General features: G+C 40.2%; 4 protein-coding genes and 1 long non-coding RNA gene across 7 annotated transcripts; 3 read left to right on the top strand and 2 right to left on the bottom strand.

The window, feature by feature from the left end:
- The first annotated feature begins 24,200 nt into the window (after positions 1 to 24,200).
- klf5l (Kruppel-like factor 5 like) lies at positions 24,201 to 53,639 on the top strand. The gene is made up of 4 exons (XM_044042884.1): positions 24,201 to 24,525; positions 37,446 to 38,376; positions 39,866 to 39,925; positions 50,242 to 53,639. Exons 1-4 carry the CDS (start codon positions 24,385 to 24,387, stop codon positions 50,418 to 50,420), a joined length of 1,311 nt encoding a protein of 436 aa, XP_043898819.1. The 5' UTR covers positions 24,201 to 24,384; the 3' UTR covers positions 50,421 to 53,639.
- Positions 53,640 to 62,990: 9,351 nt separating this feature from the next.
- klf8 (Kruppel-like factor 8) lies at positions 62,991 to 124,861 on the bottom strand. Its single transcript, XM_044041581.1, has 7 exons — positions 124,761 to 124,861; positions 94,373 to 94,747; positions 77,269 to 77,544; positions 76,174 to 76,408; positions 71,776 to 71,887; positions 67,864 to 68,003; positions 62,991 to 67,470 (listed from the first exon to the last, which is right to left on the bottom strand). Exons 1-7 carry the CDS (start codon positions 124,794 to 124,796, stop codon positions 67,289 to 67,291), a joined length of 1,356 nt encoding a protein of 451 aa, XP_043897516.1. The 5' UTR covers positions 124,797 to 124,861; the 3' UTR covers positions 62,991 to 67,288.
- LOC122779360 lies at positions 94,724 to 97,265 on the top strand. Its single transcript, XR_006361561.1, has 2 exons — positions 94,724 to 94,777; positions 96,741 to 97,265. It is a non-coding gene; the product is annotated as an uncharacterized LOC122779360 (long non-coding RNA).
- A 1,849-nt stretch (positions 124,862 to 126,710) lies between the features above and the next one.
- Positions 126,711 to 131,392, top strand: rbm41 (RNA binding motif protein 41). Its single transcript, XM_044041248.1, has 7 exons — positions 126,711 to 126,931; positions 127,940 to 128,056; positions 128,148 to 128,349; positions 128,981 to 129,185; positions 130,457 to 130,872; positions 130,984 to 131,131; positions 131,252 to 131,392. Exons 1-7 carry the CDS (start codon positions 126,924 to 126,926, stop codon positions 131,371 to 131,373), a joined length of 1,218 nt encoding a protein of 405 aa, XP_043897183.1. The 5' UTR covers positions 126,711 to 126,923; the 3' UTR covers positions 131,374 to 131,392.
- Positions 131,393 to 133,745: 2,353 nt separating this feature from the next.
- On the bottom strand, positions 133,746 to 139,502 carry cldn2 (claudin 2). 3 transcript variants are annotated; one of them, XM_044041454.1, is made up of 3 exons: positions 139,279 to 139,502; positions 136,857 to 137,150; positions 133,746 to 135,347 (listed from the first exon to the last, which is right to left on the bottom strand). In XM_044041454.1, the coding sequence occupies exon 3, from the start codon at positions 135,337 to 135,339 to the stop codon at positions 134,518 to 134,520; it is 822 nt and encodes a 273-aa protein (XP_043897389.1). In that variant the 5' UTR covers positions 135,340 to 135,347; positions 136,857 to 137,150; positions 139,279 to 139,502; the 3' UTR covers positions 133,746 to 134,517. The 3 variants fall into 3 exon arrangements, with proteins under 3 accessions (XP_043897389.1, XP_043897388.1, XP_043897390.1); XM_044041453.1 differs by having other exon boundaries at positions 136,866 to 137,150; XM_044041455.1 differs by lacking the exon at positions 139,279 to 139,502 and having other exon boundaries at positions 136,857 to 137,757.
- Positions 139,503 to 144,179: the final 4,677 nt, after the last annotated feature.

The following is a 144,179-nucleotide window of genomic DNA, read 5'->3' as shown; positions in this document are numbered from 1 at the left end:
CTTAATTAGAGGCCGAATATCGCTCGTCTCATTGCGTCTTCATGCCATTTTGAGGGGTGGCCCCTAGTGTCGCCAGACACACCACGATACAATATTATCACAATATTTAAGTCACGATATGATATTATCGCAATATTTAAGTCATGAGCTAATATTAACATGATATTTAAGTCACAATACGATATTAACACGATATTGTAACATCCGCTTAAAATGATACCTGGTGTCTGAGAAGCAACACAATATCACCACGCAAAATGTTTGCGATCTTTCCCTCTGTGGATGTCCCCCAACCGCTGGTGTCCACTCATGTGTGCCACAGTTTATCATCTATGAAAACTGACATCATGTTCTATTGAAGAAGAGATGAAAGAAGTAGGATTTGTTGTATTTGCAACCAATGGTGTTGCCCCCTTGTGGCTGTTTGATATGGTTTTATTTCTTGGTTACTGGCAAACCAGAAGAAGTCTTTCAGATTTAATCTCCACCTGTTGCTGACACATAAAAAATAACCAAATGTGACTCAATGTTTATAAAAACTGCAAAAGATTACATATGTGGATGTATTTATGAACCCAGTGTGAGAGCCCACTTCCTGTCAGCCATTCTGTTTTCCCTCCATGTGTTCTCACTCTCACTCGCCTTGATTACCTGATGATGAGCAGCCTCGTGTTTCTCTCCTCTGGTATTTAAACCCCTCACACTCTGTCTTCTGTGCCAGTTTTCTTGCATTGAGCACCAGCTTGTGTGTCTTTTGCCCATGATTTGGATTAGATTGCTACTTTGACAGCTTCTACCTTTGAGTTTCTGTTTTTCCTGTTGAATTCCTGTGGACTCGTGTTTTGACTTTTGATTCATTAAAAAGAGTGATTTTTGGAGCTTCGTGTGGAGCCTTGCTTTTGGCTCCTGCAATGTTTTGACTTGGGATTGCAGTACAGGTTGCTGGTTCATATATATTGTACCACCAACTTAGGTTTGAACATCAGTTGGCAGCAAGTCCAGTGTTTCCCAAACGTTCTTGCCTCTTTTTTTAAAGATGGCAAACAATCATGACAATCATGGCAAGAGCAAATTTCCAATAAATGTTTTTAAATTTAAAACAAATCAAAATAAATCTCCCTCCACTCATCTGAGGGTCCAGAGCCAGTGTCAGAGGAAGACTGGGAGTCTTTTTGCAACTCATGGCCTTTAACTCTCAGGTTAATCTGCTTAAACCTGATAATTGGACTCAAATAATCCTCAAGTGAGTCTTTAATTTAATTTAATTTAATTTAATTTGAATTGGTTTGGTTTGGCGATGGATTCTTGTCACACTATTAATAATCCAGTCCTCATTTTCGTGTTACCTCTGCCAAGGAGGTCATAATGTTTTCATTAAATTATATAAATGATCACATTTTCATGAAATCCTTGTCTCTTATAATTGGTGAAATCTGAAATGTGGTATGTGTTTGCAGAATCAGACACTGAATTCATCCAGATTACATCCAGATTATGGATTTGCCAGCAATTTAAATGCCATGTTCAAATTAACGCGCGTACGTCTCAGCAACATCTTTACATTTGTTTCTGTAAGAAGTGACCGCTATAAGCAGGTAAAGGAAACTGTGGTGCGTGTTCCACCAGTGGTACGTGAGCTTCCTCTGGTGGTCCGTGGTTTAAAACTGTTTGATTCCAATTAAAAACCATGTTCTTGCAGCAACAACGCGCTGAAGAACGTGATTCAATAGAGAATAAAAGTGTTGCAACGTGTCGACTAATGTGTGAAGTGTTTGGCTCGTTTGTGTGAACGAGCGTAAAGAACTCCGACCGCACAGTGACGTCACCGGCTCCTGCAGCGCTGCCTCGCTTTGGTTAACTGAAGAGGTTTTGACACTCGCACCGACTTTCATTACAGCCACTGAAACGCTGGATGCAATTTTAATGAAGCCTTTTCATAAACCTTTATACTAATGAACCACAGAGTCAGTTAGGACGGCCTCCTCCTCCTCCTCCTCCTCTTCTTCTTCTGCTTCTTTACACTGCAGGGAGGAAACAAACTCTGGTGCTGATGAAACACATCTGGAAGAAATCAGATGATTAGATTATGGACTGTAACATTAATTTGACCTAAAACAAAATGTGATGTTTGTGTTTAACACTGATTTACTGAGAAGTGCATTGAGATTGTCACATTTAAAGAATCTCAAATATTCTGGATAAAATAAGACAAGATTAGATTAGATCACGTAAATTAAGATAAAACAACATGAGATAATATCAAGCTGGATTAGATTAGATAAGGGAAAAGTTACATAAAATAGGATAAGATAAGGTAAAAAATAAAGTTAGAAAAGATAAGGTGAGTTAAGATAAATATAAAAAATAAAGTAAATTTAAAGTTACATTGAATGAGGTAAGATAATACAGTCACAGGAAATAAGGAAATGTATGGATTTATTGTGAATAATTTAAGAGATTAGAATATATTTGCACCAGGGAGAGTTTGATATGACAACAATGAAATGTTACATGGAATATTCTATGTTACATTTGTTTAATATTCCATATGTTTTATATATGGAATGCTGATGTGGTCAGAAATGTAGCTATGATTACTGACAGTGAGTATGGAGTAGCCACTGATTCTCATTATGTTACACCTTTTAAAAACCTTTATTTGTGACTGTATTTATATTAAACCATGAGTACTTTTATTCATTGTCCCTTAACCTGGTCTGTAAAAGCACTTAGTAAACTCATAAATAAAGTTATTATTGTCATATAGCTAATGTAAAGTCGAGCATAAAGCGTTAATTACGACAGCGTAATTAACACCTTCCTACCTCTTTTTTGCCCTTAACACATTGTTTAATACTCACTAATTTATATATGTACATATATACATACATAATTATACAGTCTAGAAACTCAGTGGATTAACGTCACTAAAATATAAACAAAATGAATGAATAACAAAATCCTGTGGGAGCTTGTTTTTTTCTCCAAAGTGGCAGATTTTGCTGTTAATTAGTCTGATGATGTTTTCAGTAAAACAGGTTGCTCAGCTCATTAGTGTGTGTGTGTGTGTGTGTGTGTGTGTGTGCGTCTTAATTACTGCGAGCTGCTATCATTTGTGTCGTTGTGTCAGGAGGTTTCTGTCTCTCCGTGTCTCTGTGTCTCTCTCTGGACTCTTCTGTCTGTCTCTGTCTTCATTAAGTGAACATCAGGTGCAAATTAGCTCTCAATCACTTCTACACTTCCTGATTAGAAATAAGGCTCAACCTCAGGGAGGAAACCCTGGCTTCTACTGCCACCTGCTGGCTCACAAGCTCTCTCACACTGTCTCCCACACACGGCTCGCTCCTGCCCTCTGCTGGCAGCTGGTGTTTGCCTCATGTCAGATGATTAATAACAGTGATTTATATGATTTGGTATATTTGCTACAGGGAGAAACACATTCAACATACACCTGCTGTCAGACGTGCCGTTGCAGGATCTGTTCAAACGCTGATGTTTTTATTTAAAAAACAGAAAAACATTCATATTCATATTCACTCAGATCAAAGTGCTCATGGATTCATGTTCTGTTTACATTTATTTAAGAAAAATAACTCATCCACACGTCCTCATACAAACAACATTTACCCAAAGGAGATGATTTCAATAAATTGCATACAATTACAAACAAAATATTATTATTATTATTATCATTATATTTCAGTATGAAAGGTTTAAAAGAGTCATAGACAATATTGAAGCACAAAAATCATTAGAAACGTCAACATGACAAGATCCATGTCTCTTATTATCAAAAACAACGTTGTTAAAAGTCAAATTAATATAAATGTGTGTTTGGTTTGTACAGATAATGAAGTGTCATTAATGAAATGATTTTGTTAAAACGTTGTTTTTGTTTGTTTTCTTATGTTATGTAAAGCACTTTACACTTTAACTCATGGCCTTCATTAATCATTGATTGATTGATTGATTGATTGATTGATTATTACTGTGATTAAACAATGACACACCTGTGTGTGTGTGTGTGTGTGTGTGTGTGAAGCTATGTATAATATACATACATATGTGCAGAGGTTTCTGTATCAGCTGTAAATACTGGTGTTGCCATGGTAACAGTGACCTCAGATCTGTTCCTCTGAAGTCAAACTAGCCTGCGGGTGAAAGTGTTATTTGGTGACTTTAGCTTTTTGTCATTTATTTAACACCATAAGAAAATACTGAGGAAAAAGAGAAAGAAAGTTTGTTTTTCGGGATCAACAACGAAATTTTTGTGAGATTTTATGACAGTAATTTTTAAAATCCCTGCTTAATGTACATAATTACCATCTTTATTATTGTTTTATTGTATTCTTTTCTCCTAGTTTAAATATCAATGATTAACTTTAAACCTTATTCTTCTTCTCAAGGACGTAAAAAGTTCCTTTATAGTCACTCATTCATGCGTTCAGTCGTTCAACATGCTCCATGAAGCACAACAAGGAAATTTGAATGCACTCTTTTGTCTGAAGAGAAAGAGACGGACTTCATTTAGATTTGTTTTTATTTTAAAATAAACACAGGACATAGACATGAAAATGTGACGTCAACACGATAAATCAAGCAAAACAATTCAAAATTAAAGGACACAGAAACTGGAATGAAGGGATTAAAACGAATAGAAACAAAAACAAAAAGTAATTTCATTGTGTTTTTGTACTTTTTCAGTAAATAAACATTGTGTTCTTGTTTATTTAAATGTATTATTATACGATATTGTAGCAGCAGCCTCTGTAAAAATCACCTTTTATTTTACGAAAGACAAATGTTTACACTGTGAACATTAAAGTAACGCTGTATATTCTCTCTATACTGCTGTCCTATATTATATATTTATAGATGTCAAAATGCACGTTTATTATTTATTACCTTTTACTTTTGACTGTCTTTGCTGCTCCAATGCAATAAATCCCTCCACTGTGGAACTATCTTTTATGTTATCTTAATCTTAATCTCAAAGTTATCGTAATCTTATTTTAATGCACATTTGCACAGCTCCTCTTCTCGGGACACTGCAATGACTTGCATTCATTTGGGGTCAACCTAAACTAAGGGTTGTCTCTAACCTTAACCTTAACCTTAACCTATGACCACAATTCATATCTTTGGTATAATCCTAACCAGTCCCCAAGGAATGAGGTTCTGCCTCATTAGGACCAGGTTTTAGTCTAAAATGACAAAACTATGACGGTATGATGACTATAACATGTTATGGAAAATGATATAATACTCCATACCATGTTTTATATCCAGGTAATAGCCTATGGTTCTCAAACTGTGGTACATGTACCACCAGTGGTATGCGAGCTTCCTCTGGTGGTACTTGGAAGAAAATCAGAAATACAGTTCTACCGTTGATACCAGGGGATGTGATCATGTGATCGGAGCTAAGGAATTTTGACCGTAAATTAAATCGTAATGAGAATTTCTATGACTAAAACTAAAACTAAAAACAGAATGAACACCCACACGTTTTCCATTGCTGCTTGAAATAAGACGTCAATTAGATCATATTACTCTCCGACGACAATATTATTACTAACTTAGACCGACCTACAAAGAAACAACTCAACCGTGTCGTCCTGTTCCAAATCAAACACGCCATGCGTCACATTCCATTATGAATCATGACGGTCGCTGTCAGTGGAAATTTAAGATAAATAAATAGTTGTGACGTGTCCGTCCCTGAGTTTCAGTCTCATGGCAACACGTTGTGTTTTGGGTTTATTCCACCCAAAATTTTCTAAATTTTCGAATCGCCCAAAAACTTTAGCCAGATTCCGATTCTGTGAAGGACAAGTTTGGTGAGTTTTTGTAATTTCGTAAATTTGTCTTGTTGGCGTTTTTTTCTTTTTATAGTTTTTTTTTCTCTTGTGGGGCAATTAATTCAGTGTATTAAACACATCGAAATCAATAAGGACTGGTTTTAAAAATGCCAAGATGAATGCACACACACACACACACACACACTTCTCTATCCTTGACTTTCACCTCCCGCCAGGCCCTCACCACTTCAAAACCAAACGCACCCCCACGAGAGCGAACTGTGGCTTGAGATGTGTGTGTGTGTGTGTGTGTGTGTGTGTGTGTCCCAGAGGTGCAGCGGATTAACTGACGTCTCTCTGGAGGGATCATTAGGCAGAACTGATGATCTCTGATCTGTCCAATCACACACACACACGCACACACACACACATACACACACTGATCTGTCTTGGCTCACAATCTGTTTACCATGTTGCAGGAGGAAATCTGACACCTTGTCACCTTTACCTTGAAGACTGTGTGTGTGTGTGTGTGTGTGTGTGACATCACTGACATGTTATCACAGCTCAACAATGTCAGGATAGAATCAACAGACTAACCCAGCTATGATGATGATGATGATGATGACAGTCATGTCTGAATTGTTAAGCGGCCATGTCTTAAATGTATTACGCAAAGTGGGAGGGGCCTATTGTTTTTCTTTCAGATTAGTAGAATTATTAATCTTCCCTGGCTTTGTGGTCATTATTGAGGAGGTTAACGTGCATGTGCAAGTGGTGCTAAGTTGCACCAAATGTCACCAAACTTGGTGGAACCATGTCCCAGCCCAAGACGAACAAAAAAGTCCACTGGGACCACGGTGTCAACTCAACAGAAACTTGGCAGTTTTGAATTTAGTGTGCATCTTCTGGCGATTTGCACGTTTTGTAAATGAACTTGACTGTTTACGTTTATATTAGCAACATTTATCGAATTAAAAAGTGTCAATTTGTACTGAACACATCAAAGATGAAAAGTTGTCAAAAGGGCGTGGCCACAGCGACTGCCGGAATTTTGGCGAATTTCGACGATTTGCCTCAAAACAGGAAGTGGCCCTGTAACTTTGCCGTACATTGACCGATCTGCTCAAAACTTCACACGTGACACAAGAGACCGAGCCTGAACACGTCTACCAATCCAGAACACGTCTACCGATCCAAAATTTACCATTTTGAATTGAGCCCCCATTTTGCCACGAAACAGGAAGTGCCCTGTAACTTGGCCGTACATTGACCGATCTGCTCGAAACTTCTTATGTGACACAAAAGACTGACCCCATGCATTATTAATAGTATTTTGTGGCTTAATTTTATTTAATTACCAAATGGTAGTCAATGATTCCAGGATGTCTGTGGTAAATGACTGACTGTTTTAATTACAGTTTATGAATGCGGCATAAAATTCTTTCTGGATGTGTTGACTCTGACTCAGTTCCTGTCTGACGACAAGGAACTGTCCCCAGCTCCCCATTACATGGACGCCAGTCTTTTATTAATGAACGGTTACTAAGTCAAGGCTTTGATTGAAGGTTGAGTGCATAGCAGTATATTTAAGGACAGTATACATAAGTATTAGCCTCATCTGAGGTTCATGTACTCATGTTCTCACGAGGAACAAAATTCCATCTGTGTGTGTGTGTCAGAGAGACAGCCGCAGTAAAGCTGTGAATGTCAGTGTTTGGACAGTCGCTGAGCTTCGGCGTCCATTCATCATGGTCTCGTATAGAAACTGTCAGAGTAAACCTCGTGGCCAAAGGTCGCAGCACGGCACCGCTTTTGTGGCGATAATCTCAGAGAAAACAGAGTCAAGTGAGCGATGGCAAAGCAAACAGCTCACACATCAACATGTTTCTGTCCCGGTCTCTTTATTTTTACAGTGCAGTGTCACACGTGTCCTGAAAGATTCTTTATATCCTCGAGTAAGATGAGGAGAATCTCCTGCAGGCGACAGAGGGTGACGCAACACGACATGGCGTAAAATAAAAGAGGCTTCTTTATCTCTTTATCACAAGTCAGCGTACCATTGTTATTTTAATAACAGAATCTCCTCTGCTTTGTACACACCCACACGGTTCCCATGGGTCCTTGAAATCTTTGAAAGTTACGTCCTACGTAAACCTGGACAACGCAGGATAAACGTGGAGTCATAATCACAAGCGGTGTTGTGGACACTGTCCACTGTCTCTCTCCGCCGTTGACGTGAGATTCTGTGCAGAAGAATGAGCGGGTAAAGATAAGCAAAGAGAGAGCAAATGATGCCGTGAAATGAAAATTCCAAGATCTCTGTCTCACCAAAGATAAATGAGAAAGACTGACTTTGACCAAGATCCCAAGGACAATCACTTGTCCAGATGTAGAGCGTGCTGCACATCAATCAAAGTGGACGCCATCATGGACGAAGCCGCTGTTACAAGTTGCCCTCCCATCTAAAGCTGCTTCAGCACATTCGGACCTTGAATTTGAGGGAATTGGTCCTGGAAAGCCCTTGACAAACTCAATTCAGTTGTTGCTTCCATTTTTAGCGACTTTGAATGGATTATATCTCAACTGCAGCTTTTGCATGATGCCATAACAAAATCCTGTATCTGCATTTTCAATTTCATATCGATGAAAATAAATCTTTGAGAAACCAAATAAGTGTCACGATTCAGTTGAAGCCAACTTAAAGAATATTTGAAGGCAAATTTGTCTTTTAGCCTCCGTTTCCTGAAAGGAACTTTCCACAAATGATTTCCTTGACAGCGTTTTTCTTATTTGTTTATTGTTGCCCCAGCAACCTACATCCACATGTTCTACACATCTCACTCTCTCTCTCTGTCTTTTATTCTCTGCTCGTCATTTCCTCCGCCTGCGTAATCAGGCCTGATCTCATAAAAGTGCACATTGTGTGTAGGCATGTGTGAGCACATTGCTGGTCTTGAGTCAGCGCCGTTACACGCGCGTCCATGATGAAGTCACCGCCGCCGCCCACAGAGCAGACGCAGAGAAAAATGCTGCTGCTGTGAGAACAAAGGTGAGTGGAAAACTCCTGCGACTTCGCTGCAACAGTCGTCACCGTCGCCCGCTGAAACACAAGAACTTTCATGCGGCAGTCGTTCATTCACAACGTCTAATCCATGAAACCTAAGAACAGATTAAGCAAAAATGTTCCTTCCTGTGAGGTTTTTACTCGTCACGTTCACCGGAAGACTTAGTTTCAGACGCAGGAATGCACCTGCGAGAGAGGAGGAGGACTCTCTGATTCTGATCAAGGCGGAAAACCGTGCAGACCTTCCTTCAAACGTGGAGCAGGTCTGGTCGCGGCAGACGCTCCCCCCTCCCTTCTCCTCTTGTGACCATATACATTTGTTTTCAACGGAGCACAGGAATATAAGCCAAGTAGGCATCAAATGTTCCAGCACAACTCAACTCTACTCGGATGTGGATATGATGCGTCAGTGTTGATGTCGCCACGCATTGACCAATGTGGGAAACTCTGGTGAATGTTAGGAGCATGTCATACTCTAGAACCCAGTTATTAACATTTTCTCGCTTAATTTCTTCAGGGAGGGGCCGTATCATGCCCAGATCTCTTTTTGACGGCGAGGGAGGCAAGACCTCCTGATTCTGAGGACTGCACATTGGCGGCCCTGATCTTGCAAGGCTGGTTTTAGGGGGCAGTAGAGACAGCTAAGGGGGAAATTAGGGTTAAATCCTACATAGTTCTGCTTTTGAAGCACTTTAAACTTTAATCTTTCACTGCACTTTTAACTCAAATTGTTCAAATTGTGTGTTTTCAATGTCTTATTTTTGATGGCGTGTCTGCAGTTGCTGAAGCACTGGAGCTTTTGCCAGTGCGTCTGAGTCACCACACGTTCCGCTTCCACCGTTCAGGATCCTCCACTAACGCCTGGAATGCGTTGTGTGTGTGACGCAGAGGGAGGAAGCGGCACTGCTTGTTTCTGCCGCCACCGTGTGCGTTTGCTCCACGTTTGCTCCACGTTTGTTCAAACACGATCGACCAGGGTTCAGTGCTTCCCTCAGGCAGCTGCTACAAAGGAGTAAATAATGACAACGATGATAATGATAATAATAATCGTGCAATTATAGACAAATTACCAAAGTCAGACACGCAACTTGCGTGTTAAAATGGTTTGTTCATGCTACTACTAATGTATAGACAACACCCTTTTTTAATCAAGTCTCTTTTCGGCATTTGCTGACAAAACAGAGTTCATTTGATTTGATTTATAGACTTGTGTCTAAAATAGCATGAAGGACTAAACTAACTATTATTTTCTCAATCAATCAAGTACTTGTTTGGTCTGTAAAATGTTGAAAAATGGTGTTTACCAAACCTGGAAATGATGTTCTCGTATGTCTTGTTTTGTCCTCAAACCACAAAATGATTTATTCAGTTTTAAAGATTTTCTTTGTTATATTCACATTTAAGAAGTTAATAATGTTATTATTAAGGTTAAAATTTACAACACAGATATGCAACATGTTTATTTTTATTTAACAATCAAATCAAATTCAATTTGTCTTTTTGTTCTAAATTTGAAGACAGTGAAACATGAACACTTGGACTTTGTATCTTCTGCACTGTGCGTTTGTCTCCACATGGTTTAAAAATGGTTTTCAATTTTCAATTTTTATTTTATTTGTATCACGGTGAATCACAATATCACAATCTCTGACAGAACCAGACTCAAAGATGTGCAGCATCTGCCAAGACAGGTTGTGGTGAAAGGAAAAATGGGGGACAGACGACGGCAAGCATGACTTGTTTTCTCATGAAAAACCTCCTTTAATGTCGGCGTCTCTTGTCTCTGGTGTGACCTGCATGAGCGTGTCAGTGGGTACGAGAGAGAGTCGGGTGTCCATTCCTCAATCAATCAGGCGAAACACGTTCTCACTCATTATTAATGGCTGTCGATTTATCACAGAGCAGAACGACAGACTGACTGATGTGCGGAAGTCATCGGCTTACTTGCACACGTATGTGATGACTTACTCGCTTCTGACTAAAGAACGTACACATTTGCCAATGTTTAAGGTTATATACCTTTATATACCTGTTATATACCTGTATGGGCTCTGTAGCAAGCACACTTCATGTTATTTAAAACATATGAGCATAAATCTTGGCTTTAGGAACCACTGGTGTTAAATGTTTGAGCCCAACCTGTTTTACGATATAAAAGATAGAAAATAAAATAATGCATAAATAGCAGCAGCCTGGAGGAGTCTGTAGTGTCTGATTAGCCTAATCTGGCTAATGCCTGTTTTTGCTGAATTTTCCCTTATATTTCCTTATATAAGGACTTTTTCTTTGATTACTATCTCTGTCTAATAATGTGTCTTATTTTTTATTTTATTTTATACGCCTTATGTGCATTTTAAGACCCTTAACGGTGATGAGACGATGATGAGAGCGATGCTGCAGAGATCAGAAGACTTGTCCGTGATGTGTCAGGTGACGCTTTACAACAGTTTGAGGTGAATGATTGACACAGATTACTGCTTCTCCAGAAGTTTCCTGCCGGTCAGAAATGACTGATATTTACACACAGGTGTTCCACTTTAGATGACGTCGAAAGAGACAGAAGAGAACTTTCAGTTTTATGTCATTAACAGTTAGTCACAGTTCTTGCAAGTCCTTTTTATCTGTTTTATCTCCGGTTTTACAGTTTTTATCTTAAATCTTATCTATTTGCTTTTGATTTTATTTCTTTCAGCTCATCTCATGTCTGTCAAACTTTGGTCAAGAAATGCAAGAGATATTGGTTGTGATGTGGCAGATGTGTCACTAAATATTATTAGAACAATATCTGTATCAGCAGATATTTGCTTTATATCAGCATATATATCGTTACTGTATACATCCATTCATCCATCCAAAGATTGTTCTCTTTTACATCGTCTTTTTCTTTCACTTACAATTTGAGGAAAACTCTTAAGGGACGAAAATTACAATTTCACAGTTTCGATGCGATCCTATCAATTTTGCAAGAATTTTGTGCACATTTTGTATTCCCACTAGCCACACAGCAGTCCTACGACAGACTCCGCCCTCACCTTCCTTTGATCTTTATGCAACCATGGCAACCACAGCAGTGGCCAAGAGTTTGCAGGAGTAGCACGACGCAGGCTTCTGCCCCGTCTTTTATCTTCTTTTAAGGACGAATCGGTCCATGGTAATAAGCTGCAAATCCAGGCATTGCGCCACCTACTGGCCACACAAGTTTCTGTGAGATCCCAAATCCCTGGAAATCTCCACTCTAAAACAGTTTAAACGCCTGTGTCTTGACTAATTGGTCTCGTCTGTGCTTTCATGGGATTAAAACGTTGAAAATCGGTGACAGAGTTTGTTGTGTCTGTGGTCTCTCACGTTTTTAAAATCAAATCAAATTTCATGATCCTCTACGGTGGGGCGGGGCTTAAGAAATGAGGGAGATGGTTAATTGTTTTGCCTGCCAACATGGCGGTGTAAACAAATCCAAAGATACATGAAATTATTCCTCAGAAAACATTTAGACATGTTAAATTATCTATATATATATATATATCTATATATACATAGTGCTTTTCTAGTCTTGCCATTCACCCATTCATTCATTCATAAAGTGCATTTTCTATCACACATCTCCCAATTGAAACATACATATCTACTATAGATAGTGGATGTAGATTTATTTGTAGACAAAACAGATGACAAGCAGCGATACATGAATAAAATGAATGAATGAAATGTTTAAATTACAAGTTCACAGAAGCTTTAAAAACCTTATGTTGACATGAATGTATACAACACTTCCAGACTCACAGCACATTTAACAGCTTCCTCACAGCCATGACAGTTACTTTATTATGCAACGTGATAGTAAAGCTTTTCTTATCTTATTAAATAGTGACGTACATGAGGAGCACTGAGAATTACTCACTGTAAATTCACCAGATAACAGGTTTAACCAGTTACCAGTGTTTATGGATTGAACTTATCGAGAAGAAACGAGATCCGCCTACGCCGTTTCCTGCATCTTCACCGTCCCGATGCTGTCGTGTAAAGAAGGAAGTTTGCAAAATAAAATAAACTTTTCAACACAAACAAACGTCTGTAAAATTCACACACAGGAAGTGATTTATTTTAGATCAAGACAGAGGCAACAGCAACATGGAGCTCATAAAAAAGTGAGACAAGGAAGCGTCAGTCTATTTCTACTAATTCTACTGCTGTATACACACAAATGCTCCCTCCTAATTTGGCCCGATGGAGCCTGTTTTCAAATGGAGGACGCAGCAAAAGGCTAATGTCTCGTCGTTTTCTGTTCACAAAGAACACAAACACAATTTACTTACTGCAGCTTTAAATATAAAGGCTTTGCTTGGACTTAGACTCTTTCTGAAAAAAGCTTTTTTTAAAGTGCTAAAATCGTCACTCTAACGCAGCGGTTCCCACTCCTGGCCCTCGAGGAGCCACTGCCCCTGCATGTTTTAGATGATGCCCTGCTCCAACACACCTGATTCAAATAATCAGCTGGTCATCGAGTTCTGCAAAGGCCTGATAACGACCCGTTCATTTGAATCAGGTGTGTTGGAGCGGGGAAACGTCTGATGGTGTTTTACCACTTCCCAGTTCCAGTGTGACTCGGCTTCACTCTACTCAAGGTAGCTTTTTTTTCTTGCTTTTCCATCAGTGACAGTACCTGGTTGTTTTTTTAGTGCCTGCTCTGATGTGACGCCAACAGACTGCCGGCCACTGATTGGTCAGACACAGGACTTAAGCCGAACAATGGCGAGGTGTCGATCGGTTAAAAAGACTTAACAATTCCAAAAAACGTGGGTTAATCTCCAACAATTACCAGGGAAATGTCTAAAATCTCAATATTTAACAGAGGAGTCTGAAGTATTTAGTGACAGCACTGCCGATCGGGACCAGTGACCAGCATCGCTGTGCTCCGGTCATGGAGGAAGTACTGAACAAATGGTTTTAATTCACTGATTCTAACGATTCAGTTACACTAAAACAAATGCTTTACAAGTCACTAGATTGTGTGTTTTTGTCGCGTATAAAGACCACGTCACGGCAGTGTCGTGCCGCCGTGATATGACGACCACGTCCACATTGAGGAGATACTATAGTAATGGAAAACCATACCAAACCGAAAAGAGCCGAAAAGCACCATAAAACATGCAGGTGTCCCTAAGAACCAGTATTGACAAACACTGCAATGAGGTGAAAGAACCAGGTGGCTGATGGGACGTTGCTGCTCACCAGGAAGAAAAATCAAGGAGACAAAAGTAGCACATTTGAATCTCTATGACCCACTTTGTGGATAATAACTCAACCAGCCTCTCTTTTTACCTGGAAGGTGTCTCTAACCTTTCCTCCTCGGTCTCTGCCTCTCACACAGATGGAGGAGGAGGAGGAGGAGGAGGAGGAGTAACCTGATCTGTTTTCAGGTGGTTGAAATAACCTGTTGTCTGGAGAGAGCAGAGGAACTCACAGTCACTGCGTGTGTGTTGTTAAAATCTGACATTTAATCTCTATCTTTCAGCATCGCTGCAGAACTCAGACGCTTATCATCTCCAGGAAGCGACTATTCACCGTTGACTCTCCGCCTCCCCCCCGCCCCCGCATCCTTCCCGTTCTCCACGTGCTGATGTCACAATGTCACCACGTGTCTCACCTGAAGGAATTCCAGGACTTCCTGGAGCCCAAATATGGCCACAGATCCTACAGGATTGCTCGTTGTGAAATAGTTTTACTCTCTTCCTTTGGTGAGTGCACCTTATCTTATGTGATATAAAGTCTGATAAGTGGAGTGTATTGAGTTTTTCTCAGAAGTGAAAATAAGTTTAGCAACAAAAGAGTCTTTTAGGGGAAAAATACAAACTTCTAAACCACTTTGAGTGTTACAAATTTAAGTAATTTATGTTTTTACAGTGTACAAAGGACAGAGAAGACGGGGTTAATGATGCCAAAGTCTACTTTTGTCCCTCCATCCATCCATCTTCTCGTAAATGTCAAATTTGAGATTAAAACAAAATTGACCGGTAACAAGAATGGTTGGAATAACTTTATTTTTTCTTCTCAAATTCGCCCAAAAATTTAAACAAAAACATACTCATGCTCACTGTTCTGCACAGAATCTCACGTCATCGGCGACAAGAGTTAGTAATTACAACTCCAGCAACGCAGGGCATGAAACAGTAGGTGGCGCCGTAACAAACTAGGGGAGAGACATTTACCTAAATATCAACTTCACTTCTTTCCTGCACAAAATTCAAGCACTTTCAATGACTCATGTCTATTAAGGGCAACTTTCAAGGATTTCAAGGGCCCATGGAAACATGGTCAATACATATAGCAAATGTACCACAGTTTGAGAACCATGGATTTGACCTGTGCCTCACCTCTCACATGACTAAACTGGCACTCATCAAAAAAAGACCTGTTGAGACGCGACGTCTGCAGTTATTCTCCAAAAAAGTTGCTCCAAATTGTTACTTTTTCAGTTAAATCGTGATGTTGGAGCAAAACAAACACGAGTATAATAATAATAATAATATAAATGTTAGTCATTTGTTTGTGTTGTTCGACAATAAACTACACGAGGCCAAAGATCTGACATTATAAATCATACGTGCGTCACTATAACTCTCTGCTTCACTCAATGCTGAGTAACGCAGTGGCACACGATTGCGGTTATAAAGTGTCTGGCTTTTGTTTCCGTCATCAAAGCATCAATAAAAACCATCAAAATTGCAGAAAGTTATCGGAAATTTGCTGCGTGTGTCTGGACAAAGATCACATGTCAAACTTTACTTTACCAACACAGGAAGTGAAAATAAAACACCCATGACAAAGATGATGAAATACTCTTAAAAGTGATTTACTAAAACACAGAATGACCACGACGTGTTGTCACAGGTTAATGGTGCAGTTTTAACCAAATTCCTTTTTTATTTGTGGGACACAAACTTTGATACAAATATATAGAACTCCATATCTGCCATGATTACATACCAATGACATTATCATTTCATAATTAGGAGATACTTTCTTATAATTCAGACTTTTTCTCATAATTATGGCTCAGCATCTTTTAATCATGAGATACTTTCTCATAATTATGTTTTTTGCCTCAAGATTTTGACTCAGCATCGCATTTTTATTAGATACTTTCTCATAATTATGATTTTTTTGCCTCAAAATATGACTCAGCATCTTATAATGATGACATACTTTCTCATAATTATGATTTTTTTCCTGATAATTATGACTCAGCATTTCATAATTATGACATACTTTCTTATACTTATGATTTTTGCCTGATAATTATGACTCAGCATTTCATAATTATTATATACTTTCTTATAATTATGATCTTTGCATAATAATTATGACTCAGCATCTCATAATTAGTATAATCAGAATCAGGTTTGTCAGGTAAATCAGGTAAAGTTTACACAATACTAGGAATTTGTTCTGGTCAGATAGAAAGTGAAAATAGTTTAAAACAAAAGTCAGTGAAATATAAAAGCTTAATAATATATTAATAATAATAATAATAAAGTTGAAATTATGTCTTTGGCTCCTGTACCTAATAAAGTGGCAGTTAAATGCGGACTTTTTTTGCATTTGGATCCATGCTGTTGTTTAAACTTCACGCTACATTCATCTCCCCTCTCCTCTCCTCTCTCCTCTCTTCTCTCCTCTCTCCTCTCCTCTCCTCTCCCATGTCGTCTTCCTCTGCCACCTTGAACCTGCGGAGCCTCTCACCTCTGCACACAGCGAGGTTCACTGTTTACTCAGATCAATTCTTAAGCTCTTGCCCTAAACGTCATTCCTGAGAACAATCGCAGGCTGTTCGCAGGTCCCTCCCTTGGTCAATAACGGGGCCTCACGAGTCCAAACAGCCAATCTGAGGCTTTAATTCAATCACAAGCACCCAATTCAATTCCAGCACATTTAAAGGCACAGTGTGTGACATTTTGGCAACATTTACTGGGGAAGTTGCTGCAGAAACTATGACGCATTCACTTCAACATCAAAAAGATGTTTAGAGGGGTCCAAAATGGCCAATTTCTGCCAAATGAAAATAATTTCACCTAAATGTTAACTTTGAATAAAGAGATTTAATACTTATGTGGTGTAATGTGCAAAAATACTAATTCATAATATTAACATCATATAAAGAGGGCTGAAGCTGACCATGAGCTTTTAGTGTTTATAGTGTATAGATTATAGTGTGATTAAGATTTATTTTAGGTTGGGTATGAGTCACTGAGATATTCTCAAAAGCCTGACACTGCAAGGAATCATCACAGTTAAGTAAAGTTAAAAATACACATTTATAAGAAGTTATATGATATAAAAGCATATTTTATGACCTTTACACAATGTTTAATGCCACTGCAGTGTGTTATCATGAACTTATTGACTATAATTACCCATAAATATTCACAAACATTACATATAAAAGCATATTTTTTCACACTGAGTGGTGTGGTATACTCCAAAGGAAACATGTGAGGTGAGTTTAATGGCAGTACCCTGTATCATCGTGTCGTTACTGAATATTTTTTAAACTATATTTTTTAAACTATATATATATATATTTTGAGCTCCGGTGTGCCTGACGTAGAGATTAATGTAGTTTCACGGTGTCTTTTTGACGAAAATAAAGTTTACTTTGGTGTCACAGTGAGGGTGCGCTCCATTTGCTCACCCAGCTGTCCAAGTCGTTGATGGGAATCATACTATATCCAGCAATTAGTATTTTGCGTCACTTCTGGGGCTTTGTAATTCTCCTGTTAATCAATAATGAGCAAACAGTGATGAATTAATCAAACATGAAACGTTTGCCTTCAAACAGGTCTGGCCAGCTTTTACTGTCAGTATTTAATCAACTGCCAAAGATCTGGGAGATTGACATGAAGCCTCCAAGTAACAACCGGTCACCAAAAATAATCTGGACTTTTATTTTAATGATCAGATAAAATGAGATTTCAATGGTTTTTACTTCCCAGTAAACCAGTGGAAATGCAGCTGTGACTTGAAGAACGTTTACTTCTTACTTCTACAACTTTGCTCACTCTCTGCTTCAGGACACTTGTATGTTATTCCCTGTCACTACATTATATAACATGAGACTCTGTAAACAGAACCAGGTCAGAGTCTGACCTGTCATAAAATATAAAAAGCTCATAAACGCGTTTTGAAGTTTGACCTGCAGGAGTGAAAGAAAGCAGGAAAACGTCGTCCACGTTCTGTCGTTTTATCTTTGCTGATGATATTGGTCAAATGTGAAGTGTGTTCATGTTGTCATACACCAGTGGAGTCACTTCTGCATCAGCTTTGATTGGTTGAATGGTTGGTTGGTAGATAGATAGATAGATAGATAGATAGATAGATAGATAGATAGATAGATAGATAGATAGATAGATAGATACTTCTACATAGATAGTTCTTGAGAGTTTTTGACAAAGAGAGGTTTGTTTGTAACCTCAAAGGAAGTGATATCTTATCTTCACGTATGAGATGTTTCCTCTCAGAAACCAATGCCTTTGTGCTGAGTCATCATCTGCAGTGTTTCTGCAGAACACGTTGTGTAATCGTCTCCAGTGAAGCAGTGCATCTTCATGTCTCAGATGTGCACTTTCACACACACATACAGGTTAGAGTCACTGTCCCTTTAAGGACTTAATCAGTTCCTTTAGAAGTGAGGTTCTGCTTCATTGGGACCAGGTTTTGGTCTCCATGTTTACTTTTTTGTAGTGTACATAAGACATACAATGTTTGATGTTTGGGGTTTAGAACCTATAGTGTATATATAGTTATAGTGTTTGAGTAAAACAAATGTGTACATCGTAATAACAGTTATAGACAGAGGGCGGTACGTTGTGAAGTGGTTAGCGCAAGGCTCTAAGGTCATCACGTTTGCATGTTCTCCCACTGTTTATTTGGGGTTTTTTATCCTCTGCGTAACCTGAAAAGTAGCCTGAGGTCAGGTTAAGTGTAATAAATAAATAAAAAATGTGTTGTTTGTGTGTCTACGTAGAATCTTCCTGACATTCAGGGAAGTCGGAAATTTTAGCCTGATTTTTACGCACCACTTTTCAATATTGACACTTGACAATGTTTAGTCTGTATATATCAAGCTTATGCTGTATATATGTCGGTGATCTAATGTCTATACTGTATATTTTATTCTATTTTTTATATTCATGTATGATTCTGCATACACATACCAAAAATTCAGATTGATCCGTCAAAAACTGTCCACAGGAACTCGCTAACAGTAGTTAAACCTAATTTTCCTGAATATTTCACGTCAATGTTTCATCCAGAATACGTTTTTTTGACATTTCCCAGACTGAGACCTGTGATAGGTGTGACCCAGCCTTAATCACTGTGGCAACACCGCTCAATACTTACTGTTTTCATAAAAAAAATATAAAATCATACTAAAAAGAAAACGCCTCGTCTTTGTTCTGACACATATTAACTCATGTGCCCGATCAGAAATTTTCCTCTGATTGTCTCAACGCACACTCGTGGCCGACATGAGCCGACTTGAAATTTAAATATGACTGGTTCAGTGTTTGTCATCTTCGGATCATTACAGTGCAAACTCAGCTGAAACTCAGTAAGGCTGCTCAGCATTTTACTGGCTGCATCCTTGAATGAAGGGATAGTTTTACAGGTTTGATGGTTGAGGGTTTTTTCCATCTTAAAGCTGGAATAGAGGAAGAGACCTGATGATAGAACCAAACATCTGCATTTATACTGATCTCCCAGACATACTGCATCCACTAATGGTTGGTTGGATGAATGGTTGGTTGGTTGGTTGTTGGTTGCTTGAATGGTTGGTTGGAAAGGAGGGAGGGATGGATGATAGATTGATGATATTCTGTCATCAGATTTGAACAATATTTGGCTACATTTCTGGATCTGGTGGCAATTTAGATTCTATTTAGATTTTTGTCATGCTTATATAAGATGCAGGTAAAGTTCTACACAGATCCAGAATGTTCTTCTGAGTCAAGTGGATCAAAAATGTAGAGATTTCAGGTGCAGTGTGAAAATTGTGGAGATCTGTCCTCTCTGAGGTTTTATTCATAGTTTTCAATGAAAAAAGAGTTGATCTTATTTTGTAGGCCCACATCATTTCCTTGACATTCCAGATGCAAAAGAATAACATAACATGTGGGTCTGATTTCTTTATCTTTATCAAAGCAATATTGGAAATGAAAAGACAGCAATTAATCATATGACAAAATTGTTTAAACAGTGAAGTGCATTCACATAAAGCCTGAGATCGCTCCAATGAGACCCGGCCGTGATGAGGCTGTTTAAACCGTCTCAGATAGTAACGCTATACGCCTCCTATTGTCAGCATTGACAGGTGATATGCTGCTAAGTTTGGCACCTTCATCAGCTGCTCTCACCTGCACAAACTGATGAAGACAGCGTGACACTCGAGTGTGACCAAACATGGGTGACACCAAGTGAAATACATGGTATTAAAGCAGTTATATGGGAGAGAGTTGCTGCCACAATCTTTTTCCAATTCTCCAAATGTTAACTAGAATTCACTCTATGCACGAGTGTCACTTGCACAGGGTTCACACGGTTCCATGAAATCCTTGAAAGGATGTGAATTTGACAAAAAAGAAGGTTTTTGAAAATCACCCTAAATAGACATGGTCAATGAAAGTGCTTGAATTTTTGTGCAAAAATTTAATTTGGTATTTAGGTATCTGTCTGAGGACAACAAACAAGAGAGACACTGTCCACTGTCTCTCTCCGCCGTTGAGGTGAGATTCTGTGCAGAACAATGAGTGAGTAAAGTTAAGCAAGAGAGATAGAGCAACGGACAATGTGATGCCTGGGAAATGAAAATTCCATGATCTCTGTCTCGCCAAAGAAAATGACAAAGACGCCATGGATGAAGCGGCTCTTACAAGTTGCCCTCCCATCATTAGGACATTTCATTTGGTACTTCAATTTTAGGACATTGGTCCTAGAAAGTCCTTGAAAAGTCTTTGAATTTGATGGCAACCAATCTGTGGGAATGCAGCTTGTGACTTTCACTCAACTATAAGCTGCAGTAGCTCCTTAAGTTCTGGTCAGGACGGTGTCGTTTGCGGCAACTTGGACTTTTTTAAGGTAATGAAAATGCAAATGTTGCTTCAGATGCACTTGGTGACATGAATCCCACAATGCAAATCCACATGCAAATCAACAAAGACATACAATTCACTGTGTTTACTTCATTAGCTTGAATAGAAATATTTGAACTTGAATATTAACTTGGACTTAATAAGGTAGCAGCGCTTAAAAGATGCGGTAACTATCGAAAGTCGAATGTTCTGAGGCATTCAAGACGTGCAATAACTTCAGCTGAAACAGGTGCTCATGCACCTGTCAAACGTCGCTGGGACATTTTGTCTCTGGCTCAGTCAAAACACACCGCTGCGACATTGTTGACTGATCTCATCAGTTCACCGCTGTCAAACTGCACGTCTGTGAAGGGAGATCACAAAGTGTGAGAAAATGATGCAGACAATTCTGTTTATCCTGCCAAATAATAACAAGAGGAACTCTTCTGATCTGGTCTCGGTGGTCCCACTGGTTGGCCCACATATTTGAAGACTATAATAGTGTCAGAGTTAGACATATAAAGCTGTGATAAAAACAGACCGTACAATAACCAGTTAATGCTATCACAACAATTGGTCGAACGCATTCCAAGAAGACAAATGGGCTGCTAAAAATAATCAGAGCATTAATGAAACCGGGACCAGGTTCAAGGCTGCATTTTTGTGTGGTTTCCTATTGTAAAAGCAGGCAGCAACAACACAATGCGTAGAGGTGTTGGTTTAGCACAGCAGCATGCTACCACTTAGTAATCAGTGCTAAACACAAAAGCTAAAGGTGATTGTTTAGCATGGCAGCATGCTAATAGTAATTAGTGCTAAACAAAAGCTAAGGATGACATTTTAGCATGGTAGCATGCTAGTAGTCAGTAATTAGTGCTAAAGACAAAAGCTAAGGACAACAGTTTAGCATGGTAGCATGCTAATAGTCAGTCATTAGTGACAAACACAAAAGGTAATGACAACAGTTTAGCATGGTAGCATGCTAATAGTCAATAATTAGTGCTAAACACAGAAGCTAAGGGTGATGGTTTAGCATGACAGCATGCTAATAGTCAGAAATTAGTGATAAACACAAAAGCTAAGGTTGATGGTTTACCATGGTAGCATGCTAATAGTCAGTATTTTGAGCACAAATGCTCAGGTTGTTGGGAAATATCATTAGCTTTACAGAAATGTTGTAAAACTAAACTTTGTGCTCTTTTAGTGAATTCCTGAATCATTGATTGTCTTTATAAACCTTTATAGTTATTCTTAAAAACAAATTATTTATTTATTTCCATTTTTTCCGATTATGTTGCTAAGATTACATTTTCAGGTTAAAAGAGACCTTTTTTTCAAATTCTCATTTCTGAAGAAGAGAAAAGGATGTTCAAATGATGCAAAGAACGGTGCATTTCATATATATACACATACTGTATATATTGTTTCTGATCATCATGCAGATTATTTTTATGACTGCCTCTTGAAGACAAATTAAACCTGTCATCGTAAAACAAGTATGTGCAGACTTTTGCTCCGGGCGTGTTCCCTCGACTTGGCTTCACTTCACTGAACTGTTGCATCACTTTCGTTTATCATAACAGGCGAGAGAAATCAGAGGAGACTCACTCATACGTGGAACTGAGAAGAAATGTAACACTGATGTCGCAAGTAATCACATCGTTTAACCAAATATCATTCTAATTAAATCTACAGAGGAAACTGGTATTGAATATATTTGTGCTGCTGAAACTCCTTCACGATGTATCGGGTAACATGGCAGGCAAAAATTAAAGCTCCCCGAAACAAAGAAAATCAAACAACATCACAACAACAAAAGAATCCCACAGGCCGCAGCTGGAGACAAAAGCATAACCTGTTTAACCACTTACTTTTGTCAATAGTCAATTTGTGTGCCGAGTAAATGAACGGTGCGACACGGGAAAGAGGAGGAACAACATTGAACGGAGGCAGAGGTGGCAGGAGGTGGTTTGTCTTTTCCTTTTCTTTTTTAAACTGCTTTATCACTTAATCGGTGAGGAAGCCACATCTGAGGATGAGAGGAAACTCGATCTGCCACATTCCTCCTTGTCTCTTTCTCACTCTGTCTCCCGCAGCGCTGTTGTTGTTAGACGAGAGGGTAAACGGGGACACAACGTCGACGCTCGGCACATACAACACCCCCCGTTGCTCTGTTTGTGGTGTGTTCCATTTGTGGTCGGAACCCGGAATTTGCAAACTCAACGACCCCGATCTTTGTTATTCGTTACTAACAAATAAAACCAGAAGAAGAAGAGCTAGTCTGTCGTTGTATAGAGCTTTTCTAGTCTTTAATACTTCTACTTCAGTACATTATTTTACATCAGATAATTACTTCATTCCTACTTAAGCACAGTAAATGTCATATACTTTTAATTTTTTTTCTACTATAAAAAGTGACTTCAACTTCTGCCAAAGTAATTTTCTGAGTGTGCTAAAGACACATTAACACAACGACAAAATAATAACAATAATACGAATAAATAACCCTGATGAGACTCAGTAAAAAAAACAAAAAAAACAATAAACCCTGAGACGAAAGGTTTGAATCACTTTGATGAACCAACTCAACCCAATAAACAACATAATGAATGTTGTGTTTAACTTGCATAGCCTTAAATTATGCCCCACATGGTAAACAAAAACATTTAAATATTTTATTATAACAGAAAAGGCTGTCTCAAATACAATTTTTCAAAATAAAAACACTTCACATGAACCCAAAAGGCATTATGAATAAATTAATTGCTAAAAGAAAAAAACTTTTAGCACTTTTAGCACGCTACAATTTAAGTTAGTTTTGTAAACACAACTCAGAATTCTGAGAATCACATGCAGACACAAGTTAGAAATCATACCTATACAACATTAATATATTATAATAACTTATCTATATATAGATTTAAATTAATATTGCATCATGTATTCTGTATAATTATTATAAAAGCATATGAATTTGCCCATTATTAATATAAATACATTTAGAATATAGTGTGTGTGTGTGTGTGTGTGTGTGTTGTTTTTGCAGCTCTCCTCCAGTGGATGTGCGTGTGGGATCCGCCCTCAGGTGAGTCCCGCCCCCGCATTCGCCGCTGATTGGCCCGCGGTGCCGCTGCCTGGCTGTGATTGGCCGCGCCGTGTGTCCGTCTCTCGCTCACAGGTAGCAGGTCTGTACTTGAGTTCAGGTAAAACGAACCTGGAGTCAGAGAAGACGAGAGAATCCGCTCTGTGGATTTTCGCCGCAGCCTTCTCAGCTTTGGAAAAAGAGGACACAAACAAACAAACAAAAACAAACATTTTTGTCTTTGTGTCTCCATAAAACCACATCCGGTGGAACATATATTCGCGAAAGAAGAGTGAAAACAACGTTTGAATGGCAACGAGTGTAGGACTGGCTATGAATCCGCCGCATGCGACAGAAGAGAGGGCGGTTTTCACGCAGCTGAAGCCGGTGAGGATGTCCGGGGCGGACGGAGCCGAGGACGCGTCCGTGTTCGAGGACGTCAAACCCGTGGTGAGAGTCTGTGACGCGCCGCTGAAATGCGCCGCGCGTCTCCTGCTGACTGTTTTTAAACACTTCACATGTTTCAAAACAAAAACGATTTACGCTTCAATTTACGCGCAAACCTACGTAAACGCCATCAGTAAAGCGTTAATAACAACCTGCTATGCTCAGGAAAATGAGCAAATTGGATTTTAGGTGCATCATTTGTTGATTTTTCCCTGTGTGAATAAGATGCAGGTAAACAGGTTTAAAGTCCCACACAAACACCTGGTGTGTAAAGTTAACCTGTAAAATTGCTTCTATTTACATAAAAATTGCATGTTTTGACGAGATTTTATTTAGGTGGATTTATGTTTGTTTTCATTCACAGCTATAAAACAAATATGGAGAGCTAGTTCACTTAGATGAGCAGTGGGTGGCGCTAAAATTGAAGATGGAGTGCTTCTTCCATCTATTATTGTTGTAATATTTGCTTTTTGCACTAAAGTGGAGGAAATGTTGTGTTTCACGACATTATAGTAAAACTGTGAAAACTGGCGCGACATCCCAGTGAAGTGGTTAGTAAACATCATCATTTATTCAGAATTGCACTTCATTTTTTTTGCAAACTTTTCCACCCAGCTCTCTACAAGCGGTCCGAAGATATTGAAGATATGCTTTTTTAAATGCACAGTCACAAAAGGTATATATAATTGTACAGGTTCTGTATGTAAACATTGGAGACATCTAGTGTTGGGACTACACAGTGTAAAAATAAAATGTTCAACATTAGCATAAATTGTAAATTATATATTATAGTCCACTAGATGATGCCAAGTGCTCACTTTCACTAGCGATGTTGTGTGAGTTTAGCGCAGTATATGATTTCGCAAATGCTCAGTATTTTTGCAATATAGTATCGTGACTTAAATAACCGCGATAATATCGTGTTGTGATGTATCCGGTGCTGTCTTTTTTATCCATTTTGGGGCGACCTAAGATGGCAGCATCTGCTACGAAAACCAAATAATTTACATTTGGTAGAGATTATACAGTCATACAAGCTTGTTGCTTTAATTTTTAAATAGTATTACAATGGCATCAACTACACAGCCTTTGTAATGTAAATGGTTATGATAGTAATGTACATTCAAGAGGTTTATTTTACTTTGTTTTAAGTTGATGTTTATGCATTATAGTTAGATATTTGATTATTACTTGTAAATTGTGCTTAAATCATGGACAAACAGTTGAGGACACATCTGTCAAACGGCTTCTTCGTCCTCTGTAAACCTCTCCTGTTCGATTCAGGAAGTAAGTGACGTGCGTGGTGTAGAAGCAGGACTGAGCAACACCTGAGAATCAGAGAGACAGAGCGATAAACACTCCGGTACAATCACCCGACCACCTTCCTCCCCCTTTATTGCACGCGAAACAACGGATCGCAGCCGAGACGTGTGACGGCGGCATTAAAGTTAAATGCTGTGGAATTGTCCGTGGGCTCTGTGCGATCACAGCAGAATGCAAACGGAAACCGGATGCCTTCCAAATGGTGCTGAGTCTGGCCTCTTGCCATGTTTGTTTGGTAAACGAGTACGGACGAGCGTCCCATGTGACCAGCACTGCACGGGAAAATGCCGGATTATTTGTTGACTTTGAGCCGTGGTTGTGTGTGAATATGTATGTGTATGAAGAAGCAGGGGCGGCTGAGGTCGAATGAAAGCAGTCACCTGACAGAGTTGTTTGGAACAGATATTACTGAAGAGCAGCTTGGCAGCAGTCAAATATGTGGCACCAGCCCTAATGAACTGGATTATGCACAAGTCAGGCATCTTTAAAATGGATTTTTAAACATTAAAGGGACAGTTTGGCATGTTTTAAAGTGTTTCATAAACTGCAAATTGTGTGCTGAGAAATATGGCTGTGAGTGGGGCAAAATAACAACTATTTAATCCAGTCAGCAAAAGGCTCACCTAATAAAATGTATCTTAAGAATTTGTTAACTTGTTAACTTTGTTGTTGGGCAGCGTTTTTGCAACAGGAAACTAAAGTTTTTATCTTTTTTGTGAACCGCTCACTCTCCCACACCAAACTCCATTGACAAAAGTAGCGTTGACTGCTGGTCAACTGCTGCCTCTTTTGGCAAGTTTTAGTCACTGAGGTAAATCTGAATGAAGTATTATTAGTACAGAATTCACATATTTCATCTGAACTTGACAGAGGCAGCAGTGTCAGTGTGTTGTAAAATCTTCTCCATGAGCTTTGGTGTGGAATGTAAACGGTTTACAAAGTGGCACAAACTTATATTGTTTCTGTGTAACAACAAGAAATCAGTAAGTTCAAAGGTTTTATTTTGGGCTTTGGTGTTTGAAATCCCTCTGTTGGATTTGAGTGACACAAACTTACCGGTCAGGACAGCAGTAGATCTGCAGCCCTGTGTCCTGTGAGCTAAAAAGTGCTGTTTTTGTCAGGGTAATCTGGTATATGGAGGGTTGAGACGATAAATAGCCCCCCAAAAAATCCCCCAAACTATCGTTTTTAAATGTTGCAGCAGTTGAATTTTGTTTAACTTTGGTTGTGGGTTGTCCCACATTTGGTGTCATGCAAAACACGACTCAACAACAAAGAAAAGTTGGGTTAAGTGAAAATAGTCGCCCCCATCAGGCAAGTGAGTGTCAACCACGGTGCAGAGGGTTCACCTTGTATAAAAGCTAGAGAAAGTTATGTTTTAATAATAACTCCTGCCTCTCTGTCGTATTCTTATTTGCTTTTTTCCTCTCGCTCTCTCTGAGACGTGTTTTGGTGTCATTGTGTTGGTATTTTGAAGACTCTGTGTCGTGACAGCAGTATGTTGTCAGACCTGTCTGAGCAGAGCCTGCATCTCCACAGGCCGCCCCGAGGCCAGAGGGAGGCTGATAAGGAAGCCAGCCTCATGAGAAAGTTGCAGCGGCAGAGACAGGTTGAAGAGTTTCCTCCTTAATCGCAGCTTTTATCGAGCAGGGTCACAAAAGATTTCATGACTGCTGTTTGCTGTTGGTGTTTGAAAAGCACGGGTGCAGAGAGGTGGCGCCGTGTGGTGTCAAAGCAAGGAAGTGCAGAGAGGATTGAATAGTCTCATCCCATGGTTCTCAAACCTTGGTACGTGTGCAACCAGTGGCATGCAAGTTTTCTGTTGTGGTACTTGGAGGAAAATCAGAAATACTGTTCTCCTGTACATACCAGAGTATGTGATCAGAGTGGAGCTGACATGTTGATTGAACTTGTTGTTGTGTTTGCAGTTTTGGAGCTGAATAGATTGCATACAGTGGGGTAAATGCACTGAAACTCACATATAATGTAAACTGTTTTGTTTTTTTGCTATATTTTATTAAAATCTGACATTTAAAGTCATGCTGCAAAAGAAAACCAAATAAATGTATGTTACTAAGTAATAAACCTCTAAATTGGCACATTTCGGTGATGAAAATGTATTGTTTCAGCAAGAGTGATTTTTGTTATTCTACCTTTCACAAATTCTTAACTCAATCAAAAATAATAGGTAAACAGTAATTTGAGCTCAGCACATAACTTTATTGTGGTTAATAACCATTTGGCTAAAACACAATGAACAACTTGTGGAATTTGTTGACATTTAACTTGTAAAGAATTTAATCAAATTGCAAAGAAATCAAATTTTTAAGAGCAAAAATCCAATAATTTGTTGTTGTCTAAATATTTTAGTCATTAGATTAATTGTTACTATCCTCGTTTACATGTACAGGAAACAAATGGCATGCAAAGACACTGTGTCATGTTCTATCTCGTCTAAAACTCAGAGATTTCGTCACATTTTCTGTGATTTTAAACTGTCAGAAGAAGCCGAAAAGTTGAGCTCATGATGTGGGCGAACTTGGAGTTCCCACCCTGCAACTGTAATGACAGAATAAGTCACTGATATGAAACCGATTTCCAGATTCTTTGGTCATTATATCACCGCGGGGTCTCCTGCGGGGCCGTGCGTAGACGACACGGCGGGTTACAGAGTAACCAGGTGTCGTGCAGCAGATCCAGTCACGCCTAATGATTCCTGAAGATCAATACTCGGATATGAGTCCACTTCTGTTCCGTGCAGGGATTTTAAAGATGTTTGTACTCGCCGTGTTTGCATTAATTCTTCTGATGTCACTGTGTTGACAAGACTGACCCTGTTTCCTGTCGTGTAAACCCCCACATTAGTGAATAATGGTACATCCCTCCTTTGCCGGCAGCCATTTTTGCTGCAGTTAAAGGATGATATGTTGTTTTTTTTCTGACTAATGATTTGACTCACAGTTCAGTACACACACACACACTCAGCTGATTTGCATCTGCGCGAGCGTCTGTCGACGAGTCTCATCTCGCCAGAAATCCATGTATAGCTGAAGAGTTGAAAAGCAACATGATTGATAATGAGTTTTGTTCTTTTTTAAAGACTTGTGCTATTTTATTTAGATTAGAAAATTGGAGATATTTGGATTTATCATCTTTCAACCTTTGCATTTTCCAGTATTATTTGACTCAATAGTTCTTCTGATATTTCCACTGAATTTATCAATTTTTCACCTTTACTTTACAAAATAGGTGTGCAAATTCGAAATATTTTCATAATTGATAGATGTTATTTTCTCCGTTCACTGAAGCTGAAAAACAACAGGAACAGTAAAAAACATTTTTAATGCATTATCAAATTTGTAATTGAATTGCCCTAATCATCATCATACCTTGTTTTCCTCTAGGTAAGGGCCTTGGAGTACCCCAAGGCCCTTACCTAGGCCCCCTTTGATTCAGTATTTGCTGTGTTTACGTGCTCATAGATATAGATATCATAGATATCAATCCTTGCAATCCTGATAAAAGGCTAACTATATGTCTAAAGTCTGAAAAAAAGGTTTATCAGGAAGTTGTTGAATGGTGTCTCGTAAGACCTGGGCATATTCTCGATGCACAACGCTATAATGGAATTATAATTAATCAAACACAATCGTGATTATTCCAGAATCCATGTATCGGGACATCGTTGTGATTGTTCTGTGAGATTCCCACCTCCATTAGTGTTCTTGTTTTTGTCAAACACTGTGAGGACGTCACCTCGTGTGTGTTAAAAACAGGCCTGACTGACGTGACAGATCTGGGTTACTTGTGGAGTTTTAAGTTACCAAACAATCACCTTGTTTTCGTGCTTATCATTCTCCACTGGAGAGAGATCACAGATGAAGCGTGCCTTAGGCTCGGCTCGTTGGGTTAGAGAAAATAAAATATCATCATTAAAGTCACTGTCAGGGGAAATATGTATGTTGAAATGAGGGTTAGCCGGAATATAGTGTTGTTGTGTTGTGTTCTCGCGAGACCGGAGACTTTGTGAGACCTCCTGATTCTGAGGACTCCAGGCCGTGCGGGATTTTTTTTCCTATGTAAATAGAACGCTGCATAATGTAATTGGCTTAAACCTTTGATGTATTTGCACACCCATGAATCAGCCTGACTCTCCTGCAGCCTGACCCGAAATGGGAAGATTCATCCTTTGAACCATGTTGTCATCTGTTCGTTTTACTTCTGCCCACTGATGTCATCCGTACCCGTCATGCCCGGCCACGTCTGCAGTCGACACACGCCACAGGTTTTAATGCCTGTGGTCTGAAAACTCATCTAACCAAAGCTGCAAAGTCTCCTTTTAATGACTGTCACTGTTTACGCTGCGCTCGTCTGGCAAAACAGGGAAAATTGCTCCAGTGAGACAAAACAAAAGGTGATGAAGTCAGCAAAGTCAATGCCACGTTGATTTCCTCAGGCAGTGATTTCCATATACTATACATAATCTTTACACACAGCGATTATTCTCAGTAACCGCTTACCTACGTTGCCGCTGGCTCCGTTTGAGAGGACACCGTTTTTTTCTGTTTTGTAGGACAGCGTCGAACAAAGAGAGACGAGAAACAGGAGACGGACGCAGACACGTGAGAGAGGTCACAGAGTTAACCTGAATACAGGGATCATTTTGGCATAGTTTCCAAAGATTTTCTCTGTCCTAAGATGACTTATGTTGACACAATGGCGCTTCAAACTGTCGCTTCATGTTACAGCAGCTGAAATGAAAGTTTTTTGAAAAATGCACAGCCACAAAGATTACCATGATTAACCTTTTTTTTTTCAAATCAGTGTAATTATCATAATAAATGTCAGGTAATTAAAGAAGCCTATGGCTTTAAACTTTGCTATCGACAGAACACAGCAAATAACGTGTAATACATATATTACGACTACTGTGGCAGTGTGTTGAGGTAACGAGATGCATTCAAAGACCCCGGTAAATTTCATTTAATTTAATCACTACTGTTGAGCTAAGAGGAGCAGCATTATTACTTCTGCTAACCCTAACCCTAATTAAGTCCTTTTATTATGTCTGATGCTTGTGGGAATTTCTAATAACATCATTTACTTTTAACAGAGCCTTTGTGATAAATAGCATCACATGCAACCGTAAAACACACACGTATGTCTTTTAAAATGTGAATAAATTGATTATTGCACATAATCCACTGCAATACCATTCTTACTGATTATTTTATCATTAATCCACAGTAACACTAATTGTCCAATGTGTGGATCAATGATTATTTAAATATAAATGTTTTTAGTGTGTTTTTTGTTAAAAATAAAAATAAAGTCAGTGGTTTCAGCTACGTGAAGGTGAAGATTTAGTTGTTTTGTCTCTCCTCTATGCGGCAAACTGAATATTTTTCATTTTTAGACAAAACAAAACAGTTTATTTTATTTTTATTATTACTGCTTTCTGACATTTCATTGACTTTAGGATGTGTGTTATATTACACTTTAGTATGTTTATTATGCTTTACTGTAGTGAATAGAGAACAGATTACACATGCAACAGAGTATGATGCATTTAAGATATAACCAAGCAGTAAATAAACGTTTTATGACGGTAATTACTCAACAAATTTGTGTAAATAGTGAGTGGATTTTGTCCATTTTGTTGCACTGTAGTAGCTGTTCTCGCAAAACCAAAACAAGCCTCCGTATCTCTGCCTCCATCTGTGGCCATAAAACCTCACATCGGTCTCAAAGGTTGTATTTTTGCTCCGATGACCTCGACGTCTTGATTCCTGTTTCGGTTGTTAAACTGTGCGCTGAGCGCGGGGCCCCCCGGCACTATCAGTTTATGGAGATCCAAAGGCGAACGCCACCATTTTCCTCTGCATTCTTGTGAGTCGTAAAGAAAGAAAAGTGACGAGCGCAGAGAGCGGGGTTTGTTTTGCAGAGAGCTGTTGATGAAGGAGGGTGAAGGAGACAGCGGGAGATCGCGTAGCTCAGGGGGGTTTGTGGGTCGGTGGAGCAGTGTGTGAGGGTGACACCTACTTTCTTTTGTGTCATAAAAACACACAACGACCATTTTCAGAACTGCCTATATTCGACGTGAAATGGCAAATCCAACTGATTTTTGCCACTTAAGCTGAGTTTTATTGAAATAATCAGCTGATTTGTGTAACTTTAAATACTTTTGTTCAGAATCTTGATAAAAAACTATTTTTCGTTTTTTGGATTACTTTTCACAAGTGTGTAATTTTTGGTTGATAAACACTGTAGACTCAAAATGCAAATTGGAGAAGCAGTTTTGTTAAATAAATATTCATTTAATCTTTAGTGTTTAACCTTTAAATGTGTTTAGTGTTTAGATCCTGCACACAGGAAGTGATTAAGACAGACAGACATTGAGCTAGCAAAGACAGATGACCGCAAACAGACTGGAATTTAAATGAAAACACAAAGAAGCGTCTACAGAAATTTTCACGAGTGAATTCTACTGCTCAAAAAACCTGTTCCTTTAGCAATTTGACGCGATAAAAAGCTTTGACTCGCTGCCCACCGCTGCTCTGCTGCCGTATACACACAAACACTCTGATAGTTTTGCCTGACACAGTCTGTTTTCAGTTGAAAGACACAGCAAACAAATAATGTTACATTGTCAAGAAAGTTACACACTTACACTGTAACATATTGTAAGAATGCCCATAACTACAAAATTTGCTATGAAACACATTTCATTTGAATATATCAAACAAACTTGCTGGTTAAAAACTCTGGATCCAAGCTGTGTTTTTCTTTAAAAGCAGGAGAAAGTGTGATGCCTTTGGACATTTGGACTGTTATAAACATCTGCTTTGCTTTTGTTTTTGACAAATTGGTGCGGCAACAACATTGTTTTGAGTCCAAATTCAGCGGCATTTACACTTCACACTGTATAATTTATCTGCAGTGCCAGAGAAAACCCTCCCATGCTGATTTTTCCACTGTTATTAAGACATTGAACGGAAAATGATGGCTGCGAGGAGTCCGATAAGAAGGACGTTTGGATAGCAGCGTGAAGCATATTCTCTTTGTAGTGCATGTCATATTTGCCTTTGTGTGGAAACTCCCACTCCATCCCATAAACCTGAAGTGAACTGATAACAGACTGTTTGTTATCGGGCAGGAGGAATCAGAGCAGTTGTACATGTTCTCCAATTATTAACCGACTCAGTCTTGGACTGAAGATATTCCACATAATGTTCCACATAATTCATCATCCAATGTTTTTCATGTTGCTTCGCGTGAACAAAAAATGCACTTAATTCACTTAAAATATCCCACACATGTTATGGTTTGTTTTTTTTACTGTCTCTTGAGTGTATATGCTAAAGAAAGTGACTTTAAACATCATTAACTCTGTGTTTCAGTTGGGCTGGAAACATTTTATTGATTGCAACTCACTTTTTTGGGGGCAACCCAAAAACCCAGATCTCCATAATTGAAGCTAAGCCAGTCTAACTACCAATCATCATGCACACAAGACATTAAAAAGTTACATTTACATTAATAATAAGTGCGATATAATCCACACAACTAGAAATAAAAAATTCAAAATCACCTGAATTTATTTGGATACATTGGAAAGTTGTTGCTCCCCCTTATGCTCCATGTACGTGTATAGTCAGTCTGAGCCTAAATTAACTATTAACTATTTTGATAATTAATCAAATGTTTTTCCTCAAGTTCTCATATTTCAGCTTATTAAATAAGAATCTTTTCTGGTTTCTTTGCTTCTCTATGGCACCAAGCAGAGTGTTTTTGGTTTTGTTCGAGGTTTGGGATCCTCAGATTAAAGTTTTCCACCATTTTCTGACCTTTTATGAATAAACGATTGATGAAGTCAGTCAATAATGAAGAGAAAGTAACCAGTAGTTGGATCCTTATTCACAGTAAATCAAAGAAAAGAGGCTCAAGAGGAGAAAAGTCACACAATGGTAGAAGTAGTCTGCCATCCAACAACACCGACCAACAACACAGAACCTGTTTGTCTTTCACGTCCTGAAAGACACTCAGGAATCTTCAATGAAATGGAAGGAAACAATGTTTTTGTTTCCCAGCGCTAAATACCCAAGACTTTAATTTCACCAAGTGCTCAGATTGCAGCGGTGATGAGGTGGTGGTGAGTTCAGGAACAATTACAGTCTGTGGATACGACCGGACAAACGTGCACACGTTACACACAACTAACGTTTATCTTCACAATCTTTCGAGTATTTCCTCCATTTGTTTGGTCCGGAAAATGTTGAAAAGTGTTTGCCTACCTCGCTAGGATGTTCTCAAATCTCAATTCTTCTCAAGTTTTTAATGATTTATTTGTTGAACGGAGCAAAGAAAACCAGAAAATAATCACATTTAAGAAGCTGAAAAGTCAGGGAACATGTATTAATGATTGAAAAATACTTGACGATTAACTTTAGGTTGTTCAATATGTAATAATAATTAAATAACAGTATTAATAGCAATATAATTTTCCTCAATAACAATGTACCAAAGGTTTTGCAATATTTACGTATTTGAGACAAAACACAAGCTACAAGACAAGTCAATACAATTGTGAAAGAAGTCAGCATCATAAATAGCAAATTGATGTTTGAAGGAAAATAAAGTTTAATAATTGACCCAACAATTAAAAAGAGAAACTAAATGTAACCGTAAGTGCCTGTGCTGCAGGAGCCCTTTCTTTCTTTGTACCTGTTCAGGTTTATGACCATAACCTCGGTCACGTCATTTGCCCCAAATAATCGGGGAGAAACAAAAAGAGGAAGTGCAGTTTTGTTCAGTTTAAAAACTCAAAGAAACCTCTAATAATTAAGTAATCTCATGAAAATAACGTCCTACGTTATTCTAATCGCTGTGGATCAGTTAGCAACTTGGTTCGTTCTTAAAAGTTCTGTTATTTTCTTTTCATTTTCTACCTGTTTTGTTATTGTTTTATTAATTGATTCAGCACATTTAGTGCCAACTACTCGTGAAAATGATTCGTTTTTTCTTTCTCTCAATCTGTAAAATAACTTACAGACGAATCAATAATGAAAATAAAAAAAGTCATCCAACAAGTGTCAGTTACGTAAGAGAGAGCAGTGGATTCACAGGAATCATTCAGATTCCATGTTACAGGTGTGTCCTGCTCAATCTGATTATCTGACGATCTGATCAGCCACCGGCATCTTCAATAATCAGCTACTCTTTTTTGTGTCCTCTCCTCTCGTAGTTACTCCTTCCTTTTGTTTATCTGTTTTTGTCTTTCTCTCCTCGTCCTCTATCTTGGGCGGTGCATCTGTATCTGTTTTCTTTGTGAATACCTTGATTCTATTTTTACCTGACATTGTTTATGTTTCTCTGCCTCTGTCTCATTCCTTCAGCCCCTTCATTGTCGCCCACAGACAAATGTCTATGTTTGTTTATGTCATAGTGTGTAGTTCAGTAGATATTTTAGGGGTGCATCACGATATGGTACGATACACGATACATGGTCTAAGATACCAATAATATCAGGATTTCTCTATTTATTCACAACATAGAGAACAAAGGTCATAAAGTCTATGTGTTGAACGTGGATGGAGCTTCTCTTAACGTAGCTTTCTGCACCGCTATCCCGCTGTAATCTCTTCTTCAGTCAGGTAACTTCCACCCAATTTCACGCGTTCATTTATTTGAAGTAGTGACGACGCCACAGCGAGTGAAACTGACAGGTACTGTTGACTTTAGAGCGTCTTCATTTGCTTATTAAAACATCAATATTTTAATATACATGTATAACCAGGTAATGCTGCGATCAGACTATATGATATTTTTGTCTTTCACTGTGGTTCGCCATGTCAGATTATCAATCACAGTGGATTATTGAGGAAAGATGCAGGCACACTGTTCCCAAAGCTCAACAAAACGTTCTTCAGGGTCACTATGCCTCCTAAAAGCAGCAGCAACATTCTGTTATCCTGCTGGTCAACATCCAGAAACACATCGTAGGAGATGTCTAACCATCTAACTTGCTCGAATCCTCGTCTTGGTGGCGTCTTGGTGTCCTAAATGCCAAATCTCTGTTCATAAGTGGGTCAGACGCTGGAAAAATGGGCCTGAATTGAGTTTAATCTGACCCCTTAATGTCATGTCAAGATTAAAATCTCTTTACAGCAGAAGCCTGGCTAAGAGAACAATCTGAAATGACAATCGTGTATTATACAAAATAACACAATAATAAGGAACATTTACAAAAAGTTCATTTCGCTGTCCTTCAAAGACGTGTGTGCTTTTTTAGCATTGTCATTAATGTATTTATGTTTATGTCTTCAGGACCTTTCTGACCTTGTCGGGACCAGTAGTCCTCATGGAGACAAAAAACCTGGTCTTAATGAGGCAGGAACTGGTTACGTTTCGGGGCTAATTTGAATTGTGGTCAAGTTAAGGTTAGAGATAAGGCTTTGTTTAAGCTGTGCAAATGATTGGACGTCAATGCAGAAAAAAAGAAAGAGCTGTGTAAACCTGTGTGTGTGTGTGTGTGTGTGTGTGTGTGTGTGGTCCCCACAGCAGATATTATTTTTCGTAACGGCTCGTGCGCCTCAAAAGAAGTCACTGTTCGCTTCATGGACTCTGAATGACTGACACACACACACACGGCAGTAACTCACACTGATCAGATAATGCACTCCACTCAACATGAGGAAAAACGCCTGCTATTTTTATTTATTTATTTATTCACCTTTATTCTCGAATACTCAGCGTGTATGGACATGTTGCATGAAAACATTTCCACAGTGGTCGCAACCAAGTCATGTGACTGACAGTTGTGTCTCCGTGGTAACGCGAGAAAACAGCCACAACTGACATCTTCTGATTTTCATATTTTGCCGATTTTTTTTCAGGGGAAAACAGCTGCTTCACGATCCATTTTGCCTTGTTTGGAATAAGATAAAACGAGTATGTTTTGTTTTTCCAGGTTACACACTGTGTTCTAACTCTGGACTCTGTCTCTATCATTTTAACCCCATTCCTGCAAGGATCAGTGGCTAAAATGTAGGCCTACACAATGGGAAACCCTTTCAAGAACATGATACGCCATCACAGACGTGTCAGAAATTGTCCTCCAATGCTTGTAAATACTAGTAGACCAGTTTATAGTGTGTACAAAAGACTGCAAACAAGTTTTGTTGTGGTGTTACTGTAGCAACATAACACGGTATCCAATATTAGCCTCATTGAGGTTGGGTTTGGTTGTCCCATCCATCCATTTTCCATGGCTTTATCTTCCACACGAGGGTCATAGGGGAAGTTTGAGCCAGTCCCAGCTGACATACAATGACAAACCAATCACTCATATGGTCAATTTAGAATGTAGTTTAAGGTCTAGCCCTCTGTCATAGCAAAAATCGGGACAGTAGCAAGACTTGAACTTGGGCTGAGACAAAAAAAAGTGTAAATTTTTACTCCAGGAAAAGGCTTAATCCAGTCTTTATCGAACCATAACTAGTACAAAATTATCACTGAAGCACAAAAAGCTGCAGTTTTTATTGTGAATGAATGAATGAACTCCTTTAAACGTGTCCTCCCTTTGTTTCTTTGTCTTCCAGACTCGGCTAGAGTTGGACAAATACCTGCCACACATCAACAGTCCACTCCTGACTTGCTCTCCCGACATCACCGACAAAAAGTACAGGCGGGACAGCGCGTCCGTCGTCGACGAGTACTTCTCCGAGGAGAAACCCATGACTCCCTACAGCCTCAACATCAACCTCATCCTCCCCAGCACCACCCATCTCCGCACGGGCCTCTACAGACCCAACACCAAGACCCTCACACCCCAGCAGATCAAGACAGAACCCGGGCTGGAGGTCCCCTGCTCCATCTCCACCGCCGCCACCCAGGCCTTACCAGACTTCACCTCCGTCTTCAGCGTGCCGCCAGTCGTCAACAATGTTTTCATCAAACCAGACATGAGCTCAGCAGGAGTGGCCACTGCAGTATCTCAGCAGCAGCCAAACTTGGACACAGAGCTACACATCGGACCGGCTCCTCCTCAGCCGCAGGTCTACCACATGCCCATCTCCACCTGCGGGGACCTCCCGCTGTCGCACACCAGCTCCTCCACACACGCCTCCTCAAGCAGCAGGACCATGCTCACCCTCGGGAATGTCGCGATGCCCACAAGTAACGGACACTACATGATGGCAGAACACCAGGTCCCACAGCAGCAGCAGCAGCAGCAGCACGGTTACTACCAGGCCTCGCCCAATTCTTCCCAGCACACAGCGCCCCACAGCCTCCCGCCCTCACCTCCCAACTCCCAGCCCGGGAGCCCCGACGGCCAGGCGGAGCTGCTCAGCTTAGCGTCCCAACCACCGCCGCCGTACCAGCAGCGGCTGGGTGGGATGAAGGTGACGGGGTTGTCGCCGCACGCCCTGCTGATGACGCACGGCCAGGGCGTCCTGACGGGTCCGAAATATAACCGACGGAACAACCCGGAGCTGGAGAAGAGGAGGATCCACTTCTGTGACTACCCAGGTCTGTTAAACATTTAAATCCCTTACAACTGTCCTGTCCCCAGCAGCTCCAGGTGTCTTTGTGTGGTCACAGCAGTAAGGATGTGGATATTTCTGATGATGGTAAACTGAAATGTATGAGCACAGAATGGAAGAACTGATCATGTGTTAAAAGCCCTGAAGAGACACATAAAACAGTATGCAGTGCTAACACTTTAACAGTCAAACATAGTTAAAAACCATAGCCTTGCTACTTTTCCCGTGTTTGCGCAGACACTGAGCAGCTCGGGCCCTGCGAGCGTTTCCTTTCATGACAGTTCGCTGCATAAATAACTTAATGAAAACAAGTTTCAACATAACTGCTCCGACAAGTCGGTTCAAATTGTTGTCTACCAAGTGTCACTGTTGTGTAAATAAAGCCTGAAAAAGAAAAGCGTAGATATAAATCTCTCAGTGATGCCCTATGCTCAAACACACACACACAATACAGCAAACATAATTCTGCAGTATACAGTGCCAGGGTATTTTATGACATCAGCTAAGGAGCGTGTTTCCGGTGTTAATGATATTTCTAAAATCTGTAGATCAGGGTTTCTCAATCCTGGTCCTGGGAACCCAGTGCCCTGCAGGTTTTAGATGTTTCCCTGCTCCAACACGCCGGATTCAAATTAATGGCTCATTATCAGGCTTCTGCAGAGCTTCCTCATGAGCTGACCATCTCAATCCGGGGTGTTGGAGCAGGGGAAATGTGCAGGTTTTAGTGGGTCCCCAGGACCACGAGTTAGAAACCCATGATCCACTGCTTCCTCTGTTGGTAAGTTTATTCTGACACACTGGTGTTTGGAATCGTTTTATTCAGCATTATCCAAGTGACACAAACGTGCCAAACGAGGCAGCAGTAGACCAGCAGCTCCTGTGAGCTCCCTAAATCGCTGATTTTCTCTATGGACTTTGGTGCAGGAGAGTGAAACTTGGAGATTGTAACAATTCATCATCATCCCATCACTTTTACTCCAAACAGCTTCACTGTTTTTCTCTCAAACACCTGAATCTTCATTAAGTTTATTCTGCATTTGACCTGTGGAGCACCCCAAGGCTCTTACCAAGGCCCCCTTTCACTCTACTTTCTGTGTTTACGTCCTCATAGACAAATAATAACAATGTTATTCATAATCTTGTTTCATGTGCTCCTAAATATGTTGCTGTTGAAACTTGAGTTTCCAGTCAGTACCTCATCCAACACATAAATACAACACAATAAAATATAATGTGAGCTAATTATTGACACTTAAAGGTCAATAGATGAACTCTACGCTCATTTCAAACCATCAGACATTACACGAAGTGCATTATCTGTCAGTTCTGTTGCTTTGATGTCGTCGTCTTCTTCGTCCACTTGTGTATTACAGCTCTTTTCTCTTGCATGTCTCACCTTTTATTGGATTAGTTGACTGTTTTACAGGCAAACATGTCAGTCTGTCTCATGACTGCTTCTGTGATGTCTTTCACAGGCTGCACCAAAGTTTACACAAAGAGTTCTCATCTGAAGGCGCACCAGAGGACACACACAGGTGAGGAAGCGCTTCAGATTTTAAACAGATCCTCACTGCACCTGTGCATCACTGTGACGTAACTGCACTGTTTCATATTGTACATAATGTAAACTTGGCTGGAGATTTTGAGTTTTTTGAATATATGCAACATGTACTATAATTTTGAATTGGAGGATCCCTAAAAAATCTCCCGCAACCTATAGATGGGTCCCAATCCTGTCTTTGGGAATCCCTTCTCTACTGGACTGTGTGTGCTTCCATAAAAATCCCAAACTAATCCTGCGATTCAAAGCAGTGTCGCCTTGGTTACCAATAAGCTCCAAGTTCACTCTGTATTCTGCTTATTTTGTCAAATCGCCAGTTTCGGTACACCCAGTGACTACAATAGAGATTTAGTGCAAAAGAAAAGAAAAGTAACAGCATTATGGTTTAATGTTTTTAGTATTGTTATTATTATTTTTGTTTTCCCTGGACCTTGTTTATGCATGCTCTTACCTGTCCACTGAGCTTCCCCAGAGAGGGGGAAGAGGGAGGGAGGAGTGTAGAGGCTGAATGAAAGAGAGGAAAACATGGGGAAGGCACACTGGTAAAAATAATGGCCAAACCAGTTACTCCTGCTTTTCAGAGGTTGGAGGATGGAGGAGGAGGAGGAAGGTGGGGAGTTTGCAAGAATGGGGGAAGGCTGGTTTCGATGTGTTGCCCGTCTGTAAGATGAAACCTGTGCATTTCCAGAGATTTGGAGATTTACTTTGACAGAAACAGAGAGAGAGAGGGAGAGAATCTGCAAACACGCGAAAAACTGCACATCTAGATCATCATAAATAGATAAAATGGTGTTTTTATGGATCCCAGGGGGAAGTTGGGATTCAGCTGTGCAAGAGACAAATTGACAATTAACAGTAACATAAAAGGAAAGATGTCCTTCGTAGGAAAGCGTGTTCTTTTGTTGAAATAAATACTGTAAGTGTTTTGTACAGGCTTTCACTGGCAAACCAACGACGTGATATCATCAATAGCTAAATGATCATCACCTGTGACTATCAACGCACTGCTGTAAAATCATTCTGCACCTGCACGAGGTTTTGTCTTTGACTAGGTATCTGCCTAACTAACACCTCTGTTGCCTGTAGCCAAATCTTTACTTGTTGTATGTGCTGAAATGAATTTTGTTAACAGCTCCCAACCTTTCCTACCCAGGTTATTCCTCTTCATATTGCTTTAATTTAACAATTGTACAAGCCCCATAAGGTCAGATTATTCAGTTATGCACCAGAAAAATGGGGAAAATGACACTATGTGCTAAGAAATGCCTCTTGTCTTAACCTGATCACCATCTCATGACCCCCTCAGGGTGGCTCCTGACCCCAGTGCAAGAAGACTCATTTAAAGTCACCTCAGTTATTAACAGAGAAAGACGTTTCCCCTTAAAGAAAAGCAAAAGAAAAGTCTACTCTGATTTCTTTGTTCACTGAGTGGAAGAGATTCTGTCGATGGCGTGTTCTGGTCACTTTTTCATCTTCATACTGGCAGACTTCTACTCGTGATCTGGCAACTTTCGACCTGCCCGGTCTTGTTTTGCATTCAGCTGTTGATGACTCAAGAGCTAAGCATGTGGAGGAGCTCTGGGCTGACAAAAGCAAGTAATCCAGGCAAATCAAGAAAAGCCCATACGAGAGAGGACATTTCGTAAATCTTAAGTCAAATTCTGCTTCTTTTTTTTTTTTTGCAATTATTTATGTCAAAAGATGGAGATTGTAACAATTCATCATCATCCCATCACTTTTACTCCGAAGAGCTTCACTGTTTTTCTCTCAAACACCAGAATCTTCATTAAGTTTATTCTGCATCTGACCTGTGGAGCACCCCAAGGCTCTTACCTAGGCCCCCTTTCACACTATTTTCTGTGTTTACGTCCTCATAGATAAATAATAACAATGTTATTCATAATCTTGTTTCATGTGCTCTTAAATATGTTGCTGTTGGCTCCAACTAACGATTCTTTTCATGATCGATTAATCTGATGATTGTTTGGTCCCAAAAACAAAATTGTTCACTTTAAATTATTCCTTTGTAAATAAACCAGATTTAAACATTTTAAAGGTATTTCATTTAGTAATTGATTAATTGTTGGAATCATCATCTTGCCATTTTTTTACTCTGTATCGGATCTGTGGTGTACCCCAAGTCTCTTTCCTCAGCCCCCTTTGATTTTTCAATTTTCTGTGTTTACATCCTAATAATATTACTATCTATAATACTCATTCAATCTGCTTTGATTTTAAATACATTTCATACCTTAAGTTTGCCCCTAAATGTATTGGTTTTGGTTTTACTCGTGCTTTTATCTTGTGTGAAGGTGATTACTGCCAATCTCTGTTTGCCCACTTGAAAATAATGGTGGAAAAGTCCATTCACACCTTCAGCTCACACTGCTGTCAATCTCTTGTCAACGGCACATATTTAAGAAACCATTAAGCACATTAAAGCGGCTTTGCATCAGCTGCCAGTCGACATAAAGGCTTTATTTACTGCCTTGCCCCTAGCATGGTTGTAATTTTCATATACTGATACACTGCTGACTATCATGTGACTATAGTTTTGTCAGGGTTCTTCCTCACAGTTTGTCATAGCTGACTTGTGATGGCAGTGACGATGGATGACATCTGATTAAGCAGTGCAGTATGTGCATGTGCGCCGACATGTGGAATATTCCTGTGGTGTAGCCCAAGGGCACATTTCCACATTCGCTTTATATCGTCCCTGTAACTCACATATTACATTGATGTCACCCTGCAGTAATTCATATGAAACATTATCAATCATTTCCTGTCTGTTTTGTTTCCTCGTGAGTGTGACAGGAGGGTTTTGTTTCATCTCCAGCGCGATGGTATCAGGAAGTTCTACAGTGTGTCACCACTAGAGTGGCCTTCTTTGTACGAGATAATCCCAAAATCACGGGATGTAACTTGACGCAGCAGATGCTTTCTCACATAGATTTGTCTGGGAAAGGAAACAGCTGAATCTTTATGAGGTTTATTTTGCTTCTGATCTGTGGAGCACCCCAAGGCTCTTACCTAGACCCCCTTTTATTCGTCCTCATATACAAATAACATAATGTTATCCATAATTCTTATTTGGTTCACTTAATCTGTTTAGATTAGCAGAGGGAAACTTGACCAAGGGAGATCTGCTGGTTCTGTAACTGTTGGACTCTCGTCCATCTCATTCATAAATCAAGTGGTTCGAACAATAGCTGTGTTTACACATGCAAAATGAGTAGATTTGCTCCAATTTGAATTAGAATTCCATCATTTACATGGACTCAAAAAATAAAGTTTGCCAGGTTTCCGATGGGTGTGTTTACGCTACATATTTTTTTTATTCCGATCAGGCTTTTATTCCGATTACTTGTATCCATGTAAACATAGCTAGTTTGCATACATTGAGCAATAGGGTTATATAAGCCAGGTTATAAATGCAAACTACGCAATCTAGTAGTGAGTAGTAGTTTGTTTTCATTTCTAATATCTTAAGAAATTAAAACAATGTCGTCATATTTGTATAAAGTGTTACAACATAGACTACTGTACTTGGTCTGAAGGTATTTGTACGTTAGAAGTCCTGCTTCAAAGTTCACCGGTGTCGTACAGTTTTAACAAGTAATACCCTTTACCACCTGTGGGGGGAGCCCGAGAGCAGTTAGTAAGTTAGTCATGGTTTAATAATCCATAAATTGCTGCAGCCCCAGTTATGAGTGTGGTCAAGGTTTCTACGATCACGTGTAGTTGAAGTCCACCACGATCTTTGCCCATTGACAACTCTGCTATCAAAACAACTGCGCCCATCCCAACCTTGACCATGGCCTCTGCAGCCAATTGAGCTGTGTACGTTGACTGTTGTAATTGTGTTAGTGTGTGTGTTTGTACGTGTGTGTGTGTGTGTGTGTGAAGAGTAGAGTGCAATCAGCCTGATTAGGGAACCCTCCAGCCCTCTTCACAAACACTCACTGAGCTGATAAAGCTGAGAGGTCCACAGAGTTTATGATTGTCCTGAAAAGCCTCCAGGTGTTTGCTCTTTGCCTCAGTAAAACCAGGTAGAACCTGGATATAAACTGTTGTTATTACATGTAACTTGTTATTTTGCCGCAACAATTGGTCTGAAGCGAAAAATCTGAACTTTCAGCGTGTTCTTCTTATCGGCGTGTGTTTTCAAAAAGTGATGGATGAACATTCAGAGTGGGTGGAAACACTCGCACCTGACCTTTGCTTCACTTTACATCAGCTTTCATGTTTGACTCATTCTGTGTGACACCATCATCGCTATGTGAAATGTAAATTTACTTTGGATTAAAAGCTGCCACTAGCTATTAAACAGGAGTTATTAATGCACACAAGTGCTCACTTTATCCTTTACCACTGGGCCTCATTTGTCAACATTTTTCTTCCTTTAAATTGGTCTTAAAAAGTTCTGTAAGAAAACTAAAAAAGATTTACGACATGTTTATAAAACATGTGGTAATTTGAATCATATATTATTATACAGCTGTAGATTTGAAGAAAATAGAATGCGTTTGATTACATGAGCTATTTGTTGTTGGTATTTAGATTTTGGTTTGATAGTTTTATTATTGTTTTTATCACAATAATGAAATTATCAGTTAGTTTTAAACTTTAAAGAGATGGGTTTTTGTTTAGTTTTTTTCCATGCAGCAGGTTCAGGTTGTCAGAGAGACTTGTGGCCTCCTATAGAGTAAATACCCAACTTTATAAAGGTACACAGCGGCCTGACAGATGCTTTTTGTCCCTCTGTGATTGATGTTGCCGTTTCACTGCCGCCTCTACGAGTGTGTGTGTGTTTTGTCGTGTTTGTGCGGCAGAGACTGTTTGTCTGTTATGATTTATGATCTGTTCATACATGTGCTCACTAATATGTGTGTGTCTCTGAAAGAGAACTAATAGTTTGACCGTTTTTAAATAGCCACCTGCTCAAACAGTTACTGTTTGTTTTGTACAAATGCCTCTAAAGGCCTTTTTAGTTTTGCCGTCAAATGGACGATGGAAATCCTCAGTATGTCTCCCATTGATGCACATTAGCATGTTTCACAGGTCAATACCACATCACTGAAAAGCCTTTTAGAAACGCCATTATCCCACTTTATTACATACAATGACAATGAAGCATTATTGTCCAAGTGTATGTCGTTCAAGTTTCACTTCTCAGTTGAAATTGTACAATTATTTTCATAAAAGGAATGATGAGAAAAATGTTTGCCATTGTAAAGTTTAAACTCAAATGTTTTTTTTGTTTTTTTATCACTTCACATCAGAATTCATGACCAATATTTTCAAATTAATTTATCTGTGACGTGATTTTAGCGAAAAGCAAAGTGTTAGTGGGTCAAACCTTTTTAATCTGAGGTTTAAAGTCGAAACACAGCGCTCTACAGAGGGACATGACTGCACACAGGAAGGGATTATGGGGCAGGTCATCACATGACCTCTTGGCAGCTTGTTGAGGAACATTTCTGCACCAGTTGAGTGTTTGCTCTGTTTGCTCGCCCACAAGGATATTGGTCAGAAAGCGAGAGAGAGAGAGAGACAGTGCTTTTGACTCTGACAGCGAACATATAGATCAAAACCAAACACACCTGCAGGTCGAGAGCGTCTGGCTTTTATATGGAGACGTATGTGTGCTCCACCTCTACACACACACTCACACATTAGCGTTGAACTCTAGAAACAGGATATTGTCCAAACAGGAGGCTGGAGTGAATGTGAGCCTCTGAAGTGATTGTTGGGTTTCTCCAAGTTTACCAAGTGTGGGCAGATTGAAGATTATTCTCATTAATGATTCATCCGTAGATTATTTTCTTGATCCGATAGTTGTTGGGGGGCCACACGGTGGTCACCGTGTGGGATCCCAGTTTGACCCTTTTATGTGTGGAGTTTGCATGTTCTCCCAGGGTTCCTCTCACTGTCTAAAAACATGCATGTTTGTTTGTCTCTGTTCAGGGTGGACACCCTCATGTGGAGGATAAAGTGGTAGAAAACGGATGGAATTAGTTATTTGGTCCAGAAAGTGGCAGGAAAATGTCACCTGGTGTTTCACCAACCTCAAACTGAATAAATTAAAGTTATTGTAGACAGTCCTAAAAAACAGAAAAAAGTCACATTTATGAGCTTTTTATTGAATCAAACAATTGGATATTGGATACATATTAGTTTAGTTAGTTATTACCATTGTTATTGTTGTTGATATTCTTAGGTTGCATGTATTTGTTGAAGCTTTCAGGTCACAAGCGTCAAATAGTTGTTATGTTTACTTTAAGTTTGTATATAAAATAAAAGCAGATTTGTGGATTTTCGTGTCTGGAAAGTGTCACAGTTGGGACTTGGTGCCACTTTCCTTCAACAGTAGCTGCTGCAAACATAGTTGGATATTGGTCGAGTGATTACTAATCAATTATCAATTTAACCAGTTTATAATAAAACCACAACTTTTTGCAGCGTCATATTATCGGTGTACCTTCAAAACCACATAAATAAAAGTTTTTGCACGTTTTTGTCACGTTGCTCTTTGGACCCCGTCCCTGTGCTCACAGCTGCCACTCAGTGATTGATGGTCAATAGCAGAAGCTAATCTAATCAGTGCACGGGCCGACGCTGGTAACGAGCGCTTAATGACCCAAACGGCCAGAGAGAGTCACGCTTCCCCCCCACGCTGACTCTCAGGAGAGTTTCCTCTAAAACACTTTTATTATTACATTATTACATGTCATTTAGCAGACGCTTTTATCCAAAGCGACTTACAAAAGTGCATTTAAACATTTGGGTACAAATAAGAGCTAGAAGTAAGTAAGAGCTTCAAGTAGAACAAACTATGAAGTGCTAGTCATAAGTGCGATGTACAAGTTTTTTTTTTGTCTTAGTCGAGGTAGAGTCGGAAGAAATGTGTTTTTAGTCGGCGTCGGAAGATGTGGAGGCTTTCAGCTGTCCGGATGTCGATGGGGAGATCGTTCCACCATTTGGGAGCGAGGACAGTGAACAGTCTCGAGTTCTGCGAGTGCCTTTGCGATCCTGTCAGTGAGGGGGAGACTTCATTTACATCCACAGAAAAAACACTTTATTGTAATTCCACAATAACACCTGAAATATGTTTGACTCAAGATCAGATCTATTATATCTTGGAATAATGTTCATGTTTATTTATTAGGATTCCCATTAGCTGTGTCCTAAAGCACTGCGAGACTTCCTGTGGTCTACAGTTCAGAATGTACAATGTTTGCACATCAACGCAAAATTCTGTGCAGAACAATGCACGAGTAAAGTTAACCAAGAGAGCAAATGACGATGTGATGCCTGACGTCATCTTGGACGAAGAAAAGCTCTTACAAGTTGCCCTCCCATCTTAGGCTGTGTCAGCACATTCAGTCCTTGATTTTGAGGGAGTTGGTCCTGGAAAGTCCTTGAATTTCATATCAACTAAGGTATGGGAACCTTAGGAACTCCTTCATCCACCCGTACAGTGGCCTTCACATACCAGAAAGGATGTTGTTCTCCAGTTTATATCCGCGTTATAACATGAAAACACATAATCTGGCTGGTTTGTCTAATCTGGCTGCTAAATAAACATGGCGGCACAAGATGTCAAGCATCATATTTATTGGTAGAATATTCAATTTCTGACAACAAACTCCTCCTAAATGTGACACATTCTACCTTTTGTGCTCATGTCTCACGTTGATTCCCAGACACTTACTCTCAGTGATGACTTATTTTTGTTGTTCTTCTTCCTGTCATGTACACATCAGCCCATTCAACCTACGTTTTTTTTTTTTCTTTGTTGGCACAGCAGAGAAATGTCAACGTTTGGGTGGAGTGGTGTAAAATGTACTCGTTATTCTTCGGTGCTTTGGACTCCCATTTTGCTTTTGTCTTTTGTGCGTTTTTAAATATACCTTATAATTATGAAACAACCAACCGTTAAGCTATTGTGCAATTAGTATTTTGGGAAACAAACAGTTCCTGGTGACACTGTAGGTCACTTCTGAAGCAACAGCAATTCAAGGATCCCGAGGGACGTTTCTTCTCGACAAACAATATCATGTTTACACTCTGAAAACAAAACCTAACAAACAAGACAAATACACGTATTCCCTTGTCATGTCTTAACTTTTAGGATTGCTAGCGAGCTTGTTGTGTTATGATAAAGGCTTTTTTTACTGTTTTAGTATGGTCCAATTTCACTTAAAGATCATAATTTCCCATTCACGAATTCAAGATGGCTGCTCCTAGCATCAAAAAGAGAAAAAAGTTTGTTGTTGCTCGGAGTGAAAGCTGTAACTTTTACTGTTTTCTAGCACCTTTTGTGGCCAATTTAATAAATCATAATACTGTCTTACTGACGCCTGTAAACATGTTGCTTTGTGGTTGTATTTCAGATATAACTGCGTATTATGTTTTTGAAAAGGACTAATTTAGCTTGCTAGTTAGGGAACCTAGCTATAGTGCTAACATTAACTGCTGACTAACCGGATTAGATCACTCACAATTGGTCTGGAGTTGTGGAAAACGAGAACGCAGTTTAACAATTATTATTGGTTATCAACCGATTATTAAATACATTTTTCATAATCGATGAGTTTGAGGGAAGTTTTCTGGCTTTGTGAGAATATATTTTCTGGTTCCTTTGCTCCATATAACAAAGAAAGTCAATTAAATCGACAACAATCAACATTTGGGAACATCATCATGTTGAGGTTTTCTAAATTAAATAATTCCCGAGAAAATAATCCCGCCTGCGCTGTATCTTTTGCACTCAAATAAATGCAAGGATTCTACGATAAAAAGCCTTAAATCTTTCTGTCTTGAAAAGTATTCACCCTCCAAAATATGTATTTTATTACAGTTAAATAAAATAGTGCATCATTTAGACGTTGCGAGGAAATATTTCCTTATTCACTATTATCACGATAAAATCATATATTGTCCTGTCGCTACTAAAAAATAAAACATATTTGAGTTTGGTCCTCAAACTGCTCTGTCATGCAAATTGTTATTGCTGAGAACTCCTCAGGGCACTTTGAGTTTTTGTCTTTCAATTTGAAAGGACTCGTCCAACCAGGTGAATTGTTTTTTAAGCACATCCTGATTTGACTTTGCCACCGCAGGGCTCGTAGCTCAGCGTTTTCCCACACTAAAGCAGTAACTTGCAGGTTTTCTCGATGTGGAAGTACTCACATTATTTGAGTTGTTTGTTGTATGTCAGGAAGTTTTACTGGTAGTAGTGACTGAAAAATGGGGCAAACAGCTCCCTCTGTGTGTAATTATCAGGTGTGATATGCATGCTTTTGTCTCACGTGGTATACACTGTGCCACAAATGTCACTTTTCTACAGCAACATTTTTTATTTTATTTTATTATTTACAAGCCTTATCTCCCACACTCGGATATTACACAGATAAAGACACAACGTTCACCTGCTTTGGTCCCGACTAAAGCATGTGTGTCCACTGGAGTCCCCTCCTCCGAATGCACTGCCACCAACACATTTGGGTCTCTCCACTTTAGTGGGGACCAAAGTCCACAAATGTCAGTGTTTTTCTCAGAATATTAACATAAACGCTCCAGTAACAGAGAAGCGATAGAACATCTAAAACAGAGCTCCTTTAACTACTGTCCTGCTCTCTGTCCCCCTCTGTGTCTATCAGTGGTACTGCAGCCTCACAGCAGGAGTCTGCTTTTCTCTGTGTTCTTCTTCTCTACTTTTTTCTTTTTTCTTTTTTCTTCATCTTTTAGGAATTGTAAATAAACAGAAAACTGAAGAGAAACAGTTTTCAGTCATAATTCTTTACTACACTGTTGTAATATTTTTTTTACACAGGTTTTGCAACATGTACAATGTTTGAAGAGGAAACTCTGCATTTGCTTCACAGGGACTTTAAAAAAGCACCTTCTCCTCATATAATGACTGTTTTATTAGTTTTCACTGCCCTTATGTTCACTTGTCAACTATTGTTGGGCCAAATCTTGAAACAATAGCCTCTGTTCCACCAACATTTCCAAAATGAACAGGAACTTATTTACCTGGGAGAAATAATTCCTGGTTATCTTTGTGGTTTGCGTTTCCACTGCGTCTCAAAGTTGTGGAAAATGACACTCGGTAGTTTCGTACTACTACATCGTCAGTAAAGTTTGGGATTGAGTAATTTCGGTGGAAACACGGCAAAATCCCGGTTACATGAGAGAAGTTCCTGTGGTGGAAAAACAGACTTTAAGAAAATGTCAAAAGAACGTATTTGTAACTCCTCCCTCCTCCTTGTGTTTTTCTCGCAGGTGAGAAGCCGTACCGCTGCACGTGGGAGAACTGCGACTGGCGTTTCGCCCGGTCGGACGAGCTCACCAGACACTACCGGAAACACACCGGCGCCAAACCCTTCAAGTGCATCGCCTGCAGCCGCTGCTTCTCGCGCTCCGACCACCTGGCCCTGCATATGAAGCGCCATCAGAACTAAACGCAGTCACAACTGTACATACACACAAACACACACGCGCATGCACGATCAGTGCAGTATTTGAATATCAACAGCCACTTGAAACTTAACAGCAGTCATTATGAACTGATCCTGAACTGAAATCATCTCTGTGCGCTGGTGTTTTTACCTGGTGCTACATGCTAACAGATGTTGACTGACAGCAGGAAATAATCACGTCTTCGCTGCTCCGTCGACTTCCTGGTTAACGTTCTTGAACCCTTTGTATCGTCTGCCTCGCACACGGACACAGATTTGTGTGGACAGGAGGTGTCAGCGCTCACCTCCGTGTTCCCATTTTTTCCCTCTGTGAGATAAACGCTGATCACCTGCTTTCAGTCAACACGGCGTCATTAACACTGGAGCTAATCATCAACCAGAGCTCAGAGATGATTTTAGTGTTTGATTTAAAGAACATGCCCTCATTAAATCACCCAAAACACACACACGTCATCATCAATCAGTGAAACTGCGACAGTGGACTCTTCATCACGTCCCGGACTCTGTCCTCCTCAGCAAAATCAACAAAAAAGCAACACAATGAACTTGTTTCACGACAAATCTGCTGCCAACTCCATCGCCATCTTGTATCATTTTTGAGGTATGAACTTTCAAGGAGAGGTGGAAATACCTCTGTAAATATCTGTTAATAATGTATGTGTGTGTGTGCGTGAGAGCGAGAGAGAATACAACGAATGTATTGAGATTTATACTTGACATCCTTTTGTTTGTTTGCCTTTTCCCTCCTTTTTTTTTTTACATCCAATGTTAATGAGTCATTTTCCATGTTCCTCACGCTATAATCTCCCCTTTCAAAATAAAAGAGTAAACAGATAATCAACAATCACGATCGGAGAGAGCTCTCCATGGAAAAGTTAATCATCGCCTTGTTACGCCTGTTTCAGCACAAGTAATACCTGTCGAGCTCAGAGCGTCGAGCACTCTGCCAATGTTTGTGTCCATGACACTACCCGTTGCCCCGGCGACCGACCTCCTTTGATGGCGGTTTGCGGTTATGCTTGTAGTTTCTATTCAGCTTTCTTTTCTTCTCTTTCTCCCTCCCCCTCCCCTCTTTCTCTCTCTCTCTCCTGTATTTGTTCAACACTTGAGCTGAAGGGAAGAGAGAGATGGGTGTGGACACACTGTAACGTCTGACGTAGTCACTCCTGATTCTGTTCTGATGAAGCGCAGTGCAACGGGACTCAGATTGCAGTTAGAGTCGTGTTTGACGTGCGTGAATAGCAGGTTAATGTTCGCCTGATTACGTGACGTTAACTATGATTTGTGGCCCCTGCGTATTTTTCAGCCCGCACATTTTTGTGCAGTGGTGCAGATGTTTTTGTTTTGTTTGACATGAGCAAGCTTTTTAAGAAGATTCTTTGACAGTTGGACTCATTGACCTGAAACAAACCCGTCTCTATGTTTGGGGCAAATTTGACCAAGAAATGAATTGAAATTTAACCAATTTGTACATTTTCTGACTGAATAATCGACAAAAAAAATTTTCAAGCCACCTTTTCTCTACAGCGACAGCCTTCTTAAGGTCCAGTGTAAAGAATTTAGGGTGATTTATCAACGTATAATTGATATAGTGTTTAAATATTTTCATTCATCCACATAGTCCTTAATTTCAGAATTATTTTTTAAATAATACAAAAGTACAAACACAATATAGGTAGAGAATAGGCAATAAAAAGATTAAAATACAAGATCACAGATCGACATACAAGACTTCAGTTGAGAAATAAGATGAGCCTTAACCTTAAAATATGTAATAATGAAATAATAACTTCAAAAATAACTTCTAATATACTCTAAATTCAGTTGGGTACAAAACAAAGCTTGCTTTTCTTAGATTAAGGGTTTTATACGACACTAGACACAAGACTGTGGATTTTGTCCACAATTTTTGTACGTTAGCCCAGAATGGACAAATCGAAGACTCTAAAGCGCTTTAAAAAGTGCTTTTTTAATGTTTTTATGATACCTATGCACAGTATCACTCCTAGATGCCATTAACTCTACTAACTGGTCCTCTAACTCCTCATGGTGCGTAACATTTACATCGGAAGTTGGAACCTCCGAGTTTACTGTGTTAACGTAAAACCTGTCTAGGGTTAGCCATTTTTTTCGAAATGCCAGTCACTAACAACACTTAACGCGATGTTTTCAACACATAGACATCGTAGGAACGACTGATTTACCGAAGTGTAACTGACAGAAAAATTAGCCAAGAGTTTTTACGATGAACATGAGGGACGGCCATCTTGGAATCCTATGCCGGGGTATGCTCCAAACTTCTTAGTGCGAAATGTTCGACTTTTGGCTACAACTGGAATATGGCTGCACCAATGAATCGATTGTTAATCGATTACTAAGTTATAAATGAGTCATCTGTGGGTTTTGTCATTACTGGTCAACATTTTCTGACATTACTCGAAAACAGATTCATCAATTATGAAAGAAATCTTGAGTTGCAGCCCTAAACTGGAACGTACCATTAGCTGAACATGTAAAAAAACAAAAAAAAAACAGGGTTGAATCAAAACCCAGAAAATCAAACCAACAAAAACATTTTCCACTTGTCCAGGTTTACATTTGAACACCTCGTACTACTTTAAGAAAAGAAAAAACGGTTTCACGACCCACCGTTTTTCCACAAGTAGACCACCAGTAGAAGGGCGACGAACATCGAGACACTTGTGTTTTGACCGATTGTATTGATTTGCGGTCTGATCCTGTTGACACTGCGCTGAGGCTGTAGCATCAACCCACGATTTTACTTCACACTTTAAATCAACAACGGCGTTGATCGACGCGTACCTGTCCGGCATGAGCGGAAACAGAAACCCCTGATTTATTCATTTTCTTTCCTCTGTCTCTCTCAGAGAGGCAGCACTGACCACCACGTCCTGTAAATATGTGTCTCTTCACAGAAGACTTTGTAAATATTTGTTTGGTTTTAATATTTTCCTATTATAATAATAATAATAATATTTTGTTTTCCTTTTTTTTAACTAATGGGATTTTAGATTGGTTTCATGTGAGCGCTTGTTTAATTTTGTTTGGTTTTGATACGTCATGTATAAGAGAATTTATCAGTTTTATGTAAAATGAATGAGAACGGAATGGTTTGATATTATTTTTGTTTTCTGTTTGTGCAAAAATGCTGCAATGAGATAATAAAGATTTTTGAAATAATGCTTTTGTAACACTGTTGTATTTATGTTGCTTTTGTGTTATAAGAATACAGAACATGTACTATAGTAAACAGTATAACATGTAGTACCTCTGCAATCTCTGTGGTATTATGGTATTCTAGAAAGTATCATGGTCTGTGCACTATGGTACTTGTACCAATTACCCACTGTAGTATGTACATGTATGGTTTGTGTACCATGGTAGTATCTAAGGTTCCTCGATACCTCCGTTGTACATTGCTTACGTACCAAGATACTGCAGTGGTACATGTACCAGTGATACCATGGTATTGTCAAAGAACCTATGGTACTATCAAAGTAGAGGTACCATGGTATTTTTGAACATACCCTGTTACACTCTATGGCAAATTACTTGGCTACCACTGTACTTGTACCACATACAGTTGTGTAGTATTCATTTGGTTGGCACTATAGTATTATCTGAGGTAACTTTTTGCTAGTGCAATGGTACATGTACCATGTAATTATTGATGTACCATGGTGACCACTATGGTACATTCATTAGTTAGGTAGTTAATACTATGGTACATCTAAGTGTACTGACTACTATGTACACATATCATGATAGTTCGGATTGTAACATTATGATATAGTAGTTAAATACCATGGTACTTTTTGTACATCAGTGTAGACAATATGATATGTACCATTGAATGGTCTGATGTACTGTAACTACTATGGTAAAGGTGCTGTTGTACACATACTATAGCATTTACAAGTGTAACCTCATAGTATGGTAGTAGTAGTATAGTAGAACTTTATCATATAACCATTGTAATTAGTAGGGTGTAACCCATGGTACTCCCTGAGGCACTGCGATATGTCCTGTAGTTTTTATAGTTTTCATGAAAGAAAAGAATCTTTATGAGATTGATGTTTTTCCCAGTAAAGATTCTCAAGCCTTCTCGAGGACCTTTAGTGTATATTAACCACCTCGTCTGATGTTTTAAAATCTTATCTCAGAGGAGATAAAAGATTTGGTAAAATATTAAAAAGGGGTTATTGACAGCTTTTGTGAAAAACACGGAGGAACCGGGGGTTAATCATTTCTCTGCATCGACTCCTCTGCTCCGTTATGGCTCTGGAGAAACCTGATTGTCTTTGCGTGACGTGGCAGGTGAAAGGTAACGCTGCAGACAGGCAGACAGACGACTCTGCCCAGGGCTGCGTGACACAAAAAAACCTGCCGGTTTAACCGTGAAAGAAAGACAACAATTAAGCAAGAACAATTGCATTGAGTATTGCATAAAAACACAGAGAGGGTGGAGTCCGTTGCTATATTTTACTGGCAGGGAAAGTGATCGTTACGCCTTTGCCAAGATGCTTTTCAGAAGAGAGCTTCAGAAATTTTGCCTCATCATCTGGGACAACACCCTTAATTTCAACACGTGATGTTCTCTGCATGTGCGTGAACGCGCTTGTCTGTCATCCATGTACATAAAATAGTTTTCCTCATTCTATGATCTATCTGTCTTTAAATGCATGGAAGGTCTGTCTGACGGTTAATCGCACAGACTGTCCTGTGGTTCGTTTGACAAGCTGTAAAACTTGGCAGGGCCACCGGTGTGTGCAGTACAAACTCTGGCGTTGTTTGTACTAAATTCAAGGGAACATCAGTCTGTCAGTGACCATTCAAAGAAAAATACACACGGGATACAGCACTAGTGTCACATAAATGAGAGTAAAAACCAAGAAGAGTTGCTGTTTCGCTATAGATCACACGTTGAACGTGAGATGACTCACGTGTTTACCTCTGTCACTTGCGCATCTGCTGTTCAAGTTCATTTTCTTTGGCTTGAGTCTCCTGAACGGTCACCCGGGCTGTCAGGAGAAGAATGGCTGCTGGGCTTAAAGTTAATTCCACACTCATAGCAGAAATGCTCCTGTTAAAACATGTCTGAGTGGTTCTGTGCTGTCATCTGCAACCCTCTCTGAGTCTAATAGCTCTGAGAGGATTAGACAGTGGAAAACATACAGGAATTGTTAATTGAATAGTTCATATAAAGGTCTAAATAAAGAATAAACATTTAGGAAATTTGATCACACACATCTGGTTGGAATTCTTGTGGGCTGCTCCTGGTCTGCAGTGGACAGTACCAGTCTTAAGTAGTCTAAATAATAATGTCATGGATGACTAAAACTCATTGCGCATGGAGAATGTGATCCATTTAAGCTTAGTTTGCTAAAAACCCTTGTTAGGACGCTGTTAAAACATAGGGTGTATCACATTTAGTTCTAACGCATGCCAATGCTGAAGTCATTCCAGTGCCAAAAGCCCTAACAACTGGCACACAAGTGTAATAACTGGTCTGAAGAAATAGCAGCAGGATTTACGATGGGAGGAAGACAAGATGGTGGCGCCGGCGTGATGCTGTTGGCAAAGAGAGAGGAAGAAGCAAAGGAAAAGGAATGATAACATGGTTTTCCTTGAAGAACATTTCATGCCAACCCTACTAAAACGCTTCACAAATGATTGGAGGATCATGACAGAGTTCAAGGTGTTGACAATGAAGTAATACTTCTGTAAGTAATACTGTAGGTATGATCCCCCATGGATCCCCACGGTGCAAGACCTAAAGGATTCTCATGACTTTCCCTGGTGTTTACTTGGCTTCCAATTCTCCTTCTCACTGTTCTTGGGTGTCCTAAAAGAGGTATGATGAAGATACCTGGAGAGTGCTTGTAGAGTGCATGTCTTAATGGTGTGAGGAACAGTCCAATTGAGCATTTGATGGGTGTAATCTTCCAAGACCTATTGGATTGTAACATCTTGATATGTGGTACCACAGTTGACCTGTAGGGGTCTTGTGGAGTCCATGTTTTGAAGGTTGAAAGTTATCGTGGCGGTTTGCCCACACAATATTAGACAGCTGGTTTTGATGTTGTGGCTTGTGTATGTCAGACCATCTTTGGTGTAACAACACTCAAGGGTGTGGACAGAGCAAACAGTAAGAAGTTGTTTCACTGATATCATCCTGTGTTATTTTAAGTCTGAGGTCTTGGGCTACGCTCAATGAAAACACTCGGCAAGAAACACAATGAAAGTCTTATGTCTACCAAGAACAGTCTAAGAAAAGATCACTACATGTTTAAGATGAAATTCCATGGAAAACAACACGCAAAATAACACAAAGTAAACCAAATCAGACTTTCATTATCTCAATACGCTTTGAATTGCGAGGCCCCAGTCTTACCACATCACAGAGATAAGAGAAGAGATATCTAACAGACCATACAATGAGCAAATAGAGAGAAAGAAAAACTCCCTTTGAACAGCGTGAAGATTTTAACAGACTCAAAGATATGCAGCATCTGCCTCGGCCAGTTGGGATGAAAGGACAAATGGGGGACAGAAAGAAGTGAGCGAAAAGGAAAGAGGGAGGGCCCAAGATGAGGCAACGGAAAGAGAGAGAGACCAGGGGCAGATGAAAAACAGACATAAAAGTTCCATCCGGATGGTTCTTGGTATTTTTATATTATTATAATGTTATTATTACAAGCAGTAGTATAACTACTAATAGTTAAACTGATAGCCTCATAACTAGATCTGGATCCAGCAACTCAGGAGTCACAGGCACCTGCAGAGCAAGCAGGCAAGTTTATTACAATAATAACTATAATAATATTAATGATAATAATAATAATAATAATAATAATAACAATAATAATAATAATAATAATAATAGGAGCCACATGATGGAGTAGTGGCTAGCACTGTTGGCTTACAACAAAAAGACTTGCAAAGATTTTAATCAAACTAAGGCAATAATTCAGTTTTCCTGTGATGTAAAAACTAAAATCAAGCTAGTCTTATTTCATAGTCCGATTACTCCTGCATGTATACACTTAGTCGTGCTGGAGTCGGACTCATGCGTATTGTGCACCAAGTAGAAGAAGGGGTGGCGTCTTTCTTCAGACAACACGGCAACCCCAAGAGCCATGCTCCATCTAATTTGTATGACTTGTATCACACTTGTATTCGCAGACTCTGCAAGTTGTCCGATTACCTGACTACGGCCTTAGTTTGATAAAATGTACACGTAAACGTAGGTCCGGGTTGTGACCTGTCACCCTAATGTGGAGTGACTAATAATAATAACAACAATATAATAATAATAATAATAGCCTCGCAACTGGATCTGGATCCTGCAGTCCCAGAGTCACGGGTACCTGCAGAAGACATCAACCTGGGACAATGTCTTAACTGTCTCAGTCAAAACATGCTTTCAAGTTGCGTTTGTCCTTTGTTTTTAACCTGATGTGACACCGCTTCAACACAGTCGTCGGTTATATAACACGGCCCGACCAGTATTGCGGCACATAGGCGTTGTTTCAACTGCTTATATTTATGACAGTGTTGCAGACAAAAGCCGCCTGCACACCAGGCTCATCATGTGAGAAGATGAAAAAAGGGAAATGAGCCAACAAACGCTGTCAAAACAACTCACAGCACCTGCAGACTGACTTGTCACACAAAAACACGTCGGGATCTGCGTTATTGTTTGCCCTGGCTCTCTGGTTTAGTTAAGAGATGCCCAGGCAAGACTCACACAAATCCACAGAGTAAGTGTATGTTGTCTCACGATGCAGAAGATGAACATAGTCGTCTGTCGACACTTGTCTCACTTTGCAGTGAGACAAGTTTACGTTTCTCAGCCTCCAAGGAAACCGATCAACTAAGGTCGCAGGGTTTTTACAGATTAAAAGCACTCAGGATGAAATCAATCTGAAAATATGTCTCAGAATAATGTCAGTTATACACAAACAGTAGGACGTCGTAAACGGTAAATAAAAGAAACCAGGATTTCTCTATTTAGTCACAACATAGAGAAAAAAGTTATGACTTACTATGACTTAGTATCTCATTATTATGACTTAGTATGACTTAGTATATCATTATTATGACTTAGTATCTCATTATGACTTTGTATCTCATTATTATGACTTAGTATGGCTTAGTATATCATTATTATGAATTAATATCGCATTATTATGACTTTGAGTGACTTAGTATATCATTATTATTATGACAGTATAAATTAATGTCACATTGTTATGACTTAGTATAACTTAGTATCTCATTATGACTTTGTATCTCATTATTATGACTTAGTATGACTTAGTATTTCATTATTATGACTTAGTATGACTTAGTATTTCATTATTAAGACTTATTATAAATTAATATCGCATTATTATGACTTTGTATAACTTAGTATATCATTATTATGACTTTGTATCTCATTATGACTTTGTATCTCATTATTATTACTTAGTATTGCTTAGTATATCATTATTACAACTTAGTATGAATTAATGTCGCATTATTATGACTTAGTATAACTTAGTATCTCATTATGACTTTGTGTCGCATTATTATGACTTTGTATAACTTAGTATATCATTATTATGACTTTGTATCTCATTATGACTTTGTATCTCATTATTATGACTTAGTATGACTTAGTATTTCATTATTATGACTTAGTATGACTTAGTATTTCATTATTAAGACTTATTATAAATTAATATCGCATTATTATGACTTTGTATAACTTAGTATATTATTATTATGACTTTGTATGTCATTATGATTTTGTATTTCATTATTATTACTTCGTATTGCTTAGTATATCATTATTATGACTTAGTATGAATTAATGTCGCATTATTATGACTTGGTATAACTTAGTATCTCATTATGACTTTGTGTCGCATTATTATGACTTTGTATAACTTAGTATATCATTATTATGACTTTGTATCTCATTATGACTTTGTATCTCATTATTATTACTTAGTATGACTTAGTATTTCATTATAATGACTTAGTATGAATTAATATCGCATTATTATGACTTTGTATAACTTAGTATCTCATAATTATGACTTAGTATCTCATTTTTATGAGATAGTATATCATTATTATGACTAGGTATGGCTTAGTATCTCATAATTATGACTTAGTATCTCATTTTTATGAGATAGTATCTCATTATTATGACTTAGTATCTCATTTTTATGAAATAGTATATCATTATTATGACTAGGTATGACTTAGTATCTCATAGTTATGACATACTAACTCTGTTGTTGTTGTTTTTCTTTAAAAATGATATTGATAGATATAAACAGATATAAAACATGTTCATGTTCCCATGTCACCTGCGTGTTGGGAAATTCTCATCAAAACTCTTTCTTTCTTCTCTGAACGTGACGGGACAGTTTCACAAAAACAAACACGTGAACTCAAGTTCAGACTCAGTTTGATCCTCCACGTGGGAGGAAACCACTTTCTGCACTGAAACCACATTCAGACATGTTTGAACCAGAACCAGGGAAAGTGACCCGGGCCATGATTCACGCTTCACTCACAGCAGCAGGAAGAACGAGGCAGTTCACTTCCTGTTGCTCAGCACGGTGTCCTTTATTGAGTTTGACGCTGTGGGTGTGTGTTAATGATTGTCCCAGTCATGACTGCTGCAGACCAACAAACCCATACACACACACACATTTTTACGGCTCTGTCCGTGAACTTTATTTTGAAGGTTCTTTGGTCTCTGTGCTGTTTGAACAGCCAATAAAAGAACCTGCATTTTTTACATTTTTATTATTATAAAATCAGTAACTTTTGAAGGGAAAACTCCACATTTTAAATGAGCTAATGATTTATTTATTTTTAATAAAAGGAAAATTACATGAACTTCTTCTCCCTGAGTTCTGCTGGTGTTTGGATTCCTTCAGTGACATCCTCCCATCCTGTGTCTTAGTGCGCCCTCTTGTGGCACACCTCTCAACTTACAAGGGTGAGTCTTGTGATGAATATCAGTTCTTCATACGTCAGTAATTAAATTTCAAAATACAACTTGTGCACAGTTAGAGCTCATTTTGGTATGAGAATACTATTATTCTATGTATGAAGTAAATTGTATAGTATCTTAAACATGAAATTGTGTTTTTTCCAGTACCATAGGTGTTGTGTGACATGAAATAAAGTTGGTTTTCTTACGATTATGAAATTATTATGTTTAGCTGATCTTGTATGATGCAGAATAAGTGACGTTTTAATAAAGAGTATCATTAAATTAAGATTTCAAGATATTCTTTACATCACACATCACATTGACATTTGACATATTTTATGGAACACAACAGAGAATGCAGTAAACCTGTGTGTGAAAATTTCTAGGTTATAAATGTTGAATTTTTGTCCCTCAAGGATGAAGTGAAATAACTTTTCCTCGCTTGTTTTTTGTCTCTTTATCCATCAGAAATTGTGAAATAAGTTCTCTCTCTGTTTTATTTCAGCCACGCCCAGAAAACAGCAGCTGCTTCTCGTCACGTAGTCAGTGGAGCAGATTAAAAACCTCCACAGCCACAGTCCGGCTTTTCCTGGTGAAACTAAACAAACTGGTGCCTCGTTCTCTAGTGTTTCTGTTGAATAATGCTTTTCTTTCTGTTCTGTGACAAAACAGGGGTTGTAGAATTGTGTTTGCTCTTTGTTTCTGGGTTTTTGTTTGTTATTTTGGTCTGATGTTTTAAATTGGGCAATAGTTGACAAAAAAGCTGCAGGTAGCGAAGCTTTGCTGTTGTGTACGTAACCACATTTAGAAAGAATTGTCAGAAAAATACTTAAAACTCGAGCTAATGTTACAGATACTATAGGAATTACAGCTAAGCACGAACAATAGCTATAAAAATATTATACATTATACTTCTTTCATTAGGCTGATTTTTCACCTACAAATCACCTAATTATTGATGTCAAATACTCATTTATTTTAAGGTTTTTAACCCTTTTAATGCCAGGTTTTCTTCATGATACCATGATTTAATAATACAGAAAATATTATAAGTTTCAATATACTACATGCAAAGTAACATAGTGCCATCTAATGGAAATAACATATTTCTTCTTTGGCCAAAAATGACTCCATCTGGTGGACAGTAGTAAAAATGATAACGTCCCAGGCAAAAGCCCAGATTGACAACCAGATATAATAAAATGCATATTTTATGTTTTAAAAAAACTGCAGTTTGAACGGGTTTCAATGGGACATTTTTTGCACTTAAATGTCTGAGTGTAACACTTATTTGTCCACAGTGTATTGTGGGCTGAGCTGAGCTGGAAATGACAAGATCAAATAAAAATTACACAATCTTGTCAAACAAAACAAAGAAAACAGAGACACAGTCTTTAAATTGCACCAAAAACATTTGTTTAATTCTATAAAAGAAGAAGAAGGAGAAGAAGAGAGGGAGGGCGAAATAATCACAACTGTACAGAGAGAAAATGACTTTTTTTTTGCTTTTTTAACCACCAGGTGTCACAGTATCAAAAAGTTCACGTTTTCCTCACTGATCTTTACACATTTGTTCTGTACAAATACAAAAAAAACAATATTATTAAGAATTGTATTACTATTGTGATAACTGCATTGCACTGAGTAAATATAGTACTGGCCCATAAGTTACTGAATTCAATAGAAAAATAAAACAAAACAGAAAGAAAATTGTATGCATGTTGTTGATGTTTTCGGGCGCTTTGTGCTCAAACGGAAATGTTTTAGGAAAATTAACAACATCCACCAGACTCTTTATATCTATATGTTATCTTACTGTAATTTTGTCAAATATCTTTCAGGGTTTATAGCGAGTTGTGTGCAATGCAGACAACTTAATTTCATTTTTCTACACTTCTAGGCTTAATCATAGCATTTTCTTAATTAATTGGCAACTATTTCAGTAATCAATTAATTTGTTTGAGTGCTTTTTACATATATTATAGCAATATTCTGATTTTCCAGCCTCTTAAATGTGAATATTTCTTGTTTCTTTGCTCCAAATAACAGAATAATTGAGATTTTGACAATAAAATTTAAATTTAAGTTTCCGTATAAGATTTCATGGTCAAATTTGGTCGCAGGGTAAATCGCAACATCATCACATGGCCAGGGTTTTTAGCTGTTGTCATGTGACCTGTAAATTTGTAGACTTCTGACCTTTGACCCTCTGAAAACGGTAATTTTTCAGTGCAAACAGAAGCCATTTCATGCCTCTGAAGTCAGATTCGACGAAACAAACAAAAAATAATGCGAGATCATGTTAAAGGTGAATTACGTGGGGTTTGTTTCTTGTGTAATTTTGGCAACTATGTTCAACTATGTTGGGGGTTTCTTCTGTAAATTTGGTAAAAACAAATAATTTACTTCATTCACACTCAACTGAACAAGTTACATAAACATAATTTCATTGATACCGACTGAATGTTTTTAAAAAATAAATAAATTTTGTTTTGTTCTTCACTTTCATGAAAAAAAATATACATTAGTGAACATTGTCTATATTTTATTTGGGGAACTTGAAATTAACAAAATATTCAAAAAACATGTTTTTTGCAGCAACAAATTTTCACCAAAACTGACCTGAAAACATCGGAACCTTCAGAAGAAATAAAAACCAACACCTTTTAATTCAGCAGTGCAGCTGTTGTTGTAAATCGAAGCCAAATTGAAAAAAATGTTTTTAAATAAGTGGAGTTTGTTTTTTTTGTTTTTTTAGACAAACCCCGCTTTCACACACGCACACACGCACACACGGACATGCTCAACAACGTCACTATAAGAAAACAAGAAGGCGACACTCCATGCAACACGAGTGTGCACAACACAAGTGGGACCATTTTTTTTCTTATTAAGAAACTACGAAAACAAATGTATTATTAGATTTGAAAAAAAATAATAACAATAATAATAATAAACACATGATGAAACACTTCATCAAAACCAACAAAGGAGGAGGAAGAAGAACAAAAAAGATTTTTTCACATTTTCTAGTCAGTGTTAAAAATAGAAATTCACCCATTACATTTACTCTTTGAACTTTTTGATTATATACACTTATGTACATGGATTTCTCTTAATTATTTGTCCTTAATGTCTTTATCAACAGTTTACAAAAGAAAGAAAATGCATATACTCTTCTAGAAAGATGTGCTATGTGCTTAGTCAATATGTTTTGTGGGGTTTTTTGTTGTTTGCAAAGGGAAAGCTCAGGGTTTTTTTGACCAGTGGTTGTGTGAGATACTGACCAGAACATCAAAAGGTTTATATAATAAAAATCTACACCTGTTTAAGTCTAAAATGTTTTTATAATGTGTTTATCTCACTGTAAAATCACCTTTTTTCTGACTGAAAACTGAGGTTTGTGTCGATTTTGTAAACCGCTCAATCTCCCACACCAAATTCCATAGAGAAAATCAGGGATTTTACGGCACGACACACAGGAGTTACTGATTCACTAAGTTCCACTAGATCCACTGTAATATTAAACATTCTATTTTTCTGATTTTGGCGTTTGAAATCTTCCGTTTGTGTTTGCAAAGTGACACAAACTGACCAAACGTGGCAGCAGGAGACCAGCAGCTCCTGTGTCACTGTGGCCTAAAATCGTTGTTTTCTCTATGGAGTTTGGTGTAGTTCACAAAGAAAAGGCATCTTAGTGATGAGATTAAATGGCAAAAATGTCCTTAAAATATCACAGACAGAGGCTGGTGTAGATTTTGAGTATTTTTTCCTTGTTTTCATATTCTGGGATTTTTCACTGAAAGCAAACCTTGATTTCTTAAGCTGGTCACCAAAACAGGGGGCGCTGTGAGTGCCTCAAACAACCACAAAAAATCTGAACTCGCCCTTTAGATTGAAGCAGAGGGGGGGTGTTAACAGACATGGGAACATTGCATTAATCTGCACTGCAAAAAAAGAAAGGAGAAACATAATCCTTTTTTTCTTTTGTTTAAAGGGATTATTTTTCTTTTATCTTTCCTTTTTTTTACAGTGTACAGACCAAAGCACTATCTGCCCTGTTCATGTCATGCACTCAGCTCACAGGAGGCCTTCATCATCCTCCTCATCATCATCATCCTGTCTCATGCGATGAAAAGTCAGGTGTGTGTGTGACACTTTTGCTCTCGCTGCTTTTTCACGAGGCTTTTATTTTGCTCAACAGCACAACAAAAAAAAGAAAACATCACACATCCTCCTGACCACTAGGGTGAGCTGTGTGTGAGCGGGACAACTAGTGTCGCCATGGCGACCAACGAACGGCGACCAAAGGTCTGCGTTTTAAGTTGCATAATCAAGTTCAGCCCAGTTCGGGAGCTGAGAAACAGCTCCTGTTAAGACATGGACTGCGTGGGTCAGAGTGCAGGATCACGTTCAGGATCAGTCCACTTCAACTGAGTCCGGGTGAGACCGAGGACTGACCCAATGGTTTACCCTGGTAGAAATGTTAGCAAGGAGAGCGCTCAGTTTCCCCTGACGGACCCACACAGTGTCCAGCTTTTCCCCCAGAACCACTGACAGCTGACGGCGGCCATTTTGGCTCCACAGTACTGTTTGTTGTTTTTAATAAATATGACAATAAAGAAATCTGAATATTGATATCAGTGACTATGTTTACTAATTTATGGATTAAACAGGGAAAAAAACAGAAATTGTTTCATCATGTCATTTGGGTTATGGTAACGCAACAATTCAAAATAAACCTAACTTTATTGACTCTTTTAGTTTGAATTAACTTAATTCATGTGTTTAGTGGAGCTAAAACTACAGATTGTTTTCATTTCGGCTAATTTTTTGAACTATGTTTTAGTTGGGAGTTGTGAAATTGTGAAAAGATGTTCAGTCTAAACTCCAAGGTTTATTATAATAAGTATAATTTCAGCACAGTAATACTTTTTAATGTCTTAAAAATGTTTTTTTGGCCAATATATAATAATATTACACATTGTGTCTTCTTAATCTCTTTTGTTTGCCTCCAAAAATCCAATCAATCAGGCTCTAATTAATAAACACAATGAAGAAAAAGGAAATGTTATGATATCAAACATGATTGAAAGTGTTTGCACGCTGTAGCGTAACATGGTGTGGTGAGACGTCACCTGTCAGTGGTTCCCTGGTTTTCAGATTGACTTCGTTTATTAAGGCTCGACGGGCAAGAGGTAAAAGAACAACAAGTGCCCGGAACACACTTGTAAAAATTCTTAAATTCTGATTATGTGTTTGTCTCAAAACACACACACACACACACACACACACGCACACACACACATTCACTGTACACACACACACACACAAACACACTCAGCAAAGCTCCCCCGTTTCCCTGCGTGAGAGTTTTGTTTTCTCGTAACCTCAAACTATTTGTGTCTTTTTTTCACAACAAAATGATCTGAACTATTTTTGTCTTTGCTGCTAATAATCCTGACAAAAAAGAAATAAAAACAAAAAAACACAGCAAGCAACGACGACGCACAAAAAAAGCAAATACTGTTATTGAAGAAGATTTAGAAAAGGTGTGTGCGAGGGGGGCGGGGCAGGAGGCGGGGCACGCAAAATACAATAACTTGATTGATAACAATGAAAACAAATGAAACTTTATAAAGTTCACAGTCTTGTAGCTCCCTGTACCAGAGGGCGGGGGGCGGGGTCATTATGGGGGCAAAGGGGTGGGGGGGTGGCACAACATCAGTGCTTGATGCCACGGCAAACAGAGACCAATATGCACATAGTTGGGAAGCTTTTACTTTGAAAGGCCGCTGCTGATTTGTGAATAACTGTATCCAAACAGCTGCAATAAACACGCAAAAAAATGTATTTGCCGAACTGCATTGTGGGTAAGTCGCTTCACCTTGTAGCACACTGTGCAAGTTTCTTCTCCCCATTAGCGATGTTTTTAATTGGACAGAGTTCACCCAACAATAGCTAACAACACATCAAGCTCACTTTAGCGACATTAGCATCTCTTGCTACATGGTTAGCCATGACGGACACTGCTGTTTACGAATTATTTAGGAACTTCTGATATTCAAATTCTTGTTTGCATGGTGTAGCTTTTTTGCGCATTTTCAACGCAAAAGACGCAAGTCAAGGTGAGTTTAGCTTCTGTCAAATGGACAAAGTCCACGTTACAAATCCCACAAAGATGAGACATTTGCAGTTTTTTGCTTCGGTGTTTCTCGATTTTAAATATTTGTACTAAACTAAAGTTTAGTACTAAAGTCGCGAAATGCGAAGCTGCAAAAACTTTTGTCAGCGTTGAGATATCGGGTCATGGGAAGATATCGCAATTATCTTGATCAAAATTGCGTTGCCATGGTTACTTAATATTAATGTTACTTAACTTAATTTTGAATTCAATTATACAATTTTGACTTCATGCAACTTCCCAACTGTGAATATGAACGGAAAAAAACAAGCAGTGCGAAGAGACAATACACACATGTCCTTCTTCGTCTCCGTCCTCTCCTCAGGATGGATATGATGGACGGATGAACGTCGGCGCTGCTGCTCGTTGTCCTTCTGTCTCTGTCTGATGACAAGGAGACGTGTCGTGCGACATTAGGAAAAGCACAGAATCCACTGGTCACACACACAGAAATGATAATCCTGCCGTTTCAAGATGAAGACAAGGAGGATGACGGACAGCCAGTGTCCTCTGAATCTGCCGCGGTGAGGAAGGGACCACGAAGGATGAAGGGAAACTGGTACAAGATGTGCTGTGAGGAACCTCCGAGGGAAAGAGGTTGAGTTTTTTTTGTTTGTTTGTTTTTTGGGGGGTGGGGTGATTTCACATCATGACGTGGCGGCGGCGGTGCAGGGACAGATGGTCGGACCGGGAGAAGGAACGGTCGCACTCGGTGCAGCGGAAAGGTTTGATCCCCGTGTGCTTGCGGAAGTGCCGCGTCAGCTCGTCGGAGCGGGCGAAGCGCCATGTGCAGCCTTCCCAGGTACAGTGGTAGGGTTTCTCTCCTGAGGAGGACACAGAGACAAAGAACGTGAGGACACGGGAGGAAAGTGTGGATACCTGAAAGTTAGGCTTCCAGAGAAACCTGGACCCTCTCTTAGTTAGGCTGCTATAGACCTAGACTGCTGGGGGAATTCCTGTGTTGCACTCACACTCAGGGTATGAATATGACTTTATTATGTGTCATGTGTGATTTCCTTCCTGTCCCCCCTCTCTCTCTCTCTCTGAGCTCATCTTGCAGGCTGCAGGATCCAGATCCAGTTTTGAGGCTACTATCATTGCGAAACTTGAAAGAACTATTTACTTGTGGAAATAAATAAAAATGTGCTGTTTTCGGTAAATAATGTAAATCCTGCTTGTTATTATTCAACGTGTTTGTTTGTTTTTTGCGCTCTCACCTGTGTGTATCCTCCTGTGAGCTTTGAGGTGGGAACTCTTGGTGTAAACTTTTTTACAGCCTTCATAGTCGCACATGTGGATTCGCCGCCTCTTGACGTCCGGCGAGTCGGGATCGACGGGCTCTAAGTCGATGACGGACCTAGAGAGAGATTTACAAAGAGAAAAAAACAATCAGGACAAGAACACTAACAGCTTGTTTACAATTCATGAATTTGTCATCATTCACAAGATTTAGCTCATCACACATGGATTATACATTATATTATATCTACATACAAACAAATTTAGCTGCAAATCAATTTTGACAGGTCATTTTTCAAAAGGAAAATGATTAATATGAGCTGAAATATCATGATAACAATTTGTATGTGTAACATGATGATACTAAAATCATCATGGTAAAAATATTGTAGTTTAGTGGGAAGAAAAACTACTTTGGAAAGGTTCTTTATAAGCGTGTATTAGTTGTATTATAAACACAGATTATCAAATATTTTATAAAACAATATTTAACCAAGTCTGATTTTGTCATATTTTGTATTTTTTATACATTTATATATACATTTGTATAATTTTATTTTGTAGCGACGTCTTTGTCTCTTGTCCAGCTCAGGTGACTTTGTGTTCATGCAGCCACCGGGGGGCGTCAGAGAGTCAGAGAATGAACAGCTGCACACAGTGTCTCCACTCACTCCCAGCTCTTTCTCTCTTGTTGTTTATCCTTTGTGATTTATTTCTCCTCAAACACTGACCACAGACAAACTGAATCACATTCAATGTGTTTTTAAAACGAAACAAAACACCCACCGCCCCTTAAATCATTAGGTTAAAGCTCAATTTGTGGGTCACGTGATATTCTGTTTTAATCAGCAAACAGGAAAAATTCAAACAATAACATTTTCTTTCTTTCTTTCGGCCATTTGACATGGAGGTGTGACGGCAGACTGGATTACGTAACCTTGTTTACACCACAGTTCTGGGACGGCCCTGCCCAGCAACACACACACACACGCACATAACCACCACAGACACTGGTAACCACTAACACTTGTTGTCTTTGTTTGTATTAAACATTCTCTCTCTCTGATTGTCTATATTTTATGCTGTGTATTTTACACACACACACACACACACCACCAACCGCACCCAGTATTTCTGTTAAAAGTCAAGCTGCCTCGCCCTGTGGGTGTGGCAGGAGGTCTGTCCTGCTCTTTCTAATGAACACACACACACACTCACAAACGTGTTTTTATGTCTTAGTGAGGAAACATCATTGATATAATGCATCCCTAACCCCTTACCCTAACCTTACCATCACAACCAACCTCGGTAACCCCTTAAACAAGGTTGTAAAGTTGTACGGCCCAGACAAAATGTCCCCATAAAAGATATTCACTCACACGCACGCGCGCACACACACACACTTGTGGGAAGTCCTGCACTTGTGGGAACACATTAACCGTAAATGTCACGTGTATCAATGATCTTAAATCAGTGTTTCTCAAACTTTCGACAGCGTGACCCACACACACAAGCGCAAATGTGACCTAAGTCGAGGGCAAATCTGTGCGAAATATAACATGTCTGAATATTGTCAGTGCCATTTCAACACTTAAACACTTGATATTAGTAAACTTGACATTTGCAGGAGATTTACAGTATGTTGCACAAATGAATCGCACGTATAATGGCTTGATAGCCTGTGTGTGTTAACTGTCCCTCCCTGTGAGTATGTTGGCGCTCGTCGCGTTTTTGACACGAGATCTCCAGCTCTGATGCGCAGCGATGTAAACATGACACCTGGGTGGACAAGCTAATTTTAGCCCCCTTTTTCCTTTGCCATGACATCAGACTGGCACTGCACTGGCACACATTAGAGAGACACTCTCTGATTTCACACTGTCAACAGGCTATGCTAGCTAGTCATGGGCTAACTAGCTACTAGCTAGGGGTCATTATACGTAGCACCAGCTGTGAAAACAACCTCCTAAAGTCTGTTAAACACACAACAAATAAACACCATAAACATAATTATTATGTTTAATAGCTACTTATTATTAATTATGTGGAAATAAATGCCCTGTCACACAGCAGGTACACACATGATGGTGTGTTTCAGTTGTCGTCGGAACCTCACAAACCCCGACATAGGATTGCTAACACTGCTACATTTACCTGTTAATAACACTGTTGTCTTTTTGTTTCACGATAAGGCTTGTTATCATTAGCCATTGAGCTAAAAATGGCTAACAATAGCTAGCCTAATATACTGTACGTTATGATTTGTTCGCACTCACACTGTGTTTGTGTCCTGAATACCGATGTGACTGCTGTCATTTGATGGAAATGTCCGTGTTTTTTTATATTACCGGTTTAAAAATCACGTTCCCAGTCTCGCAACATTTGACGTAGCAGATAGGGCAGTGTCGTAAAACACGCCCTGATCTGACCCTGATCTCAGTGGCTGTTTCTTCATGGCGACAGAGACCGTGGCTAATCACTGCCATTAACGTTTCACACAGATTCTTCAATTTAAACAAAACCAAAACTCCTTTGTCTGCCACACCCTGGCTCCTCCCTGTGTGTGTGTGTGTGTGTGTGTGTGTGTGTGTGTGTGTGTGTGTGTGTGTTTGGTGTCATTAAAATGTTGAGGTCTTACATAAACCCTCTCAAATGTCCACGTTCTCCTCTGAAAGAACCAAATGTCCTTGTTTACGATGTGATTAGCAAAACATGCGTCGACACACATACACACTCTCAGCACTGCACATGCACACACTTGTCTCCCTCTCACACACTTGGGCGTTTCCAGTGCGTTCTGCTGCACAGCCGGTTGCATGAGGTTATATAAGGTTATATAGAAGTGTCCAGTCATGGCAGAGCTGCAGTAATGTAATTAGTCAGGAGACTGCAGGCAAGAGAGATGGAGGGAGACTGCATTTCCCATACACCCCCCTGCTGCTGCTGCTGCTGCTGCTGCTGCTGTACATTATCTCTGCCTCTGCAGCTTTTCTCACTTGTATAATAGAGTTGGCACTTACATGCTTCATGGTATTTATGTCCTGCCAAGTTTAGCAGACATTTGATTTATTATCAATTTCCAGGGAATTTTCTGTTCTTTTGTGGTAATGTGTTTGGCCACCAGGAACATCGGGGATGACTCTACACTTCATTTTTCACGTCTTATCTTTAAAGGACAAGTTAAACATTTATTTTGGGAATATTATTGTTGTCGCTCTTGGACAATCACTCTTTATCACTGATTCTAGAGTTAGGTCTTGGCAGGTGGACATATGCCGAGTTTCCATCATGGTAAAGGTTTGGTTTGGGACCTAAAGCGGGGTGTGGGCTGTGCCTGCTGACCGGATAGCCCAATCAGCTGACTATTGTGGGTGGAGCCAGTCTACTTCCACCTGGATGTACTGTACCATTTTACTCTGGTACGCCAAGGGAAGGGTGCCAAAAAATTTAACTTGGTACTTTGTGTACCTAGCAAACTGGACCGTTCCATTCAGTGAAAACACGGCTATACTAAAGCAAATCCAGTTACCAATGGCTAATTGTTTTTTTAAAAAATATATACTATGTATTACTTTTACGTGTTTTTATGAGTTATCTGACTTTTATTTTGAAAACCTCTTGAAATAAAAAGCTTAAAAACCCCAAAAAATGACTTGCAAAAACCCAAATAACCAACTTTTACAAGTTTAAATGAGCGTCATTTATCTGTGTTACCTGTTTAAGAAACCTTGACTACGATACCAGCAGGAGGCGTTTGTGGAAAATGTCCAAAACGTCTCCTGCGTTCTCGCGGACAGTCCCTCTGGACAAATTTCGGACCTCAGCGCCGAACAGAAAGTAACTGTAAAGTCACAGAACTGTTTGTTTTCAGGGTGTAATGACAGACTCACCCTTCGTCGTGGCCCTGGGTGCTGAGCGAGGCCGATCCGGACTCTGTCCCGCTCTCTGCGTCACTTTCACTCTGATACTCCACTGGAGACGTCGAACCCGGTTTAATACGAACTGAAAGGAAGTGGACGGGAAGACAGAAAGAAAGGACATAAGAGGATATAACGTTGGACAGATGGAGGGTGGAATGGGAGGAAATGGTGGAAAGATGACGGAGTGGGGAGATAAATCAGAAAATGGAAGAAAAGGAGGATGAGGAGGAGGGGTGGAAACAGACAGAGGAGAACAGCAGGGGGTTAATAACTTCTTCACAGCAAAGTCTGGATTGCAGCAACTTAACAAGACAAAGATACACTTTGTGTGTGTGTGTGTGTGTGTGTGTGTGTTGTTAGGTGTGGTCCGTTGGGCTGCAGAAGAATCGATGGATAAAATTGGCGAGGCCAAACGTTTGTGTGGTTTTCCTATGTCATGTTTGTCTCGCTCTGTTAAAAGACCAAAACATTCCTTCCCCTCTCTTTCATTCTCCCTCCCTCGCCTTTTTACCGAGAAGACGTGAGCAGATGTCGATGACAAATGTGGCGCAGGCATTACAAGCGATGCTACTTTGCAGCGAACGGAAAGATAAAATCTCTGAAGGATTGTCCTCGGGATTCTAACCAGTTTCTCACAGAAACGTGCAAAAACAGATGCCGACCGGCCACGACTCCGTGTTCGCCGAACAAGGACAACGATGGATGTACGGATGTTTACGGTGGTGATGTAAAAATATGCACTCTGGAACTGTAGGGGGAGCTCTGCAATGGGATTTGCAGAGTTCTGCTTTATTGTTACACTTTGTAATTTTATTAAAAAGATACAAAAATGTTCTATCAAGGATTACAAACTTAACTTTTGAGTCAAAACTCTGGAGCAGGAACTGTGGAAGTTTGTCCGACTTTGAGAAATTCAATAATATGTTGACATGTGTTTTTCTGACGTCGTGTGAACAGCGTTCATACAGACTCAGACTCATACAGAACTCATAACTGAGTTCTTCATTTGATTTGATTAAGTTGAACGGAAGGAAACTGTGAAATGATTAACTCGTCTAAACGCTTGTGTCATTTTTGTCAATATTGTCTCATCGATGGTGAAATATTTAGCGCCGGGGTCAGACAGCAGGTTCTTGAACAAAAGCAGCAAACACACAGTGCAGGACTGACTGCAGGAATGTGGCAGCCATACTGTTCAAAGTCCAGGGAGTCTGCAGGAGGACGGGGAGGACGGGGCGAGAGGGGAGGGGACGGGACGAGAGGGGAGGGGCTGGACGAGAGGGTGACGCAAGGAATTTTGGGTGGAGTATCCAGTATGTGTGTGTGTTCTTGTATTTGTCGCCTCTTTAGGACATTTCTCTGGCATCAACACTGGCCCTGTCAGGACCAGAAGACCTGGTCCCAGTGAGGCAGGAGCTCATTTTTGAGGAACTCGTTAAAGTTATGGTTCAGGTTAGTCATTAACTGGTTATGGATCAGGCTTTGATGAATTTGTCCAAATGAACAGAAAGTCCTGAGAAGAATAAGTGTGCAACACCGCGTGTGTGTGTGGATGGTCACAAACCAAAAGAAGTGTTCTTTGTCTCTGGAGACAATTAAGCCTCCTCCACCCACCCCCCCGTCCACCATTGCAGCCTTCCTTGGCTGCAAAGGCGAAACGACCCATCTCCTCCTCCTCCTCTTCCTCCTCCCTCCCTCACACCTCCATCTGCATCATCCCGTCCCGCCCTCCCCTCTTCTTCTTCTTCCTCCTCTTTTTTTGTCTCCTACACAAACCACCGGAATCTTTCAAAGTTTCCATCGTCACGTTCACGTCTTCAGCTGCACACGGAGACAGAACTCTCCCTGAACGACCTTTTTATCCACGCGACATCAGCTCGTGAAATCATCTTCATACACACAAAAGCGACTGTAGTATGTATGCCAGGCCTGTATGTGGCGCTGTAATTGTCATGAAACGACGAGATGACGACATAGTTTCCTTCCTTAGTTTTTTTCACTCTGGGAGACGAAAATATTGTTCCCGAGCTCCCAAAATGTCAGTTCCATGTGGACAAAAAAGCCAATTCAAGTAAGAAATTCATTCTCAACTGTACCTGCCCTTAAAACACGGGTTGATTCATTAAAAATGTCAACAAAGGCAAAACTGTTTCCCTACTTTCAACTTATTAAACCAAGAGATGGATACAAGGGACTTAAAAAATTAGTCATTCAAGTAAAAGACAAAGAAAGGCATTAAAAGACAGAAGTACATTTTTTAAAAGACACCAATGTGGCAGATCGCAATGACTGCACTATAGAAAATGGCATTAAAGCTCAAGAATAACAGCTGAAGAGTCAACAGTTGTTTGTCGTCACGTCTGTCAAGGTGTGACTTCCAGAGAATCACCGCTTCTCTCGCTTACATTCCTGAGTTGAGGTGGACCAGAAACTAAACAGACGAGGAAATTCACGGTTTAACCTGCCTGAACAAAAGTCTGTGGTTGCACAAGAACACGCTACACATCATTTAAAATCCCTGTGAAGTGAATATAAAACAAACCTCTTCTGACTTTGTCACGGACAAAATGTGTCACTGTCCACCTGACTGCATCAGAATCAGTAAAGTGTACACTTTAGAGGGGACGACACACTGACGTGGAAAGTACCGCCATGTAGATGCGTTCCACAACCCGGTCCCAACCATTCCAATCTTTGGTAACCCTTCCCTTGGGGTACCCGATTGAAATGGTACGGTCAGGGTGGAGCTAGAGCTGGCTCCACCCACAACAGTTAGCTGATTGGGCGACGGAAAAAAGCGGTAGAAGATGGGTGGATGGATGAAGTTATGTGAGATGTCTAATTGGGGCCCATCAATCATTTTCCAGTCGGTGTCCAGGGGCCCACTGCCTCATAATCTGTCCCAGATTAACGGGATGTTACCGGGGGAAATTTAAAAGTTAACCTGCCTGGAGAAACATCGAGCTTCACCGCAGTGTTTACTCTGGAACAGACGACACCTTCGATGAACCTGACGGGGAGTTTTTTTGGCAGTAGAGAAAAGATATTTCCCGCTTCTGTACTCATTGTATTTTCATAAAATCAGCAATTATTCGGCAGAGATACTGTAGTTTCTACCTTTGATTGACGGGAAATCCGTCGACTTTGGGGCAAGAGAATCGGCCGCGAAGAGCAGCAACTTTTCTCTCAAACTTTTCTTCCTCATCAATCTCCCGACACATATGGAAATCATCGAGCGTGACACAGACAGCGAGTTATTACACACCACACCACAAACACACATACACACACCAACTCTGTCAGACGACAAAGTGTGTTCCTCTGAGACTGAGCATGAGAAAGAGACATCGAGGAACAGTGTGTGTGTGTGTGTGTGACATTCAACGACATAAAAACACCCAGACTCTGAAACGACTTTTCTTGGATTTATTTTCTACCCAATTGTTGCCAAAAAATAAAAGTATGACAACTTTATGATCTGTTATTTAGCTCCGCTGTGATCGATTGTTGAACCTGAGGAAGCAGCGGGCGAAAAGTGTAATTCACGCATGAATGAAACGTAAAAGTAAAGTCCTTTTTTTCAGCTACTTCCTGTCTCCAGCTTTTTTTGACGAATCAATCCGAACATTCTGTGATGGGTCAGTGATCACCTAAATTTGTTTCCAGTCAATTTTGGTAAGAATCTACTCATTTTCAAGAAATCATGGGATCCAAAGGATATTTGGTAAATGTGTGCAGAAACTGACTCTCTACCACATCAAGATGACAAACTAACAAAATATTAAACATTTCTGACCATTTTCACTGCTACTTCTGTAACACATCCTATTATTTTGACGAGGTAAACCCTACAAACATATTACAAAAGACATATCTTTGTGATAAATTCATCAAAATTGTATTCTATGCATGTTTGGGAAAACGTTCAGCTAATTTATTTGGCGACTCAAGAAACCTCTGGTAATGACAAGTGTGCAAGTTAAAATACATAAAAGTGTTATTTGGAAAATCTGGGACATGATATCGCCAATCAAACGTTAACGAAACATTAACGTCACATGGACCGTAGCTGACACACGGACATGGAAGTATCGCCATGGAATCGTACGTATTTAACGTGTTGTCTTGCGTTTCCATGAGGAATAGTACCAAAATAACCTAGCCCCAACAGTTCCATTCTTTGTCACCCTTCCCTTGGGGTACCAGAGTAAAATGGTACAGTCTAGCTCCACCCAAGACAGTCAGCTGACTTGGCGACAGTTTTTCATCGTGTTATGGCCCTGACCCAGGACTGTACCATTCCAAACTGAACCGTACCATGATGTAAACAATGCATACGGTCACTGCAGGAGATTTTTCATCACTCACCAGATCCTTCCGAGCGTCCGTCGCTGCCTATGAGCGGCACGGTGATGGCTGCCGTGGCGACGCCGTCCGTGGGCATGGTGGTGTAGACGACGGGCAGCGACTGCACCACCACAGGAATGGTCTGCAGCTGACCCACCTTACTGGGCATGCTGACCGAGGGGATGGTGTGAATGACGTGCAGGATCTGCTGCCCACCGGCGCCCTGCGTGGCCAGGATGGAGCCCGGCGAAAGAACCTGGAGCACAGGGGAAACGGCGAGAGAGCGAGAGACGGAAATGAACGGCTGCTCTAACTGTTCTCACAGTACAACACCAGTTTCTTTGATGACTAAATATACTTCGGAACAGTGTTAAATAACTGTTTATATATAACTATATTATGTTATATATAAATAAATAACAGTTTAAAGAGCGTGTTTAACTCTTTTTGTGTTCAAATACAGCTAAAACTGTTAAATATAAGATTAGTCCAGAAAATAACCAAATGTTTAATTGCTAAACTATGAGTTAAGAGTTAAAATGAACACTATTCCAGAGTGTATCTAACTATTTTGAAAGGAAATAGTGCTCTAAGGATCAAAGGACCAAATGTACTTTAATCCTTAGAGTGTTACATTAAAATGTTAAAATACCACTTTTTAAGAGGGTATTTAACAGTTTTACAGAGTCAATTTGACACTAATGTCTTTTAAACCCATATATATTCTGGGACAGTGCCATATTTTTATTAAATGTACACTTAATTAGTTAAAATAATTATATTTCAGAGTACAACACAAATAAGACTATCAAATGTGACATTATTCCAGAGGTATTTAACTGTGTAATTATCACTAAAATAGTTAGAATAGTATTCAATTAAACATGTTTGGCTGTGTTTTAACACTATAAGAGTTAAGAGTTAATGCACTCTTGAATAGTGATATTTGAACTATTTTTGCTTTACTTTAAGTTAAATATAATACTAGTACAGTGGATTTGGTGTCAAACTGACCTTTTAAGTGTTATTTCATCATAAATAGTCACATGCACTCTTGAATAACATCAAATCGTAACACTAAAAGAGTTATTTTAACATTTTTTAGTTTGTAGTTACCATGGAGCCTATAGATTGTACCGCAGAAGTGACGGGCGTGGCCGGCAGGCAGGGTTGGGTCATGGCGCAGCTTGGCGCCGGGTTGACCGTGGTGGTGCTCGTCGTGAAGACGGGGAGCGAAGACGAGCGTGGCTTGTTGAGCGACAGGTCGACGGGCTCCGTCTGGTCCTCGGCGGGACACGGCTGTGGCGAGGACGGCTCTGTCTTACAGAGTGGGGACTCTGTCTTCACCTTCAGGTCCGTCGGCTGCGGGCCGTCAACGTTCGTGTCCGCCTGCTGGAGACGAGAAAAACAAGAAAACGTTCATTTTTAGCCACATTTTCACGACACGTTTAACAAAAAGAATCGGAAGTCGGAATTGAGGCTAACATCACCCCTGAGTTCACCGCACCATTGTTAGCAATACCAGCCAAAAACAACGCACTAGAACAGCATAGCAACATGTTTACGATTAAATATGAATTGTACGACTGATTTATTATAAAATAAATACAACCAAAGTGTTGTTAACAGTAAAAGTAGCCGTGTTTGTTTGGTAGCAGCCATCTTGGAATCCCATGTTGGGGTTGGTGAGGTTTTTCCCTGCCTAAGTTGAACATCCAAATTCCGTCTACAAATGGAATGCGCCATTTAGTCTAGTGTGTGAGAATTAGTGACAACTAGTGGTGAGACTGTAGATTGCAACAAGAGTGGAACTCGCCCAAGCTCCTCAGGGAACTACATTGGCCCTCGCACGCCAACAAAAACATGTGTTTTTCTTTGTTTGTGTTGTAAGCTTTCGCTTAACTCGCACTCGGGCTGGTTTGTTGTCGGTTATTTGTTAGATTTCAACAAATGAAACAAAAACTTAAACTTTTAAAAACTAAAAGGCAAAACAAATTAAGGGAACATATTTCTGATGCGTCGGAAATAAAGCTACATAACATAAACTTGTACTTGACGATATACTGTAAATAAAAACAGTATTTTATTGCGTCTCTACAAACCAGTGAATGCTTTAACGTCTCAGTTTCTGATAAACTGCTCGAATCCAACACGCTCATCATGTGACTTTGACCAGACTTGTTCGTACTACGCCCTGGTTGGAATGGGGCGACGCATTCGCCACCACAGGCACCCAGAGTTCAGCTGCCATTCAAGAACAATGGCTGCTGTGTGGGACACTGGGACGGGCATAGAGACTGGTACAGACTGAGAGAGAGAGGGATAAAAAAGTAGAACTGGAGTAAGAGAGCGAGAGAGGGAGAGAGAAAGAGAGAGAGAGATCTGGCCTTGGTCCAATTCAGCTGAGCCCAGTTTGGCTCTGGGCGAAGTCGAGAGGGTGGAGATGAAGCCACACCCTTTTATCAGGTCACACAGTTCAGAGGGCGAGGAGGGAAATAAAAGTGAACCATCCTGCTGTTGTCAGCAAAAAAAACACCAGTGTGGATGTTTGGAAAGGAAAGGAACAGAACAAGGTTAGAGGGAAGGAAAAAGAAAAGGAACAAAGTAAGACAACACCAAACAAATTAATAAAGGATGTTTGAGGGAAGGGAAGGGAAGGGAAAGGAAAGGAAAGGAAAGGAAAGGAAAGGAAAGGAAAGGAAAGAAGAAAGGAAAAAGGTGAGAGGGAAGGATAAAGGAAAGAATAAAGTAAGACAACACCAAACAAACAAAACAACCTCAATAAAGGATGCTTGTAAGGAAAGGAACAAGGTAAAGGAAGGGGAAAGAAAGGAAAGGAAGGGAACAAGGGGGAAAGGGAAAAAGCAAGTGACCAAGGTGAGAGGGAAGGGAACAAGGTAAGACAACACAGAACAAATGAATGAAGGATGCACGTAAGAAAAGGAAAGGAAGCTAGGCTGTAACATGACTGTGAACACGGCTCTAAAAAAAAAGACAGAAAATGAGTGTGTGAGAGAAGTGAAGGAGTGGGTGAGGCAGAGAGAGAGGAGAAAGAGACGACGGAGAAAGAGAGTGGGTGGGAAAGGCTTAGCGTTGCCATGGAAACTGGGAGCTATCAGCTGACTCCATGTTTTCCACTCGTTCCCCACCCACCACCAACTCCCTTTCCCTTTCTCTCCTGGTCTGTTCGTCTTTCCATCACTTCACCACCACCTCCTCCTCCTCCTCTTCCTCCTCTCCTCTTCTTCTCCCCCTGCTCGTCTAGCGTGACCACACCCCCTTCACCTTTCTCCTCCAGACCTCCTCCGCCTCTCCCTGCACCTTCTCTCACTCCTGAGATCAGCCACACCTTTGTTGCGTGCCACCTCACCCTCTCATCTCATCTCTCTGGCTTCACTTCCACCCACACGCTGTTTTTCTCTCCTTCTTTCTTTCTTTTCCCCTCTTTTCTTTTCACTGTTTCTCACATGAAACCAAAATCAAAATCAAATATTGCATGCTGGAGATTTAAGACTGAACCGATTCACTCTTGTTTCATAAGAATACAACTTTTTTAACATTTAAACACATTCACTGTGTTGTTTTTGTTTGTATTGTTATTGTTTTTCACGTCACAAGGTCTTGATATTCCATTTATTTTCAATACATGACGCAAAAACAGCGTTCTTTTTATCGTAACAGCTTTTTATAAACACAGAACTGGAATTTTCAGAGCCTGAAAATGCTATCTTTGGAAAACTCTGTAAAAAAATGCTGTTGTAAATTGCTTATATTTAAATTTGAAAGCGTCACAGGTGATGAACCCTTCAAAAATGAACGTCCTCATTGAGGAAAAAACTGCAATACATCAGGTATTTTAAGAGCAGGGCTGCAACTAACAATTATTTATTTTATATTTATTTATTTATTTATTTCTTGTTCCATAAACAACTGAGAACTGAGGTTCACATGGAATCAATTTGACTTTGTTGTTCAAAGACATTAAAGTACGGTGAAATTGGTTACACTGGGAAACAGTGCCATGGTGTCAAAGGTCAAACCGAGCCGTGACTTTGTCCAGTCATGTCTCGAGTCAACACAGCGATGAGTGGAGGCCACGCCTCTGACTGAACGCTTCATTGTTCCTTCTGTCTCAGCACACGGGAGAAAAAACACACATCATTGTATTTCACTCAGACAATGACGCAGGAGTCGTGACAACCTGCGGGACCGGACCTCAGTTCACCTTTAAAACAATCAACCAAGATCTGACTCTCTGCTCTCCTCACTTCAACTGCTTTACCTCAAAAAGGGGTCAAACGGTCGCTGCCTTCGTGGGAACGATACGTGGACTCACACTGGGTCTCCTACAGGAACGCAAAGCTCTCCTGATGCTAATAACACGGTGATTGCTGCACAATATATAAAATATGGAGAATTTATTATTTAAATCAATAGAGAAGCAACTTTTTCCTGTCCTAAAAGAATCACTGCAGCCACAAACTGAACCCAAGTCCCAGTTTCACTGAGGATTTGAGTGAATGAGCCCTTTTTAAATCCAAATACGACAGGTTTTATGACAAGTGGGGCCGAAAACGACAGCTCAGACTCAAAATTCCCTTTGAAACAACACATTATAATGACGTAACACGACCATAATACATGTTAGAGTCTGCAAACTGCTACTGTGGAAAACCAGAGTCAATCTTTGGTCAATAAAACCAAATCTGACACTCGTGAAAGTCAGAATTGGAATCCACGGGATAAACTGTGATGAGAGGATGAAAAGGAAGGAGATGAACTGCTGTTAAACACAATTAGCTAAAGACCAAAACTAACTAACTCACTAAAAAAGGCTTCATTCATCAAGAAATGTCTATTTTCTTGTAGATACAGAACTTTCCTGGTGTAAAAACGGCATCATTTCAATAAATGTCTTCACACGCAAACATAACTGCAGTCATGTAAATGCCAGGCCTGTATGTGGCGCTGTAACACTGTAACGCACAGGCACATTGCATAAAAAAGCAAGGACAAGGACAGGAAATGACATCATCATTGCCCCAAAGTTACACAACGGCTGTTTCCGGGCGACTAAAAAGTCGATTTCTGTACGACCGGAAAAACCCTGAAATGACTCAAAGCGATGTAGTACACACAGGCCTGTAAGTGGCGCTGTTGCTACAAGATTAAGGGTCTGGAGCTATGACATCCTATGTTTCCCTTGAGTAGCATGTGACGACTGTCTCAACATAGGCGTTGAAGAAACACCGATGGTCAGCAGTCTGTCCTATTGTACCGTTTCTCTCTGGTACCCCCGAGGGAAAGGCGCCAAAAAACGGTCCTGCGACCTCGGACACGCACGTCACCGACATGTCATCATAACAACGCGCACATGTGTGTAAGTACGCAAACAGAGTGAGTGAGTGAGAGCCGGGAGTGTGAAGGAAGATATAATAAAGACAGAGAGAGACAGAGAGACAGGGGGGAAAAACAACAGCTGGGGGAGATATTAACCACGAAGCACGCGGCCCCACCTATCTCACACACACACACGTGTGCGTTCCACCTCTTACAGCCGGACCCACCCAAAAAAACACCCAACTGCCCCCGCCCTGCGCTAAACCGTAAGCCTACTCCGCGCTCCGCTTCACCCACCTGTTCGCAGTCTGATCCCAACACGGCGTGAACATGGACTCTCAACCCTGATGTTACCTAATAGGAGTTGCCAGTGTTGATTTCTTGGGTGCTTAGTAACTTATTGTCAAACACACACACACACACAGCGAGGGCCTTGAGGCAAAACCTACTTAATTACAGCCGTGCAGGTCAGGTTTTTTTATGTATTTTACCCTTAAGGGTTAGAACATTAAATCAAATCAAACAATATTAGAAGAAGTTTTGGGAAAAAAGCCTAAAGAAGACTAATTTTAGCCACTTAATAAAAGCCCCGAACTAAAAAAGAATCATTCATATTAAGTCTACACAATCTAAAAGAATATATCCAGTGCTTTATTTCAGGAAACAGAAGTTTTTGTCACATGTCGCTCCCGTGCACCAAAGCCCATTGACAAAACCAGCGATTTAAGCTCACAGGAACACAGGAGCCGCTGGTGTACCACCGCCGCGTTCAGTAAGGCTGTGTCACTTTGACGATTCCAAACCGATCATTTCAAACCCCAAAGGTGTAAAATAGCACATTTAAAATGTACTAAGAGAGAAAGTGGATCACAAGTCCTGTGTGACAGGAGGTAAAATCGCTTATTTTCTCTATGGAGTTTGAACTACACAAACTGTAGTTTCCATGCAAGATACCACCATGTAGCAGGAATATCATGTTATAAACATAGTGTAGAGTTCACATAACATCACAATAACAACCTGTAATTATGCACCTTCATATTCTGCTGGCAATTAATCTCACGTCCCATAGCCACAGGCCTAATTAATGTGCATTGACAGAATGGTTGTCTTTAATTTAAAGTGTCAATGATAAACACAGTCAATATTCCACAGGCTTTGCTGCCTAATTCAGCTGAAAAAGATGAGTTTTACCATAGATTTAGTCTAAATCATGTAAAAATGAATGTCAATCAAAATGCAGAGGAGCGGGTGAGCGGGTGCCTTTTTCTCTTTTGTTTTCAATTCCATGGAAGTGTTTTGCAGAACTGGAAGGGTTTCAAACCCTGCCCCGGTTGTTTGTGTGTCCCATTTAAAGGCAGCTCGCCATCCTGTCTGACAGAAAGTGATAGCAATCATGAGAATAAAGAAGAAATTAGGCTTCTCTGACACGTTTCCCAGGCAGGAATTCATATTTTTCCCCCATTGTTGTATGAGAGTGATGCTGTGTTTAAAGCGGCGCTGACTCGTACATTATGAAGTCGTCACGCGGTGAAACTTTCAACTTTCATCCGGCGACGCTCGTCATACCTGTGACTTCTCAGCTGAACGCGGGGAAACAGTCTATTTATGTTGGGATTAATTTCACCCTGGAATCATTTTTGTCACTTGGCTTGATATGGTCGTTATTTCAGAAGTGAAGGTTCTTCTTTTAATCTTGTTCAGTTTTGACAAATTCATCATTTACAACCAATGAGACGTCGTTAAAAAAGCCTCTGTGAGCAACTGGAACCTCAATTTCTGGGGATCTGGTTAAGTTTAAGGTTAAGATTTTAATTGCGGTTTGGTTTAGGTTTGAGGACAGCGCCAACGGACTTGTATTTAAATCTTTGTGAGGTCCAAAAAACGTCCAAACCTTTCTTTGAGAGGACACTTTGACTGGGCTCCACAACTTTAAAGGGCTTCTTTTTTTTTTTAAGTTAAGACTCGGTTGTGATGGTTAAGGTAAGATTAAGGGGCATTACGTCTATGATGTGTCCACACTAAGTTATATTCCAGCTATTTGTCATGTTGTGGGGACGTAAAGCTGTCTACACACTCACAATATGAGGACTTGTCTTCTTTTTAGGGACAAAAATCAAGTAAAGTACATTTTAAGATGAAGACATGTTAAGCTAAGGTTAAGTTTCTAGGAAATGAATGCAAGTCAATGTAATGTCCTCTGAAGTCATGGAAACCAGACTGTGTCTTTGTGTTTAGGTGTTCAGGTCCCTCCAAGCCTTTATTTGAGAGGACATTTTGACCGTGTGGGGACATTTTTGTCTGGACTTCGCAGCTTTAAATGTCTTTTTCAGGGTTAAGACTTAGTTTCAGGGTTAGGTTTATGTTAAGGTTAAGGGTAAGGGGCTCGAGAATGCATTATGTCTCCGAGGAGTCCTCACGAAGGACCTAAAAAAAACACACACAATATGAGGACTTGACTTATTAATGGGGACAAAACTCAAGTAAATGAAGCTGAAGACACGTTTCATGATAAGGATTAAGTTAAGGTCCAGGTAAGGCCAGCAGTAGTTAAGGTTACGGTGAGAGTGAGTCTCCAGGAAATGAATGGAAGTGAATGTAATGTCCTCTGAAGTCATGGAAACCAGACTCTGTGTGTGTGTGTGTGTGTGTGTGTGTGTGTGTGCCGCAGGTGTGGTGAGTTTCCAGTTTCATCTGCAGAGAGCTTGGCTGCTCCGCACCTGTGCTCCATTTCCTCATCAGTGGCAGTCACTACTTAAGTCCTGGCTTTTTTCTTTTTTCTTCTCCTCTGCTCATTGCCGCACGTCGGCAGCGAGTCACACACTCTGTGGCAGACGCAGACGTTTTCAGGCCACTGGTCACATGATTTCTTTGTCTTGGATTATTATTTCCTCATGTTTACTTACTTACATACTTACTTACTGCCGATTAAACCAATTGTTTCCCCCCCTGAAGAAAACCTGTTATTTTATATTTAATCTTCTTATCAGTTCACCTGCAGCTGCTACCACAGACCTGTGGCCATTCCTGACAACACCTTCTCCCTCACACACACACACACACATACATCAGTGCAAATCCACAGCAGTGAGGGATTAACGCTGAGCATCCTCCACACAATGCCAGTTTTTAACGGTTTTTGGGGCTGCACTTTAGGGTGAACAGCAGCAGCTGCTGTAACATATGACGACAAAACCGACACACGTCACCTCTGTCTGATTCATTCATTCATTCATTCAGTTTTTGTGAATGTGAACCATGTCTTGTGATATGAGGCTGATTTGAACAGATTATCTGGCCAAATTATCCGGTTGTGTGAGGGATTAACAGGACGCAGCCAATTAAAGTCTCTTTAGATAAAAAAGAAACTGGCAATCAAACATGACTTTTTGGTCATTTCCTGCTGACTAGAGAGCAAATCTAAGCTCTAATGTCCATTTGATAAACTTTAGTCTGGTATTTCAGACGTAAAATCACCGTAGCAACGCGTCCACAAGACAAAAGTCGGAAAATAATGTGTGGACGACTTCTTAAAGTGTCTCCAAATTTCCTACTTTAACTGTGGCGAGCTACCCTGCTTCCTGTCTGTTTTTTGGGTTTTTTTACTTTTCTACTTCCTGGAAGCTCCACTCAGGAGGAAGTGGGCTGCCAACTATGACATCATCATCCTGCACCATCCGTCCTCCTCCTCTCTGTCTGTCTCCTTCTTCATCTCTGCATCCTCAAACTGTGAATGTGCTGCCGTGAATGGACTCACACACACACACACACACTCCAAGCAAAGCCCTCCTGGCAGTAAACAGGCCTCTAACCTCTGTCCCTCACTCTCTCTCTCACACACACACACACACACACACATAAATGTACACACCGATTCTTCTGAGGACACTGCATTTAAAAAACAACAAATAAAAAAAGCCTTATCCCTAACCTTAGCCACACTTAATGGCTAACCCTTACCTTAACCTATAACCTTAACCAGGTCCCCAGAAAACGAGCTTCTGCCTCATTAGGATGAGGTTTTTGGTCTCCATGAGGACTATACTGGTCCTGACAAGGTCAGTGTTTATGCCAGAAAAGGTCCTAAAGAGGTAACACACACAAGTACACGCACACACACAACTCTATCACTCGCTGTGTGTGTGTGTGTGCGTGTTGTGGTCGGTCTTTGTGCATGACTGCTCCTGTTTGCCGGAGGACAACTGGCTTGTTTATGTGCATACATCAGTGACACACACACACACACACACACGCATACACATATGCACAGAGGACCTCATTGTGTGTTTGTGTTTCTATTTGTGTGCATGTGTTTGTGTGTGTGTGTGTGTTTGAGAGAGAGGGAGAGACATTTCAGGGCTATTCACTGCGCTGTGCTGGCAGGTATTCAGTGTGTGTGTGTCTGTGTGAGTCTGTGTGTGTGTGTGTGCGCGTGTGTGTGTTTTTGCCTTTGGCTTAAGTGGTGAGCTAGAAAGGGAGAGAGGGAGAGAGAGGGGATGGCTTGGAAAGGTGGAGGAGGAAGAGGAGAAGGAAGTAGGGTGTGTGTGTGTCTATGTGGAGGGTGGGGGGTGTGTGTGGAGGGGGGTCAGGCTACACAGTCTTTTCGGCAACTCCCGCCAGAGCTGTGGTTGCCATGGAGACGGGGTGAGCGGAAGCAGAGCCTCCCTCGACATATCCTATTAGGGCGAGAAAGAGGAAAAAAAAGAGAGACAGAAAGAAGGGAAACACAGGACAAGGAAAAGAGAAAACAGTAGAAGAAGAAGAAGATGAGATCAAATGTGTGTGTGTGGTCTGAGGGAAAAAAAACTGATATAAAGAGAGAGAAAAGTCTTCTTCCTCCTGAAGCCCCACAGAGGCCACGGAATAACCTTTAACCACGTTCTGACACTCAGACTTAATCACCTTCTCTTTACTTTATTATCTGCCCTCATTAACACAAATGAATAGATCTTGGATTTTTAATTCGCCCCATAAATCCAAAGAACATCCATCGTGAGTTTGAGCTCCGCTCGCGAGACGATCCACTCTGTGAACGAGGAACTTTCACGGTTTGCAAAGAAGACATTTTTCTTACAGAGATTCAAATGTCAACTGCAGGGATTGGATTTTCCTGCTCAAATCCCAAGTTTACACATGGACAGATCAGGTGTATGTCCCCTGTCCGACTGTCATGTATAATGTCGAGCCCCGATTCTCCTGACATTATCCGCAGGTGATGTCTGAAAACAGCCTTAAGAGACAGTGCAAACAGCAAAGAGAACAACTTGCATGAGCCACATTTTTACCAAGTGGTACAAGATTGCGACCGACTATAGTTGCCAAGGACACCACAGTAACCAATTCATATCACCCCAACAAGCAACCAGCAGCTAAAGGGTGGAGCTAGACACTCAGAGAGTCGTCAATTCCGTACAACAATGGGAATGGGAAAGGAAAAACAGAACTAATTAAAGCAGAAAGACAGACGGGGAGTTTTCCCATGTGTTTTGCTGATCTGATGCTATGCTATCTCAATAGCTAATGCAGCTATCCCATTGGAAACACGAGCCAAGTCAAAGTTTACAAGTCCAATCCATAATGTGGCGAGTTAAATCACATTGGTAGCACCTCTGGGACATGCAGCATATCTTCCTGGTTTTAATAGCAGCAAAGAACAACGCTTTGTGAAAAGCTTTGTGAAGTTTCAGATCAGAAAAACAAAAAAATCCCCCAAAAACCCACATGCTGCTACCTTCCTACGAAGAGTTTCAAATCTCATCTGAGCATCAGTTTGGTTCAAAGTCGGGCCCCGATGGCCCGTTTTGTACTAAGGCCCTCAAATTCACTTGAAACATGCTGATAGAGTTTTCAGATAGACACGGTTCCGGTTCCGGTTCTAGCTCTGGTGCCGTTCTGCAGCCTCAGAACCTTGGTGCTTTTCTGGTGAACCTGCCCACGTTGACACCAGTTTAAGAGGAACCAAAGTGTGAGGCGGAAGTAAAATCTCCATACTTCCTATACTCTCCGCTCGTCTTTACAACCCAGAATATGACACGCCCCCTGGAACCAGAGCCTTGCTGGTGTGAGCTTTTGGGCTATTGGCATTTGACATGAGAACTGGGTCGTCTGTCCAGTTTGATAGTCGTCTCAATCCTTGGCAAGGCATACCAAGACAGGGCATCTTTTTCAACAGCAATTAGGGCTAAAAGCTCTTCAGAATCAACAAAAATGCACAACAGTAAACCAACAGTCTTCAGCGATTTTCTCAATTTTCTTACTAATTGCACACACTGTCAGTTGAAAATAATTAGTGATGAACAACAAGTGATTTACTAAATTCAAGTCAGGGCAAGATGTGAGTAAAGTTGAGTGGGCTGTGTGAATACCAGAAGGATCTGTTTCCTGGAGACTTTATCTTTGGACAGGAAACTCCACTCCCCTCTGTTCCAGGGGAACTAAAGAGGTGTGGTCAACACACACACACACACACGAACACACCCTCCACTTAATGAGGTCTTACGCAACACTACTCCACCCAGCCCCCACCCTTTACCAGCCCAAACCACACCATGCCACCAAACAGCAATGCGCATACACACCGCTCCCCTCCCCCAGTCCTCTGGCCCTCACAGCCTCATGTGAACAGACTGACGTTTGCGCTGCTTTTCCTGCGAAACCTGAGATGTTTTTTAACTGGTGAAATTTCATTTTCCTAGCAGCAGGTGGGAAGTTTGGACCTCCAGCAGTTACTTCACGTCCCACTGTCCAATCTTTCACCTTGACGTTCCCCTTCCTGTGTCTGATGGGATTCTTTTTTTTTCTTCTTCCTTTCAGTTACTGAATTTGGCAAAACAGAAACGGGGCTGATAAAAATCTTAATTTTTCTGCACATTTAATTATAGTTATGCCAATGTGTCATTGACATCATTGTGATTTCACTGGTTTGCAGTATCAACGTAAATCGTCTAGTATTGAGCCTTGGGGGACGCCATAAATAATCAGAAATGTCTGCTTCCATGTCGTTGCCAAGAGATTCTAAAATGTACACAAATTAAATTTTTCTTGTTAGATATTCCATAAATAAGACACTAAAAATTAAGAAAATAAAATAGTTTTTAGTGTTGATTCAGCAGTATCTGCAAAGGTTTGTTTTGCTGATATAAACACCTATAAACTGACACTCGTCTCAACTCAAACCTAACTTTCTATAACACGGGTACTACCATTGACACTATGGCCTGTGGTAGGGTTTTTTTGCGTGAACAGTCGCACACAAAACTAAGTTGGCTCTCGAGTCACTATGTTGCATATTTTGGTACGGTATCTCGTTTAAGCTATCGTGAAGACAATCCGATTAATGAGTGACATTGAGTGCTGTCCCAAGTTTTGTAAAAGTAAGGATTGCTACCAACATGAATGCTCATTCTGCAGCATTGCACAGTAAATTGGTTCAAAATGGAGCAAACAAAGAGTCTGAACATGCTAATGTTCCTGCCGATTGGAGTCAAAGCCTCATTTGTCATTTGATTAGTGCTAGGGAATCCTTATTAAATATGTAAGTTTTGTTTGTTTTGACCAGTAAACATTGGGTAAACTCAATTTTGCTCTCAAAAAGCCTGTACCTGATCTAATCATGCAGTTACAAACATATTTCAAGGTGGACAATGTGGCTTATGATTCAATATGATAAACAAAAATTACCCAAAAAGGAAGAACAGCTGGTTTTCATGTCCTATCTACCTTCCCAAACACACAACACCGCATATCACAGTTTCACAGTGTTGTCTCTTTTTCCCTCTGTGTTACAAACAACGATGGACCGAAAGACTTTTGTCAAACGGCGCCATTCCATTTAAAGTAACAGGATAATGACACCCCTTCCACTGTTGCCATGCCTTCACAGCGGGTCCAGGTAACAGGCTGATGATGCTGCGCTCTTTCTTTTTCTCTCCACTACAATTACAAAAGGGCCAAATCAGTCAGCCATGACAGGGAGCTAGCGAACCACAAACAAGCATTTGTCACAATGAGTGACACGACCCCGAGAGCGATTTTTAATGATTTTCTGAGAGCGCTGCTCCAGCAGATGAATATTATACCTGGAGAAAAAATGACAGCAAATGCTTCCAAACCTGATTAAATATGGGGGAATAATTCTTCTAACTTAATATAAGGAATAAATTGGACAATTAGCTAATCATTCACAATTTAAATGCAAGTTTTAATAGGTTTTAACTGGAACTGGAATCAACCTCACAAACCCCAACACAGGATTCCAAGATGGTTGCCATTCACATCAATATTAAATCTTTTCAGTCATTCTTCAAAAATTAATTTGGTTATATTTGTAACCAATCTTTAAAATGACTTAGTTTTAACATATATGACAAATCTTTGGTTTCTTTATATGCCGACGACTCAGTTGTTTATTTGTCCAAATTTATTGCACAGTTGTTCTTTGTCTTTTTTCCCCCTCTTATTTTATTTTGGTGTTAATTCTTCATTTAACCCTTAGTGCACCTTTGTATTTTTGTATAATAATAATAATACACAACCCCTTATATGGACATCCCTGGGGGGTGTGTTGATAGGTCCCACACTTATGTATTGTTGAGTCAAAGTTATGATTAGTTTTATATTGAATATTTTAAAAAGTAATGATAATTGTGCAGAAGTCACAAAAATAGACAGTTTTTATTCTATTTCTGTTCATAAAAAGGAGTGAAGTCCAATTTTAAAGTACTTTTTGCCCGAATGTGTTTATATAATCGGTGAAAATTAAAAATATATAATTTAATCAGAATGCCTATAGTTTTGGCTGAAAAGAGGATATAAAACACTCCATACTGCACATTCCTATAGCCTCTGTATGTACATATTAACATAGTCATGGGGGAAAAAAAAAGCAGCCTAAATGCCCTGAAGTACCATATTTGCTGTTATTTACATCATTTCAAATATGTAATCTCTCAAACTGTTAACGCACACATCAACTGTTTTTTGGGAATATAAAATTGAAAAGCAAAGCTGGAAATGCGGCCACTGAAGGCCACACAGAGGAGGACAGAAATGGACGGCAGTCATAATCCTGAAGTGCAGCCTGGCCTTATCTGAACATCCACACCCTCTCCACCTTCCCACATATCTCTCCACCGTCCATCTGCATTCTGTCACCGCGTCTCAGCGAAACACCTAAGCCTTTTCCATTTCTCTCCCTGCAATCTCCTCTCTCTCCCTCTCTCTCTCCTCGCCACGCACTTCCTCCGGCTTCATACCTCACCCATCCTCCACCCACCCAGCTCGACAACACCCTTTCCCTTCAGTGTGGAGGCCGAGTTAATGGTTTCTATACGGTGCCTGTGACTCTGACAGGCTTTACCTTATCATTACTGCTCACACCCTTGATTCCATACAGTCCTCCTCCTCCTCCAATAATAACAGGGTGAGCGACTGAACTCTTCTGTGTGTATCACTTCTCCATGTATTTCAATAGATTTTAGACATCTCAAGACATAAAAATCTTTTAATTTGTGAAATATTTTTCCGAAAAGTCACCAAAATTAAATAAGATTTGAGGCTGCTGTTTTTCTATTACTATGTTAAAACATATATATACATACACAGAGGCTATAAGAATGTAGAATATAGAGCGGCAATCATGAAATAACTGGGTTTTTTTTTAACTATATAAACACACCTGAGCAAAAAGTGCTCTTTAAAATATGTGGATATGTGAAATTTGGAAATGTGTCCCAGTTCAAAGTTCCCATGGCTCGTTTTTATGAACAAACCTAAAAGAAAACCAGTCTAATTTGTGACTTCCGAACAATTATCGCTACTCTTGCTTTTTAAAAAAGAACACGCGATACAAAATGAATCAACACAATAAGACGAAAAAACAACATCAAGAAGCACTAGTCCACTTAGACACACTCGCCTATATACAGTGGAACTGAATGAAAATAAAAGTCAGAGTTAAAGAACACAGAACCTCCGCTCTGTAAATCACAACACAGCTTCTTACGTTTTAATTTAATGTAATTTACGAGGAAACAGTCAAAATACTTTGACACCGGGAGATAAAACTGCCGGGGGGGAATTCGGACGATGTGAAACCCAACAAGGAGTTTGGTTTCGCAGGAAAGCGTTTCTCCTCACAGTGATTCACGCTGCCTGCTGTCAGGGCCGCTTTTAAAGGCTGCCGTGACCTCTGACCTCGCCGCTATGTGCTTCATGGAGCTCGTCCCACTCCGCTCCGCTCCTTGAAAGTCAATCAGGATGAAAAAAAATACAAACAAAAGCTCAACGCCGCAGCATTGACGCAAATGACAACAACACGCTTGGACACGTAACAGTGAGTCTTACGGCCGCGTCACTTCCCCGGTGTCACGCTGACAGACGAGAGTCAGCACGGTTTTAAAAATATCCTGCTATCTTTATATATCCAGGCAGATTCACACGAGATTCTTGTTTTTATTTTCCCGCTCGTCTGGAGCTGCTTCACTTCACATTCACATTCACACTCATTTCAATTCAGCTTCATCAACACCTCACTCAGGTCACACACACGCACACGTATGAACTCTTCTGCATCAAGATAATGTTGTATATTGTTCTTAGAGGAGATAAAAATGTTTCCAAAACCTCTTAAAATCCATAGAAATGTGTATTTGAATTCATTTTTGTTTGCTTTTTAATCCACGTCATCCTCTTTACCACGTCTGTGGTCCAGAACAAACCTCCTGTGAAACATGTGAGGATTAGAAACGTAATAATCAGTTCATACTCGCTGTATTTAGTGTATTTTTCCGTTTGCTCCATGAAGCACAAACCCACAGAAGAACGAAGCGAGACAACATGAAGACAACACCCAGAATCCATTTCTGCTTCCTGACATCGTCAAATTACGCAGAAGAAAATGGCTAACAAAAGTCTGAAGAATTACTGAAATTGGTCAAAACCTAAATGAGTTAAGTTCTTTGAAGCTAACGTGGGCAAAGTTGTCGTCAAATAACCTGGTAGCTTTAGTTTCGGTGAACTTAAATGAGGTGTTTTGACCAATTTACGTCATTTTTAGAAGGTTGAGAAGAAGATTGAGAAAATTCAGTAATAAATAGAAGGTGACGTAGAAGTAATGGAGAGAGAAGAAGAAGGTGAAGAAGACGGGGGAAAAATTAAGTCAAAATAATTTAGAAGATGAGGATCAAGGGGAGAAAATGAGGTAAAAATGGGAGAAGACTGGGAAAACGTAGTAGAGGGAGAAGAAGAAAACAAGATAAAAAAAATAGAGTCAAGTCGAAGATGAGGTTGAAGTAGAGGAGGTAGCAAAAGCGGAAGAAGAGGAAAATGTCGTCGTCGAAAATGAGGTAAAAGATGGAAAGAAATCAGTTGAAGATGGGGGTAAAGTGAAAGTGAAAGGGAATAGGAAGCAGAAATAAAATGGAGGTAGAAGAAGAAGAAATAGAAGAAAGGATGAAAAAAGAAATGAAAAGAGAAGAAAATGAGGTAGAAGTTGTGGAAGAGGACAAATAATAATAATAAGAGAGAAAAATGTAGTGAAAGCAGAGATCAGGATCCACCTCGTCTTCAAACATCACCTCTGCGTCTAATCACATTCAGTTCATCCTCGTCTCCTCCCTCACACTCCACTCATCATCATCCTTCACTCTGTCTGTCCTCACATCGAACAGCGATTCATCCGCCATTCACTCGGAGCTCCGCCCCCCCATGTATCCACACACACACACAGTCCACTTCAATCAAGCGTCCACGTCCCTCTCTCCTGCTCTCATTCATGACAAAATCTGCATCTAATTATCATTTTCTGTGTCCCGGTGACATCAAGAGGAAAGAATTCCTCCAAATATGAGACGACGAGCCGAGTCTGGTTCAAAGAGAAGAAGTAATTTCCCCCAAAAGTAACAGCTTTCTCTCCTTATGCACATATAATTTAAAATGTTTTAAATACATGTTAAAAGTCAAAGTGTTGCAGATTAGCAGTATTGATACCAATGATTAACATGCAAACGGATGCTGATTGTTGTTGTCAGAAGTTGGATTTTCCCAGTTGTTGAACGGGAACGCTCCCCCGAGTCGGATTTCCGACTTCACCAACCCCCTACACAGGATTCCAAGATGGCTGCCACATTACAAATACCGCAAATTTGACCGTTCATTGCACTTCTAACATGTTTGTTTTCACATTAGATCAGTCGTATGTGTAGCACTGTTTAATGTTTTGTTTTTGTGTGCAAAAGAAAAAATGTCGAGCTTCGTTATCGCTTAAAATAGCTAGCAGCTAGCCTAAGATATGTTTATATCCATGTTTTTTTTTCCAGACTTCTCAACTGGAATGCAGTCACCTTGGAGGTTAGATCATCTGTTCCATTTGTAGTTGGAAATCAATATAGTACTGGTTCATTTTTAACCCGCATTTGCTACGTTGTTTTTGAGCTAGCCCAAGATATGTTTGCACCCACGTTTGTCTTTCCAACTTATAATCTGTTCCATTTGTCGCCAGAACTCGGAATTTTAGAGGAGGGTGTTCGTGTTCAGAGCAAGTATTCCAAGATGGCTGCCACTTGTGTCACATCAACAGCTCGATGTTTGTGTGCGCAAAAAACCCAAACTATACTAAAATACCAGGCTAACAGTGGTTAGCTCAGGACACGTTTGAATCCATGACGTCACTTTAACTCCCAGTTCTGATGTAACCGGAATAAAAGTTTGGCTTCCAGGTGGATTATCATTTCAATCACCGCTAATCCTGCGTAAACAACACCTAAAACCACCTGTCTTCCTGTCCACCACCCATCCATCTGTCCATCACTGCTCCTGCTCTCTCCTCCCTCTAATCAATCAATCAATCAATCAGCCAAAGCCCCGCCCCCTGCGTCCTCACCGTGCACTCCATCTCCTCCGGCTCTGGTTTGATCTGCACAGACGGCATGACTGCGTCCACCTCCTTCTCCTCCTTCACCTTCTGCTCTTCCTCCTCCCGTCCTTTCTTCTTCCTCTTCTTCGCGGACCTCGTTGCCACTTCCTCTCTTTGCTGCTGCTGCTGCTGCTGCTCTTCCTCGCGCGTTTCCTCCTGCTGCTCCTCCCGTGGTGGTGGCCGAGACCTGGTCACCGGCTCCTCCTTCTCCTCCTGGACCTCAGGTGACAACGTTTGTTGTTGTTGTTGTTTTCGGGTCAGGGCGCTGCTCTGCCTGGCTGGGCTCCTCTGCTTCTTCTGGGCACCGACGGCATTCTTCTTCTGCTTAGGACTCAACTGGCACTGAAGAGGAAGAGAAGAAGAAGAGAGAAGGTGAGAGGCCTGGAGGAGAAGAGAGGAGGGAGGAGGTGATAAGAGGGGGTAGTTGAGGGGGAAATGAGGGAGGGGGGGTGGGGTGAAATGGCTTTGGAGGAACAAGAGGCAAAACTTCCAAGGCAAAAAAAAAGAAGAATTTAGAGATGAAGAAGGGAAAGCAGAGGAGGAAGAAAGGTAAGAGAGGAAGTGAGACAGGAAATGACAAGAGTTTAGAGATGAGACACGTTACCTCTGCTCTGAAAGAAAACCCCACCCCCTCTTCTCTTTAAAAATCTACCAGGAGGGGGAGGAGGAGGAGAGAGTGTGTCGGAAAACACACTTTTTAAAAAAAAGACAGAGAGACAGAGAGAGAGAGAGGACGAGAGACAAAGGCCTAAATCCTGAGGCTGCTACTGAGGGAATGAGAGCAAAAGAGAAATAACAGAGAGAGAGAGCGAGAGCAGGGAGGAGTAGCTGTGAACTGACCCCTCCCTCTCTTTCAGAGGCAGGCAGGCGGACACACCCTTTTCTGGAAGCCGAGCGAACGACACACACACACACACATTCATGTAGCGAGAGCGAGAGAGAGAGGTGGGGAGTGCCATGGCAGAGGGACGACACACACACACACACACCTTCTCTTCTTCTCTGTCTCCATTTTCTCTCCACTTCCTTTTCTCGCGCTAAAATTAATGAAATAAATGATCTGCCATTTTCTGACAAACTCACAAGTTCGACCACAGACGGAGGAAGAAGTTATCGATGCCTGAATCTTATCACACACACACACACACACACACATTATTTGACCTCAACATTTACCCCCCCCAAAAAAAACAGTTACAGGAACAAACAGATCGATAATCTTCTTAGTTCTTCAGTTACATCTTTAACAGTTTGGGAAAAGCTTATTATTTTGAAACTTATTCAACTGAGTTGGAGTTCAACTACCCGACCTTTGACCTGAAACAATGAAAATTCTGTTAAAAAATGTCATAATTTACCAGTATTTTAAAACAATATTGACACACGTGAAGTCATACAAGAATAATGTCAATATAATTATTAGCATATTATTGGTTATATAATAATAATTAACTGATTTGACAAGTTTTCTGGTTTTTCAAATAAAATGAAATAACAAAAAAATCTTCAAAGGAATAAGAAAATACTCAAAACATTAATGATCAATAATAAGAAATAAACGTTGCATTTGTTTCCCAACCAAACACATAAATTCATTTACAATTTATGTTGTTTCTTGATAACTTTTAATATGTAAAGTTAAATCAATTTTGGACAGTAAACAACTGTTATCTCAAATAAATATGACTACTTTTACTTTGAAAGGAGAGGAAATGATGAAGATCTGAATCTGACACTTCCTGTGTCTTCATTCTAAAGATGCCGATTACACGCGTGTTTAAGAGGAAGAGGTTGTTGGGTTATTTTGTTTTAATTCCGTTCCGTAACTGCTTTTTCCGTCGCCTCCTCGCTGTTGAGGTTGCGAGCCACGATTTGAGCCACGCTCATTTGCACAAAGTGGAAGTCGTACAAAAAGAACAACTTCCCTTCCAGCCTCTTTTATTTTGTCTGTTTTTGTACTGCACTCCCTGCTGAGCTCAGCTGTTGCTGATGTGAATGTGGTCGCTGTCGACATTAGACCTGGTTTTTTAGCATGTGTGTTTGTGTGTGTGCGTGTGTATGGTTTTAAAACGAAATGTTGTTGTGTGGTTGAACTTACCCCACACTGAAGAACATTTACGTGGTGAAACACACGTTTGTCTTAGGTTCAAATTAGAACACTTTTTTTGTTACACTAAATTCAAATACCACTCATAGACATTTTAAGATTATGAAAACACAATATGAGCAACAAGAAAGCAAAGTTTCTCTGAGTAAATAGACATTTTTCTGTTAAATTAACTGGAGAAGTTAACTGTTTTTCAGCCTTTTGATCTGATTTTCTTGAGCCTCACAGGAAATGACATCATCAGTGACGCAGACGAGTCGGCTTTGTTCTCTCTCAGTGTGACCTAGTGTTTCTCTCCGGGGAGGCTGACATGTGACCAGTGGATTCCACAGCGAGGTGGGGCCTCAGCCAATCAGCCTGGGTGTGGCTGCAAGCACCGGCCCCTCCCACAGACACACACACACACACACACACACTGGATTCCCAGCCCCATTGTGCGAGGACAGAGCCCCCCTCTGTGAGTCCAAACAAAGGTGAAGGCAGCTCGGTGCCACACCTTCCCCCCCCAATCTGGCAACCCGCACGCACTGTGCACCAGCAACCGACATTACTGTAAACATTTCAAAATAAGACGCACTTTAAAATGGCTTCTCTTCCAGGATCAAAGGTCAAAGAGACCATGTGACGTGCGCAGTCTTTCCCAACAGCAACGAAATAGAGATTCATTGCTTCCCACGACATTTGCACCGACGTCCAGGAAGAAAAACCACCAGAGGAAGTGAAAATAAAACTACTTTCAGACATGAAGTCAAACAATGTTCTTGTTTTCTGTTCACATGCTGGAGAAATGCAGCAGGAGTTGGTCGAGGTGAGTGATTTTGTGTTCATGTGTATTTTATCATTTTATTGACTCTTATTTTATGGTTTTAGGTAAAAGACAATTGGGGGTTGCAACATTCCGCTGTTTTCACGCTTTAGTGCAAAAAACCTGAAACTTTTGAATAATGTATTCCCCTCCTCGCCTGAGGCGGCGCTGCATCAAGAACTACTGAAGGAGCAGAGAGAGAAGAGAAGTTGCTCATGTGTTGCAGGACAACTTCTGTTTCCTCCACATCAGAGCCAAACATGGACCTGCATCCAATCCACCCTGAGTCGTCGTCTGTAAAGGTCCCTGATTCTTCACTTGTGGTCGAGTTTGTGCTTCTCCAGAGTGAGTAAGATGACAACAGTAGGTGTGAAAGAAACAGGAAATGGTGTCAATTAGAACGTCATTGGTAACTATTTTGTGACTGACCCCTTCTCACCTGCCGAAACCCGTCCATTCAATTCAGTCAATGCAGCGTGAAGGAAATCTGAATTTGCAGACAGTGGTTTTTTTCTCTCTCTCCTCTGAACATCACATTCCTGCTACATTTTTATGTCAACTTTGTGAAAAATGTTCTTCCTTTTTCCCCCTCAAAATGTTAAAATCAGAATTGGTGTCTTTCCAGCAGACTCGATGCAAATCACTTTCCTCTCAGTTATTAAAAACCACGGCTCTATTTACTTTTCCGACGGTTTGGTGTCAGACGATCTCGAGGAGGGAGGATTTGTTATTGTCTGTTGGAGCGGGAGCTAAAGGCGGCCGACGGCGCAGCTGAAGGGCAAAACTCCACCAGTGGCTCCGCAGTGAAATGTAATAATAATAAAAAAGTTCATGTTTTTTAAAAAGTGTGGACATACGATCAATGAAAACATAGAAAGTTGATTTTAGCCTCAAAATTCAAGCCCTCTTAACCCTTTAACACCTTTTTTTTCTTATTTTAACCATAAAACGGCCAGAAAATGTCCTGTGAGTTAAGTGCTTTTGCCTGTTTGTTTTTTTCAATATCTGGCAGTTATTTACAATTTGCTGCATGTTAAAGTAGTGTATTAACAATTTAAAATGAAGAAAACCAAACAAAAAAACTCTGTAGATTTTGCGTATTCAATTTGAAATGTGAACAGTTTTTGTCTCAATGTCCAAAAACTATGTGCAGGTAGTTTTTCCAACTCTCTCCTCTACGGTGACAAAGACGCGGCTTCCTGAAACAGCGCGAGTGAAATAACCATAATAACCACAAATTGGTTTTGGCGTGTAACTTCTCAGCTTTCGGAAACTGTTTCAATTTTTCCCATAGCACAAACCGTTGCGTAGTTACGGTCCTTTCAACATTAAACTCTCATTTGTAAACCACTTACTCTCCTGCACAAAAGTCCATAGAGAAAACTAGCATTTTTAGTTCATAGGAAACGTGGGAGTTCCTGGTCTACTGCTGCCATATTTGGTGAGTTTGTTTCACTGAGGTAAATCAAAAAGGAAGGATTCAAAGCCCTGAAGTCATGACATAACATGCTTAATTAATGACGGAAACAGCAGCGGCTCGTCAACTCTTGCAAGCTGTGACGTAAAATCGCTGGTTTTCTCTCTGGACTTTGGTGTGGAGCGTAGTGAGCAACAAAAACTGAAGTTTCCAGTTGGAAAAAGCTGCCTGACAGTGAGATAAAGCAGGAAACATATTCTGAAGGCAGTGTAGACTTGAACTGGCGTGTATTTTATGAGGTGAGTCTCTTGTTAAGTGGCCAAAAACTGGGTTTTCAAACCGTCGCTGTTGGCAGCCTTGTTTTCCCTGAGCTCATGCCTCCAGTGAAACCCTGACTGTGTGCATATACCCCATACAAGGACACAGAATATTGACCATTAGTGGGAGTAATGCATAAAAGCAGAAAAGAGGAGAGGGCAGGAGGAAGCGTCCTGATAATAGAGGTAGGAAACTACGACCGCTGTGAGTTGATGAATCTGTTTGGAATAATCCGGGCTTGGTATCCGGACCGCGCGCGCCAGACTCAGACCTCGATCGAACAGGATTTGCAAATAAATCTTTTATTTTTTTCTCGCCATGTTTGTTTTAACCTGATCTGGAGCTCCAGCTGGGTGGAGTTGAGCGCTGCAGGACAGCGCAGACAGTGCCGTGTGAGCAGTAAATCACAGAGGAGGAAAAACAAAACACACACAGACACACAGAGAGAGAGACACACGGAACATCTGAAAACTCAAGTTGTCTGGACTTTTCTGGAGTTGTGCTGCAGCTTATAGACCACACCCATTCCACCGCACAGAGGAGAGAGAAGCAAACACTGGGAATCTTTTCACAAATCCTACATGAGCCGCATCTGCTGCAGACGAGGGAAAGTACAGTGACGAGGTCAGGAGTGTGTGTGTGCGCGCTTGTATTTGTTACCTCTTCAGGACATTGGAGACCAAAGCCTGGTCCTAATGAGGCAGAACCTCACTTCTGAGGGAGTGGTTAAGTTTAGGGCTAAGGTTTGAATTGCCATGAATTTTTTTAGTTATTTTTACTTTCTGCACCTGGGGAGCAATGGTGCCTTGCTCAGAGGCAACCCTACCCTTGACCCGTCCCAGGAAATATGTGTTCTTGAAGTTGGAGCTTTGTGAGGACCAAAAACTGTGTAAAACACATGGGATGAGGACATTTGGGCTGGTCCTCACATCATGAAAAAAACCTGCAAACCAATCTTTGAGAGGACATTTTGATCTTGTGGTGGACAACAACTTTTGGGTTAAGCACTTAGTTGTGATGGTTAAGGAAAGGGGGCTAGGAAATGCCTTATGTCTATTACGTGTCCTCGCTAAGATATAAAAACAGTGTTCTTGTATTTGTTGATTTGTGAGGACCAGAAACTGTGGCCCTCACATCTCTAAAGGGTTTATTGGATCTGGTTCTAGGTTGTTAGGGTTAGACACTAGGGAATGCCTTATGTCAATGATGTGTCCTCACTAAGACATAAAAACAAGTTTGCGTGTGTGTACTAATGAGTAGTGATAGTCTGTGTGAGTGTGTACGTGTGCATGTTCTGTGGGTGTAAATGAGAAGTGACAAGTATATGTGTGTGTGTGTGTGTATCTCAGAGGAGGAGGGGGTCCCACTGAGGAGTTCCAAGAATAAAATAGGGTGGGGTGGGTGTGACCCTGTCAGCCTGTGATCCTGCCACAGGAAGTCAGGGTGGGTGGGGGTTGCGAGGGACGAGGACGGACACACAGAGACAGAACCTCAGAACTGTATCCCCTGAAAACGATGTCACCACTGAGTCGAGGAAACATCAAATCTGTTTTGTAAACAAACAAACAAACAAAAACAGCAAACCAGATGTAAATCCCACATTCTGTTTAAGAGTGAGACGTCTCTAAAAACAGCTTCCCATTGCATATAACATCTGTGTAAACGCACACATATGTGGTTAAATGTCGTCCAACTAGACAACTGTACTTGTCCTGGTACACAAACACTAGCGGGGGGAATTGATTTATCAAATAATAAGTGTTTCCAGCATGTAAAGTGAAGCCAATGCTAAAGTGTCTGAAATATGTATTCTCCAGAATGGCCACTGGGGGGTTCATTTCACCAGAAACTTTTGGATTTATTATGTCAATCAAATATATGCTGGAGTTTGAATACAAAATAGCTGTGGGTTGTTCTTCTGGTATTTGGGATGGCGTTCTGGATTCTGGGTTTGTCCTCTGGATTGGTCTTCTGGATTTTGGGTTAGTCTACTGGATTGGTAGTCTGGGTTGGTCTTCTGGGTTGTAGAGTGGTGTTCAGGATTCTGAGTTTGGTCTTTTGGTTTTTTGGTTGGTGTTCTGGGTTCAGGGTAAGTCTTATGGTTTTTGGGTTAGTGTTCTCGTTTCTAGGTTTGTCTTTTGGGTATATGTCCTAGGTTGGTGTTCTCATTTCTAGATTGACATTCTGGTTTCTGAGTTGATGTTCTGGACTCTGGTTGATGTTCTGGATTCTGGGTTGGTGTTCTCGGTTCTGGTTTGATTATCTATTTGGGTTGGCGTTCAGGGTCAATGTCCTGGTTTCTGTTGTGGGTTAGTGTTCTGGGTTGGTGATCTGGTTTCGGGTTCTGATTTCTTGGTTCATATTCTGGGTTTAAGGTTAGTCTTCTGATTTGGTGTTCTGGGTTAGTGTTCTGGTTTCTGGTTTGGTAATTTAGTTTCTAGTTTAAGGGTTAGTGTTCTTAGTTCTGTGTTACTGTTCTGGGTTCTGTTTTCTGGTTTGATGTTCTGGGTTAGTGTTCTTGGTTCGGTGTTACTGTTCTGGGTTCAGGTTTCTGGTTGGGTGTGGTGGTGAGTTTGTCTCCATGTCTTGGTCTGGGACTCGGAGCAGCAGTGTTCCCGTCCTGTCACGACCTGATGATGAGCTCTGACAGGACTGACAGCCTGAGCCTCCCACATGTTTTTACCTTATATGCAAAGAAAACACTCAAAAAAATGAAGGTCACACACACACAAAAAAACTCCAGTGTGACGCTGTCATGTGACTCCAACTGGTTTATCCTGCATTTGTCAAATCCAGAACCAGTTTGTGACGGATTCTCCTCAAAAAAAACAAAAGAAAAAACAGTTTAAATCCATTATTGGCCGAATTGAAAAGACTTGGTGAGGTTATTTTTTACAGTGTGCATGAGAGAGCGCGAGGGTGGGACAGAGAGACTATCTGGGTCAATGCTCGCTCTCCTCGCTGTCACTGCTTCACTGCCTCTCCCCAAAGCCCCCAGCCCTATGTGTATGTGTGTGTTGTGAGTGGGGGGTGGGGGATTGCCCCAGTGTCAACCACACTCTGTGTTCACACACACACACATACATGTAGACGTGCACGTTTCACGAGTGCTTATGTCCACACCCATTGACACACACACACAAACTTGTTTTTATGTCTTAGTGAGGACACATTATTGACATACTGCATTCCCTAACCCCCTTCCCCGAACCTTAACCATCACAACTGTGCCTAACCTTAACCCTTACCCTAAACCTAACCCTAAAACTGGATCTGAAACCTGAATAAATAGTACTCAAAGTTTAGCATTCTTTGTGAGGAGACAAATAGACATAAGGCATTCACTTATCCCAACCTTAACCATAACCATAACCAGTTAACCAATTCAAATGTTAGCCGTCATTCCCTCAGACACAAGTTTCAGCCTCAGTAGGACCAGGTTGTGGTCTCCACGAGGACTATACTGGTCCTGGTTTATGGCAGAAAAGGTCCTAACAAAGAGAGAGAGACACAGAGGCCTTTCCTCAGAAGTGAGACAACAAACAAACTCAGGAGCAAAGCAGAGTTTCTCAGCTGCCTCCGCACGCTCTCACTGCGCCGGGTTCATCCTCAGTTCATGGCGCCGTTTTACGTCCTCACCCCTGATACCATTCAAATATGAAAACCGTCATTTGCCAGAGCGCTGAATGCAAACGCAGTCAAAGTTTCACGTCCAGTTATCGTGGGCGGTTTACAAGTCTTTATGGATTTTGTGGCAATGTAAAGGAAAGGGACAGAGATGAGCTTCCTCGTCTGTCTCTTTGTGATTCTGAGGGTTTTATTCTGATTTAGTTGGACAGATTAGACTAAAGACAGGAGATCAACAAGTCATATTTCCAACTCGGAAAGTTAAGTCGACCACCTGACATTAGTCCCAAACCTGATTAAATATAGCAGGATAATTCTTCTAACCTGGATTATTCCAACACCAATCACAATTTAAGTGAAAGTTTTAATTTTAAAGGGTTAACGTAGCCGCCTCAACATGACATCATTAGTTGTTTGGTCCCTAAATGTCAGAAAATGTTGGAAAATGATAATCAGCGTTTCCCAAAATTCGAAACAAAATCAAAAATTTCAATGATTTCTTTGTCGTATTGAGAAAAGAAACCAGAAAATACTCCCATTTAAGAAGCTCAAACTGACGAATCACTTCTCAAAATACTGTTGCAGCTTCACATTTGCTATTATGAAACTGTTATTTGGTAATTTTTTGGCCATTCGATTGATGATTCTAAAGATCGGCCATAGAAACTCGACACGTAATGAGTCAACCTGAAATCCTACGTAAATATCTTTCAGTGTTTTTGTATATTTTTTGGTGGATAGTCTAGAAACTGGCACAAAGTGACAGGAAATTTGACGAATACTGAAAATTTGGCTCAAAACCAACGTCTGTATCTGAAGATGAACTGAAACAAAGGCTCGACTGAAGCCACTGGAAACAGTTCTGTCGAATAACATCACTTCATTTGCGTTGGAAACTGTACTCCACAGGCAAAGGTTGCCGCGCGCACGGCAAACACACCTGAGGGGAAAGCCTCCAGGAAGAGACAGGAGGAGTTCAGGTGCAGGTCAGGAGGGTGTGTGTTTTTCTGCTGATCACAGGGCGAGGCTCTACCAAACCAAACATGGAAGCTGGTGAAGCAGCTGGAAAATTAAATTTAAGCCCTGTCTGTCACCTGAGTGAGAGATCCTGACAAACACACGCACACAAGGAGCTCCACTACGCAACATTTCACCTCGTACAACAAATATTACCCATGTAATAACACCGCCCTGCCAAGTAAAAGCCACTATATGAGGTCGTTTCACTCACTGGGGTTAGCTGACTCCCCTAAAAAATACTAAATTACCTGTTTTTGCCTCCATGTTGGCAGGAAAACCTTCTGAGAATTAAATGGCACCAGTGCCGATTTCAAGCTTTCAAAGTTCACTGTGCACTTTAAATCCATGCTGATCGAGACTGACTGTAGCTGATCCTTATACTGCCCCCTGGTGCTTTTCATGAGTATGGAAACATTCCAGACCTGCAGCCTTACGATATCGTCAACTTTGTGATGTCAGTGTCAGCTTTGTTTTCCAATGGCCTGGCTGATGCCATTGCATCAGAACCCATTTAAATCCTTTAAAACAAGCAATAAAATCTTAAAATCAATCCTGAAAGGAACAGGAAGCCCGTGGCGGGAGGACGAAAGTGGGGAAAGACGACAAAAGAGATGACGGTTCTATGCCCACATACAGAGAGTTTCACTAATCCAATCTTGATACGTAATAAATGCAATGACGATGATGATGATTGTGCCCCTAACATAGAAAGGTCACGACCCCTGGATTATCCAGGTGGGTTTTTTTTATGTTTATTCTCTTCTTCTTCTTAGTCTTCTGGTTTTCTTTGTTTCCAGGTTTATTTAATACTTCTTCCTGTCGTGCGTGTACCTTGTTCAGTCTGACTTCCTGTGTCCTGTCTTCCCTGCTTATTGCCAGCCCCGCCCTAACGTGATTCACCTGTGTCCCGTTTGTATCACCTGTGTCTGATGAGCCTCCCTGGTGTATTTAGTCTCTGTGGTTCCCAGCGTCTGTGTGGGTTCTTTGTGTTTGTTTGTGTATTTGCTGCCACTCTTCAGTTCAGTTGTTTGGGGTTTGTTTGTTTGTTTGTTTGTTTGTTTTAATCCTTTTTCTATGTTGCTGATGAAGATTGTGTTTGTTAAATCTCATCAATCTGCATTTATGTCCTCAATATTTACACCAACCTTGACAGACTTTACTTTTTACTCTGACACACTTACACACCTATAGCTACATTCCTCTTAAGTTTCCCCTTAACTGTAAATCTGGATGCTGAATACTCTTTATTAATACTTTACTAATTTTAACCCTAAAGCTAAATCTTAATCCATAAAGAGCCTGTTTTATGGTGGGACAGAATGTGAGGACCAGCTAAAATGTGCTCACTTCCTGTGGTTTATATGGTTTTTAAACACAAACACAAACGCACTCCATATGGAGTCGTCCCTGAGAGACAAGAAGAGACGCAGGAAACTCTAAGTCAGTCACAAACTTGTGTTTATATCTTAGTGAGGACACAACCAGGTCTTAATCCCCAAAAAGCACTTAAAGGTGTGGGGCTCAGACAAAATGTCCCCCACAACCTTCGTCGTGAGGACATTAACAGACAAAAAGTCAAAATGTCCTCACAAAGATAGGTTTTCACGGGTGTTTGGACATAACCCTAAAACCAGGTCTCACCCAAAAAGCCCTTTTAAAGATGTGAGGACCAGACAAAATGTCCTCACAAATGTCCCCAATTGTTGGTCCTCACAAAGCCACAACTACAAGAACACACACACACTTTCTGTATCTGTGTGTTTGTTCTTGTATGTGACTCTTTGTGAGGACATTTTGACTGGACACACCATACAAGACGGTTGGTTCTAGGGTCAGAGTCAGGCATGGGTGGTTGAGGTTAATGTTAAGGGTGTGAGAGTGTCCTCACTAAGATAGCTGTACATGAATCTGTGTGGGTGTGTGTGCGTGGAAAGGGCGGGGCTTGGTTAATGAGTGACAGAGTTGACACAGGCAGTTAGCCGTTTGTCAGATGCTGGTCAGGCGTTAAAGAAAAAACAAAAAACCTGTTCCGTCACGAACAAAAACAACAAAAACAAAAGCAGTGAATCCTGTGTGAGGCCACAATTAAAACAAAAACACGCTGGGAGGTTTCTTCATTAAAAAACTTCAGCAGGAGGAGAGACAGAGGACAAGAGAGAACTTTAATTAATGAAATTAAATTGTGACTGCAGGATTTAATGCAAGCCCGAAATTTTGACACACGATAACTCGCAAAAATTAAGCACAGGGTATTGTTGTGCTTCACAAATGTCAACATTAGTGTCAAACAGAAGCTAATCCTTGTGTGTTTGCAACAAATACTCTAAATATGTGCAACCTGAACCTGAACCTGAGAGAAGAAGTTTCAAAAAGTTCCTTTTATCCATCGATTTGTCGATATAACACCAGTTAACTTAAAGAAAACAGAGTTAAATCTGTGATTTTGGACTTCAGGAACCTTTTTAGTGTACAGAAGCAAGGTCTCAACCAGTGGTCCGTGGGCCACATGTGGTCCGCTGACCAATTTCATGTGGCCTACCACTTAATATCAAGTTATTATGGTTTATTTTGAACTATTTATTCTGTGAAATATGCATTAGCTTTTTTCCTCAAAAAAGTTGGACACCACAATTTATTGGAACAAAGACAAGGAAGAATTAGACAAAGAAGAAGGTATGGGAGAAACCAAGTAAGGGATGAAAGAGGGGGCGGGGCAGGTGAGATGGAAAAAAACAGTGGAAAGTTTTCTCTCTTTCTGAGCTCCTCAGTGTCTGTCACTGTCTGACCTCAGCTCTGCTCATGTTTTATATATCTGTGTGTGTGTGTGTGTGGAGGAGAAAACAGAAGTTTAGTAACGGTAAAATAAAGCCCCACACTGCTCTTCACTGTGTTTCTGTCCATGATAACATGTTTTATGAGCAAAAAAAATAAAATAAGTGGAACTAAAATGGGTCAAATTTAATCCAACTCCACTAGTTTGTGAATGAAACAAACACGAGTGGGGAAAAAATGGGTGAAAGTGCCCTTTAAATCTGTTGTGTATGTATACATGTATGTTTGGAAGGTGAATATTTATTTATTATATTATTATTATTATTTCATGTGTCAATTATTGCTCATATACCGGATAATTTTACAAAAACATCCAGCAGAGAGTGCTGTTTGGGATGATTTAAATACTTGTGTGTGTGTGTGTGTGTGTGTGTACATTTTATTTAAAAGAAATCAACAAAAACAACCACAATGTTGCTGTTGATGCTGCACATTGGTTGCCATGACAACGACAGAAGCATCGAAGCATAGATCTATCTATTTGTATCCACCGTGTGGTTTTTAAGAGCTAATAATTTTGCTATTTTTGGTTCCAGATTGGGTGAAAACCAAACAGAAAAGACTTTGTCGTCTTTATTAAGATGCTTCTCGTGGAATCGTTGCCTCTTTGCTCATCAAAAGTGACTTTATGATTTATTTAGAATCATATTTGCTGTGTTCTTCAGCTCTGGTTTGATGAGCAGGGAGGAAACGGAGTGTGTTTTTTTATCAGAGGGAGATGACGATGATGATGATGAAAAAGTCAAACAGGAAACATGCAACAAAACCACGAAAGGATAAGAAGATAAAACATATGATGAATGTCTCCTATTAAACTCATCTGTAATCTATTAATGAGCGTGTATTTAAATGAATTGTGACCACAGCTGCCACGTGGGTTCGCCAGATGTTGCCGTGATTTTCCACACAGTTCCCATGTTGATGTTTTTTATTTATTTTCACCTGGCTTGTTTAGGCTGGGATTATTCAGCGTCTGTGTGTGTGTGTGTGTGTGTGTGTGTGTGTGTCTCTCTGTGGACTCACGTCGCCGCTGATTGGCTCGTTCGCGGCGAGGACAGATGCTGCTCGCTGGCGAGCAGCCAAACATGACCCGCGTCTGCGAAACACGTCGGTCACTGAAATCACTGCTACTGTAACTGCTGATCTCTTTCATTTTCTTTTTGTAATAATTAATGATCATTTTTAAATATATACATTATTATATTATTATTAGTGGTTTGTTTTCAAATGTTGGTCACACACACACACAACACACACACACACTGTGTGTGCGTACATGTGTGCAACGAAGAACTGGGTGTGTCTCCATCTGGCTGATAGAGAGACAGAGAGAAGCTGCCTATAGCTGTTATCACACCACACCCTGCTGACGCAAAGCTGTGCACAACTTCCCTACACACACACACGCGCACACACATTCCCCAGCCCCTCACCCTTCACAAAATGTCCTCACAAAGACAGATTTTAATCAGAACTTGTCTACTACACACACAAATTGTCGTTTTTTTTGTTTCTATGACACAAACTGTCTCTGATTGTCTGTATCTTTTTACGTGTGTGACATACACACAAACGCACACATGTAAAGTTGGTTATACATGTTGTACAATTACACAACTACACAGTACACTGTACAAACTCTGTGTTTCTCTCACACACAGACACACACATGTACATGCAAAGCATTTCAAGTTCCTACACAACTACATGCACACATGTGTTCACACACGTACACGTACACACACATGCTCTACATTATTATTTAAATTAATTTTGCAACTAGACAACGATACACAACGTGCACAAACTCACTCACTCATACTTCTATAACCTTTCTCACACACACACACGCACACAGACACACACACGTGTCCAAACCACAGAGCTGTGGTCGGAGCACTTCTCTATAGCTCACACTGAAGTACTTAGAGGCCTGACCTAACCTCAAACATGAGTGTGATGCACACACACACACACACACACACACTGTTCCACAGCTCCCGTCTGTCAATCACAGTGGAAAAGAAAGTGGATGAAATGACTGTTGTTCCCTCTTTTGACAACTTTATCATCTGTAAACACGACGCAGAGGAACTGACATGGAACCTGGATCCTGAACTGAGTCCAGACCCAGGACTCTAGCAGTCTAGAGCCCCCCCAACAAAGAGTTGATTTGTTTTCCTTATTTATTAAATCCTAATCCACATTTCAAATAAAAATGGGGGGAAATTAACATTCAGTCCTAGTTTAAGTGTGTGTTATATGTGCTGTGACATCTGGAGACTGAGCAAACAGCTGCAGACGAGAAAAACTACTTCCTGTTAACAGCAGCGCACACACACACACACATGTGCCCAGAAAGGTCACATGATATATGCTGTGTATATTACAGACACAGATTACTGCTCATACACAGATTATTAAAAAAAGTGAAAAATCCACTATGTAAGACTTCACAACCCCACGTCTCCTGCACCAAACCCCATAGAGAAAATCATCGTTTTTAGCCCATGGGGACACAGGAGCGGCTGGTCTGCTGCTGCCTCGTGTGGTCAGTTTATGTCACTTCGGCAAATCTGAACAAAGGATTTCAGACGCCGAAATCACCGAATAACGCAGAATAACACATATGAACTTTAGTAATGGATGCAGCAGTGGATCAACAACTCCTGTGTCCACACAAGCTTAAAAAGATGGTTTTCTCTACGGGATTTGGTGTAGGAGAGAGAGCGGCTGAAAAACATTGGTTTCCAGCCAGAAAAGACTGTCTAACATTGAGAAAAAGCAGCACCAATGGATTTTATGTTGATTTTTGCACTTTTATAAGATGTAAAAGGTGTCGTTCATGTGATCTAAGAACCAAAAACGTGTATTTTCAGAAGACGAAGAAGAAGAAGGTCACCTTCAACTTTTATGTTTTTTCTAAGTGGCTTCACTAATGTGACAGTAACGATGAGATCAGTGTCATTCTCCCTGTAAATCTTACAATGTGTCCGTGTGTGTGTGTATGTGTGTGTGTGTGTTCACGCTACAAAACCATGACCTCATTATCAGATCATCTCTCTCTCTCTGTGTCATCATCACTTGTCTCTATATGTCTCTCTGTCATTGCCTTAACCTCTATCTCCTGTAACACACACACACACACACATTTTTCACTCTCCCCCTCCCTCCACTCACTTCCGCCTCCTCCTCTTCTTCCTCCCCCACCCTCGCTCCCTCCCTTTCCTCTCCCACGTCCCCCCTTTTATTTCTTCTCATTGTGGCCATTTTGGCAGCGCGGCCTCAGTTGCCATAACGACAGGATTCTATCCCAACCCACCACCACCACCACCACCACCTCTGTTAATGACTATGATGTGGTGGTGGTGTTGGAGGAGGAGGAGGAGGGGGGGGGCTCCACTTTCCACCATCACCATCACCACTGCATCAAGGCCTAATCTGAGGAGACACGGCCAACACACACACACACACAGACACCGGAATGTACACTGGCATGCAGCAGCTATTCACAGGATCCAACTGAGAAGAATGTGTGTCCAAATACACACTTTCCCACACACACTTGCACACACACACACACAGACGTACCCATAGGCCCCACCCACCACACATGCGCGCACATACACACAGACACACTCATTCACATAATTCAGTCACACATTCCCTCTAGAAGAAACACACATTCACTAGACCCAGAAATAATGAACACACACACTTAAGCTTCCATTTCCCCTTTGCTAAGATTAGGGAAAAAAACCCTCAGAGCAGCTGAGTTATAACACACACACAGTTTTTTAAAATTCACACTAAGGACGTGACTGATAAAATCACAAAAATCTTGGTGAATTTCCATGATTGAGATAAGTGCGAATGGAGAAAATCGTTAATATATCAATAATACAGTCCACAAGGGGGCGCCTGCATCTGTTCCACAAGCTTGTTATTTCCTATGTGTGAAGATGTGATCATAATATTCATATAATGTCATGAATCGCAATTACTTTGGTCCAATTCATAGTTATGGGACAATTTTATATGGTCTCATTGTCCCTGGTCAAAGCTCCGCCCCCAAAACACTGGAAGCCATGTTTTCCGTACGTTTTTTTGTAACTTTTTAAAGTTACTTTTCAAAGTTTTTATAAAATGTTCTTTGTATCGGAGCAACTGCTTTTCCATTTTTATCTTTAATTAAAGCTCCTGTAGAAGCTAAGCAGATGTCACATGTACAGTATTTTTTAATTTGTTTATTTATTATTGTTTATTAATCGACCGCTTGCTGGCAGAATTTACAGAATAACTTTATTGTTTGACTCATAACTGTTCTCAAACTGTGGCGCGTGTACCACCAGTGGTCCTTGGAATTTTGACCCAGGTGTGTAGAAAATTAAATCAATAACACACAAAAAAAGAATAATAATTTAATAAATCATAATTAGAGTCCATTTATCCTTGCTGCATCTGATTTAATCTTAATCTAATCTCACTATACCAGTGTGTGAAGTATACTGTATGTGAGGAAGAGGATGACGATGAAGGAGCAAATTATTTTATTGGGAATAAACGTGCCTCCTATGAAAAGTCTGATAATGGTGTTACTAAGCAGCTAAAATTGCTGATTTTCTCTATGGAATTTGGTGCGAGAGAGGCTAAAGTTGCTAAAAAACAAACAACCCTCTACTTAATATTAAATTATAGGTTGTACTTGGGATAAAAAGTTTGAGAACCGCTAATTTTGACGCTGTGTTTGTCCACAAAACTGCAAGTTCAGTCAAATTATGGCAAATCCAGCAAGTGATTCCATATTTATTGCTCAATTCTGCAATTTTCATCCACATTTTCTGAGTTGCGCTAACCATACGGCACAACCTCCTGAAACACAAGGATGCATTCATTTTAATGCACTAATCTGACATTAAATTTCACTATCTTCCAGACTATTCAGATTTCAAGGATGTGGACCGACCGTCCACTGCACCACAGACGTCAGAAGAATAGAAATGAATTCTCTTTTTCTCTCTGCATGTGCTGGAATAATCATTAAACAGAAGTTATTATGTGAGACAGTGACTGTGCACATGGGCCGAATATTAGCTGCACATTAGCTCAATTGGCTAAAGATAACTTTGGGCTAATTGGTTCGCCGACACTGTCAGGCAAAAGGTGATAGTTCCCCTTATGTGAGGAAGGAGTTCCAGTGACGTTGTCCTGGGAAGACGCTTTCGTAGGTCTAGTTCTACCCAAGCAGCTCAGAATTCTGTCATTTTAGCAGCAGAAAATCATCAAATTGTCACATTTGAGAAGCTTAAACTAGCAAACAATGATTTTCTGTCAGTCAACTAAGTAATTGCGTCTTTAGACTGTGACACTGTGACCTTGTTCTGTGTTGTCTAACGTCTTCTTTCCACTGTTCTCCTCCTGCACCAGGAACACAACACTTTAAGGCTTCTCCATACTTGCAGAGACATCAGCGCATCTATTTGAGTAATTGCCGACGTCCAAGACACAATTCTTAGGCAGTATCGGAGGCATTTATAGTTATCTGACCACCTTTCATCCAAAAACCTGGATATCCAGCTACAAACTAGATTGAGTTGAAATTATACAGACTAGAAGTGCATCAGGCCGTCTGAAGTGATTACCACCGGGCTCAGCAGAGGGCAACTCCACTTTTTTTGCTTTTCCATGAGTGAAAAGGTGGAATGAATTGTCTGGAATCTGGTTTATTTAGCGACCAGTCACTGGTTTGTGTGTTTGATGTGTATAATAATAATAATAATAACAATAATAATAATAATAATAACCATGCTATGACGAACACACGTTGAGTTATCTAGAACTGTGTCCAGGAACAGTTACAGATCATGAATTGTTTAACTTATACCATCACATATCTTAATTTTTCATTTTAACCACTTATCAATTATTTTGTCTCATATTTACAAGACTGTTTGGATACATGTCACACACACACACACACACACAGAGTTCAGGGTCACATTTGCATTCCTGTTGATATTATCTCCAGATACAGGATGTGTGTGTGTGTGCGTGTGTGTGCCGCTCAAACTCTTCAGACATTCCAGTTCTGAGCGAATTACAAAGCTTGTCAGCAGGTCTTCAGCTGAGTTTTGAGTTTTCCTCTTCTCACTGGGTTAATGTGCAGAGTGAGCACTAATGCTACGGTGGAGCGCTTCCAACGAACACTGCCAGAACTCAAGGTTCTGTGAATGAAAAGCCGTCTTAAAAAAAAAAAAGGATATTATCTCAGACATATATTTGGCACAGAACTCATAAACAAGCCTGGATGCTGCAGAGGAGGAAGCCATTATTGACACATGACTGAAATCTGCACCTGTAGGATGTGAATGGAGGGTAAACAGAGAGACATTGGGGGAGGAAAGAGAGGAAGACAGAGAGGAAGACGCGCTGGACCCGGGACGCCACTATGAACCGCAGGGTCTTAACAAAGCCGTCTCTTCTGAGGCAGCAGCTCACATGACAAACTCTCAGCAGCTTCATGACCTCCAGATAAACTTCAACTCCGCTCCGACTATTAGAGCGAGATATTGTTTACACCAGGAGACTCCGGGCGCCAGCTCCACAAACACCAGCCACACCAGGGTGCTGTTAAAAAACACTGACACAGGCCAACCGCCAGCCTGTACACGCCGACCAAGTGATAAACTGTCCCATAAAGGGCTGCAGCTAACTGTTATTTCATAATCAATTCATATGTTGATTTTTTTCTCAAATATCATTCCCTAAAATGTCAGTAAATGTTGAAAAATTTAGATCAGTGTTCGCCAAACCTTGAGATGATGATGTTCTCAAAGGTCATGTTTTCGGTTTTAATGATTTTCTTTGTCATAAACCCATTCATTCCATGGATTGTTAAAATAGTAATAGTATACTAATCAGACACAAGATGAACAGGAAACAGACAGTTTGACATGGTATATTTGAGCTTAGGTTTTTTGCTCTCCAGAAAAAAACAAACATCCGATTGTACAGGATGGTAAACCTTCAAGTCATGTGAAAATCTCTCTCGCTCCAGATTGCTATTCATGTGAAGATGATGATTACTTTGACATGTTTCAGCCACTTCCCTTCTCTCTCAGATGGGTCATGTGATCATGTTACATGTGACATGCGTGTCTTGCTTCCTGTTTTCTACAGGTTTGTCAGAAAGCAGGGGAGGATTTTTCTGTCTGACTGAACTAAACTTAAGATCAATGATATTACCGAACTTCGCTTGACAATGCCTGTGAGTTTTTTTGAAGACCACATCACTCCCACCCCTGTCCTCAAGAACCTCCAATGGCTCCCCATCCAAGTCCTTCTCCTCACACACAAAGCTCTTCATGACCAGGCCCGTTCCTATCTGACCAAATAACAAAATCTACACTCCTTCAAGCACCAAACCTGGGGTGACAGAATTCCAAAACTCCTTCACTCACTCACACCTGCTCTCCAAGACCACATCACCCCTGCCCCTGTCCTTGAGAACCTCCAATGGCCCCCCATCCAACAATACATCCAAGTTCTTTTCCTCAAACAGAAAGCTCTCCATGACCAGACCTGTTCCTACCACACAGACCTTCTCAACATCCACACTCCTTCACGCAGGCCTTGGTTCCTCAGACTCAAACCTTCTCTTTCAACCACAATGGAAGAAGCATCAAACCTGGGGTGACAGAACTCACCCACCCACACCTTCTCGCCGAGACCACTTTCTTCCACACCAACCATCTCAACATCCACACTCCTTCACGCAGGCCTTGGTTCCTCATACGTTCTCTCTTTCTCAACCACAACAGAAACAGAAGAAGAACCAAACGTGGGGTGACAGAACTCCAAATCTCCAAAAACCCATCAGATTCTCTCGCTCCAGATTGCTGTTGATGTGAAAATGATGTTGTTTTTTCTCTGTGATGTCTTAGAATGTGTTATTGTGTGATTTCATCTTCATTTGACGGGATTTAAAAGCACTTTGTGAACACAAATGTTCTACTGTGACTTTTACAAATCAATAAAAAACTCATTAAGTATGCTTATCAAACAGATTAACTGGGTTAATTTAATCTAATCTTTGAACCGCCCAGTCAACAGATGGAACAGAGGAGTGGGAACAACAGGAACACGAGAAAAGACAACACATGTAGATGTAAATGAAATTAAGGAGGAGGAGGAGGAGGCCTCTGGTACACATAGTTCCAGATGCATATGAGTGCTGCAGCTGCCTGAACGTCTTGTAACAGAGTCAAATAGTCTCAACTTGAACCAGATCTCATTCTCCCCCCCCCCCACCCCAAGAACTGTCCAACCAAACCCATGCCAGGAGTAGAAGTAGGAACTATTTTGTTGACAGATCTGATAAATACTGAACTAGTGTAATGACACTGCAACAAGGTCCTATTTAAGTCTAATGAGCCTGGCTGTGATTTCTTAGTTTGTGTGAGTCGTGACACGGTGTTTCTTGTTTTCAAGAGCGCAAACTGTCTGAACTAGGTGCCCGCTTTTTCAAAAAGACAACAAAATGTGAGCAATGACCTGAGCAGAGGTGTCAAGGGGTGTACTTTGGAACCGTGACAAGAGAAATCCAGCGGCCTCACTCTGTTCTGCCTTCACCATGTAAACACTGCTGAGTCTCTATAAATAGCGCTAAAGCCCTGGGGCAGGCGAGCCACAGCGAGGCAAAACCGGAGAAAAACACACACACTGTGACAACACCAATAATTCTGATTCTCCACGGCGCTTGTCTGCTGAAACCGAGCAAGAAAGTCTGTTCACCTTTGTCCCACTACTGTACAGCATTATACAGTTGTAGCACGACTCAGCATGACTCGACTCTTCTTGGGGGTTTTTTTTTTTCTTTTCCATCCATCAGTGATAGTAACTTATTTTCTTTTTGTACCTGCTCTGACGATATTAAAATGTGCCGTCACTGGAAGAGTCATGAGTGTGACGTACGACACATGAATCAAACACACCTGTCGCCTAATCTGCTGACTGCCATCGGTCTAGCTCCACCCGTACGGAACCAAAACTATGTTAATCCAAGGGAAGGGTACCCAAAAATTGAAAGGTTGGAGTTGGTTATTTTTCACTATTCCTAATGGAAACACAAAGTACAGTACCAAACCCAACCATTCCACTCGGTGGAAACAAACCATAAAGGGGTACAAAGAACAAAGTTCATGCGACGTTGCTGGATGGGGTTGAGGTCAAGGTCCCTGTGAAGGTCATGTGACATTTTCTACACCAGCTCACAAAGTTTAAGAGAGTCACCACGTGTCACCACAAAGTTGGGTTACTGGTGATTTTGTCCAATATCGGCCTGATACTAATTCTGAGTATCGTACCCGCTCATCCCGGGTGTGTGTGTGTGTCCTGTTATCAAACACATGTCTGGAATTGTGACATCTTTGGATAAAGGAGGAAAGTTTTCTTAGTTCAAGCGAGTGCTGGTTTTTTTTATGACTTTCACCTGACTTTTTTATATTCACTTTTCTTCCTGTAACAAATTTTATGAACCCTACAGACACTAAAATGTCCTCTTTAGACCCTGGATGCTCGGGTTTAGCATAAATTATACTGCATATAAACTTACATGGAATGGTATGCCATGTATTACGTTTTTATGGTATCAATTTCTCTTCTTTCTATTTTTTGTTTTGTCACACTATCTTATCTTTTACTCCACTCCCAGAAACTGTCCAGCCGCCCTCAGACTACGGTGATTATCGACCTCTATTGTTTTCAAGCTGTACGTATTCTCTGACTGAGTGGTTCCCAACCTTTTATATATGTGGCGACCCATGTTTTAAAGATGGCAAACACTTGTGACCCAAATGACTAATGAATGAAATTGTGACGATAGCAAATGTGTGCATGATTTAGCAATTAATTTAGCAATTATTTTATGCATGTTGTTTAAAACGATCATTCCTGAAGATTTCCTTTAAGATTTATTTCTTGTTGTGATTCATTTAGCAAACAAACAGTAGATCTTGAAATGGTCTGGTTTGCCCGTTAGAAAATAAAAATCATTAGAAATAGCCTTAAAAGTAGCAATAATCTTTATATTATGCACAAATTTCCCCAACTCATGATTAATGATTAAATGTGGGTCACCATATACAACGTTTGGGAACACCCTGATTTAAAATATTTCCTTGAGAAAAATGTATTTGGGGACTCCAAAAAAATCAAGTCCCGATCCATTTGTGGGTCCCTACCCAGTGTTTGTGAGTCACTGCTTTGAACGTGTTTGTAAAGCCCTGAGTAAATCTGTTTGAATGTCCTATAAAACATGAATATCGGACTCAGACGAGAGAAACACACACACACACTCATACACACACATGCGACATGAACCTCCCTCCTGCTCTCCAGTCCATCCATTCCCATTAAATCCCAGTGATTCAGTGACTGAATGACCCGGGCATAAAGGCCCGCGCCGGCAATAACCCTTGAGATGATCCCAACGTGCTCAGTCCATTCCTCACACCCTTCATACCTTGGTGATTTATCTCTTGTGCAGCGCACACACACACACACACAGGCAGACGAGCGGCGAGCTGAGCGACTTTCCAGTCCTACGCTGAGGCGCTTAGTGAAAGGTTGGAAGGAGGAAGCGGTCACCAGGTGGAGATGTAATATTGTCATTGTGACCCCTGGGAAATTTCTGTTTATTCAGTTTTGACTTTTCGTTGTCGTGGTTGTTCTTTCAGTTTTCTTTAACATTTAATCTTTGCTCAGGGTTTCCTTTTTTATTTTGTACTTCTTCCTAGTGTGTGTACCTTGTTTATTTTTTACTTCCTGTCCTGTTTTTCATCTCTAGTTGGCTCCCAAGTGGACTTGTGGTGCATTCTAATTGTAGTTGGAAGCCAGGTGGAGGAAAGTCAGATTTCAACAACCGTTTCCGTTGTTGTTTCAGTTCTGAATCTTTGCTTGTGGTCTCCTGTTTTATTTTGTACTTCTTCCTGGTTCACCTTGTTCAGTTTGACTTCCTGTCTTGTTTTCCCTCTTAAATTAGCCCTGACTCCCTACTGGACTCCAGTTGTAGTCAAAAGTCAGCATTTCCGAGCCTAGAAAAGTCAGGTTTCCAACTCAAAAAAAAAACACCGGCGAGGGATTGCAAGATAGCTACTGTTGATAATTTTACTGTTATTTGACAAAATGAACGGTAACTTTCTGACCTTTTCTGGTTAGCTGTCAGTCAAATATGCAGAGAGGTTCTACAGACTGCGTTTGATGAAGTTCCCAATGTTAGCAATTAGCAAAAAGTTAGCAATGAGTTATCGGATTTTGCCTTTTTCTTTTTAGGCCATCAACTGAAACAACTACGATAAGACAATGTAAAAATTTTCCAAATGATGTTTACGCCACATTTTCTATAAAGCAATTTGAATTCACTCGATTTTACTCCATTTTTCAGTAAAAGAACTTGTCAACTGACAAATTCAGCCCAGTCCCAACTGTCCCGGCTTGGCTCGGCTCGGCATACATGCTCTATCCTGCATTTGGATCGTTGATTTCATTAAAAAAAAAAAAACGTTAAATATAAGTCAGTGCACCCTCATGTCGTCCATCCCCTCCGCCCTCGTCCCCACTGCTCACTTTTTAACGTCGGTGATTGAGGAGCTGAACCTTATTGTGCCGCCGCAACTGTTGTAAATTACTCTGAATGAGAGCATCACATAAAAAGAGGAAATGGGAAAGTGCAGTGAGCCAGTTCGCTCCGACACCTTCCGCACTGGCCGGAAAACACTTTCTGCCGCACTTATTCGCGAGCGCTCAGCTCGGTCAGTCAGCGGAGCGTGCGAGGACTAATCTCCAGTGCCTTTAAATTACAAATGTGACCGCCTGTACCGTCGACATCATTACAAAGTATCGATTTATGACATTCCGTCTCTGTGGTTCCACTGCAGCTACTTTCCCTTTAACTTTTTACCTCGAAAACCTCCTCGACTTCACTTCAAGCCAGTTCATATATTCATGGTACACTATCTACAATCACATCCGTCAGGTGTCACGCCAAAACTGTTTCCCCAAGTGTTAACCAGTTATCAGATATCAGATATGAGTCACAGTGTAAGCAGGTTGTGAAAAATAATCAGATATGTAAGTATATGTAAGAGTGTCTGACCCTGCATACACGTACCAAATTTCGTTCCAATCCGACAAGTTTTGACATGTTTTTGCTGTTTTGCCCATTGATACCTACCTATCTCAAATAATGGATTGATCTGTTAAGAAGTCACTGAGATATATGTATCTGAACTTGTTCAATGGGACTGAACCATGTTGAAGTTAAACAGAAACTGTAATTTATCAGTGGGTAGAATTGTAACATAGCTGATCGTGTAACGTGGATCAGATCCAGATGAATAGTCTGACAGTAAAGTGTAATCCTGCAGATGGGGATTTTGATTAAAATTCTATATTTTGTGGCAGTTACTACCTGCAGTTGTTTTTAAAGATATAATTCAATGCTGTTGCTGGTTTTTATTTACATTTTATTAACAGTCTGTGTGATATATAGGGTTTAAAAAATGTTGTTCTCATCCCTAGTTTCTGCAAGTCTCTTAAAAGTGATCAGTGTACAAAGAAACAGGAAAAGTCAGTTGGAAAATGTACAGAACTGTTTATAATAACGGGCGTATTGTTGTCAGCACGAGAAATACACACATTTTAACACGTATGCTCTAATTTTCCTTGACTGGGAAATTGATTTCCGGGTATTCCTGGTTTTCCACAAAGCACAGGAATCCAAAACGGGTGTGAACACAACACAAAGACGTTTGCTACAACAACAGCTGTTTTTATTGTTAATCAATTTAAACTTGTTTCTTCTTGAATGACACAGTTAAGTGCTTAAAACTGGTGAACACACACACACACGCTCTTACTACAGGCTATTATTATTATTATAATAACAATAATAATAACATACAGGTAACAAGAGACTGATTCCTGACCTTCCATCCATCCATGTCACCATGACAAGCCGTTGTGACACTTGTGTGTCTTCATATATTGTGTGAAAGAGCACTTTCTTAGTAGTTTGGTCCAATTTTTGTGCAGCAAAGTTAATTATTGCCTACTGTGTGCAGTCGGCACACAAACACACACACACACATACACAGACTTTGTATTCAAGAAGCCTTGATTGCTTATGCCCTGCCCTGGAATGTAAACCCCAGCTGATTCAGGACACACACACACACACACACACACACGCACACACGTATAAATATATATATATAACAGCTGTTTCAGTGTGATGCACAATCACCGCGCCACTATCAGTTAAATTCACTTCCATTATCGCGCTCCCGCCTTAAGAGAGGAAATTGATTTCAGTTTCCATGTCATTGGAATAAAATATACTGATCTGGGTCAAATGTTGAATGTAAACAAAGAAAGAAAAGAACTTAAAGGAAGAAGGAACGGGCAAAATAGATGTAAATCTCGAGTAAACAATGAAAAAATCACACGGATTTTAGCCACTTTAGCCAGATTAAGGGTTTTTTAACGCGCACCCTCCGCCTCACACCAGAGTCCATTTAAAAAACAGTGATTTTAGCGCAAGGGATGTGCCGCTGCCACGATTTGGTCACTTTGTGTCACTCGGGTGAACCAGAGTGAAGGACTTCAAACGGCGAAGTCTCGAGATAACACATGTGAACTAACGAGAGGAGGCGGCGAGCAAATCAACAACTCCTGTGACGGCTGAGCTCAAAATCGCTGTTTCTGTCAATAGACTTTGGTGCAGTGTGATACACACCTCCATTACCTTTTTGGGTAAAGGCTTGAAGTGGAAAATTACACTGACATACATTACATGTTTTTAAGTGCTTTTTAATTAATATATTTGGTACTTTTCTACACATTTAATGAGCTACAGCTTGAGCCAACTAATTAAATGTATGCAATTCTAGTGCAGTAACCTTTTTGAAGATGTTTAATTAACTGGAGTATGCTAAGTACTTTTATTTATGGGAGCACTTAAGGTACTTTTATACATTTAATTAAGAGAACTTTAGGTACTTTCTAAAAAGTGTATGCCACCTGTAGTACTTTTATGTGTGTTTATGTTTATTTAACATGCAAACTTTTTTTGCATGTATGCAATATCTAGTACTTTTATATGTAACTTGAACACGTTGGGTACTCTTTAAATGTGAACAATATTGAGTACTTTTCAAATATATGGGATATCTCGTCCCTTTTTTACATGTTTAATTCTGGTACTTTTTAAATGCATGCAGTATCTAGCACTTTTATTTGTAACTGGAACATGTTGGGTACTTTTTAAATGTATGAAATAAAAGTAACTTTACATGTAACTACAAACCACAAACAACAATGAAGTTCCTCGGCATCCGGGCGTCAGCTGTATGTAAGTGCCTCACACAACTGCAAAATCCTGAATTGCCCCTTCAAACTGCCTGACAGCTGCTGTAAACAACAGTAGATGAGTGATGGGGGAAAAAACTGGGCTCATATTCAGACACTCTTTTCTTTCAGCCTCAGAGAAGATGTCGCAGCTGAGGCCTGTGAAGAACAACTGGACCTGATCCAGACTGTGAGACACACTTCTCCTGCACTTCACCGTTCACACTCTGCCATGATCACATGATCACATCTGATAAGGCCGGCAGTGCGGATCAGATCCTCTCAGGGTTTTAAGAGGAGGTGGAGGTGGCCCAGCCCAACCTGATTAACCTGAATACAATTTGGACCGGGGCCAGGCTGAGTCCGGTGTCATGTTCTTGGGATAACGGGGGTCCTGGAACATGTGTGCACGAGTGTGTCACAACCCACCCACACACACAGCCATGACCTCACAGAGGGCACCGACACACAGCCGGGACCTCATAGAGGTCAAAATTTAAAAAAAAACACACACAATGTGACTTCAAATGTCGCGCAAAGAAAACCCACAAAAAAGAGTTCAGGAGAATCTAACGTTTTTCGGGATATCGGTTGACACTACTTTGGGGAAAACGACGACGTCTTCTTTTTGTGTTTACCGTAACTCCTAGACCATTTGTGATATCTGGAAAATGTGACCCCCGCGACCGCGATGGATGGATGGACACTGGAAAGCAGAGAAATAGAGCTTTGCACCCATATACTTGTCATTACGGTAGCTTCTCAGTACCATGATTCCTAAACGGTTGAATAACTGCCAGATATGGAAAGTGAAAGTTATCTTGGGGAAAAATGTGGCAGAAGAACTCACTCATTTGAACTTTTTTGTGACAATTCTGCAGCCATAAAATCTCATTCAGTGGTATTTCAGTTCAGTGATGGAGTCATTCAGAACGGTCATGCAGGGAGTATTGAACGATTCTGTGAACAAACCTTTTTAAATGAACTGATTCTAATGATTCAGTTACCCAAAACATCTGATTCACAGGTCAAAAGATTGTTTGTGTGTTTGTGTCGTGTCTGACCCAGTCACTGAACTGAAATACCACTGAGCGGGTCGCGATTCGGCTCACGATCGCCAAAGTTGCTCTGCTGCTGGAAAACACGTCTGCTGCTTTGACTTTTTCGCTTTTCCAGACTCCGCAGACATGAAAACAACCTTCTTTTTTTTCCTCTTTCTTTTTATTTCTTAAACTCCATTCAAACCTGTTTCCATTGTTAGTCAAACCCACTGAGGGTGAAGCGTCGCTGTTCCAGGACAACGCCAGCTGCACACTTCAGCTGATTTACTGTACTTGGCGAACGCGGCGCCGGTGACTCAGAGCAGAGTGCGGGGAAGAGCAGTCACAAGGCTACACACACACACACACGGGTCTGCTGCTTGCTGCTGCTTTCCACTTAGGGTCTCACAGTTGGTCTGATTTATGTGCGTCTGTAACAGAAATTAAGAGCCCGCGCTGAGGTGAGGTCACGTGACATATACGGTGTGTTGATGCTCTGACCCGTGAGTCGTTCATTTGACATTTAAGCACTCGTAAATCTAAAACCTCGCCTGTCTGAGCATTTACTTTTGATGATATCTGCACTCAGGGTGGCACGATTCCACTTTTTTGTGCATGATACCCGATATCACAAACACTGCCGATATCATTTAACACCTTGAAGCTGTTGACGACACATTTGTGCTATTTCAAAGACAAATATTCTCCCAAACAAGGAACAAATATTCTTCTCCCATAAAGACGAAATAAACAGCCCACAACATGACTCAGCTAAAATGCTGTAGCTGCTTGTTATTGACATTTTTAGTTGGTTATCCTTGTTTATACTTATAATGTGAATGGTACACAACAAAAGAATGATAGCTGTGTTGTGTTGTGTTGTTGGACCTGGCGGAGAATGGTCACTTCTGGGCGACAACGGGAACGGAACGACAAAGAAACAAAGAAACAAGAAAAACCACAGCATTTTTTTGAAATCGCATAATCGTCACTTCAGCCTGGTAATGTGGACGCAGCCATGTTTCTGACATTTATGGCCTATTGACTTGAAACGGAGGCTTCATCCACATGTGTTTGATAATTATTGTCATTAATATTATGCTATGATTAAAGATATCGGTGTAAGTGTATATCAACAATCTCTGCTGCTGCCTGTATCAATGACATTGTTGTACTATGAACATGTCATAACTCATTCATCAATGTCTTGTTCCTGGTGTCTCTCCCCCCCACCTCTCCTTTGTCCCCACATTTTCCTTTCACCGCAACCTGTCTCGGCAGACTATGTTGTGATTTGGTGCTACACAAATAAAGTTGAATTGAACTGAATTGAAACAAACTCTCAGCTGTGAGGGGAAAGTGAAACTAGTACGTTTACATGCACAGCTTCATCCAGCTAAGGCCATAGTCTGACTAAGACAGGCAACTGGACAAGGTGCAGAGTCTGAGAAGAAAATCTGTGTGTTATTGGGTGTCTACGTGTGACTCCGCCTCTGTAGGTGGTGCTATATCTTTCTATAAGCTCGTGTGCATTGAATCGGTTTCCTGTTGACCTTCACTCCGACTCCAGTCTGACTAAGTGTACACATGCAGGAGTAATCAGATTATAAATCGCATTATCCAAGTGTTAGTCCAACTAAGACTACCTCAATTTGACATTAAGAAAACTGAATTATTGTCTTAGTCTGACTAATGTAAGCACACTGGCTAATTTCTTGTTACATTCAGAAATGAAGAAAACAACCAGGACAACTTCCTGTTTACACTGACACACAAACACAAACAGTGGACCTGAAAGGTCATATGATGTCAGTGTGGACGCTGATTGCTTCTGTCTGAACGCACAGTCGTGTGGATGGAGACACACACACACACGCCGCTGAAGTGTGGACTCATTTAAAGGCACAAAGAGGAAGCAGCGGAACCTTTAAAGAGTAGCTGGAGGCGCTGCACATGGCTGTGTGTGTGTACCTGGTATTCCTTATGTTGTGGGGACCTACACTCACATGGTGGGGACTCAATCAAGTCCTCGTAACATGTATTATTACATTTTAAGGTGAAGACATGTTTTAAAGTTAAACTGGGGTTAGGGTAAGGTTAAGGTCAGGGGTCAGGGTTAGGGATAGGTCAGTAGTAGTTATGGTTAAGGTTAGAGTAAGTCTCCAGGAAATTAAAAAGTCTTCAGGACCTTATCTGGCATAAACGGTGACCTTGTCAGGACCACTATAGTCCTCATGGAGACCAGAACCTGGATCCTGGGTTAGGGTTTTAATGTGAGTGTGCATGCATGTGTGCATGTGTGTGTGTCCATGCCACAGGGACAGAAAAAAGAGGCCGCTGGCCCTTTAAATGCTAAGATGGTGTCCTACAAGCTGCAGTTTTTGTGCCTCTTCCGTTTCCCCTCTCTCTCTCTCTCTCTCTCTCTCTCTCTCTCTCTCTCAAAAAAGATCACAGAGCATTTACAAGTGAACCCGAACCGACCTCACACACACACACACACACACACTATATATGTGTGAGAGAGAGAGACAGAGAGGGAGGAGAGAGGTTGTATCCGTGTCTGATCTTCTTATGTCAATGTTACAAACGCAGTGAGGTCGCTGTTGCAAAACTCTTCCAAATAAACACACACACACACGCACGCACGCACACGCACGCGCGCACAGGTTGAGCTGACAGTTACAGCCCCTCCGCTTATGTGCACCTACACAGGTACACACAGCCCCTCCGCTTATGTGCACCTACACAGGTACACCTCTCTCTCTCCTCCCTCCTTCACTTACTTTCTTGTTGCGGCTCTCCGTGCTTGTGTTGTGCATCTCGGTTGCCGGAGCTGTGCAGCAGCAGCAGGAGCAGTGGTGGAGGAGGTGGAGGTGCACGAGGGTGGAGCAGCAGCAGCAGTGGATCTGTACAGAGAGGAGAAGGTGGAGGAGGAGGGTGGAGGACTAGTTTCCCACCTTTACAGTCACTGTTCCAGGATCTTCTTTTTTTCAGTTCATGTCCGCAGCGTCGAAGGGAAATAAAGAAACCTTGTGTGTGTGTGTGTGTGTGTGTGTGTGTGTGCCTCAGTCTCTGTGAATCTCCTTCTCTCTCTGTGTCTGTCTCTTTCTCTGTATATGTGTGTGTATATGTGTGAGTGAGTGTGTGTGTGAGTGTGTTGTTGCCGTGTATTGAAGGGCTGGGCTCTCTCTCTCTGCCTGTTCCTCCTCCGCCTCTCCCTGCTTGTGACCCCACCCTGCGTCCCCACCCCTCATCTCTCTGTCAGTCAGGAGCTGCGCAGCCCTGCAGAGAAGAAGAAGAGAGGAGGAGAGGAAGAAGAGGAGGCCCGACACTGGCTGCAGGCATGAGGAGGAAGGAGAAGAAGTAGCTCCATACATGCATGATTATTCCTTATATTCCACCTCCGTACATTCATGCTGCTGCTGCAGCTGCAGCTGAGAACAGCAGGCACCCATGTCACCTTACTGACGTCATCCAGCAGGCTAATTGAGGACACTAAGGCTGGGTGGGGAGGGTGGGAGCGATTTAGACCAGTGCACACACTCAGTGTGCAGCAATGTGTTTTATATAGAAGAGAGAAAGAGGAGGAGATGAAAAACAACCACACCTTTATAGTAAAGATGGAGCAATTATTCATACTTAACGTGATCTTTCAAGGGAGGGAATGACAAGGAACAATAATAATATTATTGTAATGATCTGTGTCTTGTTTTATATAAAAGAGGGAGGGAAGAGGAGATGGTAAACAACCACACCTTTATAATAAAGATGTGGCAATTATTCATATTTTACATGATATTTCAAAGGAGAACATGGTTATTTATGTCACAGAGAATAAAAAGGAAAATTATTACTGTTTTTAAATCATTTTAGAGGTATGTTGTAATTATCTGTCTATAACAATGTGAAGGTGGAAAACAACCACACCTTTGTAATAAAGCTGTTTATACATATATATGTATAGAAATACACGTATGTATGCATATATATATACGTATACATATAAACTTAATAATAATAATCATAATCAAAGGAGAACAAAGAATATTTATTTGTCTCAAATAATGGAAAGAATTACAATAAAGATGTGGTAATTATTCATAATTAAAGTTCGTATTTTCAAAGGAGAACAAGATTATTTATATGTCACAAAGAACAGAAGTGAAAATAATAAGAGAAGAAAGGCAAAAGATGAAATATATAAACAACCACACCTTTTTAATAAAGCTATAATAAAGTGTATACATTCTGATTGACAGAAACAAATAGCATTATTTGTCACAGAGAATAGAAAAATATAAATAATTCCATAAGAAAGGCAAAAAAGAGAGAAAAAATATATATATTTTCTACATGTCCATAACACTGTCACACCTCTATGTTCCTGCTTTATATACATGAGGGAAGGACAACAACCACTCATTTATAATAAAGCATTGTAAGGGTCATTATATTTCAAAAGACAACAAGAGTATTTAATTGTCACAAACAATCGATTAAAATAAGAAAACCAAAGCTATACTAAATATATTATACTATACATATTAAATTAAATATATTGTATACGTATATTGTAACTACCTATCCATCTGTAACACTGTCACACCTCTAATTTTCTGAAATAAATATGAAATTTTATAATTTAAAAAAGAAAATAAATAAGATATAAGAATAAATTAGATGTAATAGCAAAAAACAACATAACATCGATTTTTCCTTCTATTTCTGCACTAAATACAACACATGTGCCTCCATTTTGTCTCTCAGTACGTTTTAAAACCAAAGTGTGTGGTATTTTTATTTATTTTAGTAAGTGAATCGTGTTTTTGCTCCTGAATTAACCATCCGTCAAAGGTTGAGCTTCATTCATTGTGGCTCATGCCTGATATCCTTAACGACATTTCCCATGATCCCTCCTGTCGGAACCGGAAATACAAAGCGGAAGCATGCGAAGGTAAACAAATCTTAAGCTAGTGCGTTGACACGCTATTAAAGATATAAATGAAATATAATACGTTAACGACATGGGTTTATTTTGAGACACGTTTTAATCTGTCGTAAAATATGAGTTGAAAGTTTTACTATATCGTTTACTTGGGTTACGTAAGGCATCGCTGTTGTCATGGAGATAGCTGTAGAAGCTAAGCTAACAGCGGCTGCCCTCTGTAGCTTAGCTTTACGTTTGAGTTAAGTCATGTTTTTCGTCACAAAACAAGTCAAACTAGACGTTTTTTTGCTTATTTATTAATCTAACGTCATACATACATACATACATGCATGATTGTCTGTTGTCCATTTGCTGTAAATGATCGAAAACTTTGAGCTGTTGAGTCATACAATATCAATAAATACGGTAATATCTCAGCCTGTAATTCTTAGAATCAATACCTGTGAAGGTTAGGAGCCATTCATTTGAACAATCTAATTTATTTATAAGATTACTGCACCTGTAACAGGTTTGAAGGTAAATGAATGCAGAGTTTAAAACAGCAAATATCATGAAAACATTTCAATAACTCTCAATCATTTTATTTCCACCTTTCCTTTCTTCACTTTAGACAAGTAGGTTATTATCACATCACTTATTCACTTAATCCACTTATATTATGGCTTAATCTATTGATTATTTGATTGTAATTCCCTTGCTATTGGTCTCTATTGGTGTGTCTTTGCTTTGTGTGATTGTGAACTGAATAATTGTCAGTGTTTATACCCTTTATGTGGCAGAAAATAGCAATTACGTTGAAAAATTCTAGTGGCAATTTTTTTCTTTTTTGGCACCGTATAGACCAAATGAAAGACATAATTTTGCATGTTTTTTACTTTTGTCTGTTGTGGTTTTAAAAAAATTACAGAATGCTGTTATACTGTTTCGTGCCTTTTTCCCCCTCTTATATTAAATATTACATTATGGCATCCGCTGTGTATGACACCTGACGTTTCTCTGTGTTAAATTGGTCAGAGTGAGCCGACAGGCCTGCGAGGATGGTCCACTGCTGGAGGAGCAGGAGACGGAGGGTCAGCGGCAGCTGCACAGCCTCCTGCTGCAGCAGCTTCACACTGATGTTGACATCGAGCGGTGAGAATCCATATACACACACTCATCACATGCAAATCAAGTCGTAATAAAATGGCTGCAATCTCACTTTGGAGTGACCGCTGTGTTTCAGATGTGTGGCCAAAAAGCAGTGCTTCGCCCCGGCAGCACTCTATCGGCCGTTTGGCGATCAGGCGGCTGGCGTGAGGAGCTTGTCCCAGTTCCAGGCCCTGCAGGACGGGGAGAAGGAGCTGGCCAGCCTGCGGGAGCTGGGCCTCACTGAGGCAGAGATCCAGCTGTGGCGGAGCAGAGACACACCAGAGGCTGGGGAAAAGGTAAAAACCTGAATATAAAGGAGGTTTATATTTTCTCCTGAAGATGGCTGTTGATTCCTTGAAGTGATAATTTGGTTGGCTGCCAGTACGGAAAAACATATTTTAGCCAGTTAATAAAAGACTTGCCGAATAAAATACACATGTTCTTAAATCTATTATATCTGTAGAATATTTTCACTGCTTTATTTCACTGTTAAGCAACCTTTCCTGAACCAAAGTCCTGAAAGTTTGTTTCTCTAAGATGAATCTGAAGGATGATTTTGCACAAGCACAAGCACAAGCAACAAAATAACCAGATTGAACTTGAATGATGGAGGCAACACTGGATCATAACTGCTGTGTGCCATGATGTGAGATTGTTGATTTTATCTATGGACTTTGGTGCAGGAGAGTGTGAGAGTTTTCACTGTGACACAAATCAGGAAAGGCTGTTTAATGGAGAGTGAAAGTAGTGAACATATTCCGAAGATGTCTTCAACCTAAGGAGGTGTTGATTTACGGGGCTAAAAAAACAGCTTTTTCTGGCGTATCGGTGTCAGAACCTCCTAAAACACAACTAAAAACACGTCACTCATCACATAAATCTCACTCAGCAAACTCACATTTGACCCCTGACGTTGTGTCCACACAGTCGCATGGTGTGTGTGCAGCTCCAGCAGCGAAGCAGCAGCGCCTGCAGGTGATCAGAGACAAGATTGACGCCAGAGCCGAGCTCCTGTCCCGCCCCCAGCGCTTTGCCGCTAGCCAGCCACTGTCACGTCGGGAGATGGAGATCGAACGAGCGCTGTTCCAGGGGAATGACCGCCTGGGTTTCCTCACCGCGCTTTACCATCGAGGTACAGAGAGTTATACAGAGTCTGCAGGTTGCATCAAAACAGTGTTATTTCTACTCATGAGACAAAAACATCTACATCTTAGCACATACAACCAGATTTGTGACTCCCACGTTTTTCAGAGTTAATTTAAAATCGTCCAGTGAGAGACAGCAGATCTTTCCGATGATTTTTTATTTTATTTTTTTTTTATGAAGAAACAAAGTGGAGAAACGAGCTGCTTCCAGTAAATGATTATCTTTAATTAAAGCAGCTTTAAAACTCAAACGGCAGATTAGACATGATAAAGGGAAGACGTAGAATGGTGTTGTTCATAATTAAAGTCTTTAAATTACAATCTCCACTCATTTAAATTTAATCGAAACCTTTAAATCATAATGAAGTTGGTTTAAACTTCAATTTAGAAAGGTTTATGTTTTAAATCAAAGGCACCAATTTGCATTTTTGCTTCAAGATGCTGGGGGAACAAGATGGGGATTCTTCTTTGTCAGAAGAAGCTACGTATAAAATTAAGTTTGAATAAATGTTTGTCTATTAACTGATTCAAATAGATATTAGGTGTTAGAGATGGGGCTGTAAATTAGTCGTTACAGGGTGCACAAATTTTGCTTTTGTCATGATTCATGTTGTGTTTTGGGGCACAGTTTGCCATCTTTAACTTTGAGGAACACCGGTGTATCATGCATGTGGAAAAACCACGATAGATGACAAGTTTAAAGCCCTATTTAAATCTTCCATATCAGTAATCCTTCCTGGCTGATGTCAGTAAAGCTAACGGTGACCGGTTTACCATGGGTTAAAATGACCCCAGCTAATGGTAATCCCGTGCGAAGAGACCAGCAGGAAATAATGTGCAATCATATTCCGTCGCATCCTGTTTACAAGTAGTTTCCGGCGGATTTTCAAGCATAAAGAAGCGCTAAATTTTGCACTTGGCGGCCGGAGAAATGTGCGGCAAACCTCAGATGTTTTTCGGCAAACGACAAAACACCATTCTGAACAAAAAGAAGGTGGAAAGCACTTGTCAGAAGGAACAGGACTTCTGAATGCTTTAGGTAAGTGCCTATAGTTTCATAAGCACCTCACTATCTCGCAGGCCAAGCTCATGTGTGGCTCATAAAACCCTGTGTCCTCTGATAAAATGACATTTCTCCACCTATCCATTTAAAACTAATCGTGTCACAATATTACTGAAGGCAGAAAAGTGTCTATTGCAGCTTTAAAAAGGTAAAGTAGAAGAAATTGATGGATGGAAGTTATGTTCTTCTCCACAGATGAGGATAATCAGAGCAGCCAGCAGGGGGCAGCGTCCTCCAACCCGTTGGACAATCTGTACAGAGACGTTCTCGGTGAGAAGAGACTGCAAACGTCACGACAGGAAGAAACACCTGCAACACCATCATCATCATCGTTACATACGTCAACACACAGGACTGAGGACACGACAGATTGTCAGTCAGCCCCGAGTGACACGGACACGCCACAGCCGGCCACTCCAACCAAAGTAGAGATAAATCAGCCAATCGGCAGCCTGCGCGGAGCAGCGAAGGCGGGGTCAGAGGAGCCGTTCACGCTCAGAGGGGAGATCGAGACGATCACTGACGAGGAAATCCGGCAAAATCGCGATTCTGACGACGCGATACGGAACATCCCAAGGTTCCGGAACTACCAGGCAGGGAAACCCTCCAAGGTGAGGAACGACAGCGTGCCCCTGGAGTCTACGTTGCCTTTCTTCTCTCAAATTTGCCAAAAAGGTGTGGCTTTTCGAGACTTTTCCAAATTTAACGTTGTCCTTGTGCAGGTGCTGTGCGTGAAGAACCTGAGTGCGCAGGCCTCAGTGGCCCAGCTTGTGGCGCTCTTCTCCAGGTTCGAGCCAGTGAACGGGCCCCCAGTCGTTTACCGTCTGCTGACCGGACGACTGAAGGGTCAGGCCTTCGTCACTCTGCCCGGTGAGAAACGGCGCCACCGCCTGTGAGACCGGGGAAACTGCTACGATGTCACTCACTCTCTCACTCTCTTCTCTGTTGTTATTATTATTGTTAAACATATTTATTTTCCCCCTTCGACAGATACAGAAACGGCCCAGAATGCCTTGTGGTTGATTCACGGATACCGGTTGCTAGGGAAACCTCTGGTGGTGGAGTTTGGCCGTGAGCGACAGGAAGAGGAGAAAGTGAAGGAGACAAAATAAATGCACAAAACAAACATTGTGGATCATGGATGTGATTTTTAGTTTATTTATTTTTTTATGAATAAAAAATAGCATTTTTTTTGTCAATTCTTACTCGTTTGTCCGTTTCTTTTACACCACAATGTTTGTATTACTTTTAGATTGTTACTATAACAATAATGAATTTTATATTATATAATATATGATAATAATAATCCATTAGTCACACAAAAGGGAACTTTAGTTAAACTATAAAACAAAACCTAAAATAACAAAAATGTAAATAGAAACACACAAATTACATCAAATTCTATTAAAACTAAGGAGGATAAACATTTAAACTGCAGATTTAAAGGGAACATACAATAATGAAAATGAACCCGTGGCCCATGTGATTATTTTTATACATTAATATAGTTCAGGTTTATATTTAAATTGATATATTAAGACATATTTTTCATGGTTTGTTGTATGGTTGTATGGTTTTATAATAGGCAGATAAGCCTCAAATATGAAGTTTAACCTGAGACCCTTTAATTTAAGTAAAGTCGCTGAGCAAAAAATGTGACAAAACAAGGCTGAAATTTGATATTTGTATGTCACTTTAACATTTTTGTCTCGCACACGTTCAGTGTAATTCTTCTTTTGCACACTAGATGGAGCCCTTCATTCACTTTATGCTGCTTCAGCAGGAGACTTGACCTTTGTGCAGTTTCTAAAGCTCAATGAAAACAAACAATCCCAATAAATTTCACTATTATTCATATTTTCTTTCAAACAAAATTGTTTTTTTTATCAGGTTTACATTTGTTTTTTTAATTTGAGCTAAATTCAGCCTACAAATAATTCATATTTTTGTTTAAAAACGTGTATCGTTGTGCTTTTTTGTACTTCATCAGTGATCCATCTTTCCCGTTTTATTACAAATTGTTATTTATTACATGAAACCATTTGCTCTTAGATGTTTAATCTGTCTTCGTTTCCTCCTATCCAGGTTTCGCAATGATTTATATAATTTTTACACCAGATGGCAAAAAGTTGTGTCTTGCTTGTTTGTTTTTCAAAATAAAAATATAGTTTCATAATACTAGATAACAACAAAATTAAGAGGTAGCCTATGTAGATTTTACTTAAATTATTGTCTGTGAATGTGTTTTTGAGTCTTGTGTTAGTTTTTCTCTGTGTTTTCCCTCGTCCACTTATCTCGGCTGCTCTCGCGGTCAAACTCAAACTTGTGTATACTTTCTGACCCAGACTCCAGTTTCCCCTCTGAGCTCTTGTCACAAACGTGACCAAAGGTTACTGGAGCAATCGAAGCAGAGCAGAGACTGAGGAAAGACAGTGGTTTATATTTGAATATATGGCATCATTACAGGCTTGTGCACTGCAAAAATATTCTGAAATTGATCAACATTTCCATGTTTTAAGAGACAAAATTAAGAAAATGACTTATCACAACGAAAGAAATTCAGTTATGGAATAAATGTTAACTTAAAATCACTGACTTAAATCACTTCACTGACTTTAAGATTTTTTTTTCATATATTATTTGCACACACATCACTAATCTGTGACTACTGGCGATTAGAACAATTTCCCAGAAACAAGGCTCATTTTACTGTATTTAAAACCAATTTTTGCTGCGTAAAATACATGATGACTGATTAAACCTAACAATTATAAGCATTACATTACATTACATGTCATTTAGCAGACGCTTTTATCCAAAGCGACTTACAATAAGCCTTTTGTTTTTACATGAACTTGTTATTTTACCTTTGCTACTGAATGAACCTAAACTGCACTGCAAAAATTGATTTTCAAGAAAAGGTAAAATAGTCTATAATAAAAGGCAAGTTTTCAAATTGAACTAAATGTAAGAATATTTGGCTGTGTTACGTGTGTGTTATCTGACCCAGTTGTCAGGGTTGCACTTCAGTCTCACGGTCCAACTGTGAGTCAAACTCAAACTATACATCGATCGTCTGTTTGTTTAGGTCTTGTTTGCCTTCACTTCAGGGCTGTGATCACTTTCCCATCGTGTGTTGTTAAAAAACAGCAGCAGAACATCACCCGACACGCTCACAGTCTTTATATACACATTAAAAAAAAACCTCCTCTCATGACACTTATAGTATGTTCACGATGTAAAATGTGAATTTTGTTAGAAAATACAGAACAATCTCCAAATCAAAAACCAAAATGTCGATATAGAACTGATTTCTTCTGTCTTTACCTAAAAGGACACCAGAATGTAAAAATAATAATTTATGATGTGCAACACATTCATGTAAGAAATATTTGCATTTATTTCCACAGTAAAAAACTAAACATATTTGTGTTTAAATCAACTGAAGTAATGAAGAAAATACAAAACAAAACAAACACAGAGAAAGACAGAGAGAAGAGAAACACATTTTTGCATCATGTCGTGTGGATTAATAATCTCTGGGCTGATAAGTGCTAATCGAACCGAGTTTCAGGTGATACCTGACGCGTATCGTGAGAACTGAGCGTTCAGATCAAACATCAGGTTTGTTTCAGATTCCCAGTGAAGGTTTTGTTGACATACACTGTTATGATAATATAATAATAGAATTGAATCATCTTTTGTCTCATTTTAAATGTTAAATTAACCAAGTTAACCAAGTTGTGTTCCAGTTGTACTGACATGTCGTTATTTCCAAGTTAAGAGTTAAGTAGTTTCCCATTAGATCACCCCGTGGAGCTGAGGTTTCAAATTGTGGACGGCCTCCAACTCCTCATGTCTTGATGGTGCGTTCCAATTGTCGTTGGAAGTCGTGAAATTCCGAGTTGAAGGAACGCCTCAAGTTGTATTTCCAACTGGAAAAGTGGGACCAATCTAGTTCTTGAATTTATTAGGGTTTTAGACAAAGTATGTTATTAACAATGAAAATATCAGTGTCACGATTCTCTACTCATCCGTGTGTGCACGCGTTAAAACACATTTATTACTTTAATGCGAAAAAAATACATCACAAATATAATGGTGCAAGGCATCATTTGTGTCATCCTGTACGTTTTTTAAACATAGTTTTTCAGAAAAGATACAAAAAATGTTGATGTAGTCTGGTCATTTCAGAACATACATAAATACATTGAGTGGATCTTAAGTTGTCAGTGAACACGGTAAAGGTAGTGACATCACACGTAGCCTGTGATGTCATATCCTGACGCTGTTGGCTTCTTGGCTCCCTGGACTCCATGTGTACTGGAATGGGAGTCGTCACTAGTAGTGCGTAACAGAGTCTGCCCCCTGCTGGATGCGTTTATACCCCCCACCTGCAGCGTGGGGTTGCGGTAGACCTGCGAGGTTGTCCTTATCCCCGTGCCGGAGATTCCGGCTCCTCCTGGGTATGGATACCCTCCGGCGTGTCGTCTACCGCGGACGCCGTCCTGCTCCTCGCAGCACGACAGGCACAGCATCCCCCCGCCCAGCATTGAGATAAGCGCTGAGGCCAGACCCACATACAGACACTCCCCAAGCTCAAACTTCATGCTGGAAGGCACATTTGGTCTGTAGAAGGTCTGGACCACCTCGTGTGTGGTCCACGCCACAGGTATGAGCGCCAGAAAGCCGGCAAAGAGGAATAATCCCCCGCCGGCTCCAGCCACACGACTCTTTGCCGCACCTGAGCCCTCAAGGCAAAGAGTGCACTGCATTCCCAGAGCTGCCATGGCGATGGCAAGGATAGACAGCACCAAGGAGATGACCATGAGGGCACGAGATGCCTGAAGGTCAGAGGGCAGGGCCAGCATGGAGTTGTAGGTCTCACACTGAAAAGCTCCCGTGCTCTGGTAGACACACTCCATCCACAGGCCCCTCATATTCGCCACGGCTGTGACAATGTTGGAGCCGATGTGGGCGGAAATCTGCCAGTACGGTAGCACGGTGGCCACCAGTGTTCCCAGCATCCCAATCAGGCCCAGGAAGAAGCCCATCAGCTCCAGAGCTGTTGACGCCATGGCAACGACTGTGTTGGAGGACACCCACGAAGAAAACATAAGATAAAATAAACCACAATAGCATTAAAATCAGGCTCTGCAACAGACTTAAACCAATGGTTTAAACAAAATAAATGTAAAATTTGACGTTTTCCAGGAAGGGTTAGCAGTTTCTGTGGTTTTCACTTCACCATCCATGTCATAATATGAGAAAAATATCTGATACTTTTCTCACTTTCATTTTAACCAACATGTAATTAGCCTCACAACAACAGTCTATAGATATTATGAACTCCATGTAACTTTTACTACATATGACTCAATAGTTGTAGCTTCAGTTTAGCCAACTTGAACTAGGTTAGCTAGTTTTAGGTCTGGCTTTTCTAATTGCCCAGCAGGCTAATTTAACCAAATAAGCAGACGCGACCCTCATGTGGAGGATTAAGCAGGAGAAGATGAATGAATGTTAACTTTAACTGAACTTTAACTCAGTTATGGCACTTTTCCACTCGCATGACTCGACTTGCCACGGCACGGTTATTTTGCTTTCCCAACAGTGATACTACCTGGTGGGGTTTTTTTAGAACCTGATCAGGCAAGGTTCCAAGCGAGCTGAGCTGATACTAAAATGTGACATCAACAGACTGCCGGCCACTAATTGGTCAGAGAGTGTCGTCACCAAAGAGTCATGAGTGCGACATCCGATACAAGAATCAAAGCGAAAGATGCTGAACTGTAGATCAGATAAAAAGACTTAAAAATCAATGAAACGGTGCGTTAATCTCCAACATTTAAGCAAGGAAATGTCTGATCGTGAGCCCGTTCAGTGCTATTTCAGTTCAGTGACTGTGTCAGACGGAGTCTGTGCTCCGGTCATGCAGGAAGTACTGAACCATTCTGTCGACTGATTCTAATGATTCAATTACACCAAAAACAACTGCTTTACTTTTTAAGTCACTATTAGGTGTGTTTGTGTCGTGTATAATACAAAGTAGGGGCAGTATTTTAGGGGCATGCAGCTGCGCTGTGATGACTCCGCCCACATTGAGGGTGAACTATGAAATCATGGAAAACCAACTAAACCGCATCGAGGCGAGGCGGCACTATGTAGTGGAAAAGCACCATTAGTTTTCCAGTCTTTTCAGTATGAGTGTATGACACAGAAAGATCATGTAAATAAAATAAGAAATTGTAATAACACTATTGTTATTATTATAATATTATTATTATTATATTGCCTCAAATTCAAGGAGAGAATTAAACTTACTTAATCTCTGGGGCAAAGTTCACAAAAACACACGCAACACAAATAAATCTCAACTCAGTCCCTGTAGAACACCAGACTGCAATAACCTCCCGGAAAATAACAATAACTGTGCATAAATGTTGTAAAGAGCATTTCAAATCCCATCTCTGGTTTGTTTCAGCTTGTCATTAATCTTTTTGTGACTTCTTGCAATTAAAATTCTCAGATTGTTCCACGAATTCGGGTTAATTTGTGCATTCCATCGGAGAGAAACCCCCACACGTACACTTACATGCGTTACCTGAGTCTGCTGCAGACTGTCGTGCAGGAGCTGCAGCAGATGAGGAGAACGAGGATGAAGGTAAAAGTGGAGTCTGAATAGTTTGTATTCACCGCTGGTCTCAGTGAAGAAGCCGCTTCAGAAGCTCCCACAGTCGGCTGAAGAAAAACACACTTTTTCTTCCCGTTTCTTGTCGTATAGAAGTCAGATTCTCTCCTCGCACCTTGACATCGCCTCAGCTCGTGTTTTCCTCCTCCTGCTGCTGCTGCCTCTGCTGCTGCTTTTAAATGGCTCCTTCTCTTCTGGCTGCATTAGGACCAAATGAATCCAAAACAACAGTCAGAGCATATGCTACTCGAGAAGAAATACAGTCCTTTGTGTCGAGCGTGCGCCGCCTGTTGCACGGGGTCGTTTTAACCTCGACACAACAACAATAATGCGGGGACAACAGTCGTCTCCCCGGACACCGACGCTCGTCTCTGTCTGTCTCAGATGTTCTGCTGTGTGTTCTGTCCCTCATCCAGACCTTCACCTCCTGTCATTTGCACATGCACTGATACTGACACATCCTCACTGTCATCCAGGTTAATCATTCCCTCCTTTTTTTTCCCCCAAACCAAAAACAAACAAACTAGACCTTTGGCACTTCAGCTCGCTCCCCGAAAAACAACCCAAAAAAACCCTGTTTCATTAAGCAAAATATTTTCATGTTCACATACATGCTAATTCTAGATTGGGAAAAGAGCTCAGTAATCCTTTTATGTGTCTGCAGAAATCCCCCATTCCCCAGAAAACCCAGCTCCTATAAAGCCTTTTCTGTATTTTATTTTAATTAAAATCAGTGAAATACGACGCCCTGAAGCAAGAGGGCGAAGAAATGGTGGAAGTGTTTCCAAGAGAATGTTTAAATTTTCTTTTAATTTACATATTTTACTCATTAAAAAGAACATTTCATGTTCTGTTCTGTAGACTTTTCCCACCGTGTGGCTCATAAAATACTTTTGTCCAATCCCAACCACTTTTTTTGACATCTTTATTAAATTTTTTAAAAGAAAATATCAAAATTAATTGAAAAGGTTTTCATTTTATTTATTTTTCTTTCTTATGTATGACTCTACTTAATGATAAATAGTATATCATTTTAGCCAAAAGATGAAAAATGCTATTCAAACCAAGTTTATTTCAATGCGTTTACACATATTATTTTTCTCTATTATTTTAATTTGTGCACTTGCACTTTAATTCCTAAAATATAATAAAAACAAGATCAAAAAGTGTAATGATGAGTCAAATATAACATTTTTATGATTGTGTAGTCAGCAAAAGCAGTGATGTGTTTTATTCTTTTTGTCATATAAAAACAATATAAAATCCAACAAGATAAACTTTTCTGGGGCGTCTTCCAGACTCGATTTGCACTCTGACAGACTTTCAAATTCTGGTATAAAAACATGGTCAAAAAAGTGCTGATGTAGGTCAAATACCATATTTAACCTGAAAACTCATCATTGTACAACTACATAAAGAGTTTGAGTGAGAAGACACAGTTTTAGGTTATTAATTGTTAATTTGCCTTTTTCATTTACAATTTGCTACATTTATTCTGTATTGTATTCACTTTTTCATGCATAAACAACATAAATACCACAAATAGTTGTTTTTAATTACTCTATACCTACTTATTTGCAGTTTGCAACAAAATACTGAGAATTTATGACTTATTCAACGCGACAGAAAAACTCAGCCACTGCTTGCTATGGTGTGAATTCCTCATGTAGAAATTAAATCAAGAGTTAGAGTGAGAAAAAAGTACAGTTGTAGGTCATTCATTTGTTCATTTGCCTTTTTTGTTAACAATTTTCATACTTTTATGCTGTATTGTATTCACTTTTTCATACATAAACAAAGTAAATATGAGAAAATTATAATTTCCAGTTACATGCTGCAGACTCTATACCAACTCAAATATACAAAATATACCAAGAATTGATAGATTAGATAGATGTGCTATCAGTGCTTAAATAGACATATATCCATTTTCATATATACAATTTTTCACTTTCAGTTCATGAAATAAAATAAAAACATGGTCAAATCCCATGAGAATCCCTCATTTTGAAACAAAAAGTGAGAAAAAACAGTAAATATTTAGTCTAATATATAATTTACTAGAGTTTTAAGTCATTAAATTGTTAATTTGCCTTTTCATCTATAATTTTTATACTTTTAAACTGTATTTATTCTCTTTTTCATATAAAAAACTATGTAAATATGAAAAATAAAAATTTCAATGGCACCTTCCAGACTCTATATGCACTGTCACAATATACAGAGAATTTACAGTTTATTTAAAGTGACACCAAACTTGGCGGCTGCTTTGTCATCCATCAATCTGGTGCTGGGGATGAAATCAAAAACATAAAATAACACTTACCATGTCAATATTTGGCTTCTGACGACACATGAAGATCCCATTTTCACTTTTAACCCATTTTTGTTCCTGCAGATCTGGATCCTAAAGTTGAAAGTCCTAAATCTCTGCTCTCTAATCCCTGTAACCAGCCCCTCACATGGCAGCAGCAGCAGCATAATAATGGGATTACGGTGTAATCCAGTCACTTCCCCGTTATGAAACAGAATGAAAGGGCATTCACGGAAACACTGAGCCATTATTATAAAAACACAGAGGGCCATTATTGTGGGAAACATGCTGCATGTTAATGTGGCAGCTCAGGTCGCTCTGAACACGCTGCTGTTACCACCCTGGTTTCTCTGGATTTAATCATCTATAAATGCAAAGAAACATCTGCATGACTGTCTCTTTATCCCGTAACTGTCCAGTGGTTCTGTTTCCAGAGGACACCAGTGTGTGCAGTGCCCACTTTGACTTTGTTTGGAAGAGAAATCAAACAGGCACTTATGAATAGTTTCATTTAATGGTGCAGAAAGTGAAATTAAAACATCAGAATCTTAGATTATAAACAATTATAAACAAATAAGGAAAGGATTTGACAGTGGGACATAATTTGCAGCAGATACGTGTCACTTAATGTCACTTTTTTTAATTTAATGTTTTAAACCAACATCATTTATTTCCATACATATCAAATATTTATGATTTTGTTTTTTTAAATTTAACCCTTAAATTGCCAATTTTTTTGTCACGATGCATCAGAAACAATGATTTGAATGGGTTACAATGAGGACATTTTTGTTCATAGGTGTGTTAGTGTGAGTATTTTTTGTTTACCTTTTTATTTTATGGTCTAAAAAACTCAATAAATGAATTATTTTCAATATATTTCATGCAAACTGGATTATTTTTGGTTTGATTATTGCAACAGAAGCATTTTATATTTTTTTTACAATGTCACATTTCATAAAATACTCACCTAGAGCACCAAAATGTGCTCATGAATGAAAATTAAAAAGCTATTCAAATATTATAAATTATATTAAAAAAATACATATTTTTCTTGTTTTTAATATTTTAAACCATCATCGATCCTGTTCATCTATAGCTCAGTGGGTAAAACCAGTACCCCATGTGCAGAGACATCATGGTCTCAAGTTCAACTCCACTGGCTTCTTGTATTCAATTCCTTTTCACAAATCTATCCATCATCTACCGCTTTATCCTCCACTGGAGGGTCGCAGGGGGCTGCTGTGCCAATCTTAGCTGAAATAGGGCGATGGGTGGAGTCACACCCTCTGTTATAGTTGTTTTTCTATGTTTTTAAATAACAACAATTTCAGCTGCTATTTTATTTTTATTTGTTCAACGACATGAACGTTGACTAATTACAGGTGGAGCTGCTCCTGCACAGAGACACACTGATTTAAAAGCCTTTGTGTACTTTGCGTGACTTGGTACATTCCACTCCTCCCCTCTGTGTCAATCTGTTTGGAATGTTCCACTTCCTTTGTCGGAGACGGTGCTTCTTCTACGCGGAGACAGGAACGGGAAGAAGACGAGGAGCAACGCGGGTAAACATGTTGTCCATGTGTTGTCCAACGTGTGGTAACTGCTGTCTAAAATGACCCACACATTTCTTAGACTCTGTGTTCACAACTGCTGTTATCATCCGACCTGAGCGATCCGATCACACCTGCTACTGCTAATGTGATGTCAATGCTCCACAATGTGGAGTCCACAGTAAACACACGTGTGTGGTCAATGCGATAGTATGTCGTCAAAGCTGTCCAAATATGAACTTTCCTAGTATAGTATGTCATCAAAAACGTTCAAATATAAATTGTCCACACATGTCATCAAAAAACTGTCCAAAATGTCTTAAGAATGTCCGCAACAAAAATGTCAATAGACCATTAAGATTATTCAGAATGAGTATATAGTCTGGCCAGTAGGGGTCAGGTTATTGCTAATGTGACGTCACTGCACAGCAAACACACGATCACCGTCGAACCATGTGTTTTCAAAAAGTGACTTAGTGTCAAATATGTCATTATATAGTACTGTCAAAATATAAACTGTCAAAAAGTTTCCTAGTATAACAAAAAGTTAACATATGAACTGTCTAAAAGGGTCCTCATATGTCGTAATAAAAACATGTTTATTATTTAGTAAACTGTCCAATTATAAAATGTCAAACAATGTCCAAATATAGTATGTCAACAAAAATGTCAATATACCATTAAAACTGTTAAGAATCAGTATCTAGTCTGACCAGTAGGGGGCAGGTTAAGTAAAAAAAAAAAAGCTGTTCAGAAGCAGTGGTTTAGTAGAATTTCAAAATAAACGTGTCCGTGTTGATATGGATCAATATATAGTTGACAATAAAAAGGTTTTCATGTGTTTTCCTCACATTTCTTCACTCATTTACTGCAGTGAGCACATTTGAACACTTTAAAGTGGACACTGCTTTGTCTCATCATGTCCTCTGACTGAAAACCTGCAAACAGCTGCCGTTAAAGGCACAGTTCATGAGTTTTCAAGTGTGGTTGAATGAGGTCATTATCATCAGAATTTAGGGCAATAAGAAAAAAAAAAACAAGCCATGACTTTCCAGTGAAGAGTAAAAAGAGGCTTTCTGCAGCGCTGTCACTAAATACATCAGAATCCTCTGTTATCCTCTGTTAATATTGAGATTTTACAAATGTTTTCAGGATTTTAAAAGTCTTTGTAACTGATCTACAGCTTTGTTTGGAGCAGGGCTGAGCTGCCAGACCAGGAGCCAGGACCGGGAGCCAGGACCAGGAGGAGCTGGAGGAGGACGAGGACGAGGAGCAGCGGGGACAGGTGTGTGGTAACTGCTGCTTAAAAATGATCCACACATGCATTAGATGTTCTGTTGACGCTATGTTCACACCTGCTGTTAACATCCGACCTGAGGGATCCCATCACAGGTGTTCAGATTACACCTGCTAATGCTAATGCAACGTCACTGCTCCACAGCAAACACTCACCTTTCATTTCTCTTGGAAACCTGGAAATAATGATTCTCAAATGTCTTTTTTTTAATCCACAAACCAAAAATTATTCAGTTTGAATTCTTTCTTTGTTAAATGGAACAAAGAAACAGGAAAATGTTCAAAATTTGTAATAAAAAAAACAATTCATCTATTATTAAAGTATTTGACAATTCATTTAGAAATGGTTTAATAATGCAGTAATCTTTGCATCTCTACTTTTTTATATTTTTAAAAATAATCATCAGAGACACCATGATGCGATTTATCACGATATTTGCGATATACTGAGGTAACAGCGCTACTGAAAGTGAGCTCTTGGCACCATCTAGTGGACGGAAATGTTCATTTATTTAGTTAATTTTTAATGACGTTTATTTGTAACATCAGTTTAAAAAAAAGAATACGCTATATTTCACTGTAGTAGTTTTTCGACTAATAATTCACTCTAACAGCGTTACATCCTGCGTGCAACCATAGCAACCGCAACAACATTAGCTGGAAAAGCCGCACTATTGTATCGACGCAGTTTTGTTGCCGCTTTCCCGTCAGAATAGGCAGAAAAACAAATAGCTGTAGGGGGCACTAGCATACAAGTCAAGGAGGTCGAAGCTTTTCCGGTCAACTGTCGTCATTAGTCATTATCGACAGATCTCGCCGTGTTTACCCATATCCCATAATACTTTCGAAGCTGATATCTGCCCATAGCGATAATATTGAGCATCCCAACACAATTCCATGTCAGGTGGAAACTCACAACTTCTTTTGTTTTTTTGAAATTAAATCAAGATTTGTGATTTTCCAGCTTCTTAAATGTCGACATTTTCTATTTTTTTGCTCCATAAAAACAAAGAAATCATTCAAACTCAATAATTTTTTTTTGTCATTTCCACGTTTAAAAAAATATACCCTTGTCGACATTTTCTGGAGCAAACCATCACTCTTTCACCTGTGATTTCATCACCTCACGCGGACATTAACAGCACTTGTCAACAGAGCCTCTGTTAAATGTGTTCACATCATTTTTACATTGTTAACAAGTGAAAACTGTGGACGAGTCAAAGTGAAAACATTCAATCAATATATACACCATTAAATAATGACTCACATGTGTCTCACATTCATTCATTCACATTAGAATTCAATACAGAAATGTGTCATAAATGAAATAATTCATTAAATAGTGAAGAAGTTAGGTATGTTTTTTTACATCAAATGAATTTGGTATTTGAATGAATGAATGACACATTTAATAATGAGACATTTGTGTATTTAATTCCAATGTGAATGAATGAATGTGAGACACATTTGAGTCATTATTTAATGGTGTATTTATTGATTGAATGTTGCCACTTTGACTCGTCCACAGTTTTCACTTGTTAACAATGTAAAAATGATGTGAACACATTAAACCCACAGAAGTCTCATTCATGTGCTCATCATATTTAAGCAGCAGTTACTGGACACCTGGACCCAACTGTGTGGTCAACAGTCCAGGGAGGGAACCCCTGTCATTTTTTTTTTGTCTTTTTATGGCTTTTGAAAATGTGAAATAAAATGGTATAACCCCCTGCTGTCATCTGTGCGGGGGGCCGGGGGAGCACAGCCCAGCCCCAGCCCCCCACTACTACAATGGCAGTGAGAGCGCGCAGTTTGGCCCCGGCGCCGGGGCCAAGTGTTCGGAGCATGCTGGATTTGAACCAGCCACAGCCGGACTGGCACAACCTTGCGGTTGCGAACCAACCCACCACGCCACGAACCCTTCTGCGATTTGGGAAGGAGCTCCGGGCGTTTTTGAGTCTTCACTTTGGCTGTGGAACCTTAAACCTTACATATAAAGGAATTGAACCATCAATGTCAGGACTGAAAGGCTGCTCTCTAACCAGCTGAGCTAACTGTCCACTC

This window comes from Solea senegalensis, linkage group LG13, assembly GCF_019176455.1.
Source record: "Solea senegalensis isolate Sse05_10M linkage group LG13, IFAPA_SoseM_1, whole genome shotgun sequence".
In the NCBI taxonomy this organism is placed as follows: domain Eukaryota; kingdom Metazoa; phylum Chordata; class Actinopteri; order Pleuronectiformes; family Soleidae; genus Solea; species Solea senegalensis.
The sequence above is the reverse complement of the archived record's forward strand: the minus strand, read 5'-3'. Positions and strand labels throughout refer to the sequence as shown.

What these genes read in the sequence shown, in the direction of transcription:
- klf5l (XM_044042884.1), top strand. Translation starts at nt 24,385, where the DNA reads ATGGCAACGAGTGTAGGACTGGCTATGAATCCGCCGCATGCGACAGAA. An exon ending in TCGAGGACGTCAAACCCGTG is followed by an intron (nt 24,526 to 37,445) that starts GTGAGAGTCTGT and finishes TTTGTCTTCCAG; the next exon opens with ACTCGGCTAGAGTTGGACAA. An exon ending in CCACTTCTGTGACTACCCAG is followed by an intron (nt 38,377 to 39,865) that starts GTCTGTTAAACA and finishes TGTCTTTCACAG; the next exon opens with GCTGCACCAAAGTTTACACA.
- klf8 (XM_044041581.1), bottom strand. Translation starts at nt 124,796, where the DNA reads ATGCACAACACAAGCACGGAGAGCCGCAACAAGAAA. An exon ending in CGGACGCTCGGAAGGATCTG is followed by an intron (nt 71,888 to 76,173) that starts GTGAGTGATGAA and finishes ACTTCCTTTCAG; the next exon opens with TTCGTATTAAACCGGGTTCG. An exon ending in TCACAGGAGGATACACACAG is followed by an intron (nt 67,471 to 67,863) that starts GTGAGAGCGCAA and finishes TGTCCTCCTCAG; the next exon opens with GAGAGAAACCCTACCACTGT.
- rbm41 (XM_044041248.1), top strand. An exon ending in AGGCAGGGAAACCCTCCAAG is followed by an intron (nt 130,873 to 130,983) that starts GTGAGGAACGAC and finishes GTCCTTGTGCAG; the next exon opens with GTGCTGTGCGTGAAGAACCT. An exon ending in GGCCTTCGTCACTCTGCCCG is followed by an intron (nt 131,132 to 131,251) that starts GTGAGAAACGGC and finishes CCCCTTCGACAG; the next exon opens with ATACAGAAACGGCCCAGAAT.
- cldn2 (XM_044041454.1), bottom strand. Translation starts at nt 135,339, where the DNA reads ATGGCGTCAACAGCTCTGGAGCTGATGGGCTTCTTCCTGGGCCTGATT.